The 132,830-nt window shown below is 43.2% G+C and overlaps 2 protein-coding genes and 1 long non-coding RNA gene across 9 annotated transcripts; 1 reads left to right on the plus strand and 2 right to left on the minus strand.

Moving 5' to 3' along the window:
* Positions 1-15,354: 15,354 nt before the first annotated feature.
* LOC112223461 (probable E3 ubiquitin-protein ligase HECTD2) lies at positions 15,355-55,123 on the minus strand. Of its 3 annotated transcripts, none has more exons than XM_042305487.1 (21): positions 55,056-55,123; positions 48,707-48,824; positions 47,220-47,370; positions 47,035-47,137; positions 44,230-44,319; positions 44,070-44,134; positions 43,859-43,907; positions 42,291-42,400; positions 41,871-42,019; positions 40,204-40,327; positions 39,805-39,901; positions 39,253-39,360; positions 37,251-37,383; positions 36,711-36,799; positions 32,430-32,588; positions 26,328-26,402; positions 26,115-26,202; positions 25,865-25,971; positions 17,314-17,429; positions 16,962-17,105; positions 15,355-16,792 (listed from the first exon to the last, which is right to left on the minus strand). In XM_042305487.1, the coding sequence occupies exons 3-21, from the start codon at positions 47,252-47,254 to the stop codon at positions 16,672-16,674; spliced, it is 1,962 nt and encodes a 653-aa protein (XP_042161421.1). In that variant the 5' UTR covers positions 47,255-47,370; positions 48,707-48,824; positions 55,056-55,123; the 3' UTR covers positions 15,355-16,671. The 3 variants fall into 3 exon arrangements, with proteins under 3 accessions (XP_042161421.1, XP_024242251.1, XP_024242250.1); XM_024386483.2 differs by lacking the exon at positions 55,056-55,123 and adding an exon at positions 49,497-49,615 and having other exon boundaries at positions 43,859-43,904; XM_024386482.2 differs by lacking the exon at positions 55,056-55,123 and adding an exon at positions 49,497-49,615.
* On the plus strand, positions 49,783-70,736 carry LOC112223463. The gene is made up of 4 exons (XR_006079811.1): positions 49,783-49,863; positions 49,957-50,032; positions 68,785-68,904; positions 69,092-70,736. It is a non-coding gene; the product is annotated as an uncharacterized LOC112223463 (long non-coding RNA).
* Positions 70,737-91,408: 20,672 nt separating this feature from the next.
* On the minus strand, positions 91,409-113,039 carry LOC112223460 (polycomb group RING finger protein 5-B). Of its 5 annotated transcripts, none has more exons than XM_042305491.1 (9): positions 112,874-113,039; positions 111,500-111,828; positions 108,437-108,533; positions 107,997-108,052; positions 107,796-107,852; positions 107,077-107,225; positions 99,929-100,027; positions 98,768-98,857; positions 91,409-95,853 (listed from the first exon to the last, which is right to left on the minus strand). In XM_042305491.1, the coding sequence occupies exons 2-9, from the start codon at positions 111,609-111,611 to the stop codon at positions 95,806-95,808; spliced, it is 708 nt and encodes a 235-aa protein (XP_042161425.1). In that variant the 5' UTR covers positions 111,612-111,828; positions 112,874-113,039; the 3' UTR covers positions 91,409-95,805. The 5 variants fall into 5 exon arrangements, with proteins under 5 accessions (XP_042161425.1, XP_042161424.1, XP_042161423.1 ...); XM_042305490.1 differs by having other exon boundaries at positions 107,077-107,228; positions 112,874-113,038; XM_042305489.1 differs by having other exon boundaries at positions 107,796-107,855; positions 112,874-113,038.
* Between the last annotated feature and the right edge of the window lie 19,791 nt (positions 113,040-132,830).

Here is a 132,830-nt window from a genome sequence, read left to right on the forward strand (position 1 = left end):
AGTGATCTGTACTTGCAATTTGTATTGTATGACATTTCAGATTTAAATATGATCATTTTTCACAAAGTAGTTTGGATGTAGTGAACAACTTTTTCAAAGTAGCTTTAGTTAATTAAGTAAACTACATTTTTTCTTAAGGGAAGCTTTAGTGTCGCCTAACTTCTTACAGTAATTGGTATCTCGGTAAACTATATTTTCAGAGTAGCTTCCCCAACAATGGTTTTCAGACACAGTCAGTCTCTGTTAGGAGCAACAGCCTGCAGCCAGATCTCACAATCAATGTGGGGCAAAATGGTGGAGAAGGAAAGAAAGAGTAGAGAGGGTTAAAAACACCCCAGTTTGGGTTCTTTTGTAACCCAGCGTTGATTAAATATTGGACAGAACACATGCTGGGTTATTTTGACCCAGCCAATTGGATTGCTTGAAAAACCCAACATGTTGTGTTGTTGGAGTTACCCGAACATGGGTTAATTTAATCCATAGTTTGGGTATATTTTGCTTTCATGCTAAATTGTCCGAGCAACTGGGTATTATTTTACGTAATCCTTAGGTTATTTTCAGGAGGCATGCCTTATTAGCATCGTGGATTACAGATAGATTTAATTAACCACCTGGGAAAGTAAATGTCTTTTCATCATGTTTACATACAGCACATTTAAATGTTCCTTATAAAGTTGTGCATTTTACACATTCTAGAATATTAAGAGTATTTATTACAAATTATAATATGGTGGTATACATAGAGTGTAAAAAACTTTAGGAACACCTTCCTAATATTGAGTTGCACCCTCAATTTGTCGGGGCATGGACTCTACAAGGTGTCGAAAGCGTTCCAAAGGGATGTTGGCTCATGTTGACTCCAATGCTTCCTACAGTTGTGTCAATTTGCCTGAATGCCCTTTGGGTGGTTACTCATTCTTGACACACATAGAAACTGAGTTTGAAAAACCCAGCAGCATTACAGTTCTTGACACACTCAAACCGGTGTGACTGGCACCTACTACCATACCCCGTTCAAAGGCAGTTACAGTGCATTTGGAAAGAAACAGGTTGTTGTTTTTTGTACCTCTCATAAATAAAAGTAGTAATGAAGTCAATCTCCACTCAATCTCAATCTCCACCACTTTCAGCCCAGAGAGATTGACATGCATATTATTAATATTAGCTCTCTGTGTACATCCAAGGGCCAGCCGTGCTGTTTTGTTCTGAGCCAATTGCAATTTTCCTAAGTCCTTTTTTTGTGGCACCTGATCACACGACTGAACAGCAGTCAAGGTGCGACAAAACTAGGGCCTATAGAATCTGCCTTGTTGATAGTGTTGTTAAGAAGGCAGAGCATCACTTTATTACAGACAGACTTCTCCCCATCTTAGCTACTACTGCATCAATATGTTTTTACCATGACAGTTTACAGTCCAGAGTTACTCCAAGCAGTTTAGTCATCTCAATTTCCACATTATGTTTTATAAGTTTTAGTTTAGGTTTAAGGTTTAGTGAGTGTTTTGTTCCAAATACAATGCTTTAAGTTTGAGAAATATTGAGGGCCAACTTATTCCTTGCCACCCACTCTGAAACTAACTGCAACTCTTTGTTGAGTGTTGCAGTCATTTCAGTCGCTCTAGTAGCTGACGTGTCTAGTGTTGAGTCATCAGCATACATAGACACTCTGGCTTTACTCAAAGTCAGTGGCATGTCGTTAGTAAAAATAGAAAAAAGCTAGGGGCCTAAACAGCTACCCTGGGGAATTCCTGATTCTAACTGGATTCTATTTGAGAGGCTTCCTTTAAAGAACACCCTCAGTGTTCTGTTAGACAAGTAACTCTTTATCCACATTATAGCAGGGGGTGTAAAGCCATAACACATACATTTTTCCAGCAGCAGACTATGATCGATAATGTCAAAAGCTGCACTTAAGTCTAACAAGACAGTCCACACAATCATTTTGTCTTATACATTTCTCTCAGCCAATCATCAGTCATTTGTGTAAGTGCTGTGCTTGTTGCGTGTCCTTCCCTATAAGCATGCTGAAATTCTGTTGTCAATTTGTTTACTGTGAAATAGCATTGTATTTGATCAAACACCATTTTTCCCCAGAAGTTTACTAAGGGTTGGTAACAGGCTGATTGGTCGGCTATTTGAGCCAGTAAAGGGGGCTTTACTATTCTTGGGTAGCGGAATGACTTTAGCTTCCCTCCAGGCCTGAGGGCACACGCTCTCTAGTAGGCTTAAATTGAAGATGTGGCAATATCGTCTGCTATAATCCTCAGTAATTTTCCATTCAGATTGTCAGACCCCGGTGGCTTATCATTGTTGACAGACAACAACAAAAAATGTCACCTTTTCCACACTGACTTTACGGAATTCAAAAGTACAATTCTTGTCTTGTCTCATAATTTGGTCCTATTATACTTGGATGTGTAGTGTCAGCATGTGTTGCTGGCATGTCATCCCTAAGTTTGCTTATCTGGCCAATGAAAAAGTAATCAAAGTAGTTTGCAATATCAGTGGGCTTTGTGATGAATGAGCCATCTGATTCAATGAATGAAGGCTTTTTTCCTCCCAAAATGTCATTTAAGGTGCCCCAAAGCTTTTTACTATCATTCTTTATATAATTTATTTTTGTTTCATAGTGTAGTTTATTTGTCTTTTTATTTAGTTTAGTCACATGATTTCTTAATTTGCAGTACTTTTGTCAATCAGTTGGCGTGCCAGACTTAATTGCCATTCCTTTTGCCTCATCCCTCTCAACCATACAATTTTTCAATTCCTCATCAATCCAAGGGGATTTAACAGTTTTTACAGTAATTTTCTAAATGGGTACGTGCTTATTAGTAACTGGAATAAGTAGTTTCATAAATGCGTCAAGTGCAGCTCGTTACATACCACAAACCAGCAAATATTATTTACATCATCAAGATAAGAATCACTGCAAAACTTATTGTATGACCTCTTATACACTATATTAGGGCTAGCCTTTGGATCTTTGGTTTTCCTAGATATGGCTATTATATTGTGATCATTACATCCTATGGATTTGGATACTGCTTTAAAGCAAATATCTGCAGTGTTAGTAAAGATGTGATCAATACATGTTGATGATTTAATTCCTGTGCTGTTTGTAACTACCCTGGTAGGTTGACTGACAACCTGATCCAGGTTGCAGGCACTGGTTACTGTTTGAAGTTTTTCCTGAGTGGGCAGCTTGATGATAGCCGGTCAATATTTAAATCACCCAGAAAATATACTTCTCTATTGATATCACATACATTATCAAGCATTTCACATATATTATCCAGATACTGACTGTTAGCACTTGGTGGTCTATATCAGCTTCCCACAAGAATGGGCTTTAGATGAGGCAGATGAACCTGTAGCCACATTACTTCAACAGTATTTAACAGTAGATCCTCTCTAAGCTTTACAGGAATGTCGTTCTGAATATTGACAGCAACACCGCCTCCGTTGGCGTTTCAGTGTTTTCGGTAGATGTTATAACCATGTATTCCTACCACTGTATAATCAAAGGTATTATCTAAGTCAGTTTCAGAGATAGTCAGAATATGAATATCATCTGTTACAAGCAAGTGATTGACTCATGGGCCTTGTTTCTTAGGTTACATATGGGCTATTTTGAGCAATTTTCTGGGTAGCTTGATTGTTTTTAATGCTTTTCTGGGAAGCTAATCAGAGGTAGACTTACTCATGTTATTTACATTGGAGCTGATAGTGAAGGGTGAGCTGCATAAAGTGGTCTTCCTATTATTGCACACCGCCTCTGTGCTAACAGTGTAACTCTGGTTTATAGGCTCATGATTACTGCTTACAATAGCTGTAGGATAAACAGATGTATTCGGTGCAATTATGGGTGCATACATTAAATTACTTGCATTGTGTTTGCCAATGTTCCTAAGACCATGTACATTTGGTGCAGTATTATGATGACGCATTGTCACAGTGGTAGGGATTAACTGAGCTGGTCCTGGATCATTTACCAGTCATTGTTTCAACGCAGCCTTGAAATGCGTGGACAGGGTTCAGGAGCCAAGGTGATTTGGATGGACTCTGTCATTTCTGTAGAGTGTCTTCTGTTTCCAGAAGGTTTCAAAGTTATTAATAAAATTGAAGTCTGCTGAATCTTTCACATCCGCGGCCTAACGACGGTATTGGACCTGAAATTATTGGACGTTTTTGGAGTCTTTCAATGCTAACAAATGATTATTTACAATGACAGCCTACCCCAGCCAAACCCAGATGACGGTGGGCACCGCCTTATGGGACTCCCAATCACGTCCGGATGTGATTCAGCCTGGATTCAAACCAGGGACTGTAGTGACACTTCTTACACTGAGATGCAGTGCCTTATACCGCTGCGCCACTCAGGAGCCCACCATAGGGATGGTACTGGTCAGGTGATGAATGGTGCCTGGTTTCATCCAAATGTGATGCTTGCCATTCAGTCCAAAGAGTTCAATATTGGCTTCATCAGACCAGAGAATCTTGTTCTCATGGTCTGAGAGTACTTTAGGTGCCTTTTGGAAAACTCCAAGCGGTCTGTCATGTGCCTTTTCCCCAGGAGTGGCTTCCGTCTGACCACTCTACAATAAAGGCCTGATTGGTGGAGTGCTGCAGAGATGGTTGTCCTTTTGGAAGTGTTATGAGGATTTCGTTATCAATGTTCATAAACATCAATCAACCTACTCAGTCTGCAACCCAGAGTTTGTAAGATTCTGGTTGAATGAAACAGACAAGAGTCTCAGCTTACAATAGTCAAAATGTTTATTCACGAGAGTACTCCGAAGTCCATTATACAAAGACATCCATTTTATACTTGCTCCTTACTTACGCAAATACTTTCACACAAACAGTAGATATCCTACGCACATACATACACACGAACAGTAGGTGAGTTGTATCCTTCTCCATAGTTCTCACCACTGTGTATCACTACCCAGCCGACAGTTCCATTCCCCCGAGATTAGGGTAACCTTGAGAAGTACTCCCTGTCCAATCATAAGTTTCTCAGAGTTCTAGCCAGGTCTGTTCAAACACAGTTTAATTGTTCTCTGTATTTTCCTAGGCACACACATAGACACACATTTATCTCCCTCCCAGTCCAACCTAGTTGGACTTATGTTTAATACTTTAATTATTTCTTATGCGTGCTACATAACTATAATCCCTAATGGTTAAGTTTCAGGGTCGAATTATTTAATCATCTTCTATCTCCGCGGAGGATCTATGGAGCTCTGTCAGAGAACCATCGGGTTCTTGGTCACCTCCCTGACCAATTCCCTTCTCCCCCGTTTGGCTGGGCGCCAGCTCTCGGAAGAGTCTTGGTGGTTCCAAACTTCTTCCATTTCAGAATGATGGAGGCCACTGTGTTCTTGGGGACCTTAAATACTGCAGACATTTTTTGGTACCCTTCTTCAGATCTGTGCCTTGACACAATCCTGTCTCAGAGCGATAGGGACAATTCCTTCAACCTCATGGCTTTGTTTTTGCTCTGACTTGTACTGTCAACTGTGGGAGCTTATAACAGGTGTGTAATTTTCCTAATCATGTCTAATCAATTGAATTTACCACAGGTGGACTTCAATCAAGGATGATCAATGGAAATAGGATGCACCTGCACTCAATTTCCAGTCTCATAGTAAATAAGGTATTTCTTATATTTGTATTCTTTGCAAAAATTTCTAAAAAACTGTTTTCACTTTGTCATTATTGGGTATTGTGTGTAGATTGATGAGGAAAATGTTTTATTTCATAAGTTTTAGAATAAGACTGTATCGTAACAAAATGTGGAAAAAGTGAAGGGGTCTGAATACTTTCTGAATGTAATGTAAATATTTTGTCTTGCACATTCACTATCTGAATGGCACACATACACATTCCATGTCTAAATTGTCTCAAGGCTTAAAAATCCTTATTTAACCTGTCTCCTCATCTTCATCTACACCGATTGAAGTGGATTTAACACGTTACATCAATAAGGGCTCTTAGCTTTTACCTGGATTCACCTGGTCAGTCTATGTCCTGGAAAGAGCAGGTGTTGCTCATGTTTTGTACACTCAGTGTCTATCCCAACAATGGAATTTGCATAGACTTTTAGGGAACTCAAACACTTCTGTAAGTGTAGAGGACATGAGTCAGCACGGTTGTCATGGTAATGTGATGAGGTAGCCCGCCTACAAACTTCAAAACCGGTGTGTGCCATCGGACCAAGACGTTGGTTGCTCCTGTGGGAGACTGGGTCATATCCCATGTCAGTGGAGGCTCCTCAGGGGAGGACCATCCTCCTCAGTGAATAGATAAAACTATAGTAAATATATTCACGTCACTGTTTTGCAATGAAGGTCTACAGTAGCCTCAACAGCACTCTGCAGGGTAGCACCATGGTGTAGCCGGAGGAAAGCTAGTTTCCGACCGCTGGGTACAGTAACTTCAATGTAAAAGTTAGGAGACTAGTGATTCTCACCCCCTTCCATAGACTTACACAGTAATTATGACAGCTTCCAGGTGACGTCCCCTAACCTATCAGACTTCTTGCAGCATGAACTGACATGTGGTCCACCCAATCAAAGAATCAGAGAATGACTCTAGTACTGAAATCATAGGATACAGCTAGCTAGCACTGCAGTGCATAAAACTGTGGTGAGAGAGAGAGCTGTATTTTTTTCACTTTCACTTTTTTTTTCTCACTTTCACAAAATGATGATATTGTAATGGGATCTTTACATAAAACATTGTTAATTTTGAGTGCAGTTATAGATTTTCTTTTGTAGTTTCTAATTTCAAGTGCAAAAAAAGTAACTCGTGTTCCCCCCTCTTCAATCCATTTGGCTCTTGACCTTACAAAGGCGCCCTTTACCAGATCCGTGTAAGTCTTTTCTAATTCTAGTTGTAAAGACCTGAACACAGACTCCTCTTCTTCGGATAGATTATCTTTCTTTAGAAACCTGTCAAGCTTGCTCATCATCTCCTTTTCTCTATGGTTCTTTAAGTGCATCAGCTCTTTGGCGCGTTTAATGGCTACCACTCTGACTTTATGTTTGAAAAATTCCCATCGACTTCCACGACCCAAGTCTTTCCTAGCAAAAATATCTTTAGCTAATGATTTGATGTTTTCAATGAGATCAGTATCTTTAAGAAGTGTATTGTTTAATTTCCAATATCCTCGAGTACATTTTGATTTTTTAGTAGCTTGTAAATTCAGGGAAAATCAAGTGATGATCAGAAAAGGGAGCCAACTGATGATCTACATCTATAACAAATTGTAACAAAAAAAGGGGAAATTAGGAATAAATCTATTCGAGATTTACGTGACATAGTTTTGTTGGTCCAGGTATAACCCTTAGCATCCGGATTGAAATAACGCCAGGCATCCTCAACACAGAGATCCTTTCATAATGTAATGATAATGTTACTATTTTGAAGGTTTTGACTCGTTCTAGGAGGAAAACAATCAGCAGATGCATCAGGTGTTTCATTAAAATCCCCTGAAATAATTAGAAAAGCCTCTGAGTATTTGTTGTGTAAATCCTGTACTTTCCTGGTAAATTGGGTAAAAAGGGTCTTATTAGGAGCATGTGAGTTATGTCCGTATACATTACAGATGATAAAAATGGTCAAGTTTAACAGTTACTATGACCCATCTGCCGCCTTGTGAAGATGTGAATTTTAGAATGTCACCTTTAAACTTGTGAATAAGTGTCAAAACACCAGCAGAATGGATTGATCCATGACTGAAATAGGCCATATTCTCCTCATTGTGCTTTCCAAAATTTCAAATCACTTTCACCCGAATGAGTTTCCTGAAGAAGGACAAAATCTGCATTTACTGCGTTTACAGTATAATAATAAAGCTTTCCTTTTTGTAGGATTTCTCAAACCCCTAGCATTCAGACTAACGATATTGAGTGAATTGAAAATGAACTCCTGCATTAAAAAATAAAGAACACAAATTAGATAACAAGTATTAATGTGAACAATAAAACAAACAGTGAACCTTGAGAGGATTACTCGACGGAAAACTACGCTCAGATGAGGTAGCGGTGGTTAACAGAATAACAAATCTATTTACTTCCTTTTCTTTGGCAAGTGTTCATCAGTTGTAGTTCGAACGGTACATGTATAATTAACTGTACTCATGGTAGTACTCACAGTTCCAATTTGCTTAATGTCAACAGAGTTACCCAGTAATCATTCTTCCTTCGATAAACGCGTATGGGCCCTTGAACCCCGCCTTCTTTCCTTCTTGTTGCACCTTCTGTATAAGAGGCCACAGTTTCTCACGTCTTCTGTATAAGCGGCCACAGTTTCTCTCGCCTTCTGTATAAGCGGCCACAGTTTCTCTCTGGCAGCCTGATCCTGTGGTATCAGAGCTTCTTTGATGCAGAGTTTCTTCTCGCCCAGAAACTTGTTCCCCTTGGCCATATGATGTACCTGTAATGGAGCATAGTTAAGCGCAAGATGATATTGCGAGGGGGTCCATCAGATCTTCGTTTCCCAAGTCGATGTACCACATCAATCACGTCTCTTAGCCTGTCTTTGATGCATGGTGCCACTTTTCCCAGGATATTAATGACTACTTCTCTAATATCCTCTCCCTCTACCTCTTTTACAACTTGGATTTTCAGATTCCACCTGCGAGAGTTCTTTTGAAGTTCAGCTACATTCTCACACAGCTCATTATTTTTGGATTGCATTTTCTTCAGCTCATTCTCTAGGAACGTTATCTTTCCCTTGTTCTCACTCACAATTTTGTGTAGTTGATTGACAGTTTCTGACAGATTATCGATCTTCTTTGATGTTTCGTCTGTAGCCCGCTCTATGATGGACACTTTGGAGAGCGTGGCGTCTTGTTTAGTAGACAGGGACTGGATTGCAGAGAAAAGTTCTGACATGGAAATGTCTTCTTTTACTTTTTTTTACCGGTGGATTTTTACTTGGGTTCTGAGGTAAAGAGGTTGCAAGGATTTCATCCTGGTCAGTTTTGTTCTTTCTCTTGCTTGAGATCGCGGCTTCTTGTGTATCCATGCTGCTCTGGTCCTCGTTGTGGCTAGCTAGCATGTCAGCCGTCTTCTGTGAGACTTGGATATTTCGTCTACTTTTGTCTTTCTGTCGTGTTCTTCCCATTCAACTTGACAAAAACTAACTCTAAACTTATCCCATGTCCATAAAAAAGTTATAGTTAGTTTCTTTCAATATTAATAGCCAATATTTGACTGTTAACCACCTAACCCTCAATATTGCTTTGAAGAGTGGAAAACACTCCCTCTCACAGCGACGCCATCTTGGAGTCTTTACTAACGCATTAGTTCTAGTAGCTATGTTGACTGACATCATAATAGGGTGACAATGATGTAGGCTGTGTGTAGCGGTTAGCGGTTTTGATATGAAGGTTTGACTTGGAACGTTTTTTTTGCCTAGTCACAGACAGCTGATGTGTTGTGCACTGAAGTCCACAAGCGAAGGGAAAATGTGAGAGGAGGAGAGAGCATAGATGCAAGAAGAAATTATACAATGATCAAAGGGATCATGCTGTTCACTGCTATGAAAGTGAACTGTGTTTGTGTGTAATCAGGGTGTATTCATTCAACGTTTCTTAAATGGAAGCAAATGGAACGAAACGATGATAAACATACCTGAATTTGCTTGTTTGCAACTGCTGGACTAATGATTACACCTTAAATCAGCTAGATGCAGGCAAGAGTGTGCAAGTCGGTATTGAATTTGTCAATGTCTATCACCTTGATTACTCAAATTTCTGTCGACCTGTGCATCTTGCGTACATTGTAAACTTTCATTCATATGCTAGGTTGTAGCAACCTCATGATTGGTACAGGGAAAATGTGAGTATCATGCAGTAGTCTAAACCTATTGATGTTACATTGAGCTGTGTGAATGGAATATGAATGACAGTTATCCAAAAATACCGTCCTCTCTCGTCTTAAACGGCTCCGACAGCCACTGTACCAGGTGTTACATAAGGCGTATTGAAGTTACAAAAATGTCAATGTTCAACCTTAACATGTCATAACTATAAAACAGAACTGATGAACAGGAATAACATTTACTCTCACAGGTGGACAAAAAATAAATATCTAAAAGCCACATGCCTAATAAGATATGCCTCCAGTCTTCTGATCTGACCCGCTGGGTCATATCTCAATAGCCTGGCACCAATAACCCAGCATCAACAACCCAACCTTGCTCTTTTTAAAGTTACCCAACACCTGCAACCAAACAGTGTATTGTAGTGTATTCACATCTAAAAGGCTTTGTGCAGGTGTTGGATATTGTTTTTTATTTTATTTAAGAAAAAAACAACCATCCTCTTAGAAATGCAAGAGAAAGTTCATATTGACAATTAGCTCCCTGGATGCAATTCTTATGGCTTCCACAGGGTGTCAGCAGTCTATGTTCAAGGTTTCAGGCTTGTAACTTCAAAAACAAATAAGAAATATCAGTTTTAGTAGAAGGACACAGTTTTGGAAATTCGTGTTTGCGCGAGCCATGAAGTCATTATCCACCTGCTAAAATCGGTTTCATATTGAACATATTTATTGAATATTATAGTTTGATTACATTTTAGTGTATCTGAGGAGTAAATAGAAATTTATTTTGACTTGTTGAAACAAAGTTTAGGGGTAGATTTTCAGATTCCTTTCTCTGCAAGTTGAAGGAGTGGATCACTCAAATCGATGGCGCCAACTAAACTGACTTTTTGCGATATAAAGAAGGATTTTATCTAACAAAACAACACTACATGTTAAAGCTGGGACCCTTTGGATGACAAATCAGAGGAAGATTTTCAAAAAGTAAGTGACTATTTAATCGTTATATGTGAATGTGTGAAACTGTGCCGGTGGAAAAATATTTTGATGTGGGGCGCCGTCCTCAAACAATCGCGTGGCATGTTTTCGCTGTAATAGCTACTGTAAATCGGACAGTGCAGTTAGACTAACAAGAATTTAAGCTTTCAGCCAATATCAGACACTTCTATGTACCTAAATGTTTAAAATCCATAATTTTTATTATCATTTATTTGAATTGCGCGCCCTCCAGTTTCACCTGAAGTTGGGACACCGATCCTTAAGAAGTTTTTAAGGAGCTCCTTTAGCACCTCGGACTCAGTGACCGCCTGCAGGGAGAAACTTTGTAGTGACACAGGGAAAAAAAGGGAGGAGCATCGGGGATACTTGCATTAGAAGGGTTGGAAGATGAGGAAATGTTGGACAGGCAAGGAGGCATGGCTGAGTCAAATAAGAATCCTGACTTAATGAAGTGGTGATTAATTAAAGAGCTCAGCCATTTGCTTCTTGTCAGTAACAACCACACTGGTCCTGGAGCCCCAGGCCGAGGGTGATTGACAGTTATTTTGTGTTTCTTCCATTTGAGAATAATCGCACCAACTGTTGTCACCTTCTCACCAAGCTGCTTGGTGATGGTCTTGTTGCCCATTCCGGCCTTGTGTAGGTCTACATTCTTGTCCCTGACATCCTTGGAGAGTTTGGAATCTGATTGATTGCTTCTGTGGAGAGGTGTCTTTTATACAGGTAACAAACTAAGATTAGGAGCACTCCCTTTAAGAGTGTGCTCCTAATCTCAGCTCGTTACCTGTATAAAAGACACCTGGGAGCCAGAAATCTTTCTGAATGAGAGGGGGTCAAATACTTATTTCCCTCATTAAAATGCAAATCAATTTATAACATTTTTTACATGCATTTTTCTGGATTTTTTGTTGTTATTCTGTGTCTCACTGTTCAAATAAACCTACCATTAAAATTATAGACTGATCATTTCTTTGTCAGGTGGCAAACATATAAAATCAGCAGGGGATCAAATACTTTTTTCCCTCACTGTATATGCTCGGCCTCTAACTGTGCAGCTCTGAGCTGAGGTTAACTCAATCATTTAATGCTGGGACATTGATCGCAAGATATTAGCTCTTTGTCTCTCAGCCTGTTAATATTAGGGTTATGTTGGACACATGTAACTTATAGTATTCCGAGTGGTGACGCAAGGCTCGCTACTTTGACTAGAACCATCGGATTCACTTATGGGCCTATAGCATTCACATGATAATGGTGTCCGATATTCAGTTGAATATTCATTGCATCGTCTTATTACGGGTTTGGGTGTGAGGTACTGTATATAATATAGCCTGTATGATAAATGTCACTTCACTACCGTGGAATCTGTGAACGCCACGTACAGTGCAAAACAACATTCAGAACCTTTTTTATTTAGATGGTTAACTGACACATTAATGCGTGTGCAGTACTAGAGCATTAGATTAAGCAAAATAAACATGTGTCACCAATACTCTGTACAACCGTGACATTGACCCTGAAATGTTTACCTTGCACTACATTTTTTAAAATGTATTTTATTGAACCTTTATGTATCTAGGCAAGTCAGTTAAGGACAAAGTCTTATTTTCCAATGACGCACTCCCCTAACCTGGTCGACGCTGGGCCAATTTTGCACCGCCATATGGGACTCCCAATCACAGCCAGTTGTGATACAGCCCGGGATCAAACCAGGGTCTGTAGTGACACCTCTTGCACTGCCTTAGTCCCCTGCGCCACTCGGGAGGCAATAACCTATGAATGAAAAGTGAAAACATTCATAATTTCCCTCCTATTATGCTGGTCATAGGCTGGGGGAGTGTGACAACACGTTCACAGCCATGTCGTTAAGTCAATAAAATGTCAAAGGGAAGTCAAATGTAAAATGTCAAAGGGTTGTTATTGTGAAGAACTGGGACATAGCAGGCTATACAGTAGAACTACAGTAGCAGACAATAAGGAATGAAAACAGATACTTGTGGATATGACTTAAGAGTTATGAATTTGGTTTCATGATAAGTACATGTTTTGCATGATGTTGAGTGGTTTCAGTGAACTTCGGACATAAGGTTCTTATACTCTTCTCTACCTGAGAGCAACCAGTTAATCTAGAATTCGTTGCACTTAGCAACGGTGTAGTGCTGTAGGTTTGCCAACCTGTGCTAGTCTCGGGAAATCCCAGACCTGGAACATTGGTACATTGTGGGAGGTAACCCAAAAAATGGGTTATGACAGTGGTTCCCAACCTTTTTCGGCTACTATACCACCAACTGAATTTTGCTCTGCCCGGAGTACCCCTGAAGTACCCCCTCATGTGCATTTTACCAGTAAGCCTATGATCTCATGAGTCTTCTCAAGTGGATAGGCCAAATACCTCCAGGGGTCCTAATACCCCTGGTTGGGAACCACTGGGTAATGTGAGCCAAGGAGTCACAGCTGAGGTATTCGGGCAGCTGTCATGAGTGGACATACCTGGGCCCTGTTGTGACCTCACTTGCAAGTACTGGTACTCAGATGTAGGATCTTAATTAGATCACTCTTTTGTTGCTGAGAATTTTCCTGCACTGCAGGAAATGCAGATGAGCTTCATCAGTTGCATAACTTTGCCGAAAACACGCACTAGCACACAGTTATATTAACAGTATTCCGCTTTTCATGTAGCCTCGTTTTGACCAGATGATAACCTAACCGCAGCTCAAGCAACATTATGGACAAAAAGTTTGGAATAATTTTGCTGCGACACTGCAGGTCAAATTAAAATCCTATGCCTGTACGTGTTTTCAACCAGTCCACGCTCAGGTACATTGGGTTTATATCAATATTACGTCCAGTTCTCAGAGTACAGCAAAGGCACACAAAAATGGGAGCACCTTTTTACTCTGCTTGTCGACACTCTACCGTTCTAAGTCGAGTCCTCTGCTGTAGCAACCCAACCTGTCCAACCCTGTTCGTCAATCAGCAGTGGCCTGGCATGCCTCGTAGGCATTCTGAATGCGATAACTGTCTTTTTTCCAGTTGCAATCCAAACTATGAATGTACACATTGTCACTTCAGAAACCAGGGGGTTGGTGATCTGATGAATGGCGGTAACCTTTAGAAAGTGTTTTTAACACGCCTCCGATGGCATGTGGTGAGGTGTTATATGGCCTTGATCAGACAAATATGAAGGTGGCCCCTGGCTATTGAGTTCTCTGGTCTACCTTTGGCCTGATTCTTGATCTGGACCAACCTTGAGGTGTGAGACAGAGGAGGGCTGTCAGTCACTCGGGGCCAAACTGGACACACATAGCTGTCTGATTGTAGGAAGGTCAAATAGATTACTGAGAGACTCAACCTTCTGATCAGCCATGTGATGTTATTGCGTCATCTACAACAGTCTCTATGGTTTATCATGTGAGTATGGTTGCTGACTGACTGGCTACCTGATAACCTTTATGATAGGAGTCCATTCTCAGCTGGATACAGTACAACGTTGTACATAGACTAGAGAAAGACTACAGAGACTGTCTATACATAGATGCTTTTAGAGGTTCCTAGCAGCAGCTGGGTCCAGATTTAAATGGAAGGCTAGTAGTCATTTTATTTTTGCTGGGGGACCCCTCCTGTGATTGGGGGACTGGTCTATATTTTCACAAGCTTGGCTACTGCTTAACCCTTTCCCAATTTAAAGCTTTAGCTCATCACGTCAACTATGCTAAAAGGCTTCTCCGGAAGACCATAGTGCACATGTTTAAAATCAGCAACAGGCCACATGATTAGTAGGTTTTCTAGAATGCAGGATAACTTACAGTGCATTCAGAAAGTATTCAGACCCCTATACTTTTTCCACATTTTGTTATGTTACAGCCTTATTCTGAAATGGATAAAATAATTCAATCTACACTCAATACCCCATATTGACAAAGCAAAAACAGTTTTTTTTTTACATTTTTGCAAATGTATTTCAAATAACAAAATGAAATATCACATTTACATAAGTATTCAGACCCTTTCGTATGAGTGCAGGATAACTTAACCACAGGAGGTTGGTGGCACCTTAATTGGGGAGGATGGACTCGTGGTAATGGCTGGAGAGGAATCAGTGGAATGGTATCAAATACATCAAATACATGGTTTCCATGTGTTTGATGCCATTCCATGCACTCCATTCCAGCCATTATTGTGAGCCGTCCTCCCCTCAGCAGCCTCCACTGAACTTAACTGTGACTAAATCCCCATAGTTATCTATGCAGTATACTTTAAATAACTTCCATTACATCACAGTTGGTGGTATGCATTGCAACTTCACTTCCTCACTGTTGGGGAGAACTATAAACGGTTGACCTGGGCTCATAAATCCAAACAACCGATTGCTCCTGTTAGAGAAGCACAGGCAGACAGTGTCCATTACCTGAGGAGAAAGAGTGATGAGGGAGGACTCAATGTAAGGCAAGATCGTCTAAGCCTGGTTACCTTTGGTTAATTGGACACCACATGCAACAGGAGCGACACATGCAACGGATCTGTTTCAACAAAGACCTTATTTTTATTTTCGAGATTTTAGAAGAATCATACAGTCCATGAAATGTGGACATCCTGAGCGAGCTAACTACCACACAAGTGTCACCACTTTACAAAAGAGATCCCTTTACAACAGCATTAAATCACATGACATAGTTCCCGATACTGTACATTTCATGAATCCATCTCATCGTTCTAACCTGCAGGTGTGCGAAGACCACCGAACTCATACTTGCCTTGATATCAATCGTGATCTCATTGGTGTTTTGTAACTATTTCATACCTCTCCATACAATATGCCAACTGTACCAAGAGAAGTAATCTGTACCGAGAGGCATCACAGGCAATGTGGGAGTAAGCAAACAAGGTACACAGTCAGTTCCCACATCAATAATAGCCATATACCAGCACAACTACTGTATTTATTTATCCTTTATTTAAGTAGACAAGTCAGTTAAGAACAAATTCTTATTTACAATGACGGCCTAGGAACAGTGGGTTAACTGGTCTAGGAACAGTGGGTCAACTGCCTTGTTCAGGGGCAGAGCGACAGATTGTTACCTTGCCAGCTCGGGGATTCAATATAGCAACCTTTCGGTTACTGAACCAACACTAACCACTAGGCTACCTGCTGCCCCAACATGATAAACCTTACCGAAGCTTGATTCCCTTTCATGCTCTACATGAAAACATCCAGAAAGGGTCGTCTAAAAACTCTGCTCCCGAACAACATAATGGAAACGTCTTCCAAATGTTTCAAAACTTCGGAGACCTCTGAAAACAAAATATATTAGTATAAATACCAACAAGATAATATCTGTGTTCATAATTTACCATCAGACTCGGAATGATTTAAATCTTAGGCCTGAAAGGGCCTTTGTCAAAGAGAGGCGGTACAGGAACTCAGGAGGAGAGATGGGCTCTGTCACTTTAAGAGCTGACACCACACTACTGGCAGACTGTTTGTCTAACTATTTTATCACAGACTAACCCAGCCCTGTTCTGACCTACATTCAACCTCTTACTTTAATAAACAACTCCATTGCTTAATGGACTGGGCAGAACATTTTCCATGTCCATGTTGATATCCAAAAGGCAAGTTATTTATAGCACAAACGGGGGAGCTTTGAAGGCTATACTTGTAATGTAACTTTTCACTCAATATTCTACAGAAACAGATTGGTTAATTAAGTATATTGTTAAGAAATACTGAAGCTGAGAGATTACTGGTAGCATATCTGAACATGTTCAAATATACACACCCTACTGACCACGAACCAAAGATAAATGGCAGTTTAACCATTGTCGTTATCTGAGTTCACTCCAGTCCAAATCCCTCCGCATTTGAAATGGCAATAGTTAACTTCTGCTTCAGTTCTTTTTTGTTTTTGTATGGTGGCAGGCAGATCTGGTTGAAACATGTGTGAGATATAGGCAACCTGGAAGGAAGAAAAGGTCAACGATAAATTCACGTTTGTTCACAGTTGCTGTTCTGTATAAATCAAATGCGACAATAGCAACTGAATAAAGGAGGTCGGCTTTTAGTACATTTCAACATGTTTACAAGGAATAAGAAAGAACACAGTGAGGACATCTGCAGTATCTCACCATTCGGTGGAGGCATCAATCTTGGAGATCTTGAAGTTGAGGTCGGCCATTCCTCCCACGGGGACGCGGTCACTTCCTGTTGAGAAGTGGAGCAGCCTTTTCTGGAACTTCAGAGGGAAGCCCAGCACCACGTCCCAGAACGCCCTGACCACGTAGATGGAGCAACACATTAGATTATTTACTTTAAGGTTAGGGTTAGGCACAATCATTAGGACCTACTTTAATTAAATGCACCATCTGGGATATTTCCTGCTGTTCAATGGTAATTTAGAAACTCAGGATTTTGGCTTTAATATCTATAAGACATCAGGCCTTTTACACAATGAATGATATAATGATGGGTTTACAGTACCTGATGGTGGGGTCAGTCTTGCTATAGCCCTCGTACTGGGCTGCCTTCTGCAGAGAGCTCATGTCCAGGTTGGGACTGCCACACACCAGGATCTCCACCTCCTCGGGCCTCAGTAACTACAACGAGAGGGACATGACACAGAGTCACTATCGCAATAATCTGAAAAACTGTAAAACTGCAGGATATGAAACTACAGGACACAATGGGATTCCAGTGAAACTGCAGGACTTCACAAGACAACCAGTGCTAGTACCATGGGAGTTTGTCCATTAAAACCTGCCTACTGCATGACACAAGACAAGGAGTAACTATGTTGGTCTGAATCATGAATCCCTGTTCATTGACCCAATATTGCACTAAAATGTGCACTTAAACAGAGCAGTGCATGACTATGGTAGTGTCATGCATGGATTGTTGTGTCACACACTGTCTAAAGTATTAATCAGACAAATTATACAAGCATTATCAAGTTGCAAACTTGATACATTTGGCCTCATTTTGCAAACTAAATAGACATAGTTGCATATTTTCTCTGTATTACTCTGTCCTTGACCACCTTTAAGTCCCATACACTCTTCCCAGCTAGCACATTTGGTTCCTTGGATGTTGTGGGAATGTACGTTTTTGGTTTTCCATTGGTTCTGGGAACGAAGCCATAAGTGTCCTGACCGGTAAAGCTGAGGTTCTGAGAACTTTTACTATGGTTCCCTGGATGTTTTCCTGGGAGGTTTTATTAAAGTAAAGAAATAACATTCTGAGAACATGTTTCAATAAGACTTTTAATAACACTGCTAGCTAGCATTAACTGTTTTAATAACACTGCTAGCTAGCATTAACTGTTTTAATAACACTGCTAGCTAGCATTAATTGTTTTAATAACACTGCTAGCTAGCATTAACTGTTTTAATAACACTGCTAGCTAGCATTAACTGTTTTAATAACACTGCTAGCTAGCATTAACTGTTTTAATAACACTGCTAGCTAGCATTAACTGTTTTAATAACACTGCTAGCTAGCATTAACTGTTTTAATAACACTGCTAGCTAGCATTAACTGTTTTAATAACACTGCTAGCTAGCATTAACTGTTTTAAAAACACTGCTAGCTAGCATTAACTGTTTTAATAACACTGCTAGCTAGCATTAACTGTTTTAATAACACTGCTAGCTAGCATTAACTGTTTTGAACTCTAAGCACAGATAGGTCACATGGAAATTAATTAGCATTAATAATGCAAACACATACATTTAAAATTGTGGCATGGTATCTGTGAGATTTGAACCTTCTGTTCACTAATCATGGAATAGTCCACTGCACCACCAGGATGTTGCTAGAATGCCATGTTTTTTTTTACTCATACAAAGCTACTCATGTTAGTCTATTCAAACAGACCCCATTTTAAAGGAAACAATCACTTATTAAGATCAGGTGTGGCCAATTAGTGGGCGTGGCCAACACACCTGAACACACTTAACATGGGAAGAGGCATTGCTCTGATTTCTTGATATCTCAGTCAACCAGACAGGTCCTAGTTTTGTGGCACCTGGAATACTGTCCAGTTGTGTGGTCAGGTGCGGCAAAGAAGCACATAGGCAAATTGCAGTTGGTCCAAAACAGAGCAGCACGTATTTCACATAGATGTACACAGAGGGCAAATATCAATGACATGCACGTAAATCTCTCCTGGCTCAAAGTTGAGGAGAGATCAACTGTATCACTATTGGTCTTTGTGCGAGGTGTTGATGTGTTGAAGATACCGAACTGGCCTCCCGGGTGGCGCAGTGGTTAAGGACGCTATACTGCAGCGCCAGCTGTGCCATCAGAGTCCCTGGGTTTGCGCCCAGGCTCTGTCGTAACCGGCCGCGACCGGGGGGTCCGTGGGGCGACGCACAATTGGCCTAGCGTCATCCGGGTTAGGGAGGGATTGGTCGGTAGGGATGTCCTTGTCTCATTGCGCACCAGCGACTCCTGTGGCGGGCCGGGCGCAGTGCGCGCTAACCAAGGTTGCAATTGTAATGTAAATGTAGTGCTATGTATATTTATGTATATTATGTACTTTATTTGTTGTGTTGTTTCCTGTTTCAATCCCAGGAACAGTAGCCGCTGCTTCGAATCCAAATAAATACTAAAAGATAGAGGATAGCGAGAGTATTGTTGACGCTGAGAATGGAATGTGTATGTTTTAAAATAATATTCTTAAAACTTTCTTTGAATGTTACTAATGGTTTCTTGTGTTTTTTATGGCTAGTTTTCTTAATGTTCAGAGAACATGAATTAAAATAGAACCTGCAGAAAACATGCTGAAGTACTGAAATTCCGACAGAAAAATTTTGTTTCTTAATGTTCTCTGAACGTTCTGAGAATATGACTTTAAATAGAACCATGAGGAAACCTGCAGAAAACATAGTACTAAAATTCCCACCGAAGAAACATATGGTTCTCAGAACGTTATGTGCTAGCTGGGTATCCTGCACCATTCCCAGAACATTGTGGCAAGGTTATATGCCAAATAACTATAGGACAACCACGCTCTCACCAAGCGCAAAGAAACATATGGTTCTCAGAAAGTTGTGTGCTAGCTGGGTTATCACATCATGACTCCACTTTATCCAAACACACCCAGACAGCAGTGTCAGGCAGTGCACGCTCTGCAGGACTGCCTCACAGCAGCACAGTTTCACCTTGTTCATGAAGTGCAAACAGAAATGCAACCCGATGACTAGCTAGAGCAAGCCAAGGCAATGGCAAGATCCAGCTGAGGTATAGAGTTACTGAAGAATCTGGGACAGACCAAACTGTGGTCTGCTACACCTTCTTTCCCCTCTCTCCCCCATTTTCCCTCTCTCCTCACCCCACTAGACAGCCAGTGAGTTATTGCTGTCACAGCAGTGTTGCATAATTAATGCAAGCGTAGACAACCATTGCGTAACTGTATCAAGGAGCTGGTTTGAAAGCCGATTGCATTCACTGGCGTGGGGCCATGTGGGGGCTAAAGCTGACTTTTCCTACATGTACAGTACATGTTTCTGTCCCACTTTCACTGACCAGCATGAAAATACATGTACAATATGATCCTGTTCATATGAGCATGCACTGCCTTTGAAAGCTAAGAGGAAAAATCTAATAGATTGTACTAACAGAACTAAAAATAGAAGCAGTACTGAATATATCTAACTACTGGCAAGTTCTATGTTGGTGCTGGTGCAACAAGACCATATTAAGTAGCAAGTCCTACCAAGATTGAAAGAGGGATTTTTGTTTTAGTCTCAGTGCAAAAACAAAAAGCTCAGGGACATTTGTCATTTGAGACCCCGTCAAGTTTAGTCATTGCGACAAATGACATAGTATTACTGATTCTGATATTGCACTGCATTGCATTCTGTTGAAAATGATATTCCTGTTACATTCTGATGGGTTCTGAGTTCTAAATTGAAAATATGAAGTTTCCTTATTCATGTCACTGAGGGAAAGAGGGGAATTTAGACCGTTTACATTCTGTCAGAATATGTTATCTTTGGACATCAGGGATCCTATGGGGAGGAGTGAGGAATTTGGGGCCGAGGTCAGGTCAGATGAAGTAAGGAAGAACAGATATCACTAAGGTTCTATTAGCAATAGAGATGTATTGGCTATTCAGATGTGTAGGAGACTCAGCATAGGAGAAAGGGTTAAATACCAGTACATGTGTGAATATGTTTTTGGTCTTATGCAGCTGTAGGACCAAGCGGGTGAATAAACTTGGTTTGAGCTTTACTAAGCGTCCAGGTTTTTTATTCGGTTTATTTAGAACCAAACAATGCATATTAGATTCCTATTTTTGTGTTTCTTTTCAATCTCCATTATCCAAAATGGATAGACTCAGCATGCATGCTAAAATTACTGCACCAGGAAAATAATTGAATGAATGTTTAACTGTGGTTTGTGGTCGGTTCAGCTGTGGCATAAATACCAACTCTGGCATTCAGTGACACGTACAGCAAACAGATAATTGAACAGTCAAATATTTGTTTTTGCAAGTGCAGCAGAGTACTTGCCCAGACAGATACCAATGACTGCAATACAACAATGAGGGAAATTTCCATCGCTGTCAGCTCGTCTGAAAGTTCACTACACTACAGTTAATTGCAGTACCCCAGTGTGTTTTAATCATGTCAATTTGAATTGATTCTAATTGATTGATTACTTGGTGTAGTCCAGGGTTACTCAAATACAATTTGAAAAGGTCCAGTCACACAAATGTCCTAGGTGGAAAAAGTCTGGATTGATATTGACATTTATCAGTGTAGTAACAAACTCCAACCCCAACACAAGCACTGTCCACGACACACACTGAATACATTGCTCTTGTTGTTGGAGAGAAAATGTTGTAGTTTTAAAGCTTATTTCCTGCAATTCTACACATTTTGCCATGTCTTAATGTGTTCATATGTTATCTGAGTGACTCAAACATTACAACAAAATTGTATTTTTTGATGGGGACCCGTGGTCCATACGGGTCTGGATACAGACCGTGGCCTGCCTATCAAAGACGTTTGGTGTGGTCCATCTTTCACTCATTGTTAGTTCTACAACATGCCGTTCTGTCATCAGGTCAGCAAGGAAACAGTTAATTAACTAATGGGAAAGCAATTGATAATGGCCAGAGAGAGCCAGATCCTCCCATGTCAAACCATGCAAATCTAACCATAAAGCTGGCCTGGTTCTGCATGAATACAGAAGCTTTGTGGTCTGTCTGATTTATATTCGTGGAAGGACGTCACTCTCGTCATTTATTGTGGTTCCCACGTACACTTTCTATAGGCCACTCATACGAGCCTCCCCCTTATGGCCCAAAGAGCCCTGGTTACAGGGTGGAGACAGAGTACACAAAAATCCCTGTTAGGAGGCCTATGTCAAGAGAGGGGGAGGGGAGCTCTGTGAACACATTTAGCAGGCAGCGAGGAACAGTACACTCACTCACACACCCTCATGCACACACAGCCAAGTCCCAACTCCTCATTGCCTCTCTGTAAAATGCAAATGCAAAATGGACCTCACGTTTCTCCCTACGCTGCCTAATCAGGAACTTTCTACATGAGTTGAACACTATTGACACTTCAAGCAGGACCAGCTGGCACTGAAATGCAGCACAACAAATGATGTCCTTTCACTTTCAGTGATACACACTAAACAAGAATGGTTCTAAATAATACCAGATAGGGGTTATTTGGCTTTTAACCCTAGCAGAACCCTTTTTTGAAGGTTCTAAATGGAACCTGTAAGCTGTTATAAATAACTATTTCCTAAGGTTCTATAAAGAACCATTAAAAAAGTTATATATAGCACCAAAACATGGTTATAACCCTTTTATGTCACACCCTGATCTGTTTCACCTGTCTTTGTGATTGTCTCCACCCCCCTCCAGGTGTCACCCATCTTCCCCATTATCCCCTGTATATTTATACCTGTGTTCTCTGGTTGTCTGTTGCTAGTTCATTTTGTTTCGTTAAGCCTACCAGCGGTTTTCCCTCGGTCTCTCTCGATTGTTCCTGTTTTCTAGTTTTTCCGGTTTTGACCTTTTCTGCCTGCCCTGACCCTGACTGCTGCCCTGTACCTTTGCCCCACTTATCTGGATTACAGACCCTTGCCTGCCCTTGACCTGTCTTTTGCATGCCCCTATTGGATTAATAAACTGTTGTTAATTCGACGTTGTATGCATCTGGGTCTTACCTCAAATGGGATATTTTTAGGGATATATAGAACCCTTTTTTATGGTTCTTTAAAGAACCATTATGGACAATGGTTCTACAGTTTGTCACGCCAATTAGGATGAATTTATTCATTCATTTTGACATTAAAAGTCTTGACATTTTCTTTTTGTAAAAACATTTCTACCCCTTTTTTGTGATATCCAGGACTCGGGAGAGGAGAAGGTCGAGAACCATGGAGAGCCCTTGGTTCTCTATGGTATAGTAGGTCAGGGCGTGACTAGGGGGTATTCTAGGTGTATTATTTCTATGTTGGTGCTCTTGGTATCGTTCCCAATTAGAGGCAGCTGAGGTTCGTTGTCTCTAATTGGGGATCATACTTAAGGGTTCCCTGTTTCCACCTGCTGTGTGGGATATTGTTTTGAGTTAGTGCATGTTGCACCTCTGATGTCACGTTTCGTTGTTTGTTTTTTTTTGTTTGAAAGTTTCGCTTAAATAAATATGTGGAACTTTAATCACGCTGCGCCTTGGTCCGTCTCTCCACACATCCGTGACAGAATATCCCACCAACAAAGGACCAAGCAGCGTGAACATGAGGTGAGGAAGTTTTGGACTTGGGAGAACATGAGAGGATGCGAGACCCTTCCTTGGCGGCAGACGGAAGGTTATGAGGGAGGATGGCGACGACGCCACAGAAAAGACAACCCCAAGATTTTTGGGGGGGAGGGCACAAGGGGTGGCCGGTTGAGCCGAGGAGAGTGCCAGAGCCCGAATGGCAAACTCTGGAGGAGCGTGTCATCAGATCACGGCCACAGAAACCCCAAGATTTTTTGGGGGGGAGGGGGCACATGGAGCTGGCGGCTGAGCAGAGGGAAGAGCCAGAGACCACCTGGGAGGAGATAGAGAGGTGGTCGGTCGACCCAAGGAGAGTACCAGAGAATGGAGTTGGCTAGGAGTATGCGGCAACGCAGGCATTAGGAGGAACGTGTCATCAGTCAGGTGAAACCTGGGCCGGATCCACGTAACTGGCCTCTAGTGTGCCTCCCCAGTGCGGTACGTCCTGTGCCTGCTCCTCTCACTCGCCCTGAAGTGCGTGTCACCAGTCCGGTGCCACCTGTGCCGGCTCCACGCACCAGGCCTCCAGTGGGCCTTCCCAGTCCGGTACGTCCTGTACCTGCTCCACACACTGGGCCTCCAGTGCGCATTCACAGTCCAGAGCTTCTGGCGACGGATCACAGTCCAGAGCTTCCGGCGACGGTTCCCAGTCCAGAGCTTCCGGCGACAGTTCCCAGTCCAGAGCTTCCGGCGACGATTCCCAGTCCAGAGCTTCCGGCGACGGTTCCCCGTCCAGAGCTTCCGGCGATGTTTCACAGTCCGGAACCTTCTACGATGGTCCACAGTCCGGAACCTCCTGCGACAGGTCCACAGCCCGGAACCTCCTGCGACGGTCCACAGTCCAGAACCTCCTGCGACAGTCCACAGTCTGGAACCTCCAGCGACGGTCAAAGGTTTGGAGAGTCCAGGCACAGCGGCCAGTCCCGCTCCGTGGCAGGAGCCTTCCTCTGCACCGGTGCCCAGTCCAGGCACGGTGCCCAGTCCAGCTCCATGGCAGGAGCCTTCCTCTGCACCGGTGCCCAGTCCAGACACGGTGCCCAGTCCAGCTCCATGGCAGGAGTCTTCCTCTGCACCGGTGCCCAGTCCAGACACGGTGCCCAGTCCAGGTCCATGGCAGGAGCTTTCCTCTACGCTGGTGCCCAGTCCAGTCACGGCGCCCAGTCCCACTCCATGGCAGGAGTCTTCCTCTGCACCGGTGCCCAGTCCAGACACGGTGCCCAGTCCAGCTCCATGGCAGAAGATTTCCTCTGCGCCAGTGCCCAGTCCAGGCATGGAGTCCAGTCCCGCTCCAAGGCCGGAGCCTTCCTCTGCGCCAGTGCCCAGTCCAGGCACGGCGTCCTGTCCCGCTCCAAGGCCGGAGCCTTCCTCTGCGCCAGTGCCCAGTCCAGGTACGGCATCCTGTCCCGCTCCAAGGCCGGAGCCTTCCTCTGCGCCAGTGCCCAGTCCAGGCACGGCGTCCAACCCAGCTCCATGGCCGGAGCCCTCCTTGGCGCCGATGCCCAGTCCAGGCACGGCGTTCAGCCCGGTGCCATGGCCGGATCCGGGGTCTGGGCGGGGGCTACAATCTGCACCGGAGCCGCCACCGACACGAATCACTAGGGGCTGTTCTAGGTGTATTATTTCTATGTTGGTGCTCTTGGTATGGTTCCCAATTAGAGGCCGCTGAGGTTCGTTGTCTCTAATTGGGAATCATACTTAAGGGTTCCCTGTTGCCACCTGCTGTGTGGGATATTGTTTTAGGTTAGTGCATGTTGCACCTCTGATGTCACGGTTCGTTGTTTGTTTCTTTTTGTTTGGAAGTTTCGCTTAAATAAATATGTGGAACTTTAATCACGCTGCGCCTTGGTGCGTCTCTCCACACATCCGTGACAGCCATGCATCCTCTGAAACATGACCCTGCCAAGCCACACTGCTTCTTGACACACTGCTCACTAAACCCGGACGCCAGCAGCACCAATGTGTCGGAGGAAACACTGTACAACTGGAAACCGTGTCAGCGTGCATGCACCCGGCCCGCCACAGGACTTGCTATAGCACAATGGGACAAGGACATCCTGGCCGGCTAAACCCTCCCCGAAACCCGGACGACGCTGGGCCAATTGTGCGCCGCCTCATGGGTCTCTTGGTCGCCGCCGGCTGCAACACAACCTGGGTTCAAACCCGAATCTGTAGTGACGCCTTTAGCACTGGGATGCAGTGCCTTAGACCACTGTGCCACTCGGGAATCCCAAAAGTCTTGACATTCTTACCATCAAAGCGTCGGAGGCGCACACACTGTGGAAGCCATAGTAGAAGGTAGTAAACTGCCTGTAAATGGACTTATTCAGCAGGAAATCTACGTACAGCTGGACATACTCTGCAAAGACAAGAATAATCAAACAATCAACTATGAGAGAACAAACAATTGCCACATAGTCTGAAAGGCAGTGTACTGTTAGATACCCCAAGCTACTGCAGGACAATGATCTTTTCTCTGGCATCTGTCTACTGCTCACTTACCCTTCCTGTTCTGGTTGGTGACAGGAATCTTATCTCCTCCCGGTTTCAGATTGTAGGACTTGATCACACCTAGTTCTTCCTGTGACACCTACAATGACATTCATCACATTAGTGGAGCGCTTCCCGTGTGCTGTAACAGTATGTATTATGGTGATGTCAAATATATTATGTTTCATAAGTGTTATTGTGTGTAAGAATGTGTGTTTTCCCCACCTGAAAAGTAGTACAGAAGTCCTCCTCCACGTTGCCTTCATAACTGAGAAGTTCTGCCAGCCCATGAGAAAGATCCTGAAACACAAGATCAAATCTATAAGCATTGCTTTTTATATAGATTGTAACCACTCTTTATGAAGCATATATGACTTCTTCTTCTTATAAATCTGTGAAGAGGAAAAAAAACATCTTGCGATTTGAAAGTGCCACGGTGGAAACTTCTGCCTCATACAGCACAGAACACTATGTTCATAGAATGTTTTATGGAGGAAAATCTGACTTCATTTCATCATTGATACTTCTAATGACTGACTTGTCTTGTGTGTGACATTGTCAGAACAAACAGCAAGAGCACCAGGTAAAGCCTTTACAACTACACAATCTAGAACACATATTGAGGAAACAAAATAACCATTATATGGTGTATGCATGTAACATGATCTGTTGTTGTTGATTTGATTAGGATCCACATTAGTGCCACAAAGACGAACTTGGGAAAATGAAAACTGGTCCAGAACAAGGCAGCACAGTTGGCTCTTAAATGTACACGTAGAGCTAATATTAATCATTTGCATGTCAATCTCTCATGGCTCAAAGTAGAGGAGTGATCGACTTCATCACTACTTGTTTTTGTAAGAAGTTTTGACATGTTGAATGCACCGAGGTGTCTGTTTAAACTACTAGCACACAGCTCAGACACCCATGCATATCCCACAAGACATGCCACCAGAGGTCTCTTCACAAGTCCAGAACAGACTATGTAAGCCGCACAGTACTATATAGAGCATGACTACATGGAACTATATTCCACATCAAGTAACATACAGTAGCAGTAGAAAACAGATAAAAATATACGTTATGGAACAGCGGGGACTGTGAAGAGACACAGGCACAGACACACGATAACACATGGATTTTGTATTGTAGATATGTGGTAGTAGAGTAGTGGCTGAGGGCACACACGTAATGTGTTGTGAAATCTGTTGTGAATGTATTGTAATGTTTTTAAAAATGTATAACTACCTTAATTTTGATGGACCCCAGGAGGAAGGAGTACATGAGAGTACAGCTAATGGGGATCCATAAAAAAATCCAAATCCAAATTAGCCAACGCCAATGGCGACAGGTAGTCTTACTGGGGTCTGCCACTTAACGACAATACATCTTGCAATTACACATACATTATATATATAAAAGTACGTGGACACCCCTTCAAATTAGTGGATTCGGCTATTTCAGCCACACCTATTGCTGACAGGTTTATAAAATCTTTGCACACAGTCATGCAATCTCCATTGACAAACATTGTCAGTAGAATGGAGAGCTCAGTGACTTTCAACGTGGCACCGTCATAGGATACCACCTTTCCAACAAGTCAGTTCGTCAAATTTCTGCCCTGCTAGAGCTGCCCCGGTCAACTGTAAGCGCTGTTACTGTGAAGTGGAAACATCTAGGAGCAACAACGGCTCAGCCACGAAGTGGTAGGCCACACAAGCTAACAGAATGGGTTCGCCGAGCGCTGAAGCGCGTAAAATGTTTCTGTCTTCGGTTTCAACAGCGAGTTCCAAACTGCCTCTGGAAGCATCGTCAGCACAATAACTGTTCGCCGGAAGCTTCATGAAATGGTTTTCAATGGCAAATCAACCGCACAAAAACCTAAAACCACCAAGTGCAGTGCCAAGCGTCGGTGTAAAGCTCACAGCCATTGGACTCTGGAGCAGTGGAAACAAGTTCTCTGGAGTGATGAATCACGCATCACCATCTAGCAGTCCGACTGAAGAATCTGGGTTTGGCGAAAGCCAGGAGAACGATACCTGTCCGAATGCATAGTGCCAACTATAAAGTTTGGTGGAGGAGGAATAATGGTCTGAGGCGGGTTTTCATGGTTCGGGCTAGGCCCTTTAGTTCCAGTGAAGGGAAATCTTAACACTACAGCATACAATGACATTATAGACAATTCTGTGCTTCCAACTTTGTGGCAACAGTTTGGGGAAGGCCCTTTCCTGTTTTAGCATGACAATGCCCAATGCACAAAGTGAGGTCAATATAGAAATGGTTTGTCGAGATCGGTGTGGAAGAACTGGACTGGCCTGCACAGCGTCCTGACCTCAACTCCATCCAACACCTTTGGGATGAATTGGAACGCAGACTGCGAGCCAGGCCTAATTGCCCAACATCAGTGCCCAACCTCACTAATGCTCTTGTCGCTGTATGGAAGCAGGTCCCTGTAGCAATGTTCCAACATCTATTGGAAAGCCTTCCCAGTAGAGTGTTTGCTGTTATAGCAGAAAAAGGGAGACCAACTCCATATTAATGCCCACGATTTTTGAATGAGATGTTCGACGAGCACGTGTCCACATACTTTTGGTCATGTAGTTTACATGTCAGTACATGCACACAAAAAGTAGGCGTTGTGCCGTGCGTGAGGTGTTGCTTTATTTGTTTTTTTGAAACCAAGTTTGCTGTTCACTTGTGTTCCATGGCTCTGTATAATACTGTACATTTCCTTGAATTTGTTCTGCACTGAATTTTTCAGTTTTGGATTTGTTAAAAAAGTTTGAAATATCCAATAAATGTCGTTCCACTTCATGATTGTGTCCCACTTGTTGTCGATTCTTCACAAAAAAATACAGTTTTATATCTTTATGTTTGAAGCCTGAAATGTGGCAAGAGGTCGCAAAGTTCAAGGGGGCCGAATACTTTCGCAAGGCACTGTATATTTTTATTTAACTAGGCAAGTCAGATAAGAACAAATTCTTATTTACAATGACAGCCTAGGAACAGTGGGTAAACTGCCTTGTTCAGCGGCAGAACAACATATTTTTACCTTGTGGGCTCGGGGATTCAATCCAGCAACACTTTCGGTTACTGGCCCAATGCTCTAACCACTAGGCTACCTGCCACCCCATATGACTGGACAATATCAAGATAAGATAAAACTAGAGCCTGCAGGACTTGCTTTGTGGAGTGTGGTGTCTCTTTATCACGGACAGACCTCTCCCCATCTTTACAACCATTGATCGATGTATTTTGACCATGACAGTTTACAATCTAAGGTAACACCAAGTAATTTAGTCTCCTCAACGTGGTCAACAGCCACACCACTCATTGCCAGATTCAGCTGAGGTCTAGAACTTAGGGAATGATTTGTACCAAATACAACGACATCCCTGTGATTATGATATTCTGATCCATACCTTAGAACATAGTCACACAAAATACATTTTACAATGCAAAAGCAATCATTCGAAGAACAATGACGTGTTTGACGTCAGTGTCTTTTTAAAGAACTTGCGGCAGCTTTTTCACTGTCCTCCTCCAATTTAGGAAAAAGTATTCAACAGAGGCCATATGTAATCTAAGACAAGGCCAACTGCCTAAAAACCAACATCTGGCAAGGCTGTGCAGCGCAATGTTTATTAATTTAACTAGGCAAGTCAGTTAAGAACAAATTCTTATTTCTAATGACGGCCTACCCCGGTCAAACCCTTACGACGCTGGGCCAGTTGTGCGCCGCCCAATCTCAGCTGGTTGTGATACAGCCTGGAATCGAACCAGGGTCTGTAGTGACACCGCTAAAACTGAGACACAGTCATTTAGACCGCTGCGCCACTCGGGAGCCCAATGAGATACGATGCATACTGAATAGAAAGCTACACAATTACACCTAAAGAAGTTTAATACCAGTCTTAGTGACAGTAATGTATTGTGTGCATACAAGTAAACAGTATATGATTAACATAGATTTAGTTTGTTTTGAGTTTGTAGAGATTGCAAGTGGCGATGTGCATACGTTAGGTTTGAGCGCCCTCTGCTGGTGAATATTGGAAAATGTCAGTACTTCAATCACTTTCAATAGCAACTCAAAAATCTACATATTATGTGAAACTACATGATTATATAAGGAAATATTATGTCAACAAAGCATAACATTGATGGCAATTGCAGAACATGTCATGCCACGTGAAGTGTATCTCACCTCCCTAACTACAGCTGGCATCATTCAACCCCCCTGATCAATAAAAAAGGCTGCCATCACCAGGAGAGCTTCATTAGCAGTGTTAGACTGCTAGGTGTGACATCTATGGGTAGGAATCTATCACTGGTGCGTCTGAGGTGATGGTGGGAGTCCAGCCTGGCATCTCTGAGACCTAGCCAAATCACTCTCATCTCACTTTGGCAGCAGCCACACTGTTATGAGACTGGTGGCAGGGTGAGACTGGGACCGTATTGAGTGTGAACATGGTTGACTATCTCACACTCCTGTGGCGCACGGCACAAACACTTTGACACCATGCGTCAACAAATAGCACAATATATGACTCCTTAAACTACAAGCACATTACTGACATTATGATGCCTTTATTCCTTCACATGTTGTTCAGCTATAAGTAGGAACAGGGGCAAATTGGAGTTAATTTTAGCACACTCTATATAACTTCTTAGTCTAGCAACCGTACATACAGTTGAAGTCGGAAGTTTACATACACCAAAATACATTTAAACTCAGCTTTTCACAATTCCTGACATTTAATTCTAGTAAGAATTCCCTGTCTTAGGTCAGTTAAGATCACTAATTTATTATAAGAATGTGAAATGTCAGAATAATAGTAGAGAGAATTATTAAGAATTATTATTATTAAGAATTGTATTTCTTTCATCACATTCCCAGTGGGTCAGACGTTTACATACACTCAATTAGTACTTGGTAGCATTGCCTTTAAATTGTTTAACTTGGGTCAAATATTTCGGGTAGCCTTCAACAAGCTTCCCACAATAAGTTGGGTGAATTTTGGCCCATTCCTCCTGACAGAGCTGGGGTAACTGAGTCAGGTTTGTAGGCCTCCTTGCTCACACACGCTTTTTCAGTTCTGCCCACAAATTATCTATAGGATTGAGGTCAGGGCTTTGTGATGGCCACTCTCATTGTGTTTACTTACCTACACAAATAGCTAGCTAAAACAAAGTGTTAATAAGATAAAAAAATGTATTTAAAAGATTTACCAGCAAAACAAATAAAAAGACCTTGACTTTGTTGTCCTTAAGCCATTTTACCACAACTTTGGAAGTATGCTTGGGGTCACTGTCCATTTGGAAGACCCATTTGCGACCAAGCTTTAACTTCCTGACTGATGTCTTGAGATGTTGCTTCAATATATCCACATAATTTTCCTTCCTCACAATGCCAACTATTTTGCGAAGTACATCAGTCCCTCCTGCAGCAAATCACTCCCACAACATGGCGCTGCCACCCCCGTACTTCACGTTTGGGATGGTGTTCTTCGGCTTGCAAACCTCCCCCTTTTTCCTCCAAACATAACAATGGTCATTATGGCCAAACAGTTCTATTTTTCTTTCATCAGACCAGAGGACATTTCTCCAAAAAGTACAATCTTTGTCCCCATGTGCAGTTGCAAACCGTAGTCTGGCTTTTTTATGGCGGTTTTGGAGCAGTGGCTTCTTCCATGCTGAGTGGCCTTTCAGGTTATGTCGTAATAGGACTCGTTTTACTGTGGATATAGAGACTTTTGTACCTGTTTCCTCCAGCATCTTCACAAGGTCATTTTCTGTTGTTCTGGGATTGATTTGCACTCTTCGCACCAAAGTACCTTCATCTCTAGGCGACGGAACGCATCTTCTTCCTGAGCGAAATTCAACTTAGTTTATGTAAACTTCTGACCCACTGGAATTGTGATAATGTGAATTATTAGTGAAATAATCTGTCTATATACAATTGTTGGAAAAAATACTTGTGTCATGCATGAAGTAGATGTTGTAACCGACTTGCCAAAACTATAGTTAGTTTAGAAGAAATGTGTGTATGTAGACGTCAACTGTACATCCATATTCATATACTGTACAAATCAACACTTTACCCATCAGAGAAAATCTTAATCATTCTAAAATGTCCTCTCATAAGCATCACGTCCATTCATTTGATTGTAGAAATAATTATCCTTAAACAGAGGAGCACTTTGCAAGTATAGAAATGTTTCTTTGACCATTGCAATCAATATTCTTGTACTTGTGATCGTTAGGAGGAGAGTGCAGTGTAATGGGAAAGAATGCCAGTGAGAGTCACAGCTTGTGTTGTGTACATACAGGCATGACCTGCTGCAGGTCGTCCAGGGTGAGGGTCGCCATGCCAACGGGGAGATCGAGGTCACACGGCACCACGGGCGGGGTCAGCAGCTTCTTGTAGACACAGGGTGGGAAGCTGATGTCCAGAGTGATGCTGTTGTAGACGGCCAGTCCCATGAGCTGACACATATCAAGTTGAGGGTGTATCAAAATCTATGGTAAGGCGGTAATCACAGATCCTTTGCAAAAGAAAGCAATTACCTTCCAACACCAAATGACTCAGGGTTATCATTAAGAGAAGTCATATACACCAATAGAAGAACAGATTCAAATGTGGTTAGTTATATTCCTTGAATGTAGCATAGCAGTATTGTGCTCCTGAGTTCTTCATACTTCGTAACAATGACAGCATTTTATACTAGCTTCACAGACCCTGCAGCGTGTGGTAATGATCACAATTATCACTCGATTAACACAGTATTTTGCCATGTATATTGGCTAGTAGCAGATCTGAAGAGCGAATTTAAACAGCAGGTGTATTATGCATTTACAATGAAATTGGACGGAGCCTGAACTCCTAAAGTGGTTCCAGCTGCTTCTGGCAGATCTCACTTCATGTGTCGCCCATATGGAACTTCTGTGGGAGAGGCTAAGCTGCAGAGCTCCCTAGCTTGCTAAATAGATGAATAGAGTTTGGGGAAATGCTTCAACTTATATTGGCGCAGACTTGGGGAAAATTCCATGGGAACTGAGAGGCGGAGAATGAAAATCAGACCGCTCCAGCCAGACTTGCAGCCCACAAAATAAGACAAAACAGAACCTTTCCGTTTTTATCACTATCTCTCTCTCTCTCTCTTTATTCTCTGTTGTGACACGGCATTTTTCATCACTCCGCCCTCCCTGTGGTGTTGGTTGCACAGTTTCAGACAGAGACACATAGCCACTTCAGTGTCGGTCAGTGTGCAGTAATTCCAACCCGAGTGGCAGACAGACTGGTGAGGTGGAAGGGGTGTAGGGGTATGTGGGTGGACTAGCTCAGGCTGGCTGAACATGCCTCAGGCAAGGAGGGGACAGCAGACAATGGAGAGAGGTAAGGCCAGGACACGGCCCTGGCTCCTGGCTACTGGCTGCCTCTGTGTCTGCCTCATCACTTGTGATTGTGCAACTTGGCGAGATTCGAGTCAGCCGTACCCAAGGGGAGAGCCACGTGCGCACAAGCTGCGACTCCCAACGCACACTGACTGTCGTCTCTGTAGAACACCCAGAAAGTGCTGAATACATGGTAGTGTCATTCTACCAATAGAGGGCCCTTTGGGTAGTGTTATTCTGTAAACCTTTTTAAATATATACAGTAGCAGTCAATGTTTGGACACACCTATTCACATGTTTTTCTTTATTTTTTTTACTATTTTCTACATTGTATAATATTAGCGAAGACATCAAAACTATGAAATAATACATATGGAATCATGTAGTAATCAAAAAAGTGTTAAACAAATCCAAATATATTCAAAGTAGCCACTCTCTGCCTTGATGACAGCTTTGCACACTCTTGGCATTCTCTCAACCAGCTTCATGAGGTAGTCACCTGGAATGCATTTCAATTAACAGGTGTGCCTTCTTAAAAGTTAATTTGTGGAATTTCTTTCCTTTCTTTCCAATCAGTTGTTTTGTGACAAGGTATGTGTGGTATACAGAAGATAGCCCTATTTGGTAAAAGACCAAGTCCATATTATGGCGATAACAGCTCAAATAAGCAAAGAGAAACAAGAGTCCATCATTACTTTAAGACATGAAGGTCAGTCAATACAGAAAATGTTAAGAACTTTGAAAGTTTCTTCAAGTGCAGTCGCAAAAACCATCAAGCGCTATGATGAAACTGGTTCTCACAAGGAACACCACAGGAAAGGAAGACCCAGAGTTACCTCTGCTGCAGAGGATAAGTTCATTAGAGTTAGCCTCAGAAATTGCAGCCCAAATCAATGTTTCACAGAGTTCAAGTAACAGACACATCTCAATATCAACTGTTCAGAGGAGACCGCATGAATCAGGCCTTCATGGTCAAATTGCTGCAAAGAAACCACTACTAAAGAACACCAATAAGAAGAAGAGACTTGTTTGGTCCAAGAAACATGACCAATGGACATTAGACTGGTGGAAATCCATCCTTTGGTCTAATGAGTCTAAATTTGCCATTTTTGGTTCTAACTGCTGTGTCGGTAGGTGAACGGATTGGGTGAATGGATGATCTCCGCATGTGTGGTTCCCACTGTGAAGCATGGAGGAGGAGGTGTGATGGTGTGGGGGTCCTTTGCTGGTGACACTGTCTATGATTTATTTAGAATTTAAGGCACACTTAACCAGCATGGTTACCACAGCACTCTGCAGCGATATGCCATCCCATCTAGTTTGCGCTTGGTGGGACTATAATTTGTTTTTCAACAGGACAATGACACAACACATCTCCAGGCTGTGTAAGGGATTTTTGACCAAGAAGGAGAGTGATGGAGTGCTGCATCAGATGACCTTGCCCTCCACAATTACCCGTCCACAACCTAATTATTATGATTTTTTTTAACCTTTATTTAACTAGGCAAGTCAGTTAAGAACAAATTCTTATTTACAACGACAGCCTAGGAACAGTGGATTAACTGCCTTGTTCAGGGGCAGAACAACAGATTTTTACCTTGTCAGCTCGGGGATTCAATCTAGCAACCTTCTGGTTACTAGTCCAACACACTAGCTACCGACCGCCCCAATTGAGATGGTTTGGGATGAGTTGGCTCAGCATAGTGGGAACTCCTTCAAGACTGTTGAAAAAGCATTCCTCATGAAGCTGGTTGAGAGAATGCCAAGAGTGTGCAAAGCTGTCATCAAGGCAAAAGGTGGCTACTTTGAAGAATTTGTTTAACACTTTTTTGGTAACTACATGATTCCATGTGTTATTTCAAAGTTTTGATGTCTTCACTATTATTCTACAATATTAGAAAATAGTCAAAATAAAGAAAAACCCTTGAATGAATAGGTGTGTCCAAACTTTTGACTGGTACTATATTTCATCTCATGTTAAAAGTAGACTCAGCGATATAATGTAGATGCAGAAAGTAAACAGGATAGTTGGTCAATTTCCGCAACAACTAAGAGTGTGGAAACGTGGCTACCACACTGTGAACAGTGTGAAGTGAACAGATACTGTGTGTGAGAGCAAAGTCATGCATCTCACTCATCTCAATATTTGCTGTGGTTCCCGTGGCACCTTTAGCATTCTGTCATAAAGAGAACATGGTCAACGTCACAACAAACGTATTTTCCCATCTACATAGGTTCAACTAATAAAAATGACTATAAAAAGTGACAATTAAAGTAACAGGGTTGACAAGGTCATCTTAAATCAACCAGGGGGAATGGAAGCTTGTTGTGTACAACAGCGAGGGGCAATTGAATGCAAACCCCCCCAGTGTAATTGTTAAAACATCTATGGCGTAACAGGGTTTTCCACCCCAAAACAACAGAAATTGGCCAAAAATAGTAAACAGCTCACCTGCTTTTAAACTATGATTTAACTATTAGATGTTCAGTGTTTCTTTTGAAAAAATAATTTTAAAACAAATAGTTGTACCATACTAAAAAGAGTTCATTTCACAACAAGGGCTTTACAATTATGGTGAAAACTTGGGAAAATGTGGGTCTTAAGTGGGCTCTAATCTTCAAAGAAATCTGACAAACATGGAGATTTTATGAGAAAACAACTAATTGATTTGAATGAAAACAAACTACTATTGAAATGTTAACATGATTTAGTTTAGTTAGAGTGTAGGTGTATATGATCTAGCTGTTACATTTCGTTTTTGATCTAAATAAACACTATGTCACAAGGATATAAAAGACACACACTCTATTCAATGGAACGACCCGGTAACTTAACACATTCATATTCTGAATGCTTTAGTTACTCTATTAGATTACATCAGATTGCAATGTGCCAAATAGAAAAGCCCTGCAGAGTCTCCTCAGTTTAGAAGATGACAAACTGAAGAATTACCACAAAATTATAGTTCTAAAACTAAAGCTATCATCTGCAAAGCAGCAATTAACCTGGCATAGGGAGAGTGGAGAACCTCGGAGTATCTATGGTAAATGTGCAAAGATTCCCATGAGTTCTTCCTCACTACGTGACCTGACTAAAACTCCAGGCGCCAGTTAGAGTACAACATGAGGACTCCAGCTGTACGTTGAGAATCTGTTTACAGTTCGCGAAGGGCCACACGGTACCGTAAATCACGGTATGGTACAAAAGGATACGACTCCGACCAATCGGAACTCGGAGAAGTTGTCACACTTCCAGCTGCTGAACCAGTGACAGTGGGAATCATTGAAGAACGTAAACATGCCTGCAGAGAGGAGACACAAATACACTCTGCTTAAACACAACTCCACCCAGACATGACATAGACATAGAACACAGGCCTCCGGTCAAAGAGAGATAACAAATGTTCTGAATAGAGTATGTGGGAATTTCGTTTTTTGGACTGCTAGGTCCCAGACCAAATGGGAGTTACTGTAAATTGAATGGTCATCTATTGCAGTGCTACATATCTGTCCCAGAACATGAAGATCATACATTTGAGATGTTTTCTTAATTAACAGGTCAGCATTCTTAGTCTGGGCACTGGTTGAGACTGCAGGATGAAGAATAAAAAGCCAGGGCTAAAGGAGAAATACATCTCCTGAAAGTATACTGTTATCTATAGAGAAAATAGCATTGTCGCAAACAAAACAGCTGTAACATCTGTATCTATATGGCAACACATACACCTGATCTGTTTGTCCCATATGTCTCACCGTAGTCTGTGTGAAAGATCTGTCGGATGAGAAGGAGAAACCACTCCTTGGTCAGACCACCCATGTCTAAACCAGCCTCCCCCACAAACGACACTTTCAGCTTCTTCTTCAAGTCTGCTCGATTTCTAGTCAGCTAAATGCAGGAGAGCAAGTTAAGCTGTGGCCAACTTTCTTGAACTTATCAGACCAAGGCATGCATGTCTGAACTTATCCAGTTGAAGTTTAAACTTGTTTTTCAACCACTCCACAAATGTCTTGTTAACAAACTAAAGTTTTGGCAAGTCAGTTAGGACATCTACTTTGTGCCTGACACAAGTACATTTTCCAACAATTGTTTACAGACAGATTATTTCACCTATAATTCACTATATCACAATTCCAGTGGGTCAGAAGTTTACATACACTAAGTTGACTGTGCCTTCAAACAGCTTGGAAAATTGCAGAAAATTACGTTATGGCTTTAGAAGCTTCTGATAGGCTAATTGACATCATTTGAGTCAATTGGAGGTGTACCTGTGGATGTATTTCAAGGCCTACCTTCAAACTCAGTGCCTCTTTGCTTGACATCATGGGGAAATCAAAAGAAATCAGCTAAGACCTCAGACAAAAAATTTGACCTTAGACCTCCACAAGTCTGGTTCATCCTTGGGAGCAATTTCCAAACGCCTGAAGGTACCACATTAATATGTACAAACAATAGTATGCAAGTATAAACACCATGGGACCACCCAGCCGTCATACCGCTCAGGAAGGAGAGGTGTTCTGTCTCCTGGAGATGAACATATTTTTGTGCGAAAAGTGCAAATCAATCCCAGAACAACAGAAAAGGACCTTGTGAAGATGCTGGAGGAAACAGGTACAAAAGTATCTATATCCACAGTAAAAACGAGTCCTATATCGACATAACCTGAAAGGCCACTCAGCATGGAAGAAGCCACTGCTCCAAAACCGCCATAAAAAAAGTCAGACTACGGTCTGCAACTGCACATGGGGACAAAGATTGTACTTTTTGGAGAAATGTCCTCTGGTCTGATGAAACAAAAATAGAACTGTTTGGCCATAATGGGAATCGTTACGTTTGGATAAAAAAGGGGGAGGCTTTCAAGCCGAAGAACACCATCCCAACCGTGAAGCATGGGGGTGGCAGAGCCATGTTGTGGGGGTGATTTGCTGCAGGAGGGACTGGTGCACTTCACAAAATAGATGGCATCGTGAGGAAGGAAAATTATGTGGATATATTGAAGCAACATCTCAAGACATCAGTCAGGAAGTTAAAGCTTGGTCGCAAATGGGTCTTCCAAATGGACAGTGACTCCAAGCATACTTCCAAAGTTGTGGCAAAATGGCTTAAGGACAACAATGTCAAGGTATTGGAGTGGCCATCACAAAGCCCGGACCTTAACCCTATAGAAAATGTGTGGGCAGAACTGAAAAAGTGTGTGTGAGCAAGGAGGCCAATAAACCTGACTCAGTTACACCAGCTCTGTCAGGAGGAATTGGGCAAAATTCACCCAACTTATTGTGGGAAGCTTGTTCAAGGCTACCCGAAACATTTGACCCAAGTTAAACAATTTAAAGGCAACGCTGCCAAATACTAATTGAGTGTATGTAAACTTCTGACCCACTGGGAATGTGATGAAAGAAATAAAAGCTGAAAGAAATAATTCTCTACTATTATTTTGACATTTCACATTCTTAAAATTGACAGGGAATTTGACCTAAGACAGGGAATCTTTACTAGGATTAAATGTCAGGAATTGTGAAAAACTGAGTTTAAATGTATTTGGCTAAGGTGTTTGTAAACTTCCGACTTCAACTGTACATACCTTGTATGTTTCAGTTTTGAAATGCACTGAATGGAAAGCAGTGAAATATCTGAATTTACATTAAATGAATTGGCTAATACATTATTGCATAACAGAAATAGTAATCAAGCCTCTCTTCCAGGGCTGTCTTCTTAAATAATGTTTTTGTATGTCTGTTAGATGGGAAATGGTATTACCTCATCCATTGAGTCACTGACCAGCTGCAGCCGTCGGACTTTGATGTTGAGAAAGAGCAAGCTCATGTCCACTCGCTGTCTGCGAGACACTTTGTCCACCAGGCTTTGCTGAAATAAATAACAAGAGCCACTCCTTATGTTGTTACCACAGTACATAATGTTTAAATTGGACCACTGCTGTCTGAGAGGGAGAGCGTATGTTTTCAGTCTGATTCAGTGAGATATACACTGTAAATATTGTAAACGTGTTGTTCTTGGTTTTTCCTGACTACAAGATGGACCGGGAAAAACTTAAGGACCTATACAGTACACACTCCAACATACATAAATTATTTTTTTCTAAATATTAAATATTAAACATATATATATATATATATGCATATATATATGCATTCTCTGTACATTAACACTAGAAAGTCAATATGCCAATATGAAGAATGGTAATAGTTAGTCTGAGAATGTGATGCATTGTCTGTGCTTTGACAGTGCAATGCAATGACACTGTCATAGATGGATGACAAGGACCCATGTGGGCAGTGACCTCTGTCTCACCCTGGCCATGCTGATCATCTGCTGTTCAGAGTCCTTCTGGATAACGGCCTTCTTCACCACCGTGGACAGAATGAAGGCGAACTGGCAGAATGTAAACCTGGGGACGGGGAGGAACAGGGAGGAATATTTGGTTATCATACGGAAATAATGTTTTGGTTTCATCAGGGATGGTGTGATTTTGGTGTATGATACTCATTGAAGATAGCTGCTGGATATATTTGATGTTGCAATCTGATATTATGAACAAATAATCTGTTATGCTAATGCTGAAAGCTGACACAAGAGGGAGCTCCATTTATTTACAGGGAAATACAGGAACCAAAACAGCAAGGGCTGTGAGGAGAATTGAAGAGCACTGGTCAACATAAGCTTTGCTCTGACAATATTGTCCTCTCACACCTGGTAGAGTTTCCCTGAGTCTGCCATATTCGATAGTCTTCCATGAAGTCAGTGTGGTCCAGTGTGGGGTTGTAGAAGTCAACAAAGGGCAGGATAGGCGTGCTAGAAATGATATTGGCTGCATCTACAATGGAGAAAAAAGAGAAACAGTATCGAGTTCTCTTGGAGACTGATATATTCTCATGAACTTTGACACCTCTTCTGACCCTCAAACAACGTCTACCCCAGACACATATGGGTAGATAACCAGACAAATATGGTTAGGAAAACCAGACAAATATGGGGAGATAACCAGACAAATATGGGGAGATAACCAGACAAATATGGGGAGATAACCAGACAAATATGGGGAGATAACCAGACAAATATGGGTAGATAACCAGACAAATATGGGTAGATAACCAGACAAATATGGGTAGATAACCAGACAATATGGGTAGATAACCAGACAATATGGGTAGATAACCAGACAAATATGGGTAGATAACCAGACAAATATGTGTAGATAACCAGACAATATGGGTAGATAACCAGACAATATGGGTAGATAACCAGACAATATGGGTAGATAACCAGACAAATATGGGTAGATAACCAGACAAATATGGGTAGATAACCAGACAGATATGGGTAGATAACCAGACAAATATGGTTAGGAAAACCAGACAAATATGGGGAGATAACCAGACAAATATGGGAGATAACCAGACAAATATGGGGAGATAACCAGACAAATATGGGTAGATAACCAGACAATATGGGTAGATAACCAGACAAATATGGGTAGATAACCAGACAAATGGGTAGATAACCAGGGGTAGATAACCAGACAAATATGGGTAGATAACCAGACAAATATGGGTAGATAACCAGACAAATATGGGTAGATAACCAGACAAATATGGTTAGGAAAACCAGACAAATATGGGGAGATAACCAGACAAATATGGGGAGATAACCAGACAAATATGAGTAGATAACCAGACAAATATGGGTAGATAACCAGACAATATGGGTAGATAACCAGACAAATATGGGTGGATAACCAGACAAATATGGGTAGATAACCAGACAATATGGGTAGATAACCAGACAAATATGGGTAGATAACCAGACAAATATGGGTAGATAACCAGACAAATATGGTTGAGAAAACCAGACAAATATGGTTAGGAAAACAAGACAAATATGGGGAGATAACCAGACAAATATGGGGAGATAACCAGACAAATATGTTTAGGAGAACCAGACAAATATGGGGAGATAACTAGACAAATATGTTTAGGAGAACCAGACACATATGTTTAGGAGAACCAGACAAATATGTTTAGGAGAACCAGACAAATATGGGTAGATAACCAGACAAATATGGTTAGGAAAACCAGACAAATATGGGGAGATAACCAGACAAATATGGTTAGGAAAACCAGACAAATATGGGTAGATAACTAGACAAATATGGGGAGATAACTAGACAAATATGGGCAGGAGAACCAAAAAAATATGGACAAGAGAATTCAATCTCTGTAGAAAGTGAAGTTTAATCCATTACAAGGGGTAGACCGACCCCCCTTTTCCCTAAATCTCCACTCCACTTCACTATCATCCCCCTGCCCTGACCATTGCCCCATCTATGTGAGGGTGGAGATAGAAGACGTCCTACTCACTGAGGAGGGAGAGGACCTTGGTGGCGGAGGGGATCCACCAGGAGCACTTGGCCATGGGGGGCAGCTCCTCAGGCTTGACTGGGAACAGACGGGTGGAGATAAAAAGGTGTAGCCGCTCCACCAGCTGTTTGAACCGCTTCTGGGACAACCTGGGTTAGATAATCATCATCAAGGCATTCTCACCATGGCAAGGAATACATTTTAACTTTCAAAACAGATCGTCTTTTCTTGAAAGCTATGACTGCTCAATTCCTACCAACTCCTACTAAAACAATTTGGAAAACGTCATTTATTTAACTTTCCTGCATAAAGAATAACAACATGGTTTCTTTCTGAGGACTGTGTTTACTTTGTGGATAACAACTACAGCCTGGAAAAGCATGGGACTGCATTAGACAGAGGAACAATTCCGACTCTTACTTCTTAAACCAGTGCATCAGGAAATAGTGGTCTGCTTCCGCCAGCGCGGCTATTTGCCTCAGTAAGTGTGCATAGATGACATATGTGGCTGGGCTGGTGCACTGAGGGTTCTGCAACAAAGAGAAGCTTTTTCAGCAGTGGCACTGCACTTCAAAAAGGAAATAAAGCTTTACAACAGAAGAAGTCTGGCTTCTAATAAAGACTGGCATTACAGAGGAAACCAGACTATTTTACTTCAAACATGACCTCATCCGTTCCCTCGGCAGAGAGAGAGAGTGAGAGAGTGGGAAGAGAAAGAGAGCTAGAGAGAAGAAAGAGAGAGGAGAATAATACCACTGGTATTATAAGGGTCTGACTGACATCAACCAAGCGAATCAGACACATTTACCAAGGCTTCTTCCCACATGGCACCATATTGCTTATATAGTGCACAACTTGATCAGAGGTGCTATGGGCCCTGGTCAAAAGTATTGCACTACTCTATGGGCCCTGGTCAAATGTAGTACACTACTCTATGGGTCATGGTCAAATGTAGTACACTACTCTATGGGTCATGGTCAAATGTAGTACACTACTCTATGGACCCTGATCAAATGTAGTACACTACTCTATGGGTCCTGGTCAAATGTAGTACACTACTCTATGGGCCCTGGTCAAATGTAGTGCACCATTTAGGAAATAGGGTGTTAATTGTGATACAAACCCTACAATGAATTAATTAATTCATACTTGTCTTGTCCCTTTCAATTTCACAGGATCTGTCAGAGAGCCTATCAACAGCCCAAAGACAAATCACACTAAATGTAGATGAGGGAACTGGAGAGACTCAATGACCACAAAAAGTTGCTGGCAAGAAAGGGATGGAAGACTTACTTTTTAATTTACGGTCCTATAAACCCCATAAAACGTCTGAAACAATAATTAATGCATGAATGGGATAGAGACAAGAGTCTCCAACCAAAGTCTCAATTTTTAGCAGACAGAAATCATCCCAGTTCAACTCAGCCATTTCCCAGTCTACCTACCGAGTCTCTCCCAGGCTGTTTGTGTCCATATTTGGCCGGTGCCAAGTCTACCTCTAGTCTGTTGGTCATGTGTAAAGTAAACACTCTGCTCTCCTTATATCCAGAGCCTGACTGAGACTGACTGCTTGGGCTATGACTGGAGTCAATGGGCCATGTGGTGAGGGAGCGCATCAAGAGTTTCCTGTGTTTGCCTTTAGACTGAGGGCTGAGGGGGCATGTGGTGAGGGAGCGCATCAAGAGTTTCCTGTGTTTGCCTTTAGACTGAGGGCTGAGGGGGCATGTGGTGAGGGAGCGCATCAAGAGTTTCCTGTGTTTGCCTTTAGACTGGGGGCTGAGGGGGGGGGGGGTAATGTGTATATTTGAATGTAGAAACGGCCTCACTTCTAATGAGGAAATTGCTGTTATTACTGTTACATAATGAAAGGAGTTTGTTATTTATAGCGTGGAATTAAGTATCAGCGGTCAAAAGAGTACATCAGTCAAATCTGTGTGTCATTTGTACCAGTAGTGTGTACATATACAGCACGTGATGCATGACGTTACCTGAACTAGAATGAAATACGCTCTCAGGTCATCCTTCGTCCGTCGACTGCTAAACAAAGCAGACAATATGAAGTTCATTTAATTTCTCATCCAGTATGTAACATTTGCATCAATATTCAAGTCACAAAGTATAGAGCTTTACTATGTAGAGAGGAATCCTTCGATTTGAGTGGAAAATAAAAGAGCACTACACTATAAGAATGCTACACACCCCTTCCATTCTCTCAACAAGCTGTTAATGATCCCCTTCAGCACTGCTCTCTGGGCATCAGGAGGCTGTTGGATCAATGTTAGATCAAAGTTAGTGAGAGGTTTTCATTTCAACAACCTAATATAAACATGGCTATTCGTTGCTCAATCATTCTACATACCGTGAGCGATAATGCGTCATAGACAGCATTGATGAATTTGGTATTGATTCCTGAGTCTTCAATCGTGTTGAACAGAGGGCTTGCATCTTTCTGGAAAGAGAAATTAAGAGCACATTTAGATTAGGACTAACACATAGGTTAGTTTAGTCTACAGTCGTGGCCAAAAGCTTTGGGATTGACACAAATATTAATTTTCACAAAGTCTGCTGCCTCGGTGTCTTTAGATATTTTTGTCAGATGTTACTATGGAATACTGAAGTATAATTACAAGCATTTCCTAAGTGTCAAAGGCTTTTATTGACAATTACATGAAGTTGATGCAAAGAGTCAATATTTGCAGTGTTGACCCTTCTTTTTCAAGACCTCTGCAATCTGCCCTGGCATGCTGTCAATTAACTTCTGGGCCACATCCTGACTGATGGCAGCCCATTCTTGCATAATCAATGCTTGGTGTTTGTCAGAATTTGTGGGTTTGTCCACCTGCCTCTTGAGGATTGACCACAAGTTCTCAATTGGATTAAGATCTGGAGAATTTCCTAGCCATGGACCCAAAATATTGATGTTCTGTTCCCCGAGCCACTTAGTTATCATTTTGCCTTATGGTAAGGTACTCCGTCATGCTGGAAAAGGAATTGTTCGTCACCAAACTGTTCCTGGATGGCTGGAAGAAGTTGCTCTCAGAGGATGTGTTGGTACCATTCTTTATTCATGGCTGTGTTCTTAGGCAAAATTGTGAGCGAGCCCACTCGCTTGGCTGAGAAGCAACCCCACACATGAATGGTCTCAGGATGCTTTACTGTTGGCATGACACAGGACTGATGGTAGCGCTTACCTTGTCGTCTCCGGACAAGCTTTTTTCAAGGATGCCCCAAACAATCGGAAAGGGGATTCATCAGAGAAAATGACTTTACCCCAGTCCTCAGCAGTCCAATCCCTGTACCTTTTGCAGTATATCAGTCTGTCCATGTTGTTTTTCCTGGAGATAAGTGGCTTCTTTGCTGCCCTTCTTGACAGCAGGCCATCCTTCAAAAGTCTTCGCCTCACTGTACGTGCAGATGCACTCACACCTGCCTGCTGCCATTCCTGAGCAAGCTCTGTACTGCCGGTGCCCCGATCCCGCAGCTGAATCAACTTTAGGAGACGTTCTGGCGCTTGCTGGACTTTCTTGGGTGCCCTGAAGCCTTCTTCACAACAATTGAACCACTCTCCTTGAAGTTCTTGATGATCTGATAAATGGTTGATTTAGGTGCAATCTTACTGGCAGCAATATCCTTGCCAGTGAAGCCCTTTTTGTGCAAAGCAATGATGACGGCACGTGTTTCCTTGCAGGTAACCATGGTTGACAGAGGAAGATCAATGATTCCATGCACCACCCTCCTTTTGAAGCTTCCAGTCTGTTATTCGAACTCAATCAGCATGACAGAGTGATCTCCAGCCTAGTCCTCGTCAACACTCACACCTGTGTTAACGAGAGAATCACTGACATGATGTCAGCTGGTCCTTTTGTGGCAGGGCTGAAATTCAGTGGAAATATTTTGGGGGGATTCGGTTCATTTGCATGGCAAAGAGGAACTTTGCAATTAATTGCAATTCATCTGATCACTCTTCATAACATTCTGGAGTATATACAAATTGCAATCATACAAACTGAGGCAGCAGACTGTGAAAATTAATATTTGTGTCATTCTCAAAACTTTTGGCCACGATTGTACACTTATTAGTGACTCGCTCAGTTCAAGTCTGGATCCCTTTGGGGGAAGGCTAATATTCTATATTATACACTGGGTGGTTTGAGCCATGAATGCTGATTGGCTGTCAGCTGTGGTATATCAGACCGTAGACCACGGGTATGACAAAATATTTATTTTTACTGTTCTAATTACGTTGGTAACCAGTTTAAGCAATAAGGCACCTCGGGGGTTCGTGGTATATTGCCAATATACCACAGCTAAAGGCTGTATCCAGGTACATGTTGCGTCATACCTAAGAACAGCCCTTAGCCATGGTATTTTGGCCATATACCACACCCCCTCTGGCCTTATTGCTTAATTATAAACTGGGTGGTTCGAACCCAGAATGCTGATTGGCTAACAGCCGTGGTATATCAAACCGTATGACAAAACATTTATTTTTACTGCTCTAATTATGTTGGTAACCAGTTTATAATAGCAATAACGCACCTCGGGGGTTTGTGATATAAGGCCAATATACCACGGGCTGTATCCAGGCACTCTGTTTTACGTTGTAAATAAGAACTTAGTCATGGTATATTGGCCATATACAACACCCCCTTGGGCCTTATTGCTTAATTATACTTTGTTATGACATAATTATCCTAGAACCTCTAGGAAGCAATGCAAACCGACCATGACACATGCTAAACATTTACCCAACTGTTGCGTATATGATCATACGTTGTCTTATAGGTCCTGCTCTTATGAATAACCCTCTCTATGGATACCAGGCACAGGTGCTTTTTCCCCCGACTCTGTCAATGACTTTATTCATTTACAGACTCAATAACAACTCTCCAAATTCCCCTTTACCTGGCTACCAGAAATACTTTATTCACCCGACTATTAATACCAAAACAATGATCACCTTTTATTTGCGTTGATCAGTCACATTACAAATTTAGCACATTTGCTTTAGCAATTTTACCATCACACTTATCTATACAAATGAATTGACATAGTAGTGCAATAAGTCCTTATAAATCATGCTGTATAAATAGCACTGGCTTGACTGACAATACAAATACGAAACCTCAGAATTGAACATGGCACAGACATGAGGATTACCCACCTTAAAGGCAGCATTCAGTTCTAAAAAGGAGCCGAACGTGGTCAAGTAGAAATCGTGGACGTGTTTCCAATCGCCTGAGACTGTTGCCCTCTCAATGTCCTCCCTAGTACACATTAGACAAATATTAAAAGTAATTTCTGAATGATAATAATGTGTGTGTGTGTGTACTTACTGTGTGTACTTACTGAAACTCTTTGACAGTCTTGGTGCGGAGGGGCATGACTTTGTCAGTGGCAAAGCGAGCCCTAACATCAGGAGGCAGATTGTCAACAGTGATGCGATGTTGATGTTGATGCTTCAGTCTGACATTAGGACAGATGGGGGGAAGCTCTCTACCTGCAGGCGGAGTAACAACACACATATATTTTTTTTTAAAACACACAAACACTATCATCCCTGAAAATACTGTTATATATTAAAGATGCAATATGAAACTTTGTGGGTGACCCGACCGAATTCACATAGAAATGTGAGTTATAGACTCCCGAGTGCCGCAGCGGTCTAAGGCACTGCAGTGCTTGAGGCATCACTACAGATCCGGGTTCGATCCTGGGCTGTGTCGCAGACCGGGAGACCTATGAGGCAACGCACAATTGGCCCAGCGTCGTCCGGGTTAGGGGAGGGTTTGGCTGGCATGTCCTTGTCCCATCGCGCTCCAGTGACTCCTGTGACGGGCCGGGCGCATGCACCCTGACACGGTCTCCAGTTGTACGCCGTTTCCTCCGACACATTGGTACAGCTGGCTTCCAGATTAAGCGAGCAGTGTGTCAAGAAGCATTGTGGCTCTCAACCTTTGCCTCTATGATTCTCTACTGTATACTTGCTTGTTTTGTTGCAAATTATAGTTTAACAATCTCAATGAACCGTATATAACAAGATGAAACCTGCATAAATGTTTTTTTCTTCTCATATCACAACAATGAGCAGCATAGGGCAATGAACTCTCCATATTTTCAAGTATAAGTGACAGCAATATATTAACATATTTTGAAAACTTCCGTCGCCAGCCCACACAACGGTCGTGTTCATTACACCCAGAACAAGTTCACCCTATAAAGGAACAGCAGTTCTGAATGGGCCTTTGTCTCCCTCATCTGCATCAAGTATTGATGCTCAAGTCTCCTCTAACATCTTTGATCTCAAGAATAGGAAGCCACGACAACACATCTGCCTGGAGCATCGCTCATTAATTCAAAACAGCCTGTATGGGTCACTTTGAAATTGAAACTAGCCTTTCTTTTGGGAGCGCTGTGTGAAAATGATTTCCTTTTAAGCCTCAGAGTGTTATTATTAAGTCTCAAAGTGTACCCTGTACCTGAAGGTAACAATATCAAAAGTGTGTTAGGTAGCCATATTGATAGCACATGATAGATAATACTTGAGTAAATGCTTCTTGCCGGCACTTTGATATTGGTTCACTATGGCTGCGTTTACACAGGCAGCCCAATTCTGATTTTTTCCCCCACTATTTTATGTTTTGCCCAATCGGCTCAGATCTTTTCACATCAGATATTTTTCAGAGCAATTAATGAAAAAAATAATTGCGTTGCCTGTGCAATTGGGCTGCCTGTGAGCTGCAGAAATCTCAGTTCACAAAAGACTGTTGCTTACTATTCAAGTTGACTCTTGAATGAGGTAATGTGAACATTAGGGTTACTATGACGGACCATACCATGCCGTATGCCAGGAAGGATAAACTGGGAGGAGATGCTGTGGCTACCATCCTCCTTTCTGTGGTTTGAGATGAAGTTGAGAGACGGATATGGCAGCTTTGGTCCACGATCAAGTCCCTGTGATAAAAATTACAATTCATTTGACAGACATCATTGTTTGCGTTTAGACAGGCGGCCCAATTCTGATCTTTTTTCCACATATTGGTCTTTTGACAAATCACATGACATCTTTTCACATCAGATATTTTTCAGAGCTGATCTGAATGGTCAAAGGACCAATCAGTTAATAAAATAACAGAATAGGCTGCCTGTCTAAACACTGCCATGAGTCTTGGATGTCCAAAAATTGATATCAGGTCCTGAAATTTTAATAACAGTATCGATTAGAACTATAACAGTATATAACACTATTCATTCACAGCAAGTACTGTAGCACATTGGCCACCAAAATAAAAGTTTGATACATAAACAAAATGTACAGTATAATGTTTGGGCTTTGTTGCAGTGATAATGTGGTATATTACTCACAAAGCTGCTATGCTGTTTTATAACATAAATGGGTTAGGAAGAGCTGGCCAAAAGGTCCCACCCTTAGTTTTAACATCAACACATTTCCAAAAGGATAAACCCCGAGGTCATTGAAATGGTTAAGTTATCATTATGCAATGAAATAAATTGACATTTTATGTCTTCATTGTTACATTGATCCCACATGAAACATGAAAACACATTGGACATGAAAACACATTTAAAGAATATGAAAAATATTTTAAAACATTTCATACTAACAGAGCTGGAATGACTGGAAATTGGAGGGAGTCTATCTCTCTCCCTTTCCGCCTGATGCAGTGGTGTGTGGTTTTCTCTCGTAATGTTGAGTAGCATTTCTTCATCAGTTGAAAAGTATCGTTTAGGTCGCAGTCACATTGCTCTTTTCTTAACTAAAACAAGTTAAAAGAACTCAAAAGACCCTCATACGCGGTACCCGCGGTACCCGCAGTAACAAAACATCAAATAATTTGAAACTAACTCTAAAAGAACATTCAGGACCTGAAACGCTCACTCGTCTTCATTGTAAGCAGGTGAGCTCGCGCGCAGAGACCCGAGTCTGATGCTGTGGTCAAAGTGAACAGGCACGAGCGTCCGCATTCGATAGGTAATGTCGCCGAAGTCTAGTTTAGGTGCTACACTTAGGTAAGCATAAGTTAATTATTTTCCACCTAACTTGATGTATCGTCTATATTTGCAGTGCAGCTGTACACATGCGCCATGTTGTCTAAGAGGAGGTTCATAGTTACGAGCTTGGATACCATGGATGTCCTTACGTAAGTGTGCGGTGTTGCTGTGACTGATTTACTTCGCCCAGGCAGGGTCTGTTTAGACTTCGAGGAAACGGCTCGAGAAATTAATTTATCACCAGGTACTGCTAGACTTCATTTGAGATGTTTTTCTGTAGGCCTATTCAATGAATCCAAGTGATAAGGTATCCTACTACCCTGCCCTACTTATAGACAACACGATTTTATAACTGTGTTATTACACACGATGACTTGACCTTGCATCACCTTGCTTTTGCCTTTTCTAATAAATACAGTACTGCAAAGTTGATTGTGAAGATAGAGACACTTTCAGCAGCAGTAGGCTACTGGTAAGTTCCACTGGTGAGATCAGAGGAGCCTTCTCCACCCTTTTACCACAACCGTATCATTAAGGCCATCACAAACTTCAGATGAGCGCCAGTCACATCATGAACATGTACCAAGCCTTAAATCATCTGGCAGATGAGTAGTGAGGAGGATAATGACAGCCTCTTCATCACTGTAGCGTGGGATTATTGCTGCTGATGCAAGCAAATTGCTGTTATGTTATGGAACTTATCGCTGACAGAGAGGGATCCTCACAACTTCATCACTGGGCACTGAATCAGAGTCGTACAGTATATGCTATAGCCATTCCCCCATCCACATGTTCAAGCCCACATGTTAGAGATGATTGAGTGTTTGTTTTTTAGCAGGTTGGCATTTATTGAGATGACTCATGTACTGGATGGAGAAAACTATGTAGAGGTCACTAGCCGGCACAGCCACAAAGTGAAAAAAAACAAGTTTTAAACCTAACCTTAACCCTAAACTTAACCACACTGCTAAATCTAATACCCAACCTTAAGTTAATACCAAAAAGCACATTTGAGTTTTTATGATTTTTTTACAATATAGACAATTTTGACTTTGCAGCTGGTCCATCTCCGCAGAAACCGCTCAACTCTGCCTCCAGGGCAAGATTCATGACAATAAACGTCAACCTGCGTTTTCCTACAAAGCCAGAAGTGGGGCAGAGCCTGAGCATAGCCACTAGACTAGACTACTGATTAGCACCACACTGTGGTGAAGATCATGGACGCTGGACAAAGCAAGATTACATTACTGATGCATATTGTACTAGATTCTCCACAGGCCAATTTGATTTACTATATGAGTATTATGGGTTATTATTCTGTTTTCTTTTCAGGATGCTGAATGACAAAATAGTTGAAGACACAGCAATTTGTTTTATAATTTCTAATTAAGATAGTTGATCAGTCAAATAACATATTACACAAATGTACAGAATACAATTGCACTGTAGGGCCACATGCCACGCATGTGATGGTGTGAGTGTCTGACTCAACCAGTAGGTGGTGGAAGCGAGCTATTTAAAACGGTTTCACGCCCTACTCAAATAAAATAAAATAAAATTGTAATCATCACATGTGCCACATACAACAGGTGTAGGTAGACCTTACTGTGAAATGCTTACTTACAAGCCCTTTACCAACAATGCAGTTCAAGAAATTGAGTTAATACAATATTTACTAAATAAACTAAAGTTAAAAATGTAATAAAAAAGTCACAAGAAAATGACATAACAGTTATGAGGCTAAATAGATGCATTTTGCACCATACTGTATGATGCTGCGTTTTTCACCATATGATGTATTTTGAAAGTGACTTATCTTGAAAACTTGATTGTTGATATGCAAAACATTTTGGGACTATATAACAACAATGGACTAATGAAACAAATACCAAAATATATATATTTTTTGTGGCGTTTTCCTTCAAATCCATTGAACCTGTTCCATAATGAAGACAAGATCAGCAAAACCTTCACATCTATGTTGAACAAAAATACAAACGCAACATGTAAAGTGTTGGTCCCATGTTTCATGAGCTGAAATAAAAGATCACAGAAGTTTTCCATAAGCACAAAAGCTTATTTCTCTCAAATTTTGTGCACACATTTGTTTACATCTCTGTTAGTGAGCATTTCTCATTTCCCAAGATAATGCATCCACCTGACAGGTGTGGCATATCAAGAAGCTGATTAAATGGCATGATCGTTACACAGATCCGCCTTGTGATGGGAACAATAAAATGTGCAGTTCTGTCACACAACACAATGCCACAGATGTCTAAAGTTTTGAGGGAGCATGCAATCGGCATTCTGACTGCAGGAATGTCCACCAGAGCTGTTGCAAGATAATTTCATGTTAATTTCTCTACTATAAGCCGCCGCCAACATTGTTTGCGAGAATTCGGCAGTACGTCCAACCGGCCTTACAACCGCAGACCACATGTAACTACGCCAGCCCAGGACCTCCACATCTGGTTTCTTTCGGACAGCTGATGAAACTGAGGAGTACTCCTGTCGGTAATAAATATCTTTTGTGGGGAAAAACTCATTCTGATTAACTGGGCCTGACTCCCCAAGTGGATGGGCCTATGCCCTCCCAGGCCCAGCCATGGCTGCGTCCCTGCCCAGTCATGTGAAATCCATAGATTAGGGCCTAATTAATTTATTTCCATTAAATGATTTCCTTACATGAGCATGTTGCGTTATATTTTTGTTCAGTGTAGTTTCTCCTTTTACTGTATTTGGTTTAATGGATGGCTTTGCATGTAGACCCGACTCCTCCAGATGTGCCTTCTCATTCAAAGAGTGCCAAAGGCAGCGAAATGCAATCGTTGTCCAGCCAAGAGATTAATCACTCTCAGTTGACCCCCCTACTAAAATACAGCATGGAAAACCTGGCTGTTCTTCCGTAATATTACACGTTAAAGTGCAAGACCAGGTTTCCATCTGTGAAATCTATTAGAATAATCTAGGAAATCTATGATGTCACTCAGTCATTACAAACAAAGTAGTCAATGTTTGTTTACTGGGTAAAATACATAACCTCACATTATACATCTCCTAAATTGTTGTCAAATAATTTGTTTTGAATAACACACAAACTTCAGTTTACAATAACTGTTATATATATTATATCTAATATTTTAAGCATATAATGGTTTCTCCTATTTTTCAAACAAACCTACGCTGTAAAACTGGAAAAGTTCTGGCTACTCAAACATTTTGAGGAAACCTAAAATATAAAAATAAAAGTTAAGTAACGTAACTAGCTAAAGTGAGCAGTACTACCTTCATATGTACTAAAGTGAGCAGTACTACCCCTACCTACATGTACAAATGACCTCATCTAACCTATGCCTCCACACATTGACTCAGTACCAGTACCTCCTGTATATAGTCTTGTTATTTTCTTGTGATACTGGTCATTACATTTTTTACTTATTACTTACTTATTTTATAAAAACTCTATATCTTGAACTATATTGTTGGTTAAGGACTTGTGAGTAAGTATTTAAATGGTAATTCAACAACCATGTCTCTGTCACTAACAAGTACAGTCATGGGTGGTAAAAATTCAATCAAAAAGGCAAGGTACACTGGGAAATTATAGGAGGTGTGGCTTAGTGGTCATGTTAAATATAAGTATAGCTTACTAAAACAAAATTGCATTTGTATTACTTGTTGGTAATACAAATGCAATTTTTTTTAGTAAGGTATACTTATATTTAACACGACCACTAAGCCACGCCTCCTATAATTTCCCAGTGTACCTTTCCTTTTTGATCTAATTGTTACCTCACATGACTGTACTTGTTAGTGACAGAGACATGGTTGTTGAATTACCATTTAAATACTTACTCACAAGTCCTTAACCAACAATATAGTTCTAGATATAGAGTTTTATAAATAAGTAAGTAATAAGTAAAAAATGTAATGACCAGTATCACAAGAAAATAACAAGACATGGTTGTTGAATTGGCCAAATTAGCACGGATGTGGTTTTCACCAAGTGAGTTCCTAGGCAAATATTATTGTTAATATAGAAATGAGCATTACATGTATCATAAGGCCTTATACAATGGCCTGAAACTCATAGTTTACAGGCAACATCAGGCCTGTGGGTAAGATGGCAAATTCCACAAACTTTATCAATTTCTTACCAGTAATTGTCAAAAAAAAAAAAAAAAAAAAAAAAAAACATGATTTCTGGAATATTTTCCAGAATTTTTCAACTTCAGCTGTAAATCACATTATGCTGGCTTGCAAAGTTGCAATTTCTATTGGAATATAGCCAGCGTTAGCCACGCCCTGACCTTAGTTATCTTTGTTTTCTTTATTATTTTGGTTAGGTCAGGATGTGACGAGGGTGGTTTGTGTAGTTGTTCCCGGAGGCTTTGTATGTCTATAGTTTTTTTTTTGTATATCTAGGTTTTTTGTATATCTAGGTGTTTATATGTCTATGGTTGCCTAGATTGGTTCCCAATCAGAGGCAGCTGTTTATCGTTGTCTCTGATTGGGGACTATATTTGATTGGGGACCATATTTAGGTAGCCATATTCCTTGGGTATTTTGTGGGTTATTGTCTATGTGTAGTTGCATATTCAGTACCCGTGTTTATAGCGTCACGTTTGTTTAGTGTTCTTCGGGTAAATAAAGAAGAATGTATTCTTATCACGCTGCACCTTGGTCTCCTCGTTATGACGAATGTGACAGCGTTAGGCTAACCACCCATTGAAATTTGTATTCACCCGCAACCTGCATTCATGAACAGGGTTAAGAACAGTGCAAGGAAACTAAAATGGAACAACCATTTCATTAACAAAAATGCAAAAATTCAATGATTGGTGATAATAAAATATGTATCTTTGTGTAGCATAACATTTGATCAATCAATCACTCAATGTACATGCAAAAACACATATGTAAAATAACTTCCCAAATAATCTACCTGCAGTAGATAGAGCATTCTGAGGAAAAAGTTAATTTGTTACCATACTGTATCTTTAAAAAAAATGTGTTGGTATGACTTCTCATTTAGTTTGGAGTCAGTATTACATAAAGATTTGAAGTATTAATTACTTTTCATTGACTTTGAGTACAATTTACTAGAATTATTTGAGTTAAAAAGGACTTGGGAGTTTACAGTGTACACCAAGGCTTTGTAGAATGACTCACATCCGTAATGAAGAGATGATGTCATATCACTGCATGTTCCTCGTAAAGACTTGAATCACACAAGATGTTCCCGCATGCCTCGACTGATACCTAAATTAGGTTCAGGCAGCTACTGTAAAGTTTAAACTGTACAGAGTGCTCCATGTGTGCACCCACCCCCGTTCCACCCTCCCCGATACACATTACGGCCCACCTGTCAGAGAGACATTTCCAACCGTAACATGACCGTGTGTCTACACGGCCAAGACCCTGGGTGCTCTCTGACGCTGCAGCTCTGGCTCCAGGGGAACATGGCTCGGATGACACCGTCACCTTTTCGCAGTGGGATACAAATCCCTTTGGAATGATTCTCCGTGTGTCGCCATGACTTAAACCTATCTGTAAGGTCCTAACACGGTGGGCTACTTCACGGTTTGATATGTTTATGGCTTCAGATTACCACGTTTTAAAACCTTGGCTCTTCTCGTAAGTGAGACCCTAAAACTGGATCATTCCATTTTAATAAACAAGACAGGCTTTATTGGTGCTTTCCACAAAGACATCTGAGAGGCGGGGACTGGAGGGCCATGTTAGGTAACATACTTTTGTTTGGAGCCTGTTTTAATGGGGCTAAATACACTTGCCACCATTGATTTGACTCAGTCAACATGTCCTGCTTTTTTACAAGGCAGAGTGAGGCCTCAATGTTCTTGGCAGAGCTGGAATTCTAATGGAGTCCTAGCAGCAGCGTTGACGAGGTTGGCCTTTGTGAGAGACTGACTATTCAGTCAATGTGGGAAAGAGGCTTGCGACTCACCTCAAGCCATTCCGAGGCTGATCATCTCAAGCCTTTTCAATCTGTGTTGCCTAAACCTTACGAGGTGTACAGAAAATATGACAACTCAAATTAGTGACAACATCAATGCGGTTGAATGGTTTTACATGACCTCTTTCGTGAGTCGTCGAGTTGGCCTGAGACTGGACTGAAATCCACATCGGATGAGGAATGTGACATCACTGCACAAAAGTTTAAACAATTTCCAGGACAAAGAAAATAGAGTTGTCCCCACTGAGGCATGTTCAAATTTCAACATAGCTTTTGTTCTTCAAGTTCCAAATAAGCATTTTCAAGCCTTCTCTCTCACTCCCACCAAGCCCCTCTAAAGCTTATAAATACCTTAACCAGTCCCAAAATGGGGAACTGAAAGCTAAAGCTGTAGTCTCATAGCAACAGGAAGTCTGGTTATTGCATATTATAATTTCTAGTTTTATAAATCTGTGGTTTGAATAGTGTTTATGGAAGTCTTGAAGGCCTAATTGAATAGTGTTTACTGTAACTAGGGTAAGGAATTTTACAAAAGTGTGTTCAGAGCAGGAAAAATTCTGGGTCATAGTTTTAGACCCAGGGGGTTTCCTATAGGGTTAGGACCTGACCTGATGTTTCATATTACTTTACAGTGCCTTCGGAAAGTATTCACACCCCTTAACACATTTTGTTGTGTTACAGCCGGAGTTTAACATTGATTCAATAGAGATTCTGTGTCACAGGTCTACACACAATACCCCAAAATGTCAAAGTGGAATTATGTTTTTCTAAAGTTTTACAAATGAATAAAAAATGAAAAGTTGAAATGTCTAGAGTCAATAAGTATTCAACCCCTTTGTTATGGCAAGAATGGACTCATTATGTGTGCAGTAATAATGAATATATTTGTTAATGAATACCGAATCTCTGTACCCCACAAATACAATTATTTGTAAGGTCCCTCAGTTGAGCAGTGCATTTTAAACAAATATTCAACCACAAAGACCAGAGAGGTTTTCCAATGCTTCACAAAGAAGGGCACCTATAGATGTGTAAAATGTATTTTTAAAAAGCAGACATTGAATATCCCTTTGAGCATGGTGAGGTTATTAATTACACTTTAGATAGTATATCAATACACCCAGTCACTACAAAGATACAAGCGTCTTCCTAACTCAGTTGCTGGAGAGGAAGGAAACCGCTCAGGCATTTCACCATGAGGCCAATGGTGACTTTAAAACAGTTGCTGTTTAATCGCTGTGATAGGAGAAAACTGAGGATGGAGCAACAACATTGTCGTTACTCCACAATACGAACCTAATTGACAGAGTGAAAAGAAGGAAGCTTGAAACCGAAAAATATTCCAATACAGCAAAAACCGTGGCAAAGCAATTAGCTTTTTGTCCCAAATACAAAGTGTTATGTTTGGGGCAAATCCAATAGAACATATTACTGAGTACCACTCTCCATATTTTCAAGCATAGTGGTGGTTGCATCATGTTATGGGTGTTCTTGTAATCGATAAGCTAAGCACGGGCAAAACCCTAGAGGAAAACCTGGTTCAGTCTGCTTTCCAACAGACACTGGGAGATTAATTCTCCTTTCAGCAGGACAATGACCTAAAACACAAGGCCAAATCGACACAGAACTTGCTTACCAAGAAGACAGTGAATGTTCCTGAGTGGCCGAGTTACAGTTTTGACATAAATCTACTTGGAAATCTATGGCAAGACCTAAAAATGGTTGTCTAACAACCAATTTGACAGAGCTGGATTTTTTTTTAAAGAATAATGGGCAAATGTTGCACAATCCAGGTGTGGAAAGCTCTTAGAGACTTACCCAGAAAGACTCACATCATTAATTAATGCCGAAGGTGCTTCTACAAAGTATTGACTTAGGGGTGTGAATACTTATGCAAATTCGATATTTCTGTATTTCAATAAATGTGCACACCTTTCTAAAAACATTTTTTCACTTTGTCATTTTAGGGTATTATGTGTAGATGACAAATAAATATATTTAATTAATTTTGAATTCAGGCTGTAACACAACTAAATGTGGATTAAGTCAAGGGGTGTGACTACTTTCTGAAGGCACTTTAGATACTGTAAAACAGTACATTAGCTGGACATGGTGACATATCAAGTTCCACTCTGATAGGTTAGCTGTCTATGATTAGTTATTATAGGGATACCAGAAAGTCATTGAAAGGGATAACTTCTTCAGCTTGGTTTGATTACCTTTCTGTTCTGCCTCCTGTCCACACTCACATCCTTGATGCTTAGCAACGGCCGTGGAACACCACATGGTGTATGAATCATTGTCATCACCTCCAAGAGGTGTGTGGTAATATCTCACCCTGTACCTGACAGCACTGTGCTTCCACATATTTGTCTGTCTGTTTGTTTGTTTTTTACTCAGTGCTGTACTCTCTGTAGTTTCCCTAACAGAGCTACCACTCTAACTATTGGACTTCTGTTACATTTGATCAATATGTTCTAGCTTTAGCCAGCCAGCCTGCACTACTGTATCCATTACTTAAAGCTAGAAAACCTGGGAATTTTGGACATCGAGTCACAGTGTCACTAACGCGCCATCTGTGTTAATAATGGGAAGGACCTTGTCAGCTTCATAGGCTAGCATCCTCTCTGGTGGCGGTCATATCTGGGAACTACTGAACCCAAATCACCTTGTCCAGCGGTGCACCTGTTTCGCCACATCTAGTGTCACATACCGTTAACATGACACAATAGTTACAGTGTCACTCATGCGCCATCAGTGTTAAGGACTTTGTTAGCCTCACAGGCTAGCATCCCGTCTGGTGGCGGTCATGCCTTTGGCGTGTTTTACCAGGTCTGCCAGACATAGGCTGCAGTGTAGTTGGTCCAACCCATCTATGTTAGGCTACATTTTGAGAGCTTCATTTTGGAAGCTATTCCCAAACAGTGAGCGCTGTCATGGCTGAACGTGGACGGCTTTCAAAGAAATGACATTCTGTGACCGAGCGGTGCTGACTGAACGCTAATTTTAGACCTCCCGACTGCGATGCCGTCATGGTTTCGTAATGAGATCTATTCGTCAGAATTTGCTCTTAAGGCTTTGCTGATTTATCATTGCAATAGTACGGTGAGACTGCATGTACGTGCATTAACACCGGATTCTTAAACTAATGCTAACATTTGGGAGGAGTGATGCCCTACAGCCTTAACTACAAGGCTATCCGATTATCAGTTATTTTACGTAATCATTGACTTGTTGATTTTGACACACTCCCTGACATGTGGATGGCTTGCTTTCAAAGCCTTTTACTATGCCTGACTTAGGATGGGAAAATCTCACATACATGTATACTCTTATGGAGAACAAATATAGCCTAATTTTAGTATAATGTTCTTAAATCCCTATTTAATGTTGAGTACAGACACACACAACATCCCTCAGCACTGCATTTTTGACAGAAAGTTTGTTTATCTTTGTTGCAACATAAAGAGCCCTTTGAAGGACTTCCCCAGTCAGCCCAGTTATTGCTAGACTTGTGTGTGTGTGTGTGTGTGTGTGTGTGTATATGTGTTTGAATTATCAGAAGAGAGAAAGAGAGTGTGTGAGTGTGTGTGAATGTGTGTATGTGCGTGGGAGACCTTCCCAGACACCTAATGACTGGTACTGTGTGTGTGTGTGTGTGCTTGCGTGCATGCATGCATGTGTGTGTGTGTGTGTGTGCGTGCGTGCGTGCGTGTGTGTGTGTGTGCGTGTGTGTGTATGTGTTAGTGTTTGAATTATCAAGAGAGAAAGAGAGAGAAAGAGAGTGTGTGTGAGTGTGTGTATGTGCGTGGGAGACCTTCCCAGGCACCTAATGACTGGTACTGCGTGCGTGCGTGTGTGCGTGTGTGTGTATGTGTTTGTGTTTGAATTATCAAGAGAGAAAGAGAGAGAAAGAGAGTGTGTGTGAGTGTGTGTATGTGCGTGGGAGACCTTCCCAGGCACCTAATGACTGGTACTGTGTGTGTGTGTGTGTGTGTGTGGTGTGTGTGTGTGTGTGTGTGTGTGTGTGTGTGTGTGTGTGTGTGTGTGTGCTTGTGTGTGTGCGTGCGTGTGTGTGTGTGTGTGTGTGTGAGAGCCCAGGCACAAAGCTTTTATTTTACTTGGCTGGCTCTCACTGCTGAGAGCAGCTGAAAGGGAGGCAGAACAGAAGTCTTTGGCCAGTGGTATGGCCCGGACCCAATGCCTTCATTTATGCCCTTTCTGTTTTTCTACCTTGTTCTTGAACAAAGGCTGATTGTGACAAAGTTTCGCAGACTGGCCTCAATCCTGTTAGTGACACTAGTATGAAGACTGAAAAAGTCATAAGCACCTTTTTTTTATCCTATAATGGATTTTTACTATGACTTCCAACCAATATTACAGCCCAGCGCATCAAAGTGAAGGACAAATGATGACCCCTGCATTATGTTTGAAAAAGTCAGTACGGTGTGGGGATAGATGGGGACTGCATTGCATTTCCCCGACGTCAATCAATCAGTGCTAGGTATCATAAGCTACATCATGATCTACAACAGACAGTCAAGATGTATCACCTCTCATACCCTGGAAGCAGTGGCGGATTTAGGTATGGGCGACATGGGCAGCCTCCCAGGGCGGCATCTTGCCGGGGTCGGCACGGGGCGCCCGCACCAAACATTTTGGAATGGTAACATTTGCGCGATCGGTTTTCTAATGCTCATTTGCACGTCACGTCAATGATATCATGTCACCGTGTGGGAATGTGGGTAAATTAACCTTGTCGGAGTGGGCACCCTGATTATAGTTTGTGAGCTAGGCAGGCTACTGCCTGGGAAGGTCTCCCACTCAGAAGTACGAGATGGGGAGAGGGGCGGGGGTAGGTTGACCTCAGAACTCTCCACTGGAAGGGGAGAGGGGGAATCTATCAAATAGCGTACCTCTAACTTTGTACAGTACTAATGCAATTAGTAAAATCAGTCACGCTATGAAATGCTACCAAATAAACCACAATTCATTCATAATACTGTGAATAAATAAACTCAGCGAAAAAAGAAATGTCCTTCAAAGATCATTTGTAAAAATCCACAGATCTTCATTGTAAAGGGTTTAAGCACTGTTTTCCAGGCTTGTTCAATGAACCATAAACAATTAATGAACATGCACTTGTGGAACGGTCGTTAAGACACTAACAGCTTACAGACAGTAGGCAATTAAGGTCACAGTTATGAAAACTCAGGACACTAAAGAGGCCTTTCTACTGACTCTGAAAAACATGTGTGCACCAACTGGCAGCTGTCTTCACTGACATTTTCAATATGTCTCTGATTAAGTCTGTAATACCAACATGTTTCAAGCAGACCACCATAGTCCCTGTGCCCAAGAACACAAAGGCAACCTGCGTAAATGACTACAGACCCGTAGCACTCACGTCTGTAGCTATGATGTGCTTTGAAAGGTTGGTAATGGCTCACATCAACACCATTATCCCAGAAACCCTAGACCCACTCCAATTTGCATACTGCCCAAACAGGTCCACAGATGATGGAATCTCTATTGCGCTCCACACTGCCCTTTCCCACCTGGACAAAAGGAACACTTATAGTGGGGCAAAAAAGTATTTAGTCAGCCACCAATTGTGCAAGTTCTCCCACTTAAAAGATGAGAGAGGCCTGTAATTTTCGTAAGAAGCATTTCAAAGGCCTGGAGTGGCCTAGCCAGTCTCCAGATCTCAACCCCATAGAAAATCTTTGGAGGGAGTTGAAAGTCCGTGTTGCCCAGCAACAGCCCCAAAACATCACTACTCTAGAGGAGATCTGCATGGAGGAATGGGCCAAAATACCAGCAACAGTGTGTGAAAACCTTGTGAAGACTTACAGAAAACGTTTGACCTCTGTCATTGCCAACAAAGGGTATATAACAAAGTATTGAGATAAACTTTTGTTATTGACCAAATACTTATTTTCCACCATAATTTGCAAATAAATTAATTAAAAATCCTACAATGTGATTTTCTGGAAATGTTTTCCTCATTTTGTCTGTCATAGTTGAAGTGTACCTATGATGAAAATTACAGGCCTCTCATCTTTTTAAGTGGGAGAACTTGCACAATTGGTGGCTGACTAAATACTTTTTTGCCCCACTGTACGTGAGAATGCTATTCATTGACTACAGCTCAGCGTTCAACACCATAGTACCCTCAAAGCTCATCACTAAGCTAAGGATCCTGGGACTAAACACCTCCCTCTGCAACTGGATCTTGGACTTCCTGACGGGCCGCCCCCAGGTGGTGAGGCTAGGTAGCAACACATCTGCCACGCTGATCCTCAACACTTGAGCTCCCAAGGGGTGCGTGCTCAGTCCCCTCCTGTTCACCCACGACTGCATGGCCAGGCACGACTCCAACACCATCATTAAGTTTGCAGACGATACAACAACGACGAGACAGCCTATAGGGAGGGAGTCAGAGACCTGGCCGGGTGGTGCCAGAATAACAACCTATCCCTCAACGTAAATCTAAGGAGATTATTGTGGATTACAGGAAATGGAGGACCGAGCACGCCCCCATCCTCATCGACGGGGCTGTAGTGGAGCAGGTTGAGAGCTTCAAGTTCCTTGGTGTCCACATCAACAACAAACTAGAATGGTCCAAACACACCAAGACAGCCGTGAAGAGGGCACGACAAAGCCTATTCCCCCTCAGGAAACTAAAAAGATTAGGCATGTGTCGTGAGATCCTCAAATGGTTCTACAGCTGCAACATCAAGAGCATCACTGGTTGCATCACTGCCTGGTACAGCAACTGCCCGGTCTCTGACCGCAAGGCACTCCAGAGGGTAGTGAGTACGGCCCAGTATATCACTGGGGCTAAACTGCCTGCCATCTAGGACATCTACACCAGGCGGTGTCAGAGGAAGGCCCTACAAATTGTCAAAGACCCCAGCCACCCCAGTCATAGACTGTTCTCTCTACTACCGCATGGCAAGCGGTACCGGAGTGCCAAGTCTGGGACAAAAAGGCTTCGCAACAGTTTTTACCCCCAAGCCATAAGAACAGGTAATCAAATGGCTACCCGAACTATTTGCATTGTGTGCCTCCCCCCAACCCATCTATTTACGCTGCTGCTGCTTTCTGTTTATCATATATGCATGGCATTCATGTACATACTACCTCAATTGGGCCAACCAACCAGTGTTCCCGCACCGTGGCTAACCGGGCTATATGCATTGTGTCCCATCCACCACCCGCCAACCCCTCTTTTACTCTACTGCTACTCTCTGTTCATCATATCTGCATAGTCACTTTAACCATATCTACATGTACATATTACCTCAATCAGCCTGACTAACCAGTGTCTGTATGTAGCCTCTCTACTGTTATAGCCTCACTACTGTTATAGCCTCACTACTGTAGCCTCACTAGCTCACTACTATAGCCTCACTACTGTATACAGCCTCTCTACTTTTATAGCCTCACTACTGTTATAGCCTGTCTTTTCTTTTTACTGTTGTGTTATTTCTTTACTTACCGATTGTTCACCTAATACCTTTTTTTGCACTATTGGTTAGACCCTGTAAGTTAGCATTTCACTGTAAGGTCTACACCTGTTGTATTCGGTGCACGTGACAAATAAACTTTGATTTGATTTGGTGTATTCTGAAAGAAACAACAGCCTCTTCTGCTTCTGCTGCAAACTCTTTTCTAAGAAGAAAATGTATTTAGCAAACCCAGGACTGACATCACATCACCAGCTACCTTGGCCACCAAATACAGAATCAACTCATTGATTTTGTTGAGCAGCAAGGTCATTTTAATAATGGTGAGTGACATCAAGTTGGCAAAATTCTTCTCTATCATTCTAGATTTTATGGGGTTATTTGAGGCAGAAGAGTCTACGGGACAACATTTGGCATCACTGATTCTCAAAAATTATTTTGAGGACTGCAGAGGACAGTCTTATGATAATGGGGCCAACATGAGAGGCAATAACAAAGGTGTCCAAGCCAGACTCCTGGAAATTATTCCAAGAGTTATATTTGTGCGATGTGGGGCTCACACATTGAACCTGGTTGTGGCTGATGCTGCTAAACATTCTGTCGATTCCACAGGTTACTTTGGCATCTTATACAAACTGTACACCTTGTTCTCAGCCTCCACACAGCAATAGGCCAACCTGAAAAAAACATGTGGACATCACTTTGAAGATGTGGACTGAGACAAGGTGGGAGAGTAAAGTTAAGAGTGTCGAGCCACTGAGGTATCAGGCAGCAGCAGTGAGAGAGGCACTGATTGAGGTGAGGGATCAAACCAAAAGACCCTGTGATAAAGATTGAGGCCCAGTCCTTGTCAGAGGAGGTGGGATCATACCGCTTCAGCATCTGTACAGTGGTGTAGTATGACATCTTGAGCAAGATCCAACATGTGAGCAAGCTGATGCAGTCTCCCAGTATGCATGTGGAAGTTGCAGTCAGTCTTCTCAGAAAGACAGAGAGGTCTCAGCAACTACAGGGCAACAGGGCACAAACATCAGCCAAGGATATTTACGAGGGTATGAATGTAGAGGCCGTTCTACAACAAAAAAGTCTGAGGTCCACAAAGCGGCACTTTCATACAGATCATTTGATGAGCCTTTGAGTGATGCCCTGAAGAAGCTGGAGGTGACATTTTTCAATGTTGTTGTTGAGCCCTTCAGGAAAGATTGCACAGGAACAGAAGAACTTGCATGACTTGTCGTCAAAGACCATGACCCTGCTTGAGCTGCTGATATTTATACACAAAAGGGAGCTCCCAGAAATCTATCCCAAATTTGTGGACTGCTCTCAGAATTAGTCTTACTCTTCCAGTGACTGTAGCTGAAGCAGGGAGGATCTTTTCAAAGCTAATCAGGTTCTCTTCTTTATAAGTGTGTTATTCTTTCAGACTTAAATCTGTCTGCAGGCTATGAATGTGTGATTGATCTGGCAGTAGTCAACACAGTTCGTGTTTCAGCTGAATACTATATAAAAATCTGTTAAAGGGAAATCTCAAAATCTCTAGCACTACCTCAACATCAACACACGTGAAAATGTTTCATGTCGGTGCGTTGTTTGTGTTTTGTGTTTATTTATTAAAACACTCACTCCCTGTACTTGCTTCCTGACTCTCAGCGTACATCGTTACAGTAACGCCTCACCTAAGGAAAGCATCAGGGAGTGTTTTTTTTTTTGTGTGTCACTGTAAATGACGTCGGGTCCGGGAGCCGCTACAGGCTCTCATGCCTCAGCCGGATCGCCAGGCTCCCCTGCCTCAGCCGGCTCATCGGGCTTTCATGCCTCAGCCGGCTCATCGGGCTTTCATGCCTCAGCCGGATCGCCAGGCTCCCCTGCCTCAGCCAGCTCGTCGGGCTTTCATGCCTCTGCCGGATCGCCAGGCTCCCCTGCCTCAGCCAGCTCGCCGGGCTTGCATGCCTCTGCCGGATCGCCAGGCTCCCCTGCCTCAGCCAGCTCCCCTGCCTCAGCCAGCTCGTCGGGCTTTCATGCCTCAGCCGGATCGCCAGGCTCCCCTGCCTCAGCCAGCTCGTCGGGCTTTCATGCCTCTGCCGGATCGCCAGGCTCCCCTGCCTCAGCCAGCTCGTCGGGCTTTCATGCCTCTGCCGGATCGCCAGGCTCCCCTACGTCGGGGAGGGGGTACTGTCACGTATACTCCCTCTCCGGCCTCTAGGTCATCAGGCTGTTAATTATCCCGCACACCTGTCACCATTGTCAAGCGCCTCATGACACCCACCTGGACTCACCTCCTTGATTATCTTCCCTATATCTGTCACTCTCCTTGGTTCTTTCCTCGGGTGTTGTTGACTCTGCTTCATGCCGGTGCGTTGTTTGTGTTTGGTGTTTGTTTTGTTTATACAGTTGAAGTCGGAAGTTTACATACACTTAGGTTGGAGTCATTAAAACTTGTTTTTCAACCACTCCACAAATTTTTTGTTAACAAACTATAGTTTTGACAAGTCAGGTAGGACATCTACTTTGTGCATGACAAAAGTAATTTGTCCCCAAATTGTTGACAGACAGATTATTTCACTTATGATTCACTGTATCACAATTCCAGTGAGTCAGAAGTTCACATACACTAAGTTGACTGTGCCTTTAAACAGCTTGGAAAATTCCAGAAAATTATGTCATGGCTTTCGTAGGCTAATTGACATCATTTGAGTCAATTGGAGGTGTACCTGTGGATGCAATTTACAAATGCCTGAAGGTACCACGTTCATCTGTACAAACAATAGTAAGCAAGTATAAACACCATGGGACCACGCAGCCGTCATACCGCTCAAGAAGGAGACACATTCTGTCTCGTAGAGATGAAAGTACTTTTGTGCGAAAAGTGCAAATCAATCCCAGAACAACAGCAAAGGACCTTGTGAAGATGCTGGAGGAAACAGGTACAAAAGTATATATCCACAGTAAAACAAGTCTTATATCAACATAACCTGAAAGGCCGCTCAGCAGGGAAGAAGCCACTGCTCCAAAAGCCAGACTAATGTTTTGCAACTGCACATGGTGACAAAGATTGTACTTTTTGGAGAAATGTCCTCTGGTCAAGCCAAACAAATGAAACTGTTTGGCCATAATGACCATTGTTATGTTTGGAGGAAAAAGACGAAGAACACCATCCCAACCGTGAAGCACAGGGGTGGCAGCATCATGTTGTGGGGCTGCTTTGCTGAACGAGGGACTGGTGCACTTCACAAAATAGATGGCATCATGAGGGAGAGAAATTATGGAAGATCACGTGACCGTCCCTCTGCTCTCGTGTCCCTCCAGGACACCTACACCACCCGATGTTACAGGAAGGCCATAAAGATCATCAAGGACATCAACCACCCGAGCCACTGCCTGTTCACCCCGCTATCATCCAGAAGGCGAGGTCAGTACAGGTGCATCAAAGCTGGGACCGAGAGACTGAAAAACAGCTTCTATCTCAAGGCCATCAGACTGTTAAACAGCCACCACTAACATTGAGTGGCTGCTGCCAACACACTGACACTGACTCAACTCCAGCCACTTTAATAATGGGAATTGATGGGAAATGATGTAAATATATCACTAGCCACTTTAAACAATGCTACCTTATATAATGTTACTTACCCTACATTATTCATCTCATATGCATACGTATATACTGTACTCTATATCATCGACTGTATCCTTATGTAATACATGTATCACTAGCCACTTTAACTATGCCACTTTGTTTACATACTCATCTCATATGTATATACTGTACTCGATACCATCTACTGTATCTTGCCTATGCTGCTCTGTACCATCACTCATTCATATATCCTTATGTACATATTCTTTATCCCCTTACACTGTGTATAAGACAGTAGTTTTGGAATTGTTAGTTAGATTACTTGTTGGTTATTACTGCATTGTCGGAAGTAGAAGCACAAGCATTTCGCTACACTCGCATTAACATCTGCTAACCATGTGTATGTGACAAATCAAATTTGATTTGATTTGATCCCGAGTTGGGAAGTACCGGCCACCGCTGGAGCTGGTGCCCTCCTTGACCGCAATAGAGACAGAGCCCTAGCTGTCTCCATATGTGTCGCTCTGCCGTGGGCAGGCGTGTCACCCCTACCTCCATGGGTTCAGGCTCTGATCCAAAGTGTTCACTGAGGGAGGGAGAGAAGCGATGAGAGTGCCGACGCTCCCGAAGAAGGTTATCCAGATGGAGTGCGTCCAAGGAGAGGTTGTCGTCTCGACAGGCCAGTTCTATCTGAACCTCCTTGCGCAGTCCTCTTCTGAATAGTGTACTAAGCGCCAAATCATTCCATCTGATGCTGTTACTGTTTGGAAGTTGAGTGCATACTCGGCAGCCGTCTGGTCTTCCTGCCATAGTTGGAGTAGGCACTCACCCCCCTCTCTGCTCTCCGGTGGGTGATCGAAGATACCTCTGAACCGAGCCATGAACCTTTCATACGAATCCAGCTCCTCCTCTCTCCCAGGTGGCCGTGGCCCATTCCAACGCCCGTCCAGTCAGCAGAGAAATAACCGTTGCAACCTTGGACCTCTCGTTGGTAGGAGCTCCCATCTGGTGCACAAAGTAGAGGGAACACTGTAGTAGGTAGCCACGGCATTTAAATAGGGTGCCGTCATATTTATCCGGGAGTGACAAACGGGCATTGCTGACCTGAGCAGGTTGCTGAATAGGCTGTTGTGCTGGCTCGACTGGTGGTAGAGTATAGATATAAACAACAGAAACAATACTGCCTGGGGAAGGAACCTAAGTGAGAGCCAGATAAAGGGGAGGTAATGAGTGAGGTAATGGAGTCCAGGTGTGCCTAATGATGAAGCGCAGGTCCTCGTAATGATGAAAGCCAGGTGCGCGTAATGAAGAAAGCCAGGTGCCTGTGGTTCCCAGGACCTGTGGTTAGTAAACCGGCGACGTTGAACGCCGGAGGGGGGAGAGGGAGTAGACGTGACAGTAGGTAAGATGGGTTGGACATTAGATGACAGAAGGCTGTTCAATACTGAGCCATGCTGATGGACAAGTGGCGTGGATTGGTACAGGGCAATTACACAGTAACAAATTGATGCTGATGCTCAGATTTTTTACTTTAAAATGTATGTCAAACAAACCAATGATTACAAATTGTTAAAAGTAGTCCTTGTGCATATAGTTGTATGGTTTGTTTCACTTTGAAGTCATTGGTTTTTGTTTGACATACATTTTAAAGTATCACTTTCTCAGCATCACTCTGTGACCGTTGAATTGCCCTACAGCTCGACTCAGTCCAGTCTCATATTGTTAACTTATTTGGCTAAATGATTATCCATAGTTGCCTCTCTTGATACAGCCACAGCAGTCTTAAAATGGACTGCAACATGAAGATGTTAAAACAATTGAACTCTGTCTGTGACATTAACTGACTATCTTATTTCCCTCTCTCTCTCACTCCAGTTGTTCTCAGAAGACAGGTCAGTGTGTTTAGAGAGAACACGTTTGACCAGGTAGTAAGGCTTCTACTTCATTGGCCTGGAACAGTACACCAAAGAGGCAGAGGACGCCAAGTTTGGACCAGTGAGTCACCAACTCAACTTATGCCTTACACAACTCAGCGCATATGTATCGCTCCACCTTCCTCAAACTCCAGCGTCATACTTTTGTTGACCTTTTTTCCTTTTTATTGTACAAGGATTTTAAGTTGGGACTTTGACTCCATACTAAATCTAATTCCATCTCCTGTATTCTTCTGCCCCCTCTATAGACTATGCTGATGCCCCACTGTAAGAACCTGGAGATCTTTACTGGTTCTGAGGGAGGTGACGTGGCCACAAAATGTGACTGAGACACCTTCTGGAACCCGGGTCACCTACCGTCACCCAGGACACCTTCCGGCACCCAGGACAACTTCCAGCGACTGGGACACCTTCCAGTGCTACTGTTGACTAGAGCCAGGGGTTCCCAAACTTTGTCACTTGGGGCCCCCTTCCAGCATTGGGGAACATCCCGTGGCGCGCGCACACGCCACGTCTGTTTCTATCGGCACAAGCACTGTTCATGACACAAACTGTTCACACTCTTCTTGTTGTTGGAGATCATTTAGCTGGTTTCATGCTTATTTTCTTGCAATTCTATACATTTTGCCATGTCTAATGTGTATACATGTGATATTTGAATGACTATGATATTACAATGATATCTATGGGCTAAAAAAAACAAAATTGTTTGGGAACCACTGGTCTAGAGAACAGCCAGAGGGTGGTCAAGACATCTGCTGCAACTTCATCTTTAGTGTGTCAGCTCTGTTGCACCTGGAAGCAACAGCCAACAGTCATGTATACTTAAACATACTTGTATGCTCATTTATGTATTTATTAAAGTGGCAATACATAGTTGAAACAATAACAAAGCGTACTCTGCCCGTTTTGGTAAAAAGCTGAGGGATGTGTCTGGAGAAATGTAATCACTCTCAAATTCATAGACCGAGCTATGGTGTCACACCCTGATCTGTCACCTGTCTTTGTGCTTGTCTCCACCCCTCTCCAGGTGTTGTCCATCTTACTTATTATCCCCTTGGTATTTATACCTGTGTTCTCTGTTTGTCTGTTGCCAGTTCGTTTTGTTTGTGAAACCTGCCAGCGTACGTTCCCCTGCTCATGTCTGTTTCTTGCTCCTGTTTTCTAGTCCTTCCCGGTTTTGACCATTCTGCCTGCCTTGAGCCTGCCTGCTGTTCTATACCATGCCACACCTCACTGGATTCTTGACACCTGCCTGCCCTGAACTTGAGGCTGCCTGCCGTTGTGGACACTTTGCACCCTCTCTGGATGAGGGTGCAAAGTGCTCCTGTATTAGAAATAAACCTTTGTTTCTTTGACACTGTCTGCATCTGGGTCATACCTGAAACGTGGTATATGGATGCAAGGACTGACCATCGCTCCTCCTTAAACCCCATTGGAGAAGACAACCCAAGGTTCCTCGCCTCAGACCTCCTCCAATGGGTTTTGAGAAGGATGTGTGAATTTAAGTATGCTCCCTCTAATTCTCTCTCTCTTTTTTTCTCTTTCTTTTTTTCTTTCTCTCAGAGGACCTGAGCCCTTGGGCCATGCCTCAGGACTACCTGGCCTGATGACTCCTTGCTGTCCCCAGCCTACCTGGTCATGCTGCTGCTCCAGTTTCAACCGTTCTGCCTGCGGCTATGGAACCCTGGTTCTGTGTGGGGAACGCGGATTCTGTGTGGGGAACGACCAATAGGTGTTTGTCTTTATTAGCAATGGCAATGCTAGCTATTCTCTGTCATCCTATTAAATGTTCCTGCAAGAAACCATGTTGATATAGCAATGCTTCAAGAAAACTAAAGGTGTAATTATAATGATATATAATAAACTCAATATTACCATCATGAGTAAAGGCAAAGACCAAGAAGGCAATTTAATTAATTGTATCCATAAAGGAAAGAAAATTGCCTTTATTAATGTGTACGCTCCAAATTCATATGATCCTACGTTTTTTGATTCTCTGAACAGCATATTGTTAGAATGACCTGAATTCCATCTGGTTATTGGGACAGACATGAATGCCATTTTGGACATGGGGGATAAATCTAATAAGACCAACAACAATCCAACCAAGGCTCTCCAGCATAATATACTCTCTGACTACAACCTCATCCTTGCAAGCACATAATCCTAAAGCAAAAGAGTACACTTTCAGAAATAGACTATTTACATAAGTAATCAGACCCTTTGCTATGAGACTTGAAATTGAGCTCAGGTGCATCCTGTTTCCATTAATCATCCTTGAGATATTTCTACAACTTGAATTGGTCAATTCAATGGATTGGACATGATCTAGAAAGGCACACACCTGTCTGTATAAGGTCCCACAATTGACAGTGCATGTCAGAGCAAAAACCAAGCCATGAAGTCGAAGGAATTGTCCCTAAACCTCAGAAACAGGATTGTGTCGAGGCACAGATCTGGGGAAGGGTACCAAAAAAGGTATGCAGGATTGAAGGTCCCCAAGAACACAGTGTCCTCCGTCAGTCTTAAATGGAGAAGTTTGGAACCACCAAGACTTCCTAGAGCTGGCCGACTGGCCAAACTGAGCAATCGTGGTCAAGGAGGTAACCAAGAACCCAATGGTCACTCTGACAGAGCTGCAGAGTTCCTCTATGGGGATAGAAGAACCTTCCAGAAGGACAGCCATCTCTGCAGCACTCCACCAATCAGGCCTTTATGGTAATGTGGCCAGACTAATGCCATTCCTCAGTAAAGGCACATGACAGATTCTCTGATCTGATGAAACCAAGATTGAACTCGTTGGCCTGAATGCCAAGCGTCATGTCTGGAGGAAACCTGGCACCATCCCTACGGTGAAGCAGGGTGGTGGGAGCATCATGCTGTGGAGATGTTTTTCAGCAGCAGGAACTGGGAGACTAGTCAGGATCGAGGGAAAGATGAACGAAGCAAAGTACAGAGATCCTTGATGAAAACCTGCTCCAGAGCGCTCAGGACCTCAGATTGGGGCAAAACACACAGCCAAGACAACGCAGGAGTGGCTTCGGGATAAGTCTCTGAATCTCAGTGAGTGGCCCAGCCAGAGCCCGGACTTGAACTCGAACATCTCTGGAGAGACATGAAAATAGCTGTGCAGCGACGCTTCCCATCCAACCTGACAGAGCTTGAGCGGATCTGCAGAGAAGAATGGTAAAAACTACCAAAATACAAGTGTGCCAAGCTTGTAGCGTCATATCCAAGAAGACTCAAGGCTGTAATCACTGCCAAAGGTGCTTCAACATAGTAATGAGTAAAGGGTCTGAATACTTATGTTAATGTGATATTTCTCAAAACCTGTTTTTGCTTTGCCATTATCGGGTATTGTGTGTAGATTGATGAGGGGGAAAAAACGATTTAATCCGTTTTAGAATAAGGCTGTAATGTAACAAAATGTGGAAAATGTCAAGGTGTCTGCATACTTTCCAAATGCACTGTAAATTATTCTCACAAATCGATTTCATACTATTATCTACACCTCTATTTTCTTAAATCAAGAAAATAGAAATTCGACATATGAGCCTGTCTGACGACCATGCTTTCTACTGCCAACTTAACATTTCTGAATTGGCATTTCATTCTACATTCTGTGATCAATTTGAATCTTAACTAAATTCATAATGATCGATAACAGTTCAGTCGATCACCCCCGGATTCTATGGCATGCCACCAAAGGTTTTTATTAAAAACAATGCAACTGCATTTGCATCTAGGTTGAATAAGTCACCATTAAAGAAGCTATCAGATTTGGAAATGTTCTTAGCTGTGTTCAGCATTCTCAACAAACACTATTTTCAGACCAGGTAGCTATTTCTCTTTCCAATGTCAAGACAGCACTTAATTTATTGATAAGACAGAGAGCAGAATTTGCCATCCATCTAGTTAAACTCAACCCCTACTTCTATGGTAATCGTCCCAGTCGTTTACTGGACAGTAAGCTACGCATTAATGATCAATTAGCTGATATAGCAACTATTGAATCTGAAACCTCTGATTGTAAATCCACACCAAGCCAGACTAAGTCCTTTCTAAAATAATAAAGAACTCTCTTCTCTCAACATGAATGAAGGCAAATTACCAATGCTATTCTTATTATCCATTGAATCCCTGGACCAGGCAATTTGTCAATCAAAGGAAATAACACCCATTTCCCTCAAATCTGCAGATCACTTAATCTCATTATATGCAGGTTATATTTTACTACATCCAGACAATGTATCTCAATCGCTCACAAACGCATTGAAGGTCATAGATAAAATCAGCTTCATCTCAAGTTATAAAATGTATCTAACCAAATCAGCCCTATTCTCGCTGAAGACCCCGATAGAGGACTCCACTACTTATGGAATCCTAATCATTCCCCACTTTAAATATTTAGGAGTAGATATATTTCCTTCCTCAGATAAAACCATTTCTAGAAACATTTATGGAACGCTCAAATCAATTCAATCCAACCTCAGTAGATGGAATAATATCCCTGTTGCTTTAACTGGCAGAATATCTACTGTCAAAATAAATACTGTATAGTGCCACAGCTGAATTTCTGTAGTTCAATGCTTCCCATGGCTCCCCCTTCTGGCTATTGGGGGGGGGGGAAAAATCATAATATGGTTTCAAAAAGTATATGGTAAGGTAAAATGTATGCACTCACTACTGTAAGTCACTCTGGATAAGAGCGTCTGTTAAATGACTAAAATGTTAAATCTAAAAATGTAAACTATCCCAGATAAAATTTACAAAGAGGGAAAGACGTATGAGGACTCTCCGTACCAAACTTTAAATTGTATTTCCAGGCACTAGCATTTCTCCGAATCCTTAATTTGTTTAGACATGATTATTTTGCCCCCTGGCCAAGTGTAAAAAGAAATATGGTGTCTCCTATTGCCTGGAAGAGGTGGTCTTCACTTAAACAATGTAAACTATTATTGCTGACAAAATTTATATTTGGGACAAAATTGAAAAACAATGTAAATGGGAATCAAAATGGCCGAACCACCCAATGGATTTATACAGAAATTATCTGGGTCCCCAAAAGGACTGATCTCTATAATATAGAAACAACTTTTAGAAAGCTGATATTCTGAGGTAGCCTTGCCTGGAAGAGGTGGTCTTCACTTAAACAATGTAAACTATTATTGCTGACAAAATTTATATTTGGGACAAAATTGAAAAACAATGTAAATGGGAATCAAAATGGCCGAACCACCCAATTGATTAATACAGAAATGATCTGGGTCCCCAAAAGGACTGATCTCTATAATATAGAAACAACTTTTAGAAAGCTGATATTCTGAGGTATCCATTAAAAAAAGTATAGTCCACACAGATCTAATTGAATCTGAACAACCCTTTAAGCGGAAAAGAATCTGGAAAATTTTGACCTTGGCATCCCATAATCCGAACCATCAATTTATACATTTTAAGTTTGTTCATAGACTCTATTTAACAAAGAGGAAATGTTTTATGATGAAATTGTCCCCAACTGTTTACTGTGTCCCCTAAATCAGGTAGGCACATTCCTTCATACGATGTGGGAGGGCCCTGCAGTTAAATGCTTCTGGGGCAACGTTTCAAAATCATTTTCGAAGTGCATGAATTTAAATATTCAATACTTTGTATCTATTATGTTACTTAACGATGATAGCACCTAGAATCTCTCAATCAGAGAAGATTTTTTCTGGCAGGCAAAAAAAATTGCTCTAAGTTGGCAACCACCTCACCCTCTCCCATTTAACCAGTGGATACAGTTACTATTAGAAGTTAGAGCATTAGGGGCAGATCGAAAGTTACTGGGTGGGAGGGGTGGTCCAAAATAGTGGAGGGTTTGAAATTTGATTTGAAATTTGATTTGATTCTGTTGTCAAACTTTTGTGTTTTTGGGGAGGGTTGTGTGTTTTTTTTATTGGTCACAGGAAAGGTAACAGATCGAACTTTACTGGGTGGGAAGAGTGGTCCAAAATAGTGGAGGATTGTCAAACTTTTTTTTTTTTGCTTTGGGAAGGATTTTTAATTTAAAAAAAATGTTAACTATGCAAGTCAGTTATGAACAAATTCTTATTTACAATGACGGCCTACCGGGGAACTGTGGGTTAACTTCCTTGTTCAGGGGCAGAACGACAGGTTTTTAACTCGTCAGCTCTGGGATTTTTTTATACATTTATACATTTATCCTTTATTTTACTAGTTAAGTCAGTGAAGAACAAATTCTTATTTACAATGACGGCCTACCAAAACGCAAAAGGCCTCCTGCGGGGACGGGGGCCTGGGAATAAAAAAAAATAATAAATACAATATAAATATAGGAAGAGAACACTCATCACAACAAGAGAGACAACACAACACTACATATAGGGAAACCTAAGACAACATCTTAGCAAGGCAGCAACACATGGCAACACAGCGTGGTAGCAACACAACATGGTAACAGCACAACAAGGTAGCAGCACAAAACATGGTACAAACATTATTGGGCACAGACAACAGCAGAAAGGGCAAGAAGGTAGAGACAACAATACATCACCCAAAGCAGCCACAACTGTCAGTAAGAGTGTCCATGATTGAGTCTTTGAATGAAGAGATTGAGATAAAACTGTCCAGTTTGAGTGTTTGTTGCAGCTCGTTCCAGTCGCTAGCTGCAGCGAACTGAAAAGACGAGTGACCCAGGGATGTGTGTGCTTTGGGGACCTTTAACAGAATGTGACTGGGAGAATGGGTGTTTTATGTGGAGGATGAGGGCTCCAGTAGATATCTCAGATAGGGTGGAGTGAGGCCTAAGAGGGTTTTATAAATAAGCATCAACCAGTGGGTCTTGCAACGGGTATACAGAGATGACCCGTTTACACGGGAGTATAGAGTGCAGTGATGCGTCCTCTAAGGAGCATTGGTGGCAAATCTGATGGCCGAAAGGTAAAGAACATCTAGACGCTCGAGAGCACCTTTACCCGCCGATCTATAAATGATGTCTCCGTAATCTAGCATGAGTAGGATGGTCATGTGAATCAGGGATAGTTTGGCAGCTGGGGTGAAAGAGGAGCGATTGGGATAGAGGAAACCAAGTCTAGATTTAACTTTAGCCTGCAGCTTTGATATGTGCTGAGAGAAGGACAGTGCACCGTCTAGCCATACTCCCAAGTACTTGTATGAGGTGACTACCGCAAGCTCTAAACCCTCAGAGGTAGTAATCACACCTGTGGGGAGAGGGGCATTCTTCTGACCAAACCACATGACCTTTGTTTTGGAAGTGTTCAGAACAAGGTTAAGGGTAGAGAAAGCTTGTTGGACATTAAGAAAGCTTTGCTGTAGAGCATTTAACCCCAAATCTGAGGGTCCAGCTGAGTATAAGACTTTATCACCTGCATATAAGTTGATGAGAGAGCTTCCTACTGCCTGAGCTATGTTGTTGATGTAAATTGAGAAGAACATGGGGCCTAGGATCGAGCCTTGGAGTACTCCCTTGGTGACAGGCAGTGGCTGAAACAGCAGATTGTCTGACTTTATACACTGCACTCTTTGAGAGAGGTAGTTAGCAAACCAGGCCAAAGACCCCTCAGAGACACCAATACTCCTTAGCCGGCCCAAAATAATGGAATGGTCTACCGTATCAAAAGCTTTGGCCTGGTCAACAAAAAATATCAGCACAATATTACTTAGAATCAAGGGTAATGGGGACATCATTGAGGGCCTTCAAGGTTTCAGTGACACATCCATAACCTGAGCAGAAATCAGAATGCATACCCTAGAGAATACTATAGACAACAAGAAAGCCAGTCAGTTGATTGATTGATGATTTGATCCAGCAACCTTTCGGTTACTGGCCCAACGGTCTAACCACTAGGTTACCTGCCGCCCCAGGTTGTGTGCTTTATTTATTGGGTACATGGAAATGTAGTGTGTTTCCTCCCTCGTTTACATTCACTCTTTTGCAGGTTTTACTATATAATGTCTTCCATCCTAGCCAAATGTCCTTATCTGCTTGCATGCAGTGTTTTAGTACTTCCCTTGTGCACTATGCTTTTCTGTGTACAGATTTTTACTATACCCCAGGTCAATATAGTCTAAGTATGACTGTCTATCCTGCCCTCTATCCACCCTTCATAGCAACAATAGTGGTAAGTGGAATGTTTGTCCAGATCTGCAATAAACTAGCAATCATACATAAAAGCCTTCAAAATTGTAACAATTTTCAATATGAATCCACAAAAACAAATAGGAATAGCTGATATGCAGCGCAGAGGCCAGGTGCATCATTGCGCATTTAAGAACAGTGAAGACATGAGACACACATCTTAAAAAGCTTTAAAAAAGCTCCCCTTTTGATCTTGTTTAGGGACAATACAATTATCCTACCTACACTAGCCTACAACACCACAATGCAATGAATAATTTGAATAATGGCACAAAAGTCCTGTGATTTGAATTTTTCATTCCGTTTGGATCAGTTATGGGTCTACACTCGGCAGTTTATAAGGTCTAGAAAGGCACAGTAGCAGGCCAGTCTGGCTGGATATTTACTTCTGATACTGAATGCGCTGTCTGTTGCAGATCATCTTTCTCCTAAGTCCTCCAATAACAATGTAGCCAAATATCCTCCAGCAGGCCCACTTATTCAGGAAAGCTTAACATGTGCTCTGCCTCCTCTCCAATCCGGGCAACTGTTCCTCGTGCACCTAGAAACCTAACGCTTCAATATAGCCGAAATATTAATAATTTAACTTTTAAAATGTATTACATTTTAAATGTGGCATAAACACAACCAGTCACAATGTTTTAATCTGATTAGGCTACTTTAAAAGTCTCCTGTAGGCTTGCACACGTTCATCCAAAATATAATTCCAGCATCCTCAAAATGGCTTGACATTAACCACGTTTCTATCCAACCTTTTTATGTGAGTAAAGTAGCCTACATGTCAAATAAAACACTTCAGGACATAATGGAAAAGCATGCAGTTTATTAGGCTACAGATGAAAAAAGTTACAATGAATTTCACAGGGTGGTGAAAGTGCACAGTGACATGATGATCGATGCTTGGCTGCCATTTGACAAGTAAAATAATATCACACTTTTGTCCATAATAATCTGATTATGTAGTAGGCTATATGCGCACTGTATCTGTGAGCTGTATGCTGGACTGCATGTCCCAAGACCAGAGTTGGCACATTCGCAATACCTACAGTACACAACATTTGTTTTGTGACGAAACCATTAGTAGGAGTTGAAATACAATGGAAACCCATTTATCTTGCATTTTGTTATTGGGTACATGGAAATTTAAATGCAAAAGTAATTTTGATGTATTTAGCATGTAAATATTGGTGGGGCAAAAAAAAAGAATGTGGGATGCATGCCAGCAAAGTCACTACACAACACGAGACTAAAAAATACATTAATTGCACTATACCACTGCTACACCTGAATATCAGCAGAGCCTTGTCTGGCAGAAAAACAGTTTATTCAGCCTCATTTACTGCCTTTAAAAAAAACATAGCTGATTTGGCTGACTTGCTTAAAAATGTGGTTTCTACTGACAATTGAGATGTACAAACTATGGCATAAGGGGACGACAAGCGGATAAGAGGCAATCCGTAATTTCAATTAAGACATTAATGAGCGAGCTAGGACGGACGTAGTCAATATAACTATTATTTCAACACTTTTGAAATGTAGAGCGACAGAATTCAGAACATGGGCAGTTCTTACAGTGTTCTCCATGTACAACAAGTCAGAACCATAGGATAAATAAAGGGGGCATATGAGCAGACAATGAAAGCTCTTACAATATTCTATGATTACATTTCTCAAAAACAGGTTATAGGCTACATGTGCACCACCAAGTCAGAACAGTAGGCGAAATTAAGAGGTGAAAATAGACCAAATGATTACGGTGAGGCACATGGGCTACTAACAGCTTACTACACAACATACACTAAGTATTACCTTCTTAGCTACAGTATGCATACTCCCTGGCATAGTACATCATTTATGCAGCAGCATACAATATATTTTTGGACTCACCTTGTTGTCCTGTGCTCACTTAAACAGGAAGGTGGCGCAGCGGTCCTTTGTGGGCAAAGTCTGGCATTCTCTGGACTTATGGTGCTTTCAAGACAACTGGGAACTCAAAAAAATGTTTTGAATCATGATGACGTAAGTGATATTCAGGTCGTAGCTTTATAAAGAGGCCCAAGTTTCCGATTTACAATTCTGAGTGGGAAGAAAGCTTAAAAAGTATTTTCCTAGTCGTAGCTCATTTTTCCAGAATCCCCAGTTGTCTTGAACTCACTAATGTCAGATTTTGCAGTACCGAGTTAGCAGTTGATTTGAGCGCGGCACAAATCATGCTTCATTGACAGCATGGCCAATATTGAATGATGATAATGTTAAGCTAGGAAAAGAGACCCTTAATCTTAGACTTGGGCCCACACAGTCACTCCACTGAATAGCAGGCTAATGATTGCTTTGCAATGCTTGCAGTTAGTCACTGATTCCATCCAAACCACTCATTGTTGAATTTGCGATTTCCAACTTGTTGTGTAATGTTTATGTCCAATGGCCGATGAGCACCGATACGTTTTATCTATAATTTCTTTTCATTATTTATCTTCATTTAACAAGGATTAAAAAGGATATGCCAGTTGATTGTCGACTTGATTCATGATGATAATGGCTAGCTAAGATTTTGAAAGTCCAATCAAAGCTACTGTAGATATAACGTGATTTGATGACATTTTATCTGTGGCCAATGACCTTGAGCCTTCTTGGATGGGCACTTCTAATGTAACTCTATGGCACCACCCAAGGGGCTTGAATTTTCGAGCTCTACCCTTAGACTTGGTGGTGACGTAGTGTCCCTATGGGTGACAGAACACTGAGCCAATCACGCGCAACACTCCATATTTTCTGCTGGCTTGCCCCACCACCACAGAAAGTACTGAGCTAGGCTGAAACACCTGCATTTTGGAGGTGCCTTACTCAAGAAAACAAAAAAACAAAAAAGAGACCATGTTTGTATGCGGCTTTATTAACTCAATGATATTGTCCCGCTGTATGTGATTTGGGTGGGCATTCTATGTCCTTTTTCTATGTTTTGTATTACTTTGTTTTGGCCGGGTATGGTTCTCAATCAGGGACAGCTGTCTATCGTTGTCTCTGATTGGGAACCATACTTAGGTAGCTTTTTCCCACATGGGTTTTTTGGGTAGTTATTTTCTGTTTAGTGTTTGCACCTTATGGGACTGTTTCGGTTTAATTTATTCTCTGGTTATTTTGTATTAGTGTTCAGTTCAATAAACAAACATGAACACTTACCACACTGTGCTTTGGTCCGACTACTCTTCCTCATCCGACGACGAAAGCCGTTACAGATATACATGTATTTTTTGACATTGTTTGCAGACTGATATGAGAAATGTGTTAATGCCAAAATAATATGCAAAACAGGCAAGACCCCAAAAATTTGCATCTCAAAATAGAATGACTGGTCGCCACTGAGCACTATGTATTTTATCTGCAACAATCAATATGATGGAAACACAACTCTGATGGGAAAATGCACCAGGGTTTGCGATAGCTGTTAATTGCAGGCTTTTGGCTGCTAAAAAAAGTATGAATAAAATGGTAGAGGGCAAAACTGTCCAGGAGAGGCTGTCTATCATAGCCTACACCCCGAATTTGTGCTTCAGCACCAAATCAAATTTGACATGCGCCGAATACAACAGGTAGACCTTACCGTGAAATGCTTACTTACAATCCCTTAAGATTTTTATTTTATTTAACTAGGCAAGTCAGTTAAGAACAAATTCTTATTTACAATGACGGCCTAGGAACAGTGGGTTAACTGCCTTGTTCAGTGGCAAAACGACAGAATTTGACCTTGTCAGCTCGGGGATTCGATCTAGCAACCAGTGGTGACTGGCCCAACGCTCTAACAACTAGGCTACCTGCCACCCCCAACAATGCCAAATATGCAGTTCAAGAAAAAAGTTTTGAAAAAGAAAGTTCAAAAAAATGTATATAATCTAAAAGTAACACAAAAAAATTACATAACAATAATGTGGCTATATACAGGGGGTACCGGTACCAAGTCAATGTGCGGGGGTACAGGTTAGTCAACGAGGTCATTTGTAAAGTGACTATGTATAGATAATAAACAGCGAGTACCAGCAATGTAAAAACAAAGGGGATGGGTGAATGTAAATAGTCCGGATGGCCATTTGATTAATTGTTCAGCAGTCTTATGGCTTGGGGGTAGAAGCTGTTAAGGAGCCTTTTGGTCCTTGACTTGGCACTCCAGTACTGAAGGCCGTGCGGTAGCAGAGAGAACAGTCTATGACTTGGGTGATCGGAGTCTTTGACAATTTTTTGGGCCTTCCTCTGACACCACCTAGTATATAGTTCCTGAATGTCAGGAAGCTTTGCCCCAGTGATGTACTGGGCCAAACGCACTACCCTCTGTAGCGCCTTATGGTCAGATGCCGAGCAGTTGCCATACCAGGCGGTGATGCAATCGGTCAGGAAGCTCTTGATGGTGCAACTGTAGAACCTTTTGAGGATCTGGGGACCCATGGCAAATCTTTTCAGTCTCCGGAGGGGGAAAAAGTGATTTGGGGCCTCTTCACAACTTTCTTGGTCTGTTTGGGTCATGCTAGTTCATTGGTGATGTAGACACCAAGGAACTTGAAACTCTCGACCTGCACCACTTCAGCCTTGTCAATGTTAATGGGGCTCTCACTCCTTGCATGCACCTGCCCACCTGCACCTGCTTCTGAGGAGAGAGATTTCATTTAAATAACAAATAACACAGCTAACTGATTCTGTGAGCTCTAAATCCCAGACCCCTTTTTAGTGGTGACATAGATACCATTTAACATTTTATTAAATGTCCGTACTACACCAACATTTTATTTTATTTCTAGTAGGTATAATGCATAGATTATAGAATATACAAATATGCCTGGATATACTGTAACCTATGCAATAGTAAAATTGTGTTTTTCTGGTATAGCCTACATTACATGAGAGAGAGAGAGAGAGAGAGAGAGAAAGAGGCCTATTCATTGAAGTAAAATTATTGTAGTGGACTAAGATTTTAAGAATGTTGGCGTGGCCACGTGCAGGCTACTTTGTAACCCGCTATTCAGGTAGGATGCAATTTTGGAACTTAAAGCTGCAATATGTACCTTTTTGGGCGACCCGACCAAATTCACATAGATATGTGAGTTATAGATCTGTCGTTATCGTTGAAAGCAAGTCTAAGAAGCTGTAGATCTGTTCTATGTAAGATATTTATATGCTTCCCGTTCTTAAATGTAGTTTTTGCTTCTTTTACTTTTGGTTTTGTACACCAGCTTCAATCAGCTGAAAATTAAACTGTTTTTTGTTATGGAAAATATATTTCCCAGCTGTTTAGATGGTACAACAATTCTCTACACTATACTTGCTTGTTTCACATAAACTGAAATTAGGCAAACTATTTTAGCAACCAGGAAATGGTGGAGCGATTTGTGCATAGTGTATCTTTTAAATGTATTTATTTCGTATTTATAATAATGTTTATCATTTATGGTATATCATTGTTATTATTGTTAGCCAATTTACTAATCAAAGCCAGTTCTTTAAATATGCAAAACCTGTTTTGTTTAATTCTGTTGAGACATTTTCATTGGCTAAATTAAGTTGGATCTGTCTTCTTAATTGTGTGCTCCATATTTAGTTTAAGTAGGTGTAACGTGTGCGCTGGGAGTCGGGAAGCAAGTTCAGGGAGTGAAGCATTTAATAAATAAATGAAAACACAATACAAAACAAGAAACACGAACAACGCACATACTGTACATGAAACTGAAACAGAATCAGAGTCAATAACACCTGAGGAAAGAACCAAGGGGAATGACAGATATAGGGAAGATAATCAAGGAGGTGATGGAGTCCAGGTGAGTGTCATGAGGCGCAGGTGCGCAAGACGATGGTGACAGGATAATCAGCAGCCTGATGACCTAGAGGCCAGAGAGGGAGTATACGTGACAGTACCCCCTCCACGATGTGCGGCTCCAACTGCAGGACGTCGTCAAAGGGGACGAACCCATGGATCAGGAGCGGACCGGTCAGCCTGGAGCCTGGCGATCCGGCAGACGCATGAAAGCCTGACGAGCCGGCAGAGGCAGGGGAGCCTGGCGATCCGGCTGAGACATGAGAGCCTGACAAGCCAGCTGAGACAGGGAAGTCTGGAGATCTGGTTGAGGCATGAGAGCCTGTAGCAGTTCTCGGACCCGATGTCATTACTCTGACACAATTTAAAAAAAAAAATTTAAACACTCTCTGATGCTTCCCTTAGATGAGGTGTTATTCTGTAACGTGTGCGCTGGGAAGCAAGTTCAGGGAGTGAATCATTTAATAAATAAATGAAAACACAATACAAAACAAGAAACAACACACAAACATGAAACTGAATCAGAGTCAACAACACCTGAGGAAAGAACCAAGGGGAGTGACAGATATAGGGAAGATAATCAAGGAGGTGATGGAGTCCAGATGAGTGTCATGAGGCACAGGTGCGCGAGTCGATGGTGACAGGTGTGCTGGATAATCAGCAGCCTGATGACCTAGAGGCTGGAGAGGTAGTATACGTGACAGTAGGTCTATTGTCAAATAAATATATTATTAGCCTATTGCTGTCATTTGTTGGGTACGGTACGCCTTAGCCTTTGTTGGTAATTGGTGTGATATTATCACGTTTCAGGTAAGACCCAAGTGTAGACTGTGCAGAAGTAACAATGTTTATTGTCACAACATGGGCAGGCAAATGACAGGTCAAGGCAGGCAGGGGTCAATAACCAAAGTAGTGGGGAAAAGGTACAGGATGGCAGGCAGGGTCAGGCAGACGGGCTCGGAGTCAGGACAGGCAGGGGTCAAAACATGAAAAGCAGGAGGAGTTGAGATACAAAACACTGGTAGGCTTGAATAGACAGACAGACAGAAAACACAGGTATAAATACCCAGGGGATAAGTGGGGAAGATGGGTGTCACCTGGAGGGGGGGTGGAGACAAGCACAAAGACAAGTGAAACAGATCAGGGCGTGACAGACATAGCCTGTTCAAAACTTTTGTGAAGGTTTAAACCAGATCGCAAGTGTTTTGGGCACCGGAGTGGTGCAGTGGTCCAAGGCACTGCATCTCAGTGCAAAAGGCTTCACAACAGTCCCTGGTTCGATTCCAGGCTGTATCCCGTTCGGCCGTGATTGGGAGTCCCATAGGGCGGTGCATAATTGACCCAGCGTCGCCAGGGTTGGCTGTCATTGTAAATAAGAACTGACTTGCCTAGATAAATAAATAAAAACATTGTTTCATTCTGTTGAGCCATTTTCTTTGGGCAAATTAAGTTCCAAATGTAATGCTATGTTTGCCACAATATAATAGCCTGCTCTTATTTTCCTGATAAACAATGGCTTGACTTACTTTTGATATTAACCTAATAAAGTTTAGACATTTTTGTGAAGGTTTGGTGTGGCTATTGTTAAGCTTTAGCTATTGCAAGCCTATGATATGAAAGCAGTGAACACCGGCGCTCCAACTGACTCCAACAGTTGAACTTGAGGTGAGGAAGTGTCACACCCTGACCTTAGAGATCCTTTATTCTCTATTTTGGGTTAGGTCGGGGTGTGACTAGGGTGGGCATTCTAGTTTTGTTATTTCTATGTTGGCCTGGTATGGTTCCCAATCAGAGGCAGCTGTCTATCGTTGTCTCTGATTGGGGATCATATTTAGGCAGCCTTTTTCCACCTGTTTGTTGTGGGATCTTGTTTTTGTGTAGTGCCTGTGAGCACTGCATTTGTTTCACATTTCGTTACGCTTTATTGTTTTTGTGAGTTTCATTTAATAAACATGTGGAACTCTACGCAAGCTGCGCCTTGGTCCATTTATTCTAACGATCGTGACAGGAAGAATGTTTTATGCCTACCAGAGTTACTCCTATAATCTAACTATAATATTTTGTGCAAATCTAATCTTTGTTCAAAATATTCTGTCAAATTACGAATTAGCCTCCTTCTGTAGCCTATATCTTTATAGCAACGTGAGTTATAGATCGGACATAAAGAAATGCATGTCAGTGTCGTAGCATGCCGTTGCATATCTCTATCTATCTCTATATCACATTTCAGGTAAGACCCAGATGCAGAACACTGCGCCTCACGGATCTGCTTCCCTATTCCCCTATTTCTTTATGTCCGATCTATAACCCATGTTCCCCACGAAGTGGGAAGGATAATCTCAGGTTCTGGGGTAGTAGTCCTGGGGCCATAGCGGTGTGACAGTGCATCCGGTTTGACATTCTTGGATCCTGGCCAGTACGAGTTGGAGAAGTTGAACCGTGAGAACAGCAGGGCCCATTTAGCTTGCCTGGAATTGAGGCGCTTGGCGGTGAGGAGAAACCCCAGGTTCTTGTGGTCGGTCCACACGATGAACGGATGTTCCGGCCCCTCCAGCCAGTGCCTCCATTCCTCCACCAAGAAGGATGGATGAAATCTACAGCTAGGGAGTCCACTATGTAGGTTTCCATTGCCTTGGTCTCTGGTACCGATAAAGAGTACAGTCGTCCCCTGGGCGGAGTAGTGCTAGGGAGAAGGTCAATCCTGCAGTCATATGGTCAGTGCGGCGGGAGCGAAGTGTCCCGAGCCTTGTTGAACACCTCCCGGAGATCCTGGTACTTTGCGGGAATGGCAAAGAGGTCCGGGGCAACTTCCGTGCCCCCAGGAAGATGTCCCGGGGCAGGTTGTGCTGACTTCAGGCAATGGGCGTGGCAGAACGGGCTCCAGCCCATGATGGCACCAGTAGATCAATTAATGGGGGATTGTGTCGCTGGAGTCAGGAGAATCCCAATACCCAATCTAAGGATGGGAATCTAAGGAGTATTAATGAGCAGCAACTGGATAGCCTCGCTGTGGTTCCCTGACACACTTAGGATGAGAGGAGTGGTGTTGTGGGTGACCCGGCCTATAGAGTGCCCATCCAGTGCTCTAACGTCCATAGGAATGGAGAGGGGCTGAGTGGGGATATCCAGCTCGGAAGCGGAGTCCAAAAAGCTCTCATCGGCGCCAGAGTTAATGAGGACCAGAAGAGATTGACTGTTTTCCCCACAGCAGAATGGCATGAAACGGATTGCGAGTAAGGGAAGCAGAAAAGTTCTCCATATGGCCCACCAGAGTACTCGCTCCTATTGGTGAGCCTGGTCTTTTAACGGACAAGAGGACACACTGCAATACAGGCAACTCTGCATAGCCGTTCCACTGGAGACAACCCAGCTATGCCTAGTTGCATAGGCTTGGGAAACGGTTACTCGGCCGCCTTCGGCGACTCTTGGGGAACCTTGGGTTCTCTCTGCAATGGGGACGTTGGGGACTTCCGAGATGCCTCGGAGGCAAGGTGAAATCCTTGGACGAGCGAGCAAAAACAAATCTCCTCTCCCTTCATCTTTCCCGTAGTCACCCATCAATCCTGATGGTCAAGGTGATGAAGGAATCGAGATCCATCGGTAATTCCCGGGCTGCAAGCTCGTCCTTGACCTCATCCGAGACTCCGTGTAGGAACATGTCGAACAGCTCTTCCTGGTTCCAGGCACTCTCAGCATCCAACGTGCGGAAATCCACCGCATGGTCAGCCACACAGTGGGAGTCCTGCCGAAGCTTCCGGGCAGCCTCTCTTCTGGAGAATAGGGCATCAAACACCTTCTTGACCTCTCCCATGAACTCCTTCAGACTGATGCATATGGCCGGCTGTTGCTCCCATACAGCTGTAGCCCAGGCGAGCGCCATCCCGGACATCAGCGTGATAAAGTACGCTATCTTAGAGCGGTCTGAGGGGAAGGGGGAGGGCTGAAGCTTGAAGATGAGGGCACACTGAGATAGAAATGCCCGACAGGTGCCCGGCTCTCCATTGAAGCATTCTGGGGGAGGTAAGCGTGGCTCCCGGGAAGGCAGAGTGACCGGTGAGGCGGCGCTGCCAACAGCCGAGTTACTGAGGAGCTGTGAGGTTACCGTCGTAGTAGGCTGCCCCCCAGCAGACCCGCGGAATTGCTCCAGCAAGATGTCCAATGCCTGGTCACTGCGTTCGGCCAAGGTGTGGACCCCTCTATAAAGCCATGCAGCAATTCCTTGTGCCTACCAATGGTAGCTCCTTAGGAGGAGATGGCGTTGCGCAGCTCGTCCGTGTCTGCTGGGTCAGTCAGGGCAAGTTTGGACTATCACGTTTCAGGTAAGACACAGATGCAGACATCGTCGAAGTAACAACAGTTTATTAATCGAACAGGGGCAGGAAAAAAATCAGGTCAAGGGCAGGCAGTGGTCGGTAATCCAGATAGTTTAGGGCAAAGGTACAGGATGGCAGGCAGGCTCAGAGTCAGGGCAGGCAAAGGTCAGTCATCCAGAAAGGTGGGGCAAATGTACAGGAAGGCAGGTCAGGGCAGGCAGAGTGGTCAACACCGGGAAAACTAGGAAACAGGAACAATCGAGAGACAGGAGCAGAGGGAAAAATGCTGGTAGGTTTCATGAAACAAAACGAACTGGCAACAGACAAACAGAGAACACAGGTATAAATATACAGGGGATAATGGGGAAGATGGGCGACACCTGTAGGGGGTGGAGACAATCACAAAGACATGTGAAACAAATCAGGGTGTAACACTCTAGGCCTAAGCTTCTCTTCATTTATATATAGCTAGAAATATATATATTAATATCATACAGTGTACGCCTAAGCCTATAGGCCTATGCATGTAATGCCCTGATGCATTTAGTGCTGAAATCTCTTACAGCTGAACCGTGAGATGGACAGCTATTGTTTAAGGAAAGTAAAAACCAATAACAAAATAGGCTATAAAGTTATACATATGTTAGACATCAAACCACAAGGAACAGTGTTTCTGTAATTGGTTAAAGGCTGTTTTTAAGGACATGTAAATGTGACTCCTTTGGCCAATATCCCTCATTTATTGATGGCGCTGGCTGCGCCAGGTCAGATCTGAATGTACAGCTGAAGTCGGACATGTACATACACCCTAGCAAAATATGTTTAAACTCAGTTTTGCACAATTCCTGACATTCAATCCTATAAAAAATTCCCTGTCTTAGGTCAGTTAGGATCACCACTTTATTTTAAGAATGTGAAATGTCAGAATAATAGTAGAGAGAATGATTTATTTCAGCTTTATTTCTTTCATCACATTCCCAGTGGGTCAGAAGTTTACATACACTCCATTAGTATTGGTAGCATTGCCTTTAAATTGTTTAACTTGGGACAAACAATTTGGGTAGCCTTCCACAAGCTTCCCACAATAAGTTGGGTACATTTTGGCCCATTCATCCTGACAGAGCTGGTGTAACTGAGTCAGGTTTGTTGGCCTCTTTGCTCGCACACACTTTTTCAGTTCTGCCCACAACTTATCTATAGGATTGAGATCAGGACTTTGTGATGGCCACTCCAATACATTAACTTTGTTGTCCTTAAGCCATTTTGCCACAACTTTGGAAGTATGCTTGAGGTCATTGTCCATTTGGAAGACCCATTTAGGACCAAGCTTTAACTTCCTGACTGATGTCTTGAGTTGCTTCAATATATCCAGATAATTTTCCTACCTCATGATGCCATCTATTGTGTGACGTGCACTAGTCCCTCTTGCAGCAAAGCACCTCCACAACATGATGCTGCCACCCCCTTCACGGTTGGGATGGTGTTCTTCGACTTGCAAGCCTGCCCCTTTTTCCTCCAAACATAAAGATGATGATTGCTGTCTCCATGTGCAGCTGCAAACCGTAGTCTGGCTTTTTTATGGTAGTTTTGGAGCAATGTCTTCTTCCTTGCTGAACGGCCTTTCAGGTAATGTCGGTATAGGACTCGTTTTACTGTGGATATAGATACTTTTGTACCTGTTTCCTCCAGCATCTTTACAAGGTCCATTGCTGTTGTTCTGGGATTGATTTGCACTTCTCGCACCAAAGTCCATTCATCTCTAGGAGACAGAACGCGTCTCCTTCCTGAGCGGTATGATGGCTGCATTGTCCCATGGTGTTTATACTTGCATACTATTGTTTGTACAGATGAACATGGTACCTTCGGGCTTTTGTAAATTGCTCCCAAGGATGAACCAGACTTGTGGAGGTCTACAATGTTTTTTCTGTGGTCTTGGCTGATTTCTTTTGATTTTCCCATGATGTCAAGCAAAGAGGCACTGAGTTTGAAGGTAGGCCTTGAAATACATGCACAGGTACACCTCCAATTGACTCAAATTATGTCAATTAGCCTATCAGAAGCTTCTAAAGCCATGACATCATTTTCTGGAATTTTCGAAGCTGTTTAAAGGCACAGTCAACTTATTGTATGTAAAGTTCTGACCCGCTAGAATTGTGATTCAGTGAATTATAACAATTGTCTGTAAACAATTGTTGAAAAATTACTTGTGTCATGCACAAAGTGGATGTCCTACCTGACTTGCCAAAACTATAGTTTGTTAACAAGAAATGTGTGGAGTGTTTGAAATAAGAGTTTTAATGACTCCAACCTAAGTGTATGTAAACTTCCGACTTCAACTGTATATCATAAGACCTTTCTTTGAGGACCTAGTTACACCCTAACACAGTAATCTGAAATTCCTGGTTTACAGGCCATATCGAGCCTGCAAGTCACCTATTGCTGGCTTGCAAAGTGATGAGGAATTCCAAACAATCAACCTGCAATAGAGCATGCTGGGAAATTATAATGATGGGAGTGGTTTTGGGTGGTTTTGAGCAAACATGAATTTGTAATTTTACTCAACAAGCTTTTTCAAAAGTGCACCTCACACACAGAACAATCTTGAGCAAATTAAAATATAGTGTTGAGCAAACTAGAAATTGTATTGCAGATGGTTGCCTTGATATTTTAAGATGAATTGACTATAATGCTATTTTGAAGTCCATTCAATTTACAGAATAACGCTGATTAAACTATTAGCTCCATTTTTTATTTTTTTTTACATTGTCCGTAGTGTGTCTGTATGCAAGCACAATGCCAGCAGTAAATGTGACCTGTTTAATGTGAAAACATAGGGGGACTTGGCATTGTCATGTAACTGTTTGCATCTGAGTAAATACTCCTCCAATTATAGCCAATCGGAAGAGGAGCCAGTTACTTGCAGAGGGAGGAAAAAAAGTGGGAAAGAAATTATCTTAATTTAAACCCAGCTGGTGCTTTGATGCTACTCTCAGCACAGATAAGAATGCCGCAGCTAGCAGAACCTAAGCTGGGTTACAGCAGTTCTCCATTGTCTCCAAGGAGAATACACTTAACTCAGGTCAGCCATGTTTTGTTTTCCAGGCCCCACAATCATGGCCATTTAGTTATGGAAGTCTTCTGACAGAGAAGAAAGAATGGGGGCCTGTGGAAAATGTGACCGTTTGGCTGAGGGACTGAATGGAAATCCAGAGACAATATTTTGGGCCAATCCAAGGAAAGCAACCGGATCAGGATTCAGACAGTGTTGACCACTCTCAGGGGATCATTCAAATGTGTGTGTGTGGACATATTTAACTATACTTGTATGGACCAGAAGTCCCGCCAAGAATAGTAAACTAACAAACAAATGCACAAACTAGGGACATTTTGTAAGTCCCTGCAAGCAGGGGATTTAGGGATAAGGTTCAAATTAGTGTCAGGGTTAAAATTTGGGTTAGGTTTGGGGGTTACAGCTTAGGTTCAGGGTTCTTCAAGCAAATACAAAAGCTGGCCTGGACAGCTGTGGTTGTGGACAGTAAATACCCCACTCCTTGCCCCACTCCAAAACAGCATTGGCACTTCTTCAGCACATTCTTAATGGGTTTTCTCCTGCCAAAAGCCAAGGCAGAAGTATTCAAGATGTTGATTGGTTTTAATATAGGAGAAACCTTATCCTTGGCAGATAAAGCACTGATGAAATCATGTTGAAAGTATGAGAGCCTGTCTGAAGGCTTCCTCATACAGGGTAGAGCACCGAGGAGGCCATGCTTGTCCATGAGAGGCAGAGGGTTTAGGTCACACTTTGTCAGGTTTAAAGATAGCACTGAAAGGAACTGGGACACCGTTTGGGGTCCTTGTATTCGGGAGTGAATCAGAAAGATCAACTATACCTCTATACGAAAGAAAGAGATTTAGAGGGAGTCAATGACAATCACAAAATGCAGACCATTCCTATTCTTAAGAACAAAGTCTTGAAACAAAATCTTTGAAACTCCAAAACATTATTTTTTTGGACAGATAACAATAAGTAACTTGTCAATGATGAGTGGTGCAGCGGTCTAAGGCACTGCATCTCAGTACTAGAGGTGTCATTACAGACCCTGGTTCGATTCCAGGCTGTTTCACAACCGGCTGTGATTGGGGGTCCCATAGGGCAGCGCACAATTGGCCCAGCATCATTCAGATTTGGCCGGGGTAGGCCACCATTGTCAATAAGAATTTGTTCTTAATTGACTTGCCTAGTTAAATGTTAAATAAAAAATAAATACAAATAAAATTATGAAATGACACCAAGTTAATTCAATGAGTTCTGTATTTTGGTATTTTTGTCATCATGTCACATATAGAGCAGCTCTTGCATATGTACAGTTCTAATCTCTCTAGGAATGCTTATCAGGCACATTGACATTGAAAAATAGAATAGATTATTCTAAGCAGCATTTTAAGTTTGTTAAATATACAACATACAATTTCATTTTTAAAGAAAATATCTACAAGTTCTTCTTGTTACAAAAATACATATTGTTCATTGCAGCACAGGGACATTTCAAGAATTATTCAGTCTAAACATTTACTTTGCTGACTTTTAAAACCACTACAGGTGGGTTTTTAGGGAAAATAAGAGATACCATTTCAAACAGGAAAAAGCATGTGTGAAACAGGAAAGTACACAAGAATGCGAGGCACACTCTTAGAAAAAAAGGTGCTATTGAGAACCTAAAAGGGTTCTTCGGCTATCCACATAAGAGAACCCTTTGAAGAACCCTTTTTGATTCCAGGTAGAATCCTTTTGGTTCCAGGTAGAACCCTTTTGGGTTCCATGATGAACTCATTCCACAGAGGGTTCTACCTGGAACCAGAAAGGGTTCTCCTATGGCAACAGCCGAAGAACCCTTTTGGAGCCCTATTTTCTAAGTGTGTAGGCTTCAACTACAACTTTTACTTGTGGAAATTTGTAAAGACTTGTACTTTTAGGGGCTGCCAGATATGTGTCCAATCTGTCCATAGAGTGGTCCTCCCACATAACTGCAAATTAACATAAACATATTATTGTCAGAGATCTACTGTATGCAAAGACCCAATACATTGGCAAATTGCACTCCACATTTTGTTTCCTACCAAGATGACTTCAGTAACCTCAACATTTGTCTATGTACATCTCGGTTTAATGCATTCAGTTGTCCCCCCAAACATTTGTCTACGTTAGGATTATAATATCTCTGTCAAACTTGAACAGATAAAATACAACCACTGCTATGTCTGCTTTTATTCTTTGGTGTTGAGGAGAGTGAGAAAAAGATAAATGGTATGTGAAGGGGGAAAAGCCTTTAAAACATATGTCTAATGATCCATCATCAGAAACAAATGGTGAGGGTTATGGCGGGACCCTATCACGCCAGCCTGGACAGTTTTTATAGGGCAGTGATAATACATTAATGTTAAGCCATCCAGTAGGACTTCCAGTATAGTAGTAAACAGTCTAAACAAATCTCCACTATGTACAAGTGAACCATAATGCCCAATACGTTTTACATAGTGCACAAACAGACAGCTACACATTTCAGACAGGGTATGGCGATACTCCGCTTTTTCTAACCTTCTTCCAGAAAATCTAGTCTTACAGTACTCATATTGCATTATATGTGGTAATAACATCAAAATGGCATTGAAAGGAAGAATATAACTCATTTTTAGATAGGGATATGGTAGGCAGCCATAGCTTCCTTGTACTTGTATATGGGCGATTCTACAGAAGTGGTGCATATTGAAGTCCCATCCCCCAAACCTAGGACATTTATTTACATCATGATATGTTCTAATTCAATCCAAGGCAAAACAATTTAGTACAGTCATTGTTTATACAGCTATTTCTATTGAGATGTGTTGTCCCAAACCCTGACTCCTAAACTCCATCTTTGAAAATAAAGCACATTTTTTATGCTACAATTTGAATAGAACATCTCAAGTTATTATATTATTACATTGAAAGATAGTGATCTAATTAGTAGTTTTGTTTAATTTAACATTTATTTTTCAAATAAATGCTGTCCCTCCTGTTGATGGCACTACTGAAACACACACATTTAAAGACTGTAGAATGAATGTGCCTTAAACCACACCCCTACAAATATCACCAGGTGATGGGATTATTTTTACATTTGTAATTTCATTTTTACATTTAAAAAAAAAAAAACTTTATTTAACTAGGCAAGTCAGTTATGGAGAAATTATTATTTACAATGATGGCCTACCGCGGTCAAACCCTGACAACGCTGGGCCAATTGTGCACCGCCCTACGGGATTCCCAATTACGGCCGGATGTGATGCAGCCTGGATTCGAACCAGTTACTGCAGTGACACCTCTTGTATTGGAATGCAGTGTCTTAGCCCACCCTCTCCAGCATGACCACATGGTGAGTAGTCTGTCCTCACACATTTTAGAGAAAACGAGTGAGCAAGTAAGTCTTCATGTATTTTTAAGCAGTGTCACTGCCGAACATCTAGTATAATCAATTAATATGTAAAGCACGGTTCTGCGATGTACATCTGCCCAAATGAAAGATAGCCAGCTATATGTTAGCTATGGCGATTCTTTAAAGTCCAAAATGTGTCAAAATTGTCCAAACCAAAACGGTTACGACCTAAATAATTTACACCATACAGATATATAGAGTTCTCATATTTGTACCTGTGCCATTATGGTATCTGTGACAGCCTCAATGGTGCTATCGCCATGTAAAGGTTTTATGTGTCATGTTTTACCAACTGAGGAAGAGGGGACCACCATGTGGGTAGTGGACAAGTACACACTTCAGGAAAAAGTGTCAAGTATTAAGATGCATAGCCAGGAGGGGGGCTCCAACCTTCCAAGAGCCAAAACACTGACATTTGGCCAAAACATAGACACCTTTAATGTGCTATACTGTACCCTACTGTACTGTGTTATACTATAATGTACTGTGCTCTACTATACTGTACTCAAATTCATCCTACTTGAGTTTCTTACAATTTATTAAAGGGCACATGAACTCAAAACCACATAAATTCAGGGTTATAGCCACCTAGTGTGTTCGCTCCATGGATCTCTATGATTGACACTTGACACAGAAACACCTGGTATTTTGCCAAAATAAATATAGGTAAAGTGATCATTTAAACAACTTAAAAACACAATTAAATTAGATGCAGAAGTAATTCAATCAATCAACAAGTTTCGGTTTCATACAATCAACATTTCACAGAGAACAAACAAGATTATATTTATGTTTTTACTATTTTGTTATGCAAATTAAATCTGTAGTACGTTAATCAAAATGATCACTACTGTGTACGGTTCTCCCTTTACCGCAACTTGTTCACTACGTTTCCATAGTTACATATTTAGTAGGGTGGTAAGGAATACAGGTCAAATATGCAATACAAAGTGTACAAGTAGCTTATACAGTATGTCTACCTGACATATGTTGGAAGACAAGTTTGGGGAAAAAAATTGGATACAAATTCTTACAAAAATTCAGCCCCCGATTTGCACATTTTCTGTAGAATGACCCATAAGCTATAACATGGGGCTTTTGACTCCGCTAGGCTGAATGGGGCGGCAGGGTAGCCCCATTCAGGTTGCAAGTTCAAACCCCCGAGCTGACAAGGTACAAATCTGTCGTTCTGCCCCTGAACAGGCAGTTAACCCCCTGTTCCTAGGCCGTCATTGAAAATAAGAATAAGTTCTTAACTGACTTGCCTAGTTAAATAAAGGTAATAAATAAATAAAAAACAAGGAATTTGATATGAAGAGCAGTTTGGATTTTGCACTCCACTGAAAGAGAGACAGTTGGGGAAAGGCACTACCATAGTTAAAGCGGCAATCATTAGTAGAAACAATAACAAAGCCTATTCCCCAGTCCCTATTTCAATAAAAGCTAAGGATGGGGCTGGAGAAATGCAACCACTCTCAAATTTATAGACAGAGCTATGGATGCAGAACTGACCTTCCATGATATTACAATTATAGTTTTAACCATGTTTTGAGGATATATACAGTTTGTTTACATTTACATTGGAGTAAAACAAGCTTAGATTTTGGGTTCAGATTGGGTACGACAGTTGAACTAAGCTCGTGAGGCATTTATAAGTTATATTCTTCAAGAATCAATGGGTATATATGGTTCATTTATATGGCCAAAAATGGATGTTGCAACTGCTGATTGCCCCTTTAATGATTAAAAACAGAAGTAAGGGGAGAGGTCATGTAAGACACTAAATCCAGCATAGATAGGAGATAGGGGGAAATATTATGGGCCGTTTGCCAGTGTACAACTTTGTCTTGGAATATCTTTCTTGTGTTGCGTAACAGTGGATTACTAGTCATTTCACTTTGTATTATTCTGAACACTTTCAAGTGATGTGGACCAACGGCAGGTCTTCACTCTTCAGTCAATTACATTTTGGTACGTTTCCAAGCATTAATACGCCATGATATGCAGGCATGTTCTTAAACCCTTGTTGCGCTTTAGAAAGATATCTGTGAAACTGGAAGATAACATACAAGAACAGAATGAGATTAGAGGCAATAACGGACTACTGCATGCAGATGATAGGAAGACGTGGTCCTTGTCTCTTGTGCCAGGCACATCCATTCATTATGTAGTCTGTCAATGGGCTGTTAGTGCAGGAGTAGTCCCACGTCTCTCTCCGTCAACCAAAGTCTATCCGTGGCCGATATTCTAGTACCATTGGGTAGGCCTGAAAGAGAGAGATGACATTGGTCACCCTTGGACAGAGTCCACTACAATGGAGACAATAATCAGAGAGTAAGTAACGTAGACGTTCTAACATTGTAACAGCGGTGGGAAAAGTACCCAATTGTCATACTTGAGTAAAAACTTTTATTTTATTTATTTTTTTACAAACGAAGCATTGTGTTTAGTGAGTCCGCCAGATATGATGCAGTAGGGATGACCAGGGATTTTCCCTTTAAGAGCGTGAATTGGACAATTTTCTTGTCCAACCAGGCATTCAAAATGTAACAAGTACTTCTGGGTATCAGGGAAAATGTATGGAGTAAAGTACATTAATGTCTTTAGGAATGTAGTGAAGTAAAAGTTCTCAAATATAAATAGTAAAGTACAGATACCCCAAAAAAACTACTTAAGTAAAAATACTTTAAAGTACTACTTAAGTACTTTACACCACTGCATTGTAAGAATAGCATATGAACAGTAGGCTTGCAGGGGGCCTTTCTACCTAGAACACAAAAACAACACAATCTGACGTGCTGCTTCATCTATATGGACTGTAGCTTCGTAGCCAGGATATGCTGCAAAGGAAGGAAAGGTATGAGAGCAGAGCAGAGGGAGCGTGATAAGGAGAGAAAAGTCTGATGCCAAAGCAGGTGAAAGAGAAACACACTCCGCAGACACATCATATCAAGCCGGTCTAATTTTAGACAGGCCGGTAGACATGCAGCAGCGGTAGGCAGGAGACACCTACGTACAATCACTAAGAGAAGGGAATTTAGTCGGCCCACACTGACCCACTTTCTGGTCATTTGGTCCAGCGGAGGACAGGGATTCATTCTAGGTACAGAACTATCACCTATTCTGCACAGTGGGACAATCTGCCCCAGATGCCAAATTTGGTCATGTGAGGTCAGTAATACTGTCATCGGATTATTATTTTTTTTTTTTTTTTTTTGGGGGGTTCAACGTTGATCACTACATTAAATATTGTTCTTATAAGCTAGAGGACTTTACTGCTGCCTTCCTTGGATTCTGTTCTTGGAATCAGAACATTCTGCGTAAGGACTGAGGAGTGAAGACGAGGGTATTTTAAGCTTGCCAGAACCTGTCTTTAACACAAACCTAAATTAGCAGAGTATCATTCAAAACAGGGAAATCAATTGAATGATTAAAACTGTACAGTTTACTTGGCCTTAGGGGTGTTGTATGTTGTAACTAAACCAGGGCTTAGTGCTGAATGATTAACCAAAATGTTGCTATTTTTTTTAAACAGATTGTCTCACTTTGACGGTTCATTTATTTTAATTTCATTTCATTCTACTTTTTCATGTGAGCTCAATGCACAGTTTCTCTAGAGAGAAATCAGATCAAGCCCAAACTGTGCAATGTTGTAGGGAGTTGTAGTTTCCAACAGGCCCGTATTCTACATAGTTTTGGGCAGAAAACATGGTAATTAACTACAATGACCATAATCCATTGCGTGCCTACTTGTCCGGTCTGTGTATGGCAGACAGAGCGGGAGAGAGAAGAGGCGGAAGAAGAACGTGTGATGGAGAGGATAGAGAGCAGTTTCGGGAAGTATCTCTACCTGAAAATACATGATCTTGGTGATTGATAGTAGGTATTCAGCAGTCATAAAAGTATGCCTTATTTACTACGACTTATTTACTACTAAAATATTGATTTTGTCAGACAGCATAGGCAGCAGCTCTATAGAGATGATCAATTGGAATTAAATAATGTCATCAAATAAAACCAATGTAAAATACACAACTAAAATATTTAATTGAAGTAATGTGAATAAATTATGGCTAATAATTACTACCATCATGGAACTTTTATTAATTGTTTTATTTTGTGTAGTTAGAGCATTCAACCCACATAATACATAGTGCATTTATTGTTTAAAATTATAGAATACGAAATTGGTGAATATTTTTTTTAGAATTGAACTGAAACCGAACCGACCTCAAAAAGCACTAATCGCTCAGCACTATTAAAAGACCCCTCTATTGAGCCAGTGGTGATAAACTGGCTGAGGAAGGGTAGAGTGTCAGGCGATGAGCCCAGGAACAGGCACCCTGCTGGGGCAGCTGTCAGGGGCCTTCACTGCTTTCCTCACCAGTCTTCTTGGACGAATAGAGCGATTTATGACCTAACCCTGTGCTGCCGGAGCCCAGACCTGCCTATCTAAAAGTGACAATCATGAGCAATGGAATGAGCAGCCAAGGCGCCCGGCTAGCAAAAGTGCTTATGAGGTCAAGCTGAAGTGTGTTAGTTAGTGTGTTAGTTAGTTAGCCTAGCACACTTTGCAGAAGACTTGGGGGCGCTTGGTTAAGTTTAAGCATGGTTGACTGAAGTTCAAGTGAGGATATAGTGACCACAACATAGGCCTATCTTTTGTGAGGTGAACAAGAGGAAAGTGGATTAATTGAGGAAGAGAAGCAGCCATATTTCAACTGCATTTTACCATGACCTAGCAATACCTTACTAGCCTTGCAAATGTCTCCAATAGTGTATAGTACCATTATGGCGCACTGTGAAACAACAACTTAATTCACCATTCCACTTTGCAGCTTTCTTTCTTTCACGGAAGAGGCATCCAAACATGCTTTGATGCGAACCTATAGTGCCAGACACATCTTACTGCTGGCCTGTAATAAGCTCTGCTAACCATGTCACTACTACTTCCTGCTTGATGTATCAGTTCACACAGTAGAGTGATGGTGGCATTTTAGACGGCTAACCAGCTAATCGGCTTAAAGCCAAGCACTGACTCTCATGGAGACTAGTATGACTACAGCACTGTCATTCAGCGGCCACAGCTTATCCCCTGGAGAGAACGGTACGGTGTTTAGCATCTTTATAAACGAAGGAAATGGGGGCGTTGGCATTGATATCATTGGGGGTTTACTTACGGTTTCACCGCGAAGCCTCCACCGCGTCATGTAGATGAACTCCATGGTGTGGTCTTTTCCCATGATCTCCCCGTTGCATAGGACATCTAGCTGCAAGGGGACACGGAGGCTGGTGACTAAGAATTAGACTACTATGGGACGACAGTCAGAGCACAGGCTACTAGAAGAGGACTAGAGTTATACATATCTCCCTTTCTCATACTGTTCAAACAAAAGAACAAGGACTCAAATATCTCAATGGAGAGAATGTGACAGACATTGTACATAGAGAAAGCTGGGTAACATTTTATAATAGCTTTCATTATTTATCCATTAGAAATGTGTATGAAAGCTTTTAAATGCCTACAAATGTTTATAAATGCTAGAAGGCAAATGTAGCAATGGTACAGTCACTACTTCTAAATAGTTAGTGAAAGTATTACTGTGTGTATAGCATCTATGCAATCTTAGTGCTCTGGAACCCACTCTCTTAGAAAACAAAAGGGTTCCAAAAGGGGTTTTCCCCATAGGGGAACCCTTTTTGGATTCCATGTAGAACACTTTTTGGAAAAGGTTCTACATGGAACTCAAGAGTTCTACCTGGATCCAAAAATGTTCTACCTGGATCCAAAAATGTTCTACCTGGATCCAAAAATGGTCTATGTGGATCCAAAAAGGGTTCTTCAACAGGTTATCCTATGGGACAGCCGAAGAAGCCTTTTAGGTTTTAGAGTGCAGGTCTTTCCCAAAGAGCGCAGGTCTTTCCCAAAGAGCGCAGGTCTTTCCCAAAGAGCGCAGGTCTTTCCCAAAGAGCCCAAAGCGCAGGTCTTTCCCAAAGAGCGCAGTCTCTTTCCCAAAGAGCGCAGGTTTTTCCCAAAGAGCGCAGGTTTTTCCCAAAGAGCGCAGGTTTTTCCCAAAGAGCGCAGGTTTTTCCCAAAGAGCGCAGGTTTTTCCCAAAGAGCGCAGGTCTTTTTCTAAGAGTGTAGCGAGAGTAAGTACAGCTTGCCTGCGAACAAGGCCAGCCCTTTCCCCCTCAACACTGAAGACACAGGAGAGGCTGCTGGAGACTGCTTTATGTGAGGCCCACACAAAACGAATATTCAATAGCATGGGCTTAATTTCGGTCATACAGTAGATACATACAAAAGGGTATAGAGCACGTACAAAAGCTTAGTTTGTTACCTCATAAGAACTTGGAAGCTTTAACTTCAAGCTGAGAAACTTCTTGATTGTTCCGACTGTCACTCGAGTCGAGCAGCGTATAAATTTCTTCATTAAACCCTAGAGTGGAGGTTCAGAAGATGAATTCAATGATTCAGGCACATTTATTCAGAATTATGTGAAGAGCATGCAAATCTATACGTTTCAAAGAGCCATTTTCTGGTTAATTAATTTTTTATTTTTATGAATGCATAATTAAGTTCAGTTAGTGCATTTAATACTAATAGCATCCCTTTGGCACAGAGAATCATTCTATATTATACCTCAATATGAAACCATTATGATCCTCGATCCTCTCTTCCTCCTGCTCTCCTCTCCCCTTCCTGCTCTCCTCTCTCCCTCCTGCTCTCCTCTCTCCCTCCTGCTCTCCTCTCTTCCTCCTGCTCTCCTCCCTCCTGCTCTCCTCCCTCCTGCTCTCCTCTCTCCTCCTGCTCTCCTCTCTCCCTCCTGCTCTCCTCTCTCCCTCCTGCTCTCCTCTCTTCCTCCTGCTCTCCTATCCCCTTCCTGCTCTCCTCTCTCCCTCCTGCTCTCCTCTCTCCCTCCTGCTCTCCTCTCTCCCTCCTGCTCTCCTCTCTCCCTCCTGCTCTCCTCTCCCCTTCCTGCTCTCCTCTCTCCCTCCTGCTCTCCTCTCTCCCTCCTGCTCTCCCCCCCTCTCACTCCCGCTCTCCCCCCTCCTGCTCTCCCCTCTCCTCCCTGCTCTCCCCTCTCGACTCCGCTCTCCCCTCGACTCCCGCTCTCCCCTCTCCCTCCTGCTCTCCCCTCTCCCCTCCCTGCTCTCCTCTCTCCCCCTCCCTGCTCTCCCTCCTGCTCTCCTCCTCCTCCCCCTGCTCTCCCCTCTCCCTCCCTGCTCTCCCTCCTGCTCTCCCCCTCTCCCTCCTGCTCTCCCTCCTGCTCTCCCCTCCCACTCTCCCCTCCTCTCGACTCCTGCTCTCCCCTCTCCCTCCTGCTCTCCCCTCTCCCTCCTCCTCCCCTCTGCTCTCCTCCTCCTCCCCCTCTCTCCCTCCTGCTCTCCACCTCCCCCTGCTCTCCCCTCTCCATCCTGCTCTCCCTCCTCCCCCTCCTGCTCTCCTCCTCCTCCCCCCCTGCTCTCCCCTCTCCCTCCTGCTCTCCTCCTCCCCCTTGCTCTCCCCTCTCCCTCCTGCTCTCCCCTCTCCCTCCTGCTCTCCTCCTCCCCCTGCTCTCCCCTCTCCCTCCTGCTCTCCTCCTCCCCCTTGCTCTCCCCTCTCCCTCCTGCTCTCCCCTCTCCCTCCTGCTCTCCTCCTCCCCCTGCTCTCCCCTCTCCCTCCTACTCTCCTCCTCCCTCCTGCTTTCCCCCTGCTCTCCTCCTCTCCCCTCTCTGCCCTCCTGCTCCCCCCCCTGCTCCCCCTCTCCTCTCCCCTCTCCCTCCTGCTCCCCCTGCTCTCCCCTGCTCTCCCCTCCTGCTCTCCCCTCTCCCTCCCTGCTCTCCCTCCTGCTCTCCCCTCTCCACTCCTCTCGACTCCTGCTCTCCCCTCTCCCCTCCTGCTCTCCCCTCTTGCTCCCCTCTCCCACCTCCTCCTCCCCCCTGCTCTCCCCTCCACTCCTGCTCTCCCTCCTGCTCTCCTCCCCCTGCTCTCCCCTCTCCCTCCTGCTCTCCCCCCTGCTCTCCTCCTTCCCCCCCCTGCTCTCCCCCTGCTCTCTCCTCCTCCCCCTGCTCTCCTCATCCCCCTGCTCTCCCTGCTCTCCTCCTCCTCCCCCCTGCTCTCCCCCTGCTCTCCTCCTCTCCCCCTGCTCTCCTCCTCTCCCCCTGCTCTCCTCCTCCTCCCCCCTGCTCTCCCCCTGCTCTCCTCCTCCTCCCCCCTGCTCTCCCCTGCTCTCCTCCTCCCCCCCTGCTCTCCTCCTCCCCCTGCTCTCCTCCTGCCCTCCTCCTCCCCCTCCTGCTCTCCCCTCCACCCTGCTCTCCCTCCTGCTCTCCCCTCTCCCTCCTGCTCTCCCCTCTCCCTCCTGCTCTCCCTACTGCTCTCCACCTCCCCCCTGCTCTCCCCTCTCCCTCCTGCTCTCCTCCTCCCCCCCCCTGCTCTCCCTCCTGCTCTCCCCCTCTCCCTCCTCTCGACTCCTGCTCTCCCTCTCCCTCCTCCTCCTCCCCCTGCTCTCCCCTCTGCTCCCCTCTCCCTCCTGCTCTCCTCCTCCCCTCCTGCTCTCCTCCTCCCCTCCTGCTCTCCCTCCTGCTCTCCTCCTCCCCCCTCCTGCTCTCCTCCTCCCCCTCCTGCTCTCCCTCCTGCTCTCCTCCTCCTCCTCCCCCTGCTCTCCTCCTCCCCCTGCTCTCCCTCCTGCTCTCCCCTCTCCCTCCTGCTCTCCCCTCTCCCTCCTGCTCTCCTCCTCCACTCCTGCTCTCCTCCTCCCCCTCCTGCTCTCCCTCCAGCTCTCCCGCTCTCCCTCCTGCTCTCCTCCTCCCCCTGCTCTCCTCCTCCCCCTGCTCTCCCCCTGCTCTCCCCCCCCCCTGCTCTCCCCCTCCTGCTCTCCTCCCCCCTGCTCTCCCCCTCCTGCTCTCCCCCTCCTCCCCCTGCTCTCCTCCTCCCCACCTAATCCCCTCTCCCTCCTGCTCTCCTCCTCCCCCCTGCTCTTCTCCTCCTCCCTCCTGCTCTCCTCCTCCCCCCTGCTCTCCTGCTCTCCCCCTCCTGCTCTCCCCCTCCTGCTCTCCTCCCTCCTGCTCTCCCCCTCCCTCCCCCTGCTCCCCCTGCTCTCCCCCTGCTCCCCCTCTGCTCTCCCTCCTGCTCTCCCCCCTCCCCCTGCTCTCCCCCTCTCCCTCCTGCTCTCCCCCTCCCCCTGCTCTCCCCCTCTCCCCCTGCTCTCCCCTCCCTCCCCCTGCTCCCCCTTGCTCTCCCTCCTGCTCTCCCCCCCCCCCTGCTCTCCCCCCTCTCCCTCCTGCTCTCCCCCTCCCCCTGCTCTCCCCCTCTCCCCCCCCTCTCCCCCTCTCCCTCCTGCTCTCCTCCTCCCCCTGCTCTCCCTCCTGCTCTCCTCCTCCCCCTGCTTTCCCTCCTGCTCTCCTCCCCCCCCTGCTCTCCTCCTCCCCCTGCTCCCCCTGCTCTCCTCCACCCCCTGCTCCCCCTCCCTCCCCCTGCTCTCCTCCTCCCCCCCTGCTCCCCCCTCCCTCCCCCTGCTCTCCTCCTCCACCCCTGCTCTCCCCCTGCTCTCCTCCTCCACCCCTGCTCTCCCCCCCCCTGCTCTCCTCCTTCACCCCTGCTCTCCCCTCTCCCTCCTGCTCTCCTCCTCCCCCTGCTCTCCCCCTGCTCTCCTCCTCCCCCTGCCTCCTCTCCCCCTGCTCTCCTCCTCCTCCCCCTGCTCTCCCCTCCTCCCCCCTGCTCTCCCTCCTGCTCTCCTCCTCCTCCTCCCCCTGCTCTCCCCTCCCTCCCCCCCTGCTCTCCTCCTCCCCCTGCTCTCCCCCTCCCTCCCCCTGCTCTCCTCCTCCCCCCTGCTCTCCCCCCTGCTCTCCTCCTCCCCCTGCTCTCCCCCTGCTCTCCTTCTCCCTCCTGTTCTCCTCCTCCCCCCCTGCTCTCCTCCTCCACCCCTGCTCTCCCCTCTCCCTCCTGCTCTCCTCCTCCCCCTGCTTTCCCCCTGCTCTCCTCCTCCCCCCTGCTCTCCCCCCCCCTGCTCTCCTCCTCCACCCCTGCTCTCCCCCTGCTCTCCTCCTCCCCCCTGCTCCCCCTGCTCTCCCCTCTCCCTCCTGCTCTCCTCCTCCCCCTGCTCTCCCTCCTGCTCTCCTCCTCCTCCCCCTGCTCTCCCCTCCCTCCCCCCTGCTCTCCTCCTCCCCCTGCTCTCCCCTCCCTCCCCCTGCTCTCCCTCCTGCTCTCCTCCTCCTCCCCCCTGCTCTCCCCCTGCTCTCCTCCTCCCCCTGCTCTCCCCCTGCTCTCCTTCTCCCTCCTGCTCTCCTCCTCCCCCCCCTGCTCTCCTCCTCCACCCCTGCTCTCCCTCTCCCTCCTGCTCTCCTCCTCCCCCTGCTCTCCCCTCTCCCTCCTGCTCTCCTCCTCCCCCCCTGCTCTCCCCCTGCTCTCCTCCTCCCCCTGCTCTCCTTCTCCCTCCTGCTCTCCTCCTCCCCCTGCTCTCCTCCTTCACCCCTGCTCTCCCCTCTCCCTCCTGCTCTCCTCCTCCCCCCCTGCTTTCCCCCTGCTCTCCTCCTCCACCCCTGCTCTCCCCTCCCCTCCTGCTCTCCTCCTCCCCCTGCTCCCCCCTGCTCTCCCCTCTCCCTCCTGCTCTCCTCCTCCCCCCCCTGCTCTCCCCCTGCTCTCCTCCTCCACCCCTGCTCTCCCCTGCTCTCCTCCTCCCCCTGCTCCCCCTGCTCTCCCCTCTCCCTCCTGCTCTCCTCCTCCCCCCCTGCTCTCCTCCTCCACCCCTGCTCTCCTCCTCCCCCTGCTCCCCCCTGCTCTCCCCTCTCCCTCCTGCTCTCCTCCTCCCCCTGCTCTCCCCCTGCTCTCCTCCTCCACCCCTGCTCCCCCTGCTCTCCCCCTCTCCCCCTGCTCTCCCCTCTCCCCCCTGCTCTCCTCCTCCCCCTGCTCCCCCTGCTCTCCCCCTCTCCCCTCCTCCCCCCCCCTGCTCTCCTCCTCCCCTCCTGCTCTCCCCCCCCCCCTGCTCTCCCCCCCTCCCCTCCCTGCTCTCCCCCTCCCCCTCCTGCTCTCCCCCTGCTCTCCCCTCTCCCTCCCTCCCGCTCTCCCTCCCCTCCTCTCCCCCTCTCCCTCCCTCCCGCTCTCCCTCCCGCTCTCCCCTCTCCCTCCCCTCCCGCTCTCCTCTCCCGCTCTCCCCTCTCCCTCCCTCCCGCTCTCCCCTCTCCCTCCCTCCCCCCTCTCCCTCCCGCTCTCCCCTCTCCCTCCCTCCCGCTCTCCCTCCGCTCCCTCCCTCCCCTCTCCCTCCCTCCCGCTCTCCCCTCTCCCTCCCTCCCCTCCCCCGCTCTCCCCTCTCCCTCCCTCTTGCTCTCCCTCCCTCTTGCTCTCCCCCCTCTCCCTCCCTCTTGCTCTCCCTCCCTCCCTCTTGCTCTCCCTCCCTCTTGCTCTCCCTCCCTCTTGCTCTCCCCCTCTTGCTCTCCCCCCTCTTGCTCTCCCCCCCTCTTGCTCTCCCCTCTCCCTCCCTCTTGCTCTCCCCTCCTCTCCCTCCCTCCTGCTCTCCCCTCTCTCCTGCTCTCCCCCTCTCCCTCCTGCTCTCCCCCTCTCCCTCCTGCTCTCCCCCTCTCCCTCCCCTCTCCCTCCTGCTCTCCCTCCTGCTCTCCCCTCTCCCTCCTGCTCTCCCTCCTGCTCTCCCCCTGCTGCTCTACCCTCCCTCCTGCTCTCCCCCCAAACCACATATTTGCTGACTAGCTTTCAATGACAGCCCAGGAAATAAAGGATAACCACACAACAACAAAAAATCACGTGAAAGAAACATGGTTTTCAGACACATGTGAACAAATCAGAATTATTATTTATATTTTTCACAAGTCAGACACGTGGTTTTCAGACAAGTGTGAAGTTTCACAGGTACATTGTTTTACCCTCATGTGAAGAAAAAAAAAGTCCCCAAGTGACATTTGTTTTCCGCACGTTTATTTTTCACATGTTTCATTTTCACCACTTCCAGCTACATCTGGTCTCCCATCCAGAGACCGACCCAGCAGTGGGATGCAGGGTGCTATGTTGCTGGAATGAATGTGCCAAAACTTGCAACTGGAAAAAAAAGACAGCGAAAGCAAAGGCCAGGGTAACATAACCAAAGATAGGGAACACTTCTGGGAAAAGGGAGACATTTTATTTAATCACATTGTCAGTTATTTATTTTTTTATCACTGAAAAACATTTTTTTGCATCCATTTACAATTCATTTTGTTCTTGCATTTCAAAATTATTTCCTTGCAATAAATATTTAAAAAAACTTGGGGTTCCTGTTTTTCTTTAGATGTCATTATTTTTTTGTTTGAAATCCTAAGAATTTTTGTTCTGGACTTCAGTACTTTTCCTTGATCTTATTGGCACAAAAGTAACTCACTCACTAGAGAATTGCACCATATAATAAACACTATTTCTCCCTGCCACAGTTTCAGGAAAAACCTGAGGGATGGGGCTGGAGAAATGCGACCACTCAAATCCATTGACTACGCTGTTCCAGATTCAGGGTTTTCCTTTCATATTTCAAGGTAGCACGTTAGTAGGTGGGGTGCACCGATCGGCATCACCTCATTAGTAAGTACGTGTTACACCAGTGCTGGCTTGCCCATCTCGTTAGTCAGAAGGTGCTAGCCCAGGTGGTATTTAAGAGTGGCTGGGCCAGTGCTCCGGTGGTTCTTGAGAGAGTGGGAATGAGAGATGTTGGGAGTGCTTGAACACGGAATAGCACTTCCTCTTTGAGTGTGATAAAAACAAAGCCTTTTATCATGCGTTCTCCCCTTTGGTTTGCTCAACTTGCCTTTAGCTCCATATTATAACTTGGTGTGGGTTTTTATTTCGGTTAGCCTTTTCTTGGACAAATGTAGTGGGCATAGTCAACGTTGCTAGTCAACATTCAGTGGACAACCCCCGTGAGATTCTTTGAGAACCCCTACTAAAACCCAACTGTATCCATTTTTTTGTTTTGGTTGTCAGTGATTTGCTTTGTTAATTCCCTTTGTTGTGGGCGACATTTTGAGTTTGTAAGGAGAATAACATTATTTCAACCCCACATGTGAAAGTGAGTTTTTCACCAGCATTTTACATGTGAAACTGCAAATGTGATTTTCATGTGAATGTTTTTCAGATGTAAAACTGCATATCCAATTTTCTTATGAGGTGAAAACATGTTATTCTCCTCACGCGTGAAAAAGGTGGCATTAACATGTGAAATCTAAATTGAATACAGTAAATACGGTTTCACGTGAGAAATTTAAGCTCAATGTGAAAAACAGCCATTTCACATGTGAAACTGCAAATTTAACATGTGCTTTTTTTGTTGTTGTAAGGGCACAGCATCATTGTCTATCTATATTCTATTCAACTCACATTCTGAGATGTTAGACAGTTAGAAGGACATAGTTAAAAGGACATCAACCTAAAAAAAGTGGGAAGAATAATGTTAGGGAGACAGGGAAGAGGGAACAGAAGGAAAAAAAAAAGAACAGAGCAGCAGGGAAGAGATACCTCCCCACCATGACTTACCTTAACAACGTTCTCTCCCACCAGGCTGCTGTTGCGTAGACAGTCAAGACAGATGGCTATCTGCGGGTCACTCCTGTGGTAGTCTCCATCCCCACCACCACCACCGTCGTCGTCGTCATCCAGCCTGGATCGCTTCGATCGGGGGCCGTCTTCTATGACAAAATAAATGGATAAGTATGTTACGTGTGAGCAAGAGAGTATACAAGTTGAGCTTGTTTTCCTTGAATTCATATAAAACTGTGAAAAGACCATTCACAATAGGGCGGTTTTGATTGATACCGATGTCTTTCGCTTTTCACCTAGAAATGCAATATCATAAAAGGCCTTTGAGACAAACTGTCGATCGTCATATTGCCATGGGGATGGCATTTGCGTCTGGTGGACCGAATCCATCCATCTTTTTAGTCATTCTGTTGTTTCCATGTGATTTGTACATCATAAACAGGGGGATCTCATCAATGCCTTGTAGAGAGTGCTGTTAAAACGTCCCCCTTCCTCCTCCCCCTCTCTCAGCCACCTACAGTCACTGCAACAATGCAACCTGAGTCACAACTCCTCTCTGTCTTTGTCTGCTCACTGATCTCTCCCCACATAGAGCCTCCTTACCCATCGCCTCAATAACCAATCACAGCCCACCTCTGCCCACCCGAGTGGGTTCATTCTGGTCCCTCCTGAGAAGGGTCTTGGTCTTCATGGATACACTAACACAGATCATTTACCTTCTCCATTCTCCTTCCACTTTCGACTCCTCCAGAACTCGATCTCCTGCTGTTGTTCTTCTAGTCAATAAACACAAAGAGAATATATGAATACACAGGGTAGGGGTTATATCATTCAGGTCAAGTAGAAAACAGCTTGGCCTACGATCAAATGCAAGATTTATATCTGATGTTGGTGGATACTAAAATGACATCACTCACTTTCTCTCAGCCCAGGAACGAGTTTGAAAATGATTTCCTCTAAAGTGTTGTCCAACCTGGTGATAGAATGAGACGTAAAGGAAGAATAAAAGTACACACACACTTATTCCGAGACATTGCATCTGTGGGCTGGGCACTGGGTGAGGTCTTCAGCTGTAACCTTGGCTCCAGAATGGTGTCCAGCTGTTGCCTGGATCTCACTCCATCCTCCCCCAGCCCAGCCCACACTAGTCTTACCATCTCACTAGTCGGGTGGACAACTAAAGGGTGTAAATCAGATCTGCCAAATTCCGGCACCAGTTCAGTAGTGCAAAGGCCAGCATGTTTTTACTTTACAGATGGTAATCTATTCAGTAGCATTCATTATCATCCTGTGATTCTCAATAGGGAAAATATAAATGCAGATGAGATTCTGTTGGATGTAAAATTAGGTGTATTACCTTAACATCTCTCGAGGGTTGGTTTCATGGACTTGGATGCCACATTTGGGGCAGTCGTTGCTGTCTTCAAAGTGTTGGATGATGCAACTTTTACAAACTGTTGACAGATGAAAGGAGAGAGAGACAAAGAATGGTTGATTTTCTCCAAATACAGACCTAAAGTAAATATGGATTTTTAATCACACCATTCAGGTGGCAAAGAAATGCCAAGATGACTGCAGTTTCTCTTTTCACATTCATTTCTCTCAGATAACCTTCACAATAAAAGGATTGTGTGTTGAAAACCAGAAGGAATAGCATTCTAATATCTAATTTCTAAAGTTTGAACTTGATACGCATCAGAGTATCTGTTGAGCCTCAAAGCATGACTAAAAACTCAGTCCTGCAGTTGAATTTGAAACTGTTGACTAGCAGGGAGATAAGGAAGTAGTGGGTATAGCCTGGCCGGTTCTAGATGCATCCATCACACTGTAGCCAATACGACAGAACACACAGACACACAGCAACAGCGGTCAATACCACAACACACACACACTATAATGTATAGCTTTATCTTTCTTTGAAGAACACCTAATCCAATTCCATGCAATACTGAGCGGAGGATTAGGCCTATATCCTATGATGTGACGTCATCAAACATCAGAAAAAATAAATACTAAAAAAATCAGATCAGCAATATCTGTCACAAGAGCAGAAATATAGGTCAGTCTGCACTCTAGCAATTTCCATGTAAACAATATATGCTTATTCACTATGCACTGGCCTATAGCCTAGATCAACGTATAGTATTATACAGAGCCATGATTATGTTACATCTCAAAAAACAGATCAAGCAACACGTTACGGCGACACTCCCCCATGTGACCTACTTGTTGTGTGTATATACTGACATGTATGTGTAACTGATAGATGCGCACACACACACACGTTACATGTTAATGTTTTTAAATCTACGTACAGTGACTTCGGGAAAGTATTTAGAGCCATTGACTTTTTCCACATTTAGTTACATTACAGTCTTATTCTTTTTACCCCTTTTCTCCCAAATTTCATGATATCCAATTGGTAATTAGTCTTGTTGAGAGCTTAATCCAGAAGCCAGCCTGTGTCGGAGGAAACGCCGTACACCTGGCGACCGTGTCAGCGTGCAATGCACCCGGCCCACCACAGGGGTCGCTAGTGCACGATATGACAAGAACATAGAGCTGGCCGCCTGGCCAAACTGAGCAATCAGGGGAGAAGGGCCTTGGTCAGGGAGGTGACCAAGAACCCAATGGTCACTCCGATAGAGGTCTAGAGCTTGTCTGTGGGGATGAGAGAACCTTCCAGAAGGACAATGATCTCTGCAGCACTCCACCAATCAGGTCAGACGGAAGCCACTCCTCAGTAAAAAGGCACATAACAGCCTGCTTGGAGTTTGCCAAAAGTCACCTAAAGACTCTCAGACCATGAGAAACAAGATTCTCTGGTTTGATGAAACCAAGATTGAACTCTCTGGCCTGAATGCCAGGAAACCTTCCCTACGGTGAAGCATGGTGGTGGTAGCAGCATCATGCTGTGGGGGATGTTTTTCAGCGGCAGGGACTGGGAGACTAGTCAGCAGCGAGGTAAAGATGAATGGAGAAAAGTACAGAGAGATCCTTGATGAAAACCTGCTCCAGAGTGCTCAGGACCTCAGACTGGGGCAAAGGTTCACCTTCCAACAGGACAACAACCCTAAGCACACAGCAAAGACAACGCAGATGTGGCTTCAGGACAAGTCTCTGAATGTCCTTGAGTGGCCCAGCCAGAGCCCGGACTTGAACAGTGCAGCGATGCTCCCCATCCAACCTGACAGAGCTTGAGAGGATCTGCAGAGATGAATGGGAGAAACCATTGGCGTCAGCTAATGGGCATCCTAATAAAGTCAACAACAACAAATAAACAATCCTCACATACATCCATCTGCTGTCTTAATCAACCAATAGTATGTCAGAACAACATGTCACATGTTCTTTCAATAGCCAGCACATCGCCGCACACACTTTTGTTTCCATTAAAGTCCATTTAGGGACGAGTGTTGAAAATGTATGTGAGCTAGAAACACTATAGTGGAATGCATTGGACGATTGTTTGTTAAATGTGTCAAAGTGGTTATACTTGTCCCATATCCCACCCTAACCCGGATGACACTGGGCCAATTGTGTGCCGCCCTATGGGACTCCCAATCACGTCCGGTTGTGATACAGCCTGGAATCGATTCTGGCTATGTAGTGACGCCTCTAGCACTGGGGTACAGTGCCTTAGACCGCTGCGCCACTCTGGAGGTTACAATGAAATAGCTTAGACGAATATCAAAGACATGTTTTGCTGGGGATCTCCGAAATATACTGACATACACAGGGAAAGCAATCATAAAACAGCCAAACCATGCTGTACTAAGCAGCTGCTGATATTTGTCATTGGTGCTAGGGTTCCATCTGACTTCTATGACAGTAAAGAAGTGCCTTTGGCTTCAAACAAACTGGACCCAAACTGCTCATCCTGTGTGGAGGATATTTGTTGTCATGGTGACTGAACCCACTGATCACTTGAGATGTGTCATTCCTGGAAGTGAGCTTTTGCATCTGCCGTTCTCTTCCAATAAAACATTCAGTTCAGATGGAGAGGGCAGAAATGGAGAAGGAGACCATGTAATATGATATGTAAATCATGCAGGATGACACAGAGGAGATGGACAGAGCGCGCTCTTGACATTCATAGCCCTGTGACTGTGCAAGGCCATTGTATAAAACAACAAATAACACAGTAGACAGATTATGCGAGCTCTAAATCCCAGCCACCTTTTAGTGGTGCCATTTGACATTTTATTAAATGTCCGTACTAAACCAAAATAAACAAGAATTTATAGTAGGGGATGTTAGGTGTAATGTATCTCTAATAGAAAACACAAATATGCCTGGATATACTGTAACCTGTGCAATAGTGAAATTGTGTTTTTCTGGTATAGCCTACATTACATGATGCCATGATGATTGTGGCACCTGAGAGAGAGAGAGAAAGAGAGAAGGGGGGTGGTCTTACAGGTGTGCAGGCACTCTGTCACCGTGGTGGGCTTGATCAGGTATCCTTTGCACACGTAGCATGTGATAAAGTGGTTGAAATCCTTGACCAGGTGCTTTCTCGGTGAGGTCATCTTGGACCAGAGCAGGAGTGGTGATGAATGGGAGTGTTGTGTATTTGGGGGAAAGGAATGATGGGAGGATGGGGGCTGGAGGTCAGTGTTCACAGGACTTTCTGCAATGCTCCACACTGTTGGGTTTTCCCCTTCAGTCGCTTCATCTTAATTCACGTTTCCCCTCCAGGGAGATATCAAGTGTGCTGCATTTTCATCTCAGTGGTGCTGTGGGTGTCTGTGAATTAAAGTAGAAAGCAGTGTTATTTGGGTTTATCCCATGCTACACGTATGACATGGTTATGTCAGAAATATATCAACTTGATTGCATTAGTTGCATTAGTTTAATGAAATTTAATAAACATGTACCAAGGCATCACTGCATCTTCTACATATTTGACCAAAACAAATGGATACAGGTGCATACGTGCGTTTCACCTTTATGCCCCGCCCCCTCGATGTTTTCTTAGCATCGAAAGCAACTTCAGTTCATTCCAAAGATTGTTATGATTGAAGTGTTTAATCCCTTAATAGTAACAGTAATATAATGGAAATTGTATTTTGGAATCCAACGTTTGGAGACTACTTTGGTTAGCCTATTCAAGCGGAATGACACAATGTATCGAGAACAATATGTACCCATTGGACGGACTTGCAAGATATTTTCGCTGCAGGATCATTATGCTTAGTTGCATGATCCCAACGTTGTTTACAATAACAGTTTAGAGTTCAGGCATAGACTAGCTTGGGTAGGCTATGACTAGAATATTCTGAGAGGAAATGTCATATGATAGAATTGTCACAGATTTGATAGCAAAAAAATCGTCAACACGCAGCAAGGAAATACATCGAGGATGGTCCCCTTTACAGTGACACAATTGTGTCTTATGTCCCTCTCATCATCACCAGGAAATCATACGCGTCATTCTTTGCGTCACCCACGATATTGCGCGAACAACATTATGGATGGTGAGTTTGACATAGTAGGCTACATAGCCTGAAAAACTGACTTAAGATTTAAGTTGCTGCCATTTAAGTCGTGTAGGCAAATTGTTGGGACCGTACACCGTTACGTCGATCACTAAGATATAAAATAAACTAACGCCACGGCACACACTTGACTAAGATCAAAAAGCACATGTCCATAACTTGATAGCCCATATGACACATGATCGCATTCCCAACCCACCCAAACTTTACTATCACAGCACCTACCGGAAAAGGATACGAACAAGCATCGCTTACTCGGCTTCTGAGTATCGAGTAGTAAACGCATTGCTTACCTTCCAGTTCAAGGCTCCATGGTCGAGATGGTGTGATCTTATCCGATAATTATACAACCTACACGCTGTATGGTGTGCGCACCGACGTTACATTAAAGTAGCGCTGAATACGGAACTGGTTTCAGAATATAGGCTAGATGATAGGAGAGAGCGGCGGAGGAGGATCCAGCGCTTGTTTACGCATTGCTGCTTTATTTTCATTCCACGACAGATACATTCTGATTGGACACAAACTAGGACGCAGCCTTCAATTAACAACTTTACTGTAGTCCAGTAAAATGTTGTCTATAATATGATTAACACAACCCACTGGGCACACAACTTCAATTCAACGCGGAAATGTTGGTAATATTAGGTTGAGAAGTTGATCAATGAGATTTCCGCCTTATTCACGACTCAACAACAGCCAGGAGTTTGTTGTATTCCCAATGTGTTATCACTATGCTTTCAAGAATCTAAAAGCACAACCAAATTCCAAACAATGTCTGATTTTTGGTTTAGTTGTCATATAAATGTGTTAGCACTGCGCTTTCAACCATTTAAACGAACAAGAAAGTCCTAATCGGAATTAAATGTCAGATATTTTGTATTTATACTAAAACTCAATGAGTTGTTAGTGTTTCATATACTAGAACAACCAACCAAATGGCCTGGATTGCAGTTGAGATTACATTAAAAGTACACAGTGCAAGTGTGCGACCTCTGCATGTCATCTGGAATATGCAAGCGTTCTATGATGACATAAGAAGACATTTATAGTTAAGGTAACCTCAAAATGTGGCCATGGATACGTTACTCATTTAAAGGTTGAATAAATACTGTTACGTTAGTTTGTAAGATAGCCTTAACTTTAGGCTATTTATTGTATTACAAAAGTAATATTGAATTGTGTTTGGTTGTCAATGCAACCAAATATCAACATTTAGAGGACATGTAGATATAATGCTTGGATAGTTTCATCTGAGACGTTTCTTTAACTTTTATTTTTGGTTTAGTTTGACATGTGAATCCAACATATATATAACATATATATTTGGTAACTTTTCGTAAAGTTAATAGGCTATTTACTGTATTGCAAAAGTGATATTGAATTGTGTTTGGTTGTCAACGCAACCAGATATCAATATTTGAAGGACATGTATCTTTTGTGCCACTGACAAAGTCTGGCTTTAATTCCATCTAGAAATTAGTCATTGATATGTTGGATTCATGTCTCCATTGCAACAAAAAAAATCTAGGTAATTTAAAGTTTTGTTTGATTTAGTCATATTCTTTCATTTAGATTTTTGGATGAGAAGGAGAATGTGAATCCAACATAGAAATTTTTAATTTGTAGACAAATTGGAATTAAAGCCAGACTTAAGTCAGTGGCACAAAATAGACATCTCCTTCAAATGTTGATATCTGGTTGCATTGACAACCAACACAACTCAACATCCAGTTTGTCTACAAATTAACAATTGATGTTGGATTCACGTATCCATCTCAACCATAAATCTATGCAGAAATCACTCCGCCATTTCCTGGTTGCATAAATTCTAATAGTTTGCCTAATTTCAGGTTTTGTGACAACAAGCAAGTACAGTGTAGAGAATCATTGTACCATTTAACCACTGTGGAATATATTTTCAATAACCAACAATATTGTAATTTCAGCTGTTGGAAGCTGGTGTACAAAAGTAAAAGATGCAAGAACAAAACTTAAGAACGGGGAGCATAGAAATAGTGCACATAGAACAGATGTACCGCTTCTTAGACTTGCTTTCAATGAGAATGACAGATCTATAACACACATCTCTATGGGAATTTGGCCAGGTTGCCCAAAAAGTTACATACAGTATTGTGGCTTTAATAGGACTAAATCAAATCAACTTCGGTTTTTGGTTGAGATGGAGACGTGAATTCAACATATGAATTATTAACTTGATGATTACATTTTAAATCAACCAAACCTTGAAACCATAGGCCTATATGTTTTGTATATTTTTTGTTGAACCCTGGGTTGAATAGAAACAATAGATGTTGATGACTTCACAAAATGATGCTACAGTATATAGGCCTAAATAGTCTCATTGATGATATATTATAACTATGGTCCCATTTCATTTGCTCTGTTTAACCTACCCTTTGGAATGACTTCGATAGCAACAGTGAGTTTATTTAGTTATTAAGAGATGCCTCAATAATCATTCTCACAATATCAAATTGGTAGTAGTCAATGACTAATATCAAAGCAGGGCTTGGTTAAAACCCTGGATGGGAGACCAAAGGGATAGCTGTAGATAGATCAACTCTCCAGTAGGAGGTGCTGTCCAGCCTATTGTATTTTTTTTCTGATAGTGGATATAACGTTCAAGATCTTAAGTTGTTTCAAAGGTACAAATTCCACATATTTTATACAACGTTTGTCTATGTTGAAAATTGGTTACCATGATGACATAATACATTTCACCCTCAAAACAACAGTTTTGTTGGTTACTTTTTGCAAATCCAATGTGTTTTTCACAGTATGTTGACAAATTATGTTTAAACAACGTTAATTCAACCAGTTTCAGCCTTGGGTTCATCAACCGAGCATCAACCGAGAGATACTTCCGGCACCGACAGAGATGACCGCTTCGCTTTCCTGGGAAACTATGCAATATATATTTTTTTACGTGTTATTTCTTACATTGGTACCCCAGGTAATCTTAGGTTTCATTACATACAGTCGGGAGGAACTACTGAATATAAGAGCAATGTCAACTCACCATCATTACGACCAGGAATATGACTCTCCCGAAGCGGGATCCTGTGTTTTGCCTTCCACCCAGGACAATGGATCGGATCCCAGCCGGCGAAACTAAACAACGTCGCCGTAAAAGGGGCAAACGAAGAGTACTTCTGGTCAGGCTCCGGAGACGGGCACATCGCGCACCACTCCCTAGGATACTACTCGCCAATGTCGTCTCTTGACAACAAGGTTGATGAAATCCGAGCAAGGGTAGCATTCCAGAGAGACATCAGAGACTGTAACGTTCTTTGCTTCAAATCAAATCAAATCAAATTTTATTTGTCACATACACATGGTTAGCAGATGTTAATGCGAGTGTAGCGAAATGCTTGTGCTTCTAGTTCCGACAATGCAGTAATAACCAACAAGTAATCTAACTAACAATTCCAAAACTACTGTCTTATACACAGTGTAAGGGGATAAAGAATATGTACATAAGGATATATGAATGAGTGATGGTACAGAGCAGCATAGGCAAGATACAGTAGATGGTATCGAGTACAGTATATACATATGAGATGAGTATGTAAACAAAGTGGCATAGTTAAAGTGGCTAGTGATACATGTATTACATAAGGATACAGTCGATGATATAGAGTACAGTAAACATGTCTCACTCGAGAGACGCTATCGGAGTCGGTGCAGCCAGCTGATTTCTTCACGCATCGCACCAACAGAAACAAGCATCTTTCTGGTAAGAAGAGCGGTGGGGGGGTATGCCTTATGATTAACGAGATGTGGTGTGATCACAACAACATACAGGAACTCAAGTTCTTCTGTTCACCTGACTTAGAATTCATCACAATCAAATGTCGACCGCATTATCTACCAAGGGAATTCTTTTCGATTATAATCACAGCCGTATATATTTCCCCCCAAGCAGACATATCGATGGCCCTGAACGAACTTTATTTGACTCTATGTAAACTGGAAACCACATATCCTGAGGCTGCATTCATTGTAGCTGACGATTTTAACAAGGCTAATCTGAAAACAAGACCCCCTAAATTCTATCAGCATATCGATTGTGCAACCAGGGCTGGTAAAACCCTGGATCATTGTTATTCTAAATTCCACGGCGCATATAAGGTCCTCCCCCGCCCTACTTTCGGAAAAGCTGACCACGACTCCATTTTGTTGCTTCCAACCTACAGACAGAAACTAAAACAAGAAGCTCCCACGCTCAGGTCTGTTCAAGGCTGGTCCGACCAATCTGATTCCACGCTTCAAGACTGCTTCGATCACGTGGATTGGGATATGTTCCTCATTGCGTCCAACAACTACATTGACGAATACGCTGATTCGGTGAGCGAGTTCATTATAAAGTGCATCGGCGATGTCGTACCCACAGCAATTATTAAAACATTCCCAAACCAGAAACCATAGATTGATGGCAGCATTCGCGCAAAACTGAAAGCGCAAACCACTGCTTTTAACCTGGGCAAGGTGACCGGAAACATGATCGAATACAACAGTGTAGCTATTCCCTCCGCAAGGCAATCAAACAAGCTAAGCGTCAGTATAGAGACGAAGTAGAGTGGCAATTCAACGGCTCAGACACAAGAGGTATGTGGCAGGGTCTACAGTCAATCACGTATTACAAAAAGAAAACCAGCCCGTCGCGGACCAGGTTGTCTTGCTCCCAGACAGACTAAATAACTTCTTTGCTCGCTTTGAGGTCAATACAGTGCCACTGACACGGCCCGCTACCAAAACCTGCGGACTCTCCTTCACTGCAGCCGACGTGAGTAAAACATTTAAACATGCTAACCCTCGCAACTGCAGGCCCAGACGGCATCCCCAGCCGCATCCTCAGAGCATGCGCAGACCAGCTGGCTGGTGTGTTTACGGACATATTCAATCAATCCTTATCCCAGTCTGCTGTTCCCACATGCTTCAAGAGGGTCACCATTGTTCCTGTTCCCAAGAAAGCTAAGGTAACTGAGCTAAACGACTACCGCCCCATAGCACTCACTTCTGTCATCATGAAGTGCTTTGAGAGACTAGTCAAGGACCATATCACCTCCACTCTACCTGACACCCTAGACCCACTCCAATTTTCTTACCGCCCCAATAGGTCCACAGACGACGCAATCGCAACCACACTGCACACTGCCCTAACCCATCTGGACAAGAGGAATACCTATGTGAGAATGCTGTTCTTCGACTACAGCTCAGCATTTAACACCATAGTACCCTCCAAACTCGTCATCAAGCTCGAGACCCTGGGTCTCGTCCCCGCCCTGTGCAACTGGGTACTGGACTTCCTGACGGGCCGCCCCCAGGTGGTGAGGGTAGGTAACAACATCTCCACCTCGCTGATCCTCAACACTGGGGCCCCACAAGGGTGCGTTCTGAGCCCTCTCCTGTACTCCCTGTTCACCCACGACTGCTTGTCCATGCACACCTCCAACTCAATCATCAAGTTTGCGGACGACACTACAGTGGTAGGCTTGATTACCAACAATGACGAGACAGCCTACAGGGAGGAGGTGAGGGCCCTTGGAGTGTGGTGTCAGCAAAATAACCTCACACTCAATGTCAACAAAACAAAGGAGATGATCGTGGACTTCAGGAAACAGCAGAGGGAGCACCCCCCTATCCACATCGACTGAACAGTAGTGGAGAGGGTAGTATGTTTTAAGTTCCTCGGCGTACACATCACGGACAAACTGAATTGGTCCACCCACACAGACAGCGTTGTGAAGAAGGCGCAGCAGCGCCTCTTCAACCTCAGGAGGCTGAAGAAATTTGGCTTGTCACCAAAAGCACTCACACATTTCTACAGATGCACAATCGAGAGCATCCTGTCGGGCTGTATCATCACCTGGTACGGCAACTGCTCCACCCACAACCGTAAGGCTCTCCAGAGGGTAGTGAGGTCTGCACAACGCATCACCGGGGGCAAGCTACCTGCCCTCCAGGACACCTACACCACCCAATGTCTCAGGAAGGCCATAAAGATCATCAACGACAACAACCACCCGAGCCACTGCCTGTTCACCCCGCTATCATCCAGAAGGCGAGGTCAGTACAGGTGCATCAAAGCAGGGACCGAGAGACTGAAAAACAGCTCCTATCTCAAGGCCAGCAGACTGTTAAACAGCCACCACTAACATTGAGTGGCTGCTGCCAACATACTGACTCAACTCCAGCTCACTTTAAAAATGGAAATTGATGGAAATTGATGGAATAAATGTATCACAAGCCACTTTAAACAATGCGTCTTAATATAATGTTTACATAGCCTACATTACTCATCTCATATGTATATGTATATACTGTACTCTATATCATCTACTGCATCTTGCCATCTTTATGTAATACATGTATCACTAGCCACTTTAAACTATGCCACTTTTATCTTTACATACCCTACATTACTCATCTCATATGTATATACTGTACTCGATACCATCTACTGCATCTTGCCTATGCCGTTCTGTACCATCACTCATTCATATATCTTTATGTACATATTCTTTATCCCTTTACACTTGTGTGTATAAGGTAGTAGTTTTGGAATTGTTAGTTAGATTACTTGTTGGTTATTACTGCATTGTCAGAACTAGAAGCACAAGCATTTCGCTACACTCGCATTAACATCTGCTAACCATGTGTATGTGACAAATAAAATTTGATTTGATTTGGTATGGTATTGGTTGAGGGACCTGTGGACCTATGGACCTGATGTAGCCTAGAGTGGCTACTTCAGAGTGGTGCAGCGGTCTAATGCACTGCATCTCAGTGCAAGAGGCGTCACTGGTTCAAATCCAGGCTGTAATACATCCGGCTGCGATTGGGAGTCCCATAGAGCGGCGCACAATTGGCCCAGCATTGTCTGGTTTTGGCCGGTGTAGGCCGTCATTGCAAATAAGAATTTGTCCTTAACTGACTTGCCTAGTTAAATAAAGGTAAAATATATATATATATTAAAATAAAAGCCTATGCCCTCAGCTACCTAGCCTATTAAAATAAAACAAATAGCTTATTCACCAACACATCAAAACAAATTTAGCCTACATACCCAGTTGTCTTCATATCTTCAAACAGTGTTGGTGTGATAAGTAGCCTGTTATTAGCATGTTATTACATAGCTTTAGTCCGCTATGAAGTAGGACCGGCCAGTATCCAGCTATTCAACACACATGTAAATAGAAACTCAATGAACATACATTTTGCTATATTTCAGGAGTAACTCTTATTCCTATGGAATTTATTATTGTATGTATCAATCAATAACTTGATATGTGTCAACCACCTTTCAGCCGTTTACGTCAGTCTTAGACAGGAAATGCCCTCAATTCTGTCCAGGGCTGTGTTAAATCAAATCAAATGTTATTTGTCACATGCTTTGTACACAACAGGTGTAGACTAACAGTGAAATGCTTACTTATAGGCCCTTCCCAACAATGCAGAGAGAAATACAATCGTGAAATAATAGAAAAGATAAACACCTTTTATAATAAAAGTAATTATAAATACACATGAGTAACAACAACTTGGCTATGTACGCGGGGGTACCAGTACCGAGTCGATGTGCAGAGGTACGAGGTTATTGAGGTAGATATGTACATACAGTATAACTAAGAGGGAAATGACATATAGTAAACAGTAGCAGCAGCGTATGTGGTGAGTCCAAATAGTTAGTGCAAAAAGGTCAATGCGGGTAGCTAATTGGTTAACTATTTAATTAACTATTGAGCAGTCTTATGGCTTGGGGGTAGAACCTGTTCAGGGTCCTGTTGGTTCCAGACTTGGAGCATCGGTCATGCTTGCCGTGCGGTAGCAGAGACAACAGTCTATGACTTGGGTGGATGGAGTCTTTGACAATGTTTAGAGCCTTCCTCTAGAGGTCCTGGATAGCAAGGTGCTCGGCCACAGTGATCTACTGGGCTGTACGTACTACCCTATAAAGTTTTGTCTTACTGATGTTGAGAGAGAGGTAGTTGTCCTGGCACCACACTGCCAGGTCTCTGGCCTCCCTATAGGCTGTCTCATCGCCGTCTGTGATCAGGCCTACCACTGTTGTGTCATCTGCAAACTGTATTGACATGTTAGTCTACCAGGGGTGGACTGGATATCTGGCATTTTGGACAAATGCCAGATGGGCTGGTCCACGATTAAAACAACAATGATACATATGTACTTGGGAATTCAAAAATGGATTTAAATACATTACACAACACTATTCAGTGTACTTGATGCTGTATTGATCATACAGATCTGAGCCACTTGGTATTGACAGGTCCCAAGACTGATTAGGGCTGCAGCAAGTTCAAGTCACCACTGTAGCTCATTTGAAGGAGAGAAAAAGGCCTGAGCCTTACAATCAATGTGTGGGAGTGAATCTGACACAAATATATTCCTTATACATTCGGCCTGGTCCCTGAAGATGTCTAGTGTTGTCCTCTGTGGGTAACGACCGCTAACGGAGGTGCATTATACTCAGAGGAACCTTCAACTGTCATTATCGAAGGAGGTGAAGCGAAGTTGTTTGTGATAAGAATGTAGGAGTTTATTTGGTGCAAAAAGGAAAATAAATTCAGAATGTAAATACAGTTGAAGTCAGAAGTTTACATACACTTATGTTTGAGTCATTAAAACTCGTTGTTCAACCACTCCACAGATTTCTTGTGAACAAAATATAGTTTTGGCAAGTTAGTTAGGACATCTACTTGTGCATGACACAAGTCATTTTTCCAACAATTGTTTACAAACAGAGTATTTCACTTATAATTCACTGTATCACAATTCCAGTGGGTCAGAAGTTTACATACACTAAGTTGACTGTGCCTTTAAACAGCTTGGGAAATTCCAGAAAATGATGTCATGACTTTATAAGCTTCTGATAGGCTAATTGACATAATTTGAGTCAATTGGAGGTGTACCTGTGGATGTATTTCAAAGCCTACCTTCAAACTCAGTGCCTCTTTACTTGACATCATGGGAAAATCAAAAGAAATCAGCCAAGACCTCAGAAAATAAATTGTAGACCTCCACAAGTCTGGTTCATCCTTGGTACCAATTTCCAAACGCCTGAAGGTACCACGTTCATTTGTACAGACAATAGTACGCAAGTATAAACACCATGGGACCACGCAGCTGTCATACCGCTCAGGAAGGAGACGCGTTCTGTCTCCTAGAATTGAACGTACTTCGGTGCGAAAAGTGCAAATCAATCCAGAACAACAACAAAAAAGCTTGTGAAGATGCTGGAAGAAACAGGTACAAAAGTATCTATATCCATAGTAAAACGAGTCCTATATCGACATAACCTGAAAGTCCGCTCAGCAAGGAAGAAGCCACTGCTCCAAAACCGCCATAAAAAAGCCAGACTACGGTTTGCAACTGCACATGGTGACAAAGATCATACTTTTTGGAGAAATGTCCTCTGGTCTGATGAAACAAAAATAGAACTGTTTGGCAATAATGACCATCGTTATGTTTGGAGGAAAAAGGGGGTGGCATGCAAGCCGAAGAACCGCGAAGCACGGGGGTGGCAGCATCATGTTGTGGGGGTGATTTGCTGCATGAGGGACTGGTGCACTTCACAAAATAGATGGCATCACGAGGAAAGAAAATTATATGGATATATTAAAGCAACATCTCAAGACATCAGTCAGGAAGTTAAAGCTTGGTCGCAACTGGGTCTTCCAAATGGACAATGACCCCAAGCAAACTTCCAAAGTTGTGGCAAAATAGCTTAAGGACAACAAAGTCAAGCTATTGGAGTGGCCATCACAAAGCCCTGACCTCAATCCTATAGAAAATGTGTGGACAGAACTGAAAAAGCATGTGCGAGCAAGGAGGCCTACAAACCTGACTCAGTTACACCAGCTCTGTCAGGAGGAATGGACCAAAATTCACCCCACTTATTGTGGGAAGCTTGTTGAAGGCTACCCGAAACATTTGACCCAAGTTAAACAATTTAAAGGCAATGCTACCAAATACTAATTGAGTGTATGTAAACTTCTGACCCACTGTGAATGTGATGAAAGAAACACAAGCTGAAATAAATCATTCTCTCTACTATTTTTCTGACATTTCACTTTCTTAAAATAAAGTGGTGATCCTGACCTAAGACAGGGAAGTTTTACTAGGATTACATGTCAGGAATTGCGAAAAAACTGAGTTTACATGTATTTGGCTAAGGTGTATGTGAACTTCCAACTTCCAGTGGCGGTTCTAGACCATTTCAATTGGGGGGGAGGGGGCCAAGCTGGGGCCAGTTGTACTGTTAGAGGGGCCAGTTACATTAGATGTCATTGTTGTCATCGTTTTTCTTCACTGCATTGCAGGCATTAGCAGGCAAAAGACCATGTTCATAATCATCATCGTTGCCACTGTCAAATAACCAATGTAAAAAAAGAACGATAGCAAAAATGTGTTATGTAAAAATGGTTGTCAGGGGCACTGCCCCCCCTGTATATTTTCTGTTAAGATAGTTCCATCTGTGCCACTTACTTAGTCTGGCTTTAATTCCAAGTTAAAGAATAGGCCTAAATCAAATCAAACTTTAAATGCACTTTCAATAAAGTTTGATTTGATTTAGTCCTATTCTTTAATTGAGATTTTTGGTTGAGATGGAGACGTGAACCCAACATATCAATCATTATTAATATATAGACATTTTGAGGTAACTAACTATAAATGTCTTCTTATGTAATCATAAAAAGTGTGCATATTCAAGACATCATGCAAAGGTCGCAGGTCTGTGGAGATATAATATTGCCACAGTATAATAATCTGTGCAGAATCTCGTACAGAATTAGTCATTTGCGCAATGTACTTTTAATGTAATCTCAGCTATAATCCAGGTCATTTGGTTGTGCTATTAGATGGCGCACAGTGATAACATGCTATATTGTCGTATACATACAAAATATCTGACATTGTATTCCCGTTTGAACTTTGTTGTGCTTTTAAATGGATGATAGCGACGTGATAAAACATTTAGAAGACAACTAAACCAAAAATCGTAGTTTTTCTGTAGGAATTTGGTTGTGCTTTTGGATGGTTGAAAGCATAGTGATAACACAATGGGAATTCAACAAACTTCTTTTTGAGTGGGTGAATAAAGGTTGAAAACTCATTGATCAACGTCTCAACCAAATATTACCCACTTTTCCACGTTGGAATGACGTGGTGTGCCCAGTAGATTGCCTCACATTCCTGTCCATTGCGCATTCAGCACGTCTGGCCTGCTTGTTTAGTTACCATGTCATGTAAGAGGACACACATAAACATCTCCATTCTGTGAGGGTATATTATGAAAGCTTCACATAGGAAGATAGTCCATGATCATTAGATAGTATGCAACACCACGTTGATCAAAGAGAGATCAACCACACTTGTGAGGCTTTGTATTTTTGCAAGGTAATTGGCTGGCTGCATTGACAATGTTTTTTCCCATAGTTTTTTTCCCCAACAACCAAATACCAAATGACCACCTGGAAAATGTCTCCCTCCCAGGATTCCTAACAATAATCTTCATTTTAACGAGTTATGTGTCCTTTTTATCTAGGATCCGACATTTCTGTGATTAAGCTGCCTGCCCTCTGGGACACCCTGTCCCTGTTTGATGATGAGGAGGAAGAGTTTGAGGAGGCGAATGGTGTTTTTATGGTAAGAACATGTGAAACAGTAAATGACATAATATGCACATTTGTTATTTTATTTAAATTACTGAGTGACAATTAGTTGTGGCTGGTCCTGTATTACTTTATATCACCAAACGATTTTCTATCTCATGTGACTACACCTCTGTTTTTGACACATCTATAACTGTCCACACTTACCCTCTAACCCCATCCCCATGTGATGTATCAATATTTGACATGAGTGCGAGTCTTTCCATCACATTTGACAGGCATCACCTGCTGCTTCTACAGTATTGCATGCATAACCCTGTATTTCACACACACACACACACACACACACACACACACACACACACACACACACACACACACACACACACACACACACACACACACACACACACACACACACACACACACACGCACAGGGTGTTCTGCATGTTTCCTCTGTGTGTTGCTGTCTTTACACAGCGCAGCAGCAGTCTAGGGTCACATGATTCTCACCCACTCTCTTTGACACAATGCATGCCTTAAGTTACACACAAATCAAATCAAATTTGTCACATGCACCAAATACAACAGGTGTAGACCTTACAGTGAAATGCTTACTTACAAGCCCTTAGCCCTTAACCAAAAATGCAGTTTTAAGAAAAATACCCCCACACTTTTCTTTTTCAAAAAGTAAGAAATAATTAAACAGCAGCAATAAAATAACAATAACGAGGCTATATACAGGGGGTACCGGTACAGAGTCAATGTGGAGGCTATATACAGGGGGTACCGGTACAGAGTCAATGTGGAGGCTATATACAGGGGGCACCGGTACAGGGGGAGGCTACCGGTACAGAGTCAATGTGGAGGCTATATACAGGGGGTACCGGTACAGAGTCAATGTGGAGGCTATATACAGGGGGTACCGGTACAGAGTCAATGTGGAGGCTATATACAGGGGGTACCGGTACAGAGTCAATGTGGAGGCTATATACAGGGGGTACCGGTACAGAGTCAATGTGGAGGCTATATACAGGGGGTACCGGTACAGAGTCAATGTGGAGGCTATATACAGGGGTACCGGTACAGAGTCAATGTGGAGGCTATATACAGGGGGTACCGGTACAGAGTCAATGTGGAGACTATATACAGGGGGTTAAGGTACAGAGTCAATGTGGAGGCTATATACAGGGGGTACCGGTACAGAGTCAATGTGGAGGCTATATACAGGGGGTACCGGTACAGAGCCAATGTGGAGACTATATACAGGGGGTACCGGTACAGAGTCAATGTGGAGACTATATACAGGGGGTATCGGTACAGAGTCAATGTGGAGGCTATATACAGGGGTACCGGTACAGAGTCAATGTGGAGGCTATATACAGGGGGTACCGGTACAGAGTCAATGTGGAGACTATATACAGGGGTACCGGTACAGAGTCAATGTGGAGACTATATACAGGGGTACCGGTACAGAGTCAATGTGGAGGCTATATACAGGGGGTACCGGGAGTCAATGTGGAGGCTATATACAGGGGGTACCGGTACAGAGTCAATGTGGAGGCTATATACAGGGGTACCGGTACAGAGTCAATGTGGAGGCTATATACAGGGGTACCGGTACAGAGTCAATGTGGAGACTATATACAGGGGGTACCGGTACAGAGTCAATGTGGAGGCTATATACAGGGGGTACCGGTACAGAGTCAATGTGGAGGCTATATACAGGGGGTACCGGTACAGAGTCAATGTGGAGGCTATATACAGGGGTACCGGTACAGAGTCAATGTGGAGGCTATATACAGGGGGTACCGGTACAGAGTCAATGTGGAGACTATATACAGGGGGTACCGGTACAGAGTCAATGTGGAGGCTATATACAGGGGGAGACTACCGGTACAGAGTCAATGTGGAGGCTATATACAGGGGGTACCGGTACAGAGTCAATGTGGAGGCTATATACAGGGGGTACCGGTACAGAGTCAATGTGGAGGCTATATACAGGGGGTACCGGTACAGAGTCAATGTGGAGGCTATATACAGGGGGTACCGGTACAGAGTCAATGTGGAGGCTATATACAGGGGGTACAGAGTCAATGTGGAGGCTATATACAGGGGTACCGGTACAGAGTCAATGTGGAGGCTATATACAGGGGGTACCGGTACAGAGTCAATGTGGAGGCTATATACAGGGGGTACCGGTACAGAGTCAATGTGGAGACTATATACAGGGGGTACCGGTACAGAGTCAATGTGGAGGCTATATACAGGGGTACCGGTACAGAGTCAATGTGGAGACTATATACAGGGGGTACCGGTACAGAGTCAATGTGGAGGCTATATACAGGGGGCACCGGAGTCAATGTGGAGGCTATATACAGGGGGTACCGGTACAGAGTCAATGTGGAGACTATATACAGGGGGTACCGGTACAGAGTCAATGTGGAGGCTATATACAGGGGGTACCGGTACAGAGTCAATGTGGAGGCTATATACAGGGGGTACCGGTACAGAGTCAATGTGGAGGCTATATACAGGGGTACCGTACAGAGTCAATGTGGAGGCTATATACAGGGGGTACCGGTACAGAGTCAATGTGGAGGCTATATACAGGGGGTACCGGTACAGAGTCAATGTGGAGGCTATATACAGGGGGTACCGGTACAGAGTCAATGTGGAGGCTATATACAGGGGGTACACAGAGTCAATGTGGAGACTATATACAGGGGTACCGGTACAGAGTCAATGTGGAGGCTATATACAGGGGGTACCGGTACAGAGTCAATGTGGAGGCTATATACAGGGGGTACCGGTACAGAGTCAATGTGGAGGCTATATACAGGGGTCAATGTAGGCTATATACAGGTACAGAGTCAATGTGGAGGCTATATACAGGGGGTACCGGTACAGAGTCAATGTGGAGGCTATATACAGGGGGTACCGGTACAGAGTCAATGTGGAGGCTATATACAGGGGGTACCGGTACAGAGTCAATGTGGAGGCTATATACAGGGGGTACCGGTACAGAGTCAATGTGTGGGGGCACCGGTTAGTCGACGTAGTTGAGGTAATATGGTTGAGTTATTAACGTGACTATGCATAGATAACAGAGAGTAGCAGCAACATAAAGGAGGGGTGGGGGGGCAGTGCAAATAGTCTGGGTAGCCATTTGATTAGATGTTCAGGAGCCTTATGGCTTGGAGGTAGAAGCTGTTTAGATGCCTCTTGGACCTAGACTTGGTGCTCCGGGTACCGCTTGCCGTGCGATAGCAGAGAGAACACTCTATGACTAGGGTGGCTGGAGTCGTTGACAATTTTGGGGCCTTCCTCTGACACCGCCTAGTATAGAGGTCCTGGATGGCAGGAAGCTTGGCCCCAGTGATGTACTGGGCAATACCCACTACTTTCTGTAGTGCCTTGCGGTCGGAGGCCGAGCAGTTGCCATACCAGGCAGTGATGCAACCCGTCAGGATGCTCTCGAAGGTGCAGCTGTAGAACCTTTTGAGGATCTGAGGACCCATGACAAATCTTTTCAGTTTCCTGAGGGGGAATAGGTTTTGTCGTACCATCTTCACGACTGTCTTGGTGTGTTTAGACCATGATAGTTCGTTGGTGATATGGACACCAAGGAACTTGAAACTCTCGACCCGTTCCACTACAGCCCCGCTGGTGTTAATGGGGGTCTGTTCGGCCCACCTTTTCCTGTAGTCCATGATCATCTCCTTTGTCTTGCTCATATTGAGGGAGAGGTTGTTGTCCTGGCACCACACTGCCAGTTCTCTGACCTCCTCCCTATAGGCTGTCTCATCTTTGTCGGTGATCAGGTCTACCACGGTTGTGTTGTCAGCAAACTTAATGATGGTGTTGGAGTCGTGCTTGGCCCCGCAGTCGTGGGTGAACAGGGAGTACAGAAGGGAACTAAGTACACACCCCTGAGGGGCCCCAGTGTTGAGGATCAGCATGGCAGACGTGTTGCTACCTACCCTCACCACCTGGTGGCGGCCCATCAGGAAGTCCAGGATCCAGTTTGCAGAGGGAGGTGTTTTGTCCCAGGGTCCTTAGCTTAGTGATGAGCTTCGTGAGCACTATGGTGTTGGACGCTGAGATCTAGTCAATGAACAGCATTCTCACATAGGTGTTCCTTTTGTCCAGGTGGGAAAGGGCAGTGTGGAGTGCGATTGAGATTGCATCAGCTGTTGATCTGTTGGGGCAGTATGCAAATTGGAGTGGGTCTAGGGTATCCAGGAGGATGCTGTTGATGAGAGCCATGACCAGCCTTTCAAAGCACTTCATGGCTACCGCCATGAGTGCTACAGGTCTGTAATCATTTAGGCAGGTTACCTTCGCTTCCTTGGGCACAGGGACTATGGTGGTCTGATTGAAACATGTAGGTATTACAGACTCAGTCAGGGAGAGATTGAAAATGTCAGTGAAGACACATGCCAGTTGGTCTGCACATGCTTTGAGTACACATCCTGGTAATCAATGTTTACTCAAATCCCTGCGGCTTTGTGAATGTTGACCTGTTTAAAGGTCTTGCTCACATCGGCTACTGAGCGCGTTATCACACAGTCATTCAGAACAGCTGGTGCTCTCGTGTATGCTTCAGTGTTGCTTGCCTCGAAGCGAGTATAAAAGGCATTTAGCTCATCTGGTAGGCTCGCGTCACTGGGCAGCTCACGTCTGGGTATCCATTTGTAGTCTGTAATAGTTATCAACCCTGCCACATCCGACGAGCTTCAGAGCCGGTGGAGTAGTATTCAATCTAAATCTTGTATTGATGCTTTGCTTGTTTGATGGTTCGTCCGAGGGCACAGTGGGATTTCTTATAGGCCGGATTAGTGTCCCGCTCCTTGAAAGCAGCAGCTCTAGCCTTTATCTCAATGCGGATGTCCTTAAGCTCACTGTGGGGACGACGTCGTCAATGCACTTATTGATGAAGCCGATGACTGAGATGGTATACTCCTCAATGCCATTGGATGAATCCCGGAACATATTCCAGTCTGTGCTCGCAAACAGTCCTTTAGCGTAGCATCCGTGTTATCTGACCACTTCCGTATTGAACGAGTCACTGGTACTTCCTGCTTTAGTTTTTGCTTGTAAGCCGGAATCAGGAGGATATAATTATGGTCAGATTTGCTAAATGGAGGGCGGGGGAGAGCTTTGTATGCATCTCTGTGTTGAGTAAAGGTGGTCTAGAGTTTTTTCCCTCTGGTTGCACATGTGACATCCTGGTAAAAATTTGGTAAAAGTGATTTAAGTTTGCCTGCATTCATGTCCCCGACCACTAGGAGCACCGCTTCTGGGTCAGTATTTTCATGTTTTCTTATGGCCTTATAGAGTTGGTTGACTGCAGTCTTAGTTCCAGCATCGGTATGTGGTGGTAAATAGACAGCTACAAATAATAAAGATGAGAACTCTCTGGGTAGATAGTGTGGTGTACAGCTTATCATATCAATGTCTAATATTACATCGCGCACCAGCTGTTATTGACAAAAAGACACACACCCCCACACCTCGTCTTACCAGACGTAGCTTCTCTGTTCTGCCTGTGCATTGAAAATCCCTCCAGCTCTATATTATCTGTGTCGTCGTTCAGCCACAACTCGGTGAAACATAAGATATTACAGTTCTTAATGTTCCTTTGGTAGGATAATCGTAATCGTAGGTCATCAGTTTTATTTTCCAATGATTGCATCTTAGCAAGTAGAATTGATGGCAATGGGAGTTTACTTGCTCACCTACGGATTCTCAAAGGCAGCCCGATCCGTGTCCTCTTTTACTCTGTCTTTTCTTCACGCAAATGACGTGGATCTGGGCCTGTTCCCGGTGAGAGCAGTATATCTTTCTCGCTGGACTCTTAAAGGGAAAAGCTTCTTCCAGTGCGTGGTGAGTAATCCAAGTTCTGATGTCCAGAAGTTATGTTCAGTCATAAGAGACGGTAGCAGCAACATTATGTACAAAATAAATAAATAAATAAGTTACAAACAACGCAAAAAAACACAAAAAATAGCACATTTCGTTACGGACATGTAAAACGGTCATGTAAAAGGTCAGCCATCCTCTTCGGCGTCATCTTAAAAGGCAGGTTACCTTATTGTTCTTGGGCACAGGGACTATGGTGGTCTGCTTGAAATATGTTGGTATTACAGACGCAGACAGGGAGAGGCTGAAAATGTCAGTGAAGACACTTACCAGTTGGTCAGCGCATGCTTGGAGTACACATCCTGGTAATCCGTCTGGTCCTGCGGCCTTGTCAATGTTGACCTGTTTAAAGGTCTTACTCACATCGGCTGCGGAGAGCATGATCACACAGTCATCCAGAACAGCTGATGCTCTCATGCATGTTTCAGTGTTACTTGCCTCGAAGCAAGCATAGAAGTTATTTAGCTCGTCTAGTAGGCTCGTGTCACTGTGTATGGAGTAAAGGTGGTCTACTGTTTTTTCCTTCTGGTTGCACATTTAACATGCTGGTAGAAATGAGGTCAAATTGATTTAAGTTTCCCTGCATTAAAGTCCCCGGCCACTAGGAGCGCCGCCTCTGAATGAGCATTTTCCTGTTTGCTTATGTTGGTATACAGCTCATTGAGTGCGGTCTTAGTGCCAGCATCGGTCTGTGGTGGTATGTAGACAACTACAAAAAATACAGATGAAAACTCTCTAGGTAGATAGTGTGGTCTACAGTTTATCTTGAGATACTCTGCCTCAGGCGAGCAAAACTTTGAGACTTCCTTAGATATCGTGCACCAGCTGTTGTTTACAAATATACATAGACCGTCACCCATTGTCGTACCAAAGGCTGCTGTTCTATCTTGCAGATACAGTGTATAACCCACCAGCTGACTGTTATTCATGTCGTCGTTCAGCCACGACTTGGTGAAACATAAGATATTATAGTTTTTAATGTCCCATTGGTGGGATATGTGCTTTTAGTTTGTCCAATTTATTATCCAGCGATTGTACTTTGGCCAATAGGACCGATGGCAAAGGCAGATTAGCCACTTGTCGGTGGATCCTCAGCAAGGCACCCCAATCTCCTTCCGCGATACCTCTTCCGTCTCTTTCTCCTGCAAATGACCGGGATGAGGGCCTGTTTGGGTGTCTGGAGTACATCCCTTTCATTAAATTATTTGTCGAATTTAAGGTGAGTAATCGCTGTTCTGATGTCCAAAAGCTCTTTTCGGTCATACGAGACGGTAGCAGCGACATTATGTACAAAGCAAATTACAAACAATTCGAAAAAACAAACAAAATAGCATGGTTGGTTAAGAGCCAATAAAATTGCAGCCATCCTCTCCGGCGCCATTAAAACAACGTGCATTTCTTAAGTTACACACAACATACAACACAACTCCATGGCATCATCAAACCACATTCACATGTCCAGACTCCAGAGTAATTTAAAATGTGTGCTGTGCCTCAGATCAAACAAAACTGAATCTCAGTGCTTTCCTCAAGCATTGTTTGAATTCTAAGATGTGCAATCAATCCTACTTATTCAACCGTCCCTGAAATTTGATGAAGATAGCACGGAACAAACTCTGTTTTATCTCAAGGTGGGTGGTGGGTGATCTGACATACCTGGCCCTCTCTAAAGGCACAGAGCAGATGGTATAACCAGTTAAAGGGTCAAGGAATGAGAGGTATTGATATGCAAAGAGACTGGCCCTTCAGCTGTGTTGCATTACAGATTTAGTTTTACAAGAATCCACGTGACACTCTGAGGGGAGGAAAGATGGTCAAGGAGGCAGAACTTCACCCCTGATCCCTGTGCTGGTGGTCTTTTTATGTCTGCCATATTATTTATAGTTTTATTGTCCTATTCAACATTCCCTATCCAAAAAGTATGCCAACCATGCCAGAGATAGGATTGCCACTTCAGCTAGAGTTTAAAGAACATTACCTCATGATAAAGTAATATTTATTGGACAATGTCAGACTTTTCATGTCTGAAAACCTACTTCTGGACTAAAACCTTTTTCAATGGAGATTTTATATTTAAAGTGCTTTTTAGTCCATGTCGAGTAGACTTCATCTGAGTCTGGGGAACCAGCCCTGTCATTCTAAATCCCATTACCACTATGCTGTACGTGTTTAAACTGGAAAACAGAGCACAGTCTTTATTGATTTAAAAACAACCAAACCTTTAAAATAATTCATTTAAATAATTCATAAAATTGCTAACTTTTTAAAAACTTTTTTACTACTTTACTCTGTTTGCTGCAGTCTCTGAGCAAGAGACCTAACAAACTATCCTGCATAAATAGGTTTAATATTATAATTTATTTAGCTTTCGGGTCAAGGGTTTTGTTTCTGTTCTGCTTGCTTGTTATTCCACTCATGCTGTGGCTCATGACTTACAACACTTTTACAACTTGACAACATGAAAATATCTTGTTCACTTGTATGTTGTTCTGAAACTGTATCTCAGTCCTTATGTACGTCGATGTCCTGTCACCCATTTATGTTGATAGCTCACTCCTGCCCGGTTTACATCTTCAACTACCATCAGATAAACATTTTCAAGGAGTGACTTTTTCTTGTAACAAAATAAAGTATTACACAGTTTTTTTTAAATTAAAGAAAATAA

The sequence above is a fragment of the Oncorhynchus tshawytscha genome, linkage group LG24, assembly GCF_018296145.1.
Source record: "Oncorhynchus tshawytscha isolate Ot180627B linkage group LG24, Otsh_v2.0, whole genome shotgun sequence".
NCBI lineage: Eukaryota > Metazoa > Chordata > Actinopteri > Salmoniformes > Salmonidae > Oncorhynchus > Oncorhynchus tshawytscha.

Excerpts from the sequence above, each read along its gene's own strand:
- LOC112223461 (XM_024386482.2), bottom strand. The coding sequence starts at position 49,592 with ATGCTACTCAACATTACGAGAGAAAACCACACACCACTGCATCAGGCG. Across the intron at positions 47,371-48,706 it reads CCTTCCTGGCATACGGCATG|GTAGAGAGCTTCCCCCCATC; the intron begins GTATGGTCCGTC and ends CTCCGCCTGCAG. Across the intron at positions 17,106-17,313 it reads AAGACTGACCCCACCATCAG|GGCGTTCTGGGACGTGGTGC; the intron begins GTACTGTAAACC and ends CTACGTGGTCAG.
- LOC112223460 (XM_042305488.1), bottom strand. The coding sequence starts at position 111,611 with ATGACCTCACCGAGAAAGCACCTGGTCAAGGATTTCAACCACTTTATC. Across the intron at positions 107,229-107,795 it reads GTGGAAGGAGAATGGAGAAG|AAGACGGCCCCCGATCGAAG; the intron begins GTAAATGATCTG and ends ATTTTGTCATAG. Across the intron at positions 100,028-107,076 it reads TGGGAGAGAACGTTGTTAAG|GGTTTAATGAAGAAATTTAT; the intron begins GTAAGTCATGGT and ends CCTCCACTCTAG.